Source organism: Mytilus californianus, unplaced genomic scaffold (genome assembly GCF_021869535.1).
Source record: "Mytilus californianus isolate M0D057914Y unplaced genomic scaffold, xbMytCali1.0.p SCAF_14, whole genome shotgun sequence".
Classification (NCBI taxonomy): domain Eukaryota; kingdom Metazoa; phylum Mollusca; class Bivalvia; order Mytilida; family Mytilidae; genus Mytilus; species Mytilus californianus.
In genome coordinates this window covers 4,626,065-4,745,053 of record NW_026262626.1, presented here as the reverse complement: position 1 = coordinate 4,745,053, position 118,989 = coordinate 4,626,065, and the positions used below count along the sequence as shown (strand labels likewise).

Here is a 118,989-nt window from a genome sequence, read left to right as displayed (position 1 = left end):
TAAGTAAGTAAATGTTATTTAAAGTCGGAATAAATGTGCACGATAACAATAAAAAAAAGAGCATTGATGAGCGCTTAAACATAAAAAAAAAAGCATGCAACTTCATGGAAATACAAAAATAAATAAAAGCGCATGATATTTGATTTCTGAACATCCAAGCAGGAACTGGCATATATATATATTGACCGTTAGATATAAAGGTCAATGCCATCAAGGCAAGCACTCCATGTCATTTTTGTGTACCAACAAGGAGACAAGCAATCAGTAATATATCATAAAATAACGTTAACAGGGCCGTAAATTATGTAGAGGCATGTAGGCAGTTGCCTCCTATTGCAGGTCCACCAATAAAAATAATAAAAGTGAGAAAAAGAAACAAAAAACATGTTCTCAATCTAATTAAAATTAAATCTCCGCACTTGCTCCTCGTTGTTTATATGTCGCGCGACATATAAACAACGAGGAGCAAGTGCGGAGATTTAATTTTAATTAGATTGACATGTTCTCGTCTTGATACTGGACACTTGACACTGTCAGGACGAGAATTAGTCAAGTTCTTCCAAATGCGAAGTATTATTTTTCTGAACTGTCGGGCACACTTCCTAAATTTTGCCATTGTCAGCAGTTGTTTATTATTATGGCAATTATAGGTAAAATCACAATGCAATGGAAGATGAAGGCCAAGTCACTGTTGAATTTAATTTGATGCATGATCAAGAGAAATGCCTATTTTACCGGAGAAAACGGTTCCTGCAAACCAGAAGAAACTTGATGAACATCACAAACTAATACTTAAGCTTGGTTGTTTGGTTGTTGAAACACTACAAAAGGTCATTGATATACTTGATGCAATTCCAAACTGAACTACTGTCGACAAATCTTATGCATATGCATCAGCTTATAAACTGACTTTGACTAAGACAGAGTAAACATAATTATGTGTATGCCTTTATATTTTACAGTTATGGGTTTTTTGCTTGTGGTAGAGCGTCTACTAATAGTTTGTATTATTATATTTCTTCTGATTTCTTTAAATTTAAATTAAGACATCCACTTCATTTGAACTTTGGTGGATAGTTGTCTCATTGGCAATCATACCACATCTCCTTATTTGTGTAAACACTAGACCATACCCGCGACAAATGTCCTATGCTTATTTCTTATTTTCGCTCAAATGTCCTAAAATTTTGGCGCTCAAATGTGCTATATTTTGGCGCTGAAACGTCCTTTTTTTATCGCTCCGATGTTTATTGCCGAAAATAACTCATGATTAAAGTAATTGAGCAATGACATTTAAAAACAGCTGTGTATATATAACAATGCAAAAAAAGCAGAACAAAAGGTCACTAAAGGGAATGACTGAAATTTCACCACAGACATAGATCACATTAATAAATAAATATTAATACTACATCTCTGATAAACACTATAGTCAGTTTAATCAAGTTTATACAATGCAGCTAGAAAAATTTATCAGTTGTTATTTTGTTAAACAGTAATATATATATCATCAATTCCGGGTTTGGAAGCTGTTTGTTTGTTTTAAAGATAGACATCCAGGGACAAAATTAGTTCAAAACGAATGTCAGTCAGCGCAGATTGAAAGCAAATGTGCATGTTCCAAAACGTCTTTGGCCATAAATGTCTATGATCTATATCTATACATTTCAAACATAAAATGGTGTCCCTTTTACTACCAGTCTAGAGGTTTCGAAAGTTCCTGTGATTAGAAAAGTGGATCTTTTCCTCGGATTTTGAATTGAATGCGTTAACACTCAGTGAAACAAAGCCGGATGCTCATCAAAAGTTTAAACTGTAGACTTTGAACATAGTCAAATCCCTGTCCCTTTTTCAACCTTGTCCAATTTTAACTAGACTACTTGTACTATGTGTTTAAACAGTCTCAGACTTTTATAAAAAAAAAAAAAATGTTATAAACATAATATCTGTTTGTACCAGGATTTATTTTGTTATTCATTACCTATGTAAATATAGAAAAGGATAAAAAAAAAAAGGAAAATCTCTTGTACCAGGTTGTTTCGAGTCTCAAGACTTGGCTGGTCCAAGGTATTCGTCTAATAATACTAAAACGGAAAAAAATCCAAAGCGGAAAATCAAATACATAAATATCAGAAATGGTTAAATATAGATATACAAAGATGTGGTATGATTGCCGAATGAGACAGCCTTGATTTCCAACATAGACCAAATGATGTAGAAGATAGCATCTATCATGTCACCCGTCTTCAACAATATGAATATGGCAAAACCCATACCACATAGCAACATATAAAAGGCCTCGACGTGACAAATGTAAAACAATTCAAAGGAGAAAAATAACGGCCTAATTTTTGTACAAAACAATAAAAAAAAATGGTATACATAGACAATAACTGTTTAATTAGTGTCTTTAAATATAAGCTGTATCTGTACGAGGCTCAGAAACAGGTGTAATGCGAGCTTGAGCGAGCTATTACTCCTGTTTCGAGCCGAGTATAGATACAGCTGATATTTAAAGACACTCAACAGTTATTGTCTTTATCCTGCAATTAAATTTGTACGTTTTTTTACCATCCCAATCGTTGAATTTGTTTTTGAAAGAAATCGACATGACTTAAACGCGGACCGCAATGAGGACCCCAAATTGAACTGTGACGTAAGCAGTAATTTGACATAACCGTTCGCTCGCAACAAAAGCAGGATACCAGGAGACAATATACGTCTAGTATACGTATATCGCTTCGTGTTATCTGTACACCCACTAGCGGATTTAGGGGGGTTTGGGGGGGGGGGGTCGGGAAAACCCCCCCGCTTGAAAATCTTAAAATAATTTTGTATTATAAATCATTTCCTTATTTTAATGTTATCTTTACTATAATAAATTAAATATCCAGTGAGCACTTAATTAATAGGGTGATACAATGTCGCTACACTCCGTTAAATATAATGTCATAATTACATGGCCTGGGGGGAAATAATTAGAGGATCAAAGGATTTTATTAAGACAACCCAAGACTACTATCCCTATATTTTAATATCTTATTTAATACTCACCCCAGTCTTACAACACATTTACATAAAATTACAACTTCACATATAAATTGCACGTTTCTCATCATCTTCAATTGTATTATTGTTACAATTAAAACATATTCTATAATTAATCGGTAAATTCAGATACCTGCTGAATCTAAGCATATTGCAAACCCTATTTCCACATCTGTACCTAGTGCTCAAATCTTTAGCATCCTAAATGAAAACTGAAACCCACCAAGTTCTTTTCCTTTTCCAAAACGAGAATTGTACGGGTTAAAAAGATGTTTCAAATATGCGTGACTGCACTATTTCCCATGGATTGTCTATTCAACTTCACAGGACGGAATTTACTGCAAATTTTGCATTTTGTTCGCTACTGGCCGCAACCTCGGATAGTTTGTTAAGAAATCAGTTCAGAATTGGGTAAAAGCAAATGGTGAATGTAAATCTCACGAAAAAAACACTACCACCAATCAGCCTTATAAAGAGCACAAGACCTTAATCACACACATGATAAGCCGGCTAGTGGAATAGACGCAAGGGCTGATACAGCAATTGCAAAACGGGTGGATCAGATCTGTAATTAAATAATTAAACCAATCTAAAAAGTAAGTTTATTTTGAGTAACCATATGCCAGATGAAAAAAAAGTGCGCCTATTTTGAAAAACATAAAGTTTGGTATAACAAGAAAACCTCTATAATGTTCAAAAACACTTCTCAACCCCCGCCCCACCCACCCCCGCTTTAAGCTCTGGGTCCGCGCCTGACACCTGTAATAGTATAGTAGAAAGGTCGATTGCAGGATAAACAGCAACATTATATTTTTGTAATTATTGTCTATAGATAATGGGATACTATTTTTAAACTTGACACCCAGTGTCAATTACGCTACCATGCTGATGACAGCAGATGACTAGATATTACAGTACTACAGTACTAACTTTCCTTGATTAATTATTGATTTTCTTTGAAGAGAGCGCCAAAAGGGTATCTATATATTTGTTTTGCATGCACACGACTAAAAATTGCGGTTTTTATCCAACGCAATCATAGGTTTGAACATTGTTTTCAATTTAGACTTGTATATATATATATATATATATATATATATATATATATATATATAAAACGTCTGAATAATAGTCAACGATTTTTCCCACGAGGGCGCTGGATCGTTACGAGTAACGATACACGTACACAATAAATAAATTATATAAACGCCTAAAAAGTGTACACAACAACACCAATAACAAAAAAAGGAACTATAAATGTAATTATTTATAAATATTTCGGATAACAGATATCCTTCATCAGTAAATATGATTGTGATGTTGAATGAATCATATATCAGTCTACTTAGATTAAACTATACAAATCTTGAAATTTATACAATAAAAATGTCAAACCGAACATCAGGTAAGACGCTTGCACAATTCTAAATATGTGTTAAACACGACATAGGTTATATGACTAATTACAACAAACGATGTCTGACTTGCAAACAAATACTGGTTACCCAGACTTTTAACAGTCACTCCACTGGTACAGAATACACCATATTTTGCAATGTAAATTGCAAGACTACAAATGTTGTGTATCTCCTACAGTGTAAATGTGGTAAACAGTATGTTGGCGAGTCAGAACAGCCGTTTCACAAACGAATGAATGGTCATCGTAGCGACTACCAATGCAAGCCAGACCTCCCTCTCAGTCGACATTTGAGATCCCCTGGCCACACTAAGGCAGATCTCAATCGACTGACCATTACAATCATTGACCACAACTCTGCTTGGTCTAGGGAGGATAGACTCACTCGGGAAAGATTTTGGATAAGAAAATTAACAACTTTGGCACCAAATGGGATAAATGAAAAGATGTAGTTCGACTCCATGCAGTGCTTCACATTTGGGTTGTATTACTTTTTATTACAGTCTCTGTTTCTATTTCTTTACCTTACTCATCTCTAAAATAAATCTGTTGAATATACCAATTTAAATTGCTTAATTTTTTGAGGGATGTAAAAGTACCAAGCCACGTTCAACTAGTTAACCTTAGTCAAAATTTATTATTATATTTTAACGGCCGTTTGTTTGCGATGTTTAAATACGCAGACTCTGTTGCAACTACTCTATCGTTGTCAAATTTGAAATATTTACAAATTTAGATCGTTCAGTGCTGTTTATTTGGAATTCTTATTGACGCAATCGTTCTTGTAACATCATAACTGTCGTCACCGTTAAAGCTTTAGAATTGTGCTAGTTCATATCGCACATTATTATTTTTATTTAAAGCATATATTTGAACTCTCTGTTGTAATTAGTCATATAACCTATGTCGTGTTTAACACATATTTAGAATTGTGCAAGCGTCTTACCTGATGTTCGGTTTGACATTTTTATTGTATAAATTTCAAGATTTGTATAGTTTAATCTAAGTAGACTGATATATGATTCATTCAACATCACAATCATATTTACTGATGAAGGATATCTGTTATCCGAAATATTTATAAATAATTACATTTATAGTTCCTTTTTTTGTTATTGGTGTTGTTGTGTACACTTTTTAGGCGTTTATATATATATATATATATATATATATATAACTCGTCTAAACATCAGCCCAACAATGTTAGATCTGTAAATTTGCTTTCGCAAATTTTTTGTTCTTCCCTCGCCGGGATTCGAACTCATGCTACTGAGATATCGTGACACCAAATCGCCTGCACTGTATTCGACGCGCTAGACCACACGACCACCTAGGCTTCAACATAAAGCTTTCGGTGGCTGGGTGTTACCTTTCTTCGTCAGTTTTAATCTAGCGTCGTAATACAGTACATGATATATAAGGCATGAAGATGGAATTGTTACAGATCAGCTGAAATATCTATTGTAAAGGATATATATATATATGTGTGTGTGTGTGTTAGCGACAATAAGTGAAAGGAGGTGGTAAGCTTAAATCCTAGGCAATAAGCTAACGCATATGCAGTAATAATATTGCCTAAATACTGTTGGGCATTAGTCTTAAATCCTAGGGTAAAAGCTTAACCCCTGACAAATATGTCTCATATTTACATTTGTCTACTTAGCTCAAACCATTTCAACCAGTGCAGTGTGAATTTTCTTCAAATAATTTTCAGATCATATATAGAATCTTCAATCCCGCCATAAGATACAATCACCTGTTTGAAACTTATTATTTGTGTTATACCACAAAGAAATATGAATTAATTCTGTTTGGACATGGAGAACTACTAAAATTTGAAGATCTGTTAAATTAATGTATGTTAAAATTTGGATTATATGTTGGTTTTTTTTTTCAAATGTACACCAAGAATACGTCACCGAATGTACATTTATATGGAAGATAAAACAAAAATCACAAAGTTCACTTAAAGTTTATCATTTTTATTAAGTTTATCTTAATATTAATACACTAAATGAAAACTACAGATGTAAATATACAGACAATCGATTTAGAACTAGATTTAGTACTTTTTAATAATTGAGACAAAAGAAAAACAAATCACCATTATTAATTCATCGTGTTTTCATACTGATTGGTCACGGTCTGTATGAGCAAAGTGTACATGAATAAGCTTTATTAAATTCAGTTTTCAAGGCTCCGAATGTCTTCTTTCTTGGTCATATTTTCCGGGTGCAAATCCCGCACCAGTTTTGAAAAACCCGGACGTTCTAACTGTAGTACTCGAAAAAACCATGACTATATAAAAAGCTGAATTCTATGTGAAATAGAAGGAGACTAGTCGTCGTATGCGACCAAAACTGGTATAGAATCAAAAATAAGATATGTATGAATTAGATTTACACGTGCAGACACGATTTATCATTAGAAAAATATCACAATAATAATGACTATTATGAAAATGACAAGTTTAAACCTCAACTAAGACTACACATTCTCCATTTTTAAGGTGGATAGATGCTTTGTGATATGAAAATAACAGATTATAAATTTCGTGCGCCAAAATCGTTTTTCTGGAATAATATGCACGGAGTGCATATGATCGTCATTCCTGAATAACTCGATTTGGGCATTTGAATAGGTAGTTGTATTCGTTATTTATATCTGTTTTTCAAAGTGTAGAACCTATTGTATAAAATTTATGTATTATAAAGACTGAAAGCCCATTAAAAAATCCACATACAACAACTGATACATGCAGTATGTCCTATCTTTTATAAATGTGCCATTGTCTAATTTGTTTCTGCATAAAAGAAGAAAAGTTATGAGCCAAAATGAGATTTGTGTTTTTATCATAAAAACATGTGCGTGCTGCTGTGCGTGCTGCTGTGCGTGATCCAAATATACGAAAATTTTAAGATTTTGGGGAATTTTCAAGGACAATTGATAGTAGCTTTAGGTTTCTATTGATTCGTGATATTTTGTAGCTGTAAAATTGAGGAAAAGGGGGAGAGGTTTGCGACTGCCATGGGATAACAAGGGCAATCCCACTGTCCCCCTTTTTTGTCACCTAATAATAAAACTATTTTATTTCCAATATAGCCATTCCAGTTATGAAACAACAGAGAAGGGGCATTTAAATGAAAATCTTATGGGTGAGTGGGTATATTTGAGGTATTTTGTTTCAATCATTAGAAGATTATGGATTCTGGAACAATCATTTAACCTTTTGACTTATGTTGCATGAGGTCTGGGATTTTTGTATTTCGACCAACCCTTCCTGACATTTATAGAAAAAAGACGAAAGATACCAAAGGGGTACTCAAACTCATACGTCGGAAACAAACTGACAATGCCATTGCGAAAAACGAAAAGACAGACATTAGTACACAAAACACAATAGATAAAACGAAAATCTGAGCAACACAAACCCCACCAAAAACCAGGGGTGATCTCTGGTGAAGCAGAACCTGCTCCATTGCAGTTGTGGACATGTAAGTACAAACACGGTAATAAGTCTAATTCGGTCACATTCGAGCAAAAGTAGACGGGATTGTGGATACAACTATTGGAACATATCCGTCGTCAACTGTCGAACAGATATTCCATTACGGTCAACCAACTCGCGATAGCGTCCGTAAAATTTTCGAAGGGATGATTCAACTTCACCACTTGGAACTATTTGTCCAATAGCTGCCTTGTAAGCAGCAATCCTCCGTCAAGGAAATCATGATAGTAAATGCATGCTCTGGGATATCGAATCAACATGGAGATATATACTCCATCTGCAGGTGCTGCTGGAATGATGCTACATAGAAATGTAAAGTTCACAGTTGGGAAGCTGAAATAATCTCTTTTGTCGTATAGTCTTGTTCTCAACCGACCCTCATCATTGTCAACTTCTAGATGTAGGTCAAGATATGAGACAGACTTAACTGTATCTGTTGTATCCTTTATTTCAAGATGCGTTCAGCAGTCACCAACTTTGAATTATTTAGTGAGAGGGCATCATCTATATAGCGGAACGTGAAGTTAAAGGATATTTTTATAACTATTGAATACATACATATATAAAACCTGGGACATAATAAATTGAGTTAGTATAATAGTCCCAGATAAAACTAATTTGCAAAAATATTTTACTTGTGCTTATATTAACTCTTAATTTTATTAAGTTTCAAATTTATTTTCTGTATTCTATATATATATTTATTTATTTATTTATTCATTTAAAAGAATAGATATTTTACTTGCTGTTTAAATAGAAAATCTGTCCTTCTTACCTGATGGGTTGAATCATTAATACTAACTTGTATATGATGGCACACATAGATACGCGTGTTTGCATTAAAAATCAATAAGATCACGTTGTATGCGATGTGACTTTACTTGTCGTCAAGGAATACTTCATCATCTTTTGTTGCAGCGAGTGGAATTACTGTTTTGTTTCATTTTCAGGTAAAATGACGGTGACATCGACCGATACCTATCAGGAAACATATTGCTGATTTCAAAGACCTTTTCATTCCAATAAGTCAAAGGCTAATTTGTTGTTATTTATTTCAGAACATTTGTTTTCCTTCGATCGACTGAATATTTAATTCAACACTTGATTTATCGTTTTGGTTTTACGAATAGTCATATATTTCATACCCAAGAATGAAGGACACTAAGGGAGCCGCCATTTGATTTTTATGGGGGGCTAGGATGAAAAATTTTGTCCTGCATTTTTTTTTAGTTGTAATCTCTGTCCTGCCTTTTTATTTTTCACTCTATTCGGTCCTGCCTTTTTTTTTTTTTTTTTTTTAGATTATCCTGACTTTTTTTTACACAAATTGTCATCCGGCCTTTTTTTTGCAAAGTGTCTCATCCTGCCTTTTTTTTAACTCAAAACTCTTGTCCTGCCTATTTTTTTCAAATTTCATCCTAGCCCCCCATAAAAATCAAATGGTAGCTCCCTAATGGCCGATTACCCTTATCAGCGACACCCGGGGTGCAATGTGTTTAATGATGTTCGATTAATATAGAAAGTAATGGGAAAATAAATGGGTACCCTTCATTAATTCTTCATATTATTTTTATTAATCATCTGAATTCTTATTAACACATACGACCAAACTCTACATAGATTTACCTTTCTGGTGGTATAACAAAATCAGTTTATCTTATCTCATTGTTAGGTCTCTGATTTTTTGAAATTTCATTATCTAAATTCCCTTACTCACATCAGTAAATAACGATGAATTACCTCAAAAGAAACGAGACAGCAGTAACTTAAAAAATGAAGCACACTTAATATGCGAAGGAAATACTATTAACACATACTGTTGAATACTCCTGTCAAAAAGCTATATTTTGATGTCAGAAAAGTCAGTTTAAATTAAGAAATTCTTAGGTCTCCGGCGTTTTGAAAACTTGTCTTTGAAAAAAAAATAACCAACACAAATGTAATATACGAAAACAACGTACATTAGCGAGATCATGTTATACATGTAAAATAAATTCCAGTTGTTCTTAAATACATGAAATAATACATAATAAGTTCAAATTCAATGCTACGCCAGCCGCGCATTAAGTGTACCCCTACTTTTTGGTTTTAGCCTCCTACTTCAAAAATTATTGAAAGCCCTGCATTTATGGATGAAAATAAGAATTTTGTTTAAAAGAAGAAACCATAGGTTTTAAAAATACACGATCTTTCTCTATAACACATCCCAAACATCTACTTTTATTCTAAACTGTGGGATGAATTATAAATTGACCAACACTATCATGAGGTGCATCAAGTTTATATAAGATTTTTTTCTGCAAGCAACCAATAACAACTTTTTTTCTATATTTGAAATAACTATTCAAAGAACTGATTATGGTCCCACACAACAGTCACAGATTTGGTGGATATTATAATGGATCATAATGTCTCTACTGTAGATGAAAAGCTTACACCACGTATCTAATATAGTAATATGTGTCTGTCCGTCTGTGTCAGGTTACTTTTATACTATTCAACTTACGTTAACCAAACTTGGTATGCAGTTGCATCATGGGCTTCAAGGATGTGTCATATCCAAAAGTCAGGTCACTCATAATTTTTGTACCATAGAACTTAGGTAGACCAATTTTGTTATGCTGATACAACATGGAGATTGGGGTGTATCATTTACCAAAGTAAGGTCACTCTGACTTTGAAATTGTCCTATGACCCCTGTGATAGTAAAACGTTTTCTGATTTGTGTTTGGTGTATAACTATTCTTCTTTATCACATTATTCTGATCTTGATATTAACACCAAAACACCAAAAATCAATCAATCAAACTTTTTAAAATATGCTGAATCTACTCTTGTATTCAGATTTTTGGCCCCGTTATAAATTGGTCCACATTGGGGTCTAAAGTGTCATCAAAAATTGCATTGTTGAGGTTCTTTGATATGCTGAATTTAACTGTGTATTTGGATTTTTTTTATTTTAGCCACATTTTACTATGGGTCAACATAAGGGCCCATGGGTCCAAAATTAACTTTGTTCATATTGTAACAAGAGTGCACACGCTGAAATGTCTCGCCTTCTTTACTAACCATTGATTTTATGTTGATAGTCCAAAATACAAAGCTTTACTACAAGTAACACATAAACTTAACATGATCCAAGAAAATGAGGTCAAGGTTAGATAAACCAAACGAGTATACATTTACACCTTACAATCATTCAATAAACCAAACATAATTGACCTATTGCTTATTATTTCTAAGAAACAGTCTTAAACAAGAAAACTTAACATTGACCAATGAACCATGCCAGACAGACATGTACACCTTACAATCAATTTAGGCATTTAATATAGTTGACCTATTGCTTATAGTATCTAAGAAACAAACTTAACCATGAAAACTTAACATTGACCAATGAACCATGAAAATGAGGTCAAGGTCAGATGATACATGCCAGACAGACATATACACCTTACAATCCTTCTATACATCAAATATAGTTGATCTATTGCTTATAGTAGAAGAATAACAGACCAAAACACAAAAAGTTAACACTGAGAAATGAACCGTGAAAATGAGGTCAAGGTCAAATAAAACCTGTGAGACTGACATGTACATCATAAAATATTTCCATACAACATTTATAGTTGACCTATTGCATATAGTATTAGAAAAAAAGATCAAAACTCGAAAACTTAACTTTGACCACTGAACCATGAAAATGAGGTCAAGGTAAGATGACACCTACCAGTTGGACATGTACACCTTACAATCATTCCATATACCAAATATAGTAGACCTACTGCTTATAGTATCTGATATATGGACTTGACCACGAAAACTTAACCTTGTTCACTGATCCATGAAATGAGGTCGAGGTCAAATGAAAATTGTCTGACGGGCATGAGGACCTTGCAAGGTACGCACTTACTAAATATAATTATCCTATTACTCATAATAAGAAAGAAATTAACATTACAAAAAATGTTGACTTTTTTTTCAAGTAGTCACTGAGCCATGAAAATGAGGTCAAGGAAAATAGACATATAACAGACGGAAACTTCGTAACATAAGGCATCTATATACAAAGTATGAAGCATCCAGGTCTTCTAGCTTCTAAAATATAAAGCTTTTAAGAAGTTAGCTAACGCCGCCGCCGCCGCCGGATCACTATCCCTATGTCGAGCTTTCTGCGACAAAAGTCGCAGGCTCGACAAAAACGTTTTTTTTAACTGAGTTAACCCAAATATCAGTGTTTAGATATGTACTCATTCAAATGCTTTAGACAATATCATGCAAAATTTTCAAAAATTATGCAGGTTATTGGAGCCTCATGTTTTAGGTTTTACTGTTCATTTTCTCTTTTAGGGGAATGCTTTATTATCTGAACAAAATTCTGTTACATATTTTGTGAACCACCTTATGTTCTTATTCAATACTTCAAACGAACATAAAGCATTTACAAAGTAAAAACTCAACACAGTTTTTGGTTATCAGCTCGCCCCGACAGCACAGAAAGCTTATTTTTATTATAAACAATAAACAAATGTCCAATTTGCTGTCATCGACCGCTGCCATCACATATAAACACAATCTACAATAGAAAAATGTTCTATAAGTTGAAGAAAAAATCATTTCGATTTACATACATGTATTTTATCAACTATTTTCTACATAACATACTGATTCACATTCCTATGAAGTCTTAATAAAAGGGGTGGGTGGGTGGGAAAACGAACCTTTCTGTCGGATAGGCGAACCTCGAATGACAATTCTAGATATCTTATTATAATTTTAGCGCTAAAATTCTAGCATGAAGTTATCATGATTGATATAACTTAAACCGGTAATAACTTACTGATGGTCCAATCAAATTAAACATAAACATGTTTTGATTTAAACACACGTGTTAAAAGTAAACAAATACACGTGTTCCCGAGTAACCTTTATAAATACATTTATGTTCTTATTCAATACTTCAAACGAACATAAAGCATTTACAAAGTAAAAACTCAACACAGTTTTTGGTTATCAGCTCGCCCCGACAGCACAGAAAGCTTCGATTGATAAAGAAAGGGACATAAAGAAAAAGGGGGGACAAACAATATAAATTACAATCCTAAATTCTTAGATACTGACAATCTGTTGAGTATACTCTCTTTAACATAACCATCTTTGGCTTTATCACTTTTCCATCTCCCGTGTTTCTTAAACAACCGGTCATCTATTCCAGCTTCTGCCGCGGCAGTAGCTCCTCCTGACCTCAAACTATGTAAGCCAAACTGTTTTTTATCAAGACCTAAACTGTCAAGTGCAGATAACAATAACTCTCTGGCTCTGGTGTAAGAAATATGACTACTCTTTCTAAGTTTGTATATATTCAAAGATTTACAATAACAAATAGATCTAAAAATAAAATCATTCGATTCTTCAGGAATGTTAGCTAACTTTAGATAACGCTGAAGTACATCTACCGGGCATGTAATATTCCCTGTTTTTGAAATGACAACATCTTTCCCTTCCCTATATACATCAGTTTTACTCTTGACTAAATGAAGTGTAAGGTAAGTAGGGGAAAACTGTATATCAGACCTTCTCAAGTTAGCTAACTCGGAGAATCTTAAAAAGCCAGCATAGGCTAATAAACACATACATGCTATTCTTACATCTTTTAAATTACAAGTATTATTAGCATATTTACATACAATATTTTTCAAAATATGCGGTGTGATAGGTTCTTTTTTGACAACTGAATGACCTATTTTTCTATGAGCCCCTTCAAGAACAGATGCAACTAGATTATTTTCACTGGGATCAGCAACGCCAGCTAATTTATGTGCCCATTTTATGGCGTAAAAAGCATCATTTAATTTTGAAACCGATTTTGCAGTTTCAGACAAATGAATTAAATATAAAGAAATATGTAAATGAGATGCTGGCAATGGTGAAAAAGAATATTGACTAGTCCACTTACACCATGAATTGAAGGCATATCTATATTTCTTCTGAGTACTCGCAGCCTTGGACGAAAGAAGGAATTCTGGTAACTGTTTGAACAAACTGCTGAGATCATTATTAGAGGCAACTTGTGAATTAAAGTCTGACCAATGTCCTACTGAAAAAATATCTGAAAAACGTAAAATTGCAATAACATTTTATATACATATACAGAGGACGAATTATTAGCATATTTCAGATTTCTATACACAGTAAAATATAATATATATTCAAATATTTCAACGCCAGCTACAATATCTTTATAGATACTAGGGCCATAAACTGTAAAACAAATTACCATGCCTGCTAAAATATCATTATAGATACTAGGGCCATGTCAAATAAAAAACCAAGCCTGCTACAATATCATTACCGATACTAGGGCCATGTCAACATAAACACCCATGCCTGCTACAATATACATATACTAGGGCCATGTCACAAACAGACCATGACTGCTACAATATATCTATATATATATTAGGGCCATGTCACAAACAGACCATGCCTGCTAAAATATATCTATATATATTAGGGCCATGTCTAAGATGCATCTAGCAAAACAGCCAAAACTGGCGAACCAAACGGTTCAATTCCGAATATCGTATTCTTATTCGAACCTTGCTTATAAATACCATCAGTATTTTTAAACACAATAACATCTTTTACGTAATCTTGATAAATCAGATGTTTATCGAATATCAAAGGCCAGAATGCAGCAGAAATCCACTTAGGCACAACTAACGTGCCTCGAGCTTTACAAGCTATAATGTGTTTAATCGATCGTATCACAAGATTAATTGGTGGAACTAGCCAATTATTTTCATTGGTCCAAACTTGAGAAAATGCATCAACTGCTTCAGAATCAGGTTGCCAAAATAAGGAGTTAAATCTCATAACTTTTCTATTTTCGACACTTGCAAACCTGTCAATCGAATAAGGACCCCACATATCATTTAAAAAATTGAAAAATATATGTGTGACTCCCCAGTCCTCGAAATCAACCATTTTGCTGATATAATCAGCCTTTTCATTTTCTTTTCTGGGAATCCATTGAATGTCAATTGATATTCCTTTTTGAATGCAAAATGAAAAAATAGATTTTGCTATAACATGAAGATTTTCTTTCATACTTCCCGAATTAACAATTTTGACACAATTTTGATTGTCAGTAAACCACTTTATAGTTTTTCCTGTGAAACTATTCTTAAAAGAAAAAAGGGCCAACTCTATAGCTTTCAGCTCTCTCCATGTGGAGCTTTGTACCGTTTCACTATATGTCCACATCTTATGGAAAATCTTATTTTCTAATTCAACGGTGTATGCACCAGCGGCAATATTACTAGCATCTGAGTATATGACAACAGAAGATTTACTGTAATGACATAAATTACGATAGTTAATCATGGTGACATTTTCTAACCAGAACTTTAACTCTGATAAAACCTCGACGGGTTTGTACCCTGTAATGGGAATATCCCACCCAATTCTACTTTCAATTTCCATGTAACAGAACTTTGACATAATTCTAGCCACATTTCCGATTACGGGAGTCATAGAAATAATTCTACCTACAACCTGAGCTAAAGATCTAGCTGTAACATAGGGAAATTTAGCCAAAATTACATTCAATGAGAAAATCAAATCGTCAACTCGACGTTGAGTAATAGATAATTTGTATTCTTTCGAGTTCCAAACTATTCCCAACCATTCTAACTCGGTAACAGGTTTAAAAACAGACTTCTCCTCGTTAATAAGGAAACCAGCATCAATCAAAGACCTTTTTACGAAGGACGATTGCTCATTACATGTATTTTCATCTGGACTCATGCCAAATCCATCATCTAAATACAAAACAACTTTTATACCGTTTCCACGCCAAAATTTTACTAGTGGCCTCAAACATTTAGTAAAAATGTACGGACCGGTAGTAATTCCGAAAGCTAAAACAGTATAGCAATAAAATTGACCTTCCCACTGAAAACCTAAGAAAGTCTGTTGCTGTGAGCATATGTCTAAGTGAAAATAACCAGATTTTAAATCAAACTTAAACAGATACATATCTTTGTCAAAATATTGTATAGCTAACTTCCAATCCTCAAATTTTATTTTTTCGCGCTTTATGTGTTTATTCAATTGACTCATATCTAAAATAAGTCGTTTCTTACCGGACTTTTGAGTAGCAACACTCAATGGATTTACCACATATGGTTGAAAAGGCACTTTAATTACGCAACCTATTTGAACTAAATCTTCAATTGACTTTGTGACAAATTCAGTATTCTGCCGTGCTGATCTATTATTTCTGTGGTACATTTTAAAAGGTGTATCTATAAATGGAATAACATAACCATTTTTTATTGTATCAAGCACAAAAGGACAAGCACCTATATTTTCCCAATACTTTACATGACAAGCTAATCTACCTTTCACCCCTTTAAATTTATCATATGACTGACAATTTTCAAAATATTGAACTTGATCTAAAAAAGATTCTATATAATCGTTATCAACAAAACATGTAGAAAATTGGTCATTAATAGTGTCTAAATACTTATCATTCACAACGACTGGAGAGTGACGTTCAGGCCCTACTTTACTACTTCTGGTAGGTTGTGGAGTTGCTGTTGGATGACCTGAGACTGGCGAGAAGAGGACAGTTTTTTCTCCAGTGGCCTTGTTGCTTGCAGTAGTGGCACGTGTCGATTGAGCAAGGCTCACGCCTTGCGAAGCTCCCACGAAAGGGCTGTTGCTGATTACGTTGATAATGCTGAGCGTAAGCAGGGTTACCATAAGATTCCGCAGGTTGTTGACGAGGCGGATTTTTTGGGTAAGGTTGCTGGCGAGATTTTGACTTCTCCTTGGAGGTACGGATAGCTCTGGTCTCAGCTTGTCGTATCTTTCTCTCATCTTCAGAATCTGAAGCCACGGCATTGGATTCGTATTCCCTAACGGTTCCCCAACCAGCAGGGGAAGCATCAGCTATGCGTATTTTCTTATTACGGCTTTTGATCTTATCAGTTATGTCAAGAACTAATCTATAGGCTTGAGTATTGGAGTTAGGGATGAATTTTGAAAGTTTATTAACAGTGTCTAATAATTCCTCGTTAAAGGTGTACTGAATTCTGTTTCCTTCCCCCTTAAATTTTAGAGTGACGTCCTCCTTAATTTTTCTCTTAAGGCAATCTTGTTCTTGTATGAGTTCAGATTTCAACTCACCTAACTTGCTGTCTAAAATTGTCTTAAAAAGCTCTACAGTATCTACCAAATCAGACGACTTATCAGCTGCTTTATGAATATTAGGTGGCGGTAAACTATTATCTCCTTCGAGTAGTATGTCTTCATTCAATTCCAGACGTGGAGAAGATTCGGACATTTTACCAAGTGGCGATTTAAGAAAAAACGAACCTTTCTGTCGGATAGGCGAACCTCGAATGACAATTCTAGATATCTTATTATAATTTTAGCGCTAAAATTCTAGCATGAAGTTATCATGATTGATATAACTTAAACCGGTAATAACTTACTGATGGTCCAATCAAATTAAACATAAACATGTTTTGATTTAAACACACGTGTTAAAAGTAAACAAATACACGTGTTCCCGAGTAACCTTTATAAATACATTTGTGTCAGGTTTCATTTATTATATTTTTCTACCCTGCCAGTTACTCAAGTATGAAGTGAGCAGATTTCAAATGAAAAGATTTTTTACCTGTACGTATGATCATGTGACTTACAGGTTAGGATTTGAATTCAAACTAGTTTGATCTTTACTTGGACAAAGACTTGCATTATTTCCTGAAAATTTTTGAAGACATGAACAAGTTTAAAGTTTCCTGACCAGTTTAAGGTATTTAATGTAGTAATAGTTATTTACTTTAAGGATTATGTACCCTTCTGTTGATTCAACATGTTCAATGCTAAACATATGGAAATTTTATAGAAAATCCACAGCCTTTCCCCTTGTAATCTAATATTTGACAATTCGGTGCTTGATTGATAGACGATAATTGCATGCAGTGCTAGCAATGATTTCCTTAAAACAAAATTATAAATTAAGATATTGGTTAAAACAAATGTAAATACGGGCCTATTCAAGTACACCTTCTAGGGTGCGCTAGACTTTAATGACTCACCACGATTTTTTTGGAATTAAAAGGTTATTTAGGACTTTTTGTAAACAATAAACGCTAGCACACCATGGAAAAACAAGTAAGTAATCTATGTTTGAATTTTATAACGAAAATCTCAGTATTAAAGTCTGTGGATTTTCTACAAAAATCTGGTTTTATTAGTCTCAAAATTCCCATTTTCTATCGAATGCAATGAAACTATAAATAATAATGCTTTGTTCGAAGTTTACCCTTGGTATATGTACAAAATGGCCAATCTCTACTGTACATTATCTTTGCTGTTTAGATATTATTGCAGTTTGAAAATTTCGAATTCAGATGGCTACAGAAGGGGTCATAAACCTTAATGTATTCTGTTCTGGATTTCAAACTTTTAGTTCCAGAAAATTACTTTTAAAGAATTAAAGATTTCACAAATTTTTTTAATACATAATAAGGTTGGATGGGAAATACAATGATGACTCTTAACCATTTCTTCATGTTGGTTTATTTATTTGAGAAGTATAACATTTTTTCATTGACTTGTTTTAATATTAAATGTTTCTTTTCAGTTCTTGGATTCTAGGAACTTAAAGTCACCTAAATTGGTATTAGATAGGAAAACCAGACACTATACACCATTATATAGATTTTCAACAATGCTAGACTCAGAGTATATAAAGTCAGGACAAAAGTGAGTTCCCACTGAAAAAACGTCCTGTCATTTCAACTAAAATCAATATTTTTCAAAGAAATTGTACTTTGTGGCTATTTAAAATGCCACAAAGGTCAGTAAAAGACATTTAATTAAACAAGGAGGTTATAAACACCATCTCCTTGAGTTTACTAATATAATAAATTGGGACCATGGTATCTATTTGGAAAGCTTATTATATGTAATTTCCTTTGGTTTTAGTTCATCATAATCATTTGGCAAAGTTGGCTGTGTTTATGCAACAAATGTAATTTTCCTTTTCAAAATCTAAGGACTATGGGTAATCTCATTGGTTGTACATAAAAAAAAACAACGTTATATCATTGATTAATTTCCATTTTTAAGATTTTTTTAAACCAGTCATAATGTTTTTGCGTATGCTTTTGAAAATATTACAGCAAATTGATCACAGAAAAACCAGTGCAGCTGAAAAAGGCATATATATATGGAAAAGTAAATTGAATTTTGTATTTCAGAGAATTTAAAAGACTATCCACAACATTCTCATTTTGATGAATTGTTAAACCACAGAAACTTAAAGAAGACCTACAGAAAACCTAGGCTGTATAGTATATACAACAATATAAAAGAATCAGCCAGTTGCGTTCATCTATAAGGTTTGTATTGGTTGAATATTACATTTCCCTTCGTCAATTTTCAACATTAAAATGATTTTTTTTTAAGTACAATATTAATTACCTTGCATATTAAAAAGGCTTTGAAAGGCATAAACATGTTGAAAATATGCTGCACAGCCCTGTGTTTTGAACTTTGTAAAGAATAATAGTGCATATGAACTTAAGATTCCAGGATATGATTTTTGTCTCGCTTGACAGAGTTAAAAAGCGAGACATAGGTATGCTGTTTTAGGCGGCGGAGACTTCAACAATGTATTAGTTTGTGATAAAGTCTAGTTTATGGGGAACCACCAGTGGTATGTTAATGATAATATGTCTGCAGTTGTATAAGCATTGGCATATATATCTCATTTCCATGGAGACTATTTGGCCCTGCCCACTTAGTTATGGTCTATTGACTTTGTAATTTTTGCTTAGTTTTCATGTATTAGTTTGTGATTAGGTTAGTTTATGGGGAACCACTAGTGGTAGGTTAATGATGATAGGTCTGCAGTTGTATAAGCAATGGCATATCTCATTTCCATGGAGATTATTTGGCCCTGCCCCCTCAGTCATGGTCTATTGACTGAAACTTTTGCTTAGTTTTCATATGTTAGTTTGTGATTAGGTCTGTTTATGGGGTACCACTAGTGGTAGGTCAATGATATTTGGTATGCAGTTGTATTAGCATTGGCACATCTCATTACCATGGAGATTATTTGACCCCACCCCCTCAGTTATGGTTTATTGACTTTGAAATTTTGCTTAGTTTACATGTTTTAGTTTTTGTTAAGTTTGTTTAAAGGAAACTCCTTATGATAAGTCAATGGTATTTGGTATGCAGTTGTATTAGCTTTGGTACATCTCATTTCCATGGAAATTGCTTTGCCATGTACCTTCAGTCAGGGTTCATTTACTTTGAATAATTGCAAAACTTACATGTTAAAGTGTTACTATTTTAATTTCAACATTTGCATTATTGAAATTACAAAAAAGCGAGACATTTCTCTGTGATAACAGTTTATTTACGAAACTTTATAGTAATTTTGTTTATGTTTTTATCCTTAAAAGGAGTTCCTTTTGGAAATTGCATTGTCTATATTTACAGAGGTTCAACCTATAAGCTAACAAATCTGAACAGAAAGAAAAAACAAATGACTGGGTTTGACAGTATAAATAATACTGGTATTAATAAGATGATGTGGTATGATTGCTATTGAGACAATTTCTGTTTATAAACAGCCATAGGTCATGGAACAATAACCATAATCAAAGTTAATGATACTTGCATGCAAAAAAATTTTGGTCGGTTATTTTTACAGGACAATATTAATATCTTTTTGAGATAAATATACATGTACTGTAAATTCAGAAATTGTTGCGTGCATTTATTATTGCCAATTTGTCATTTTAGACTAAAATGCAATTTTATTTTTTGTGATATTGAGAAAATCCTGTATAATAAAAACATTGCATTAATTTCTAAATTTACAGTATTAGAATTTAAGTGAAAGATAGCAATGATTAAAGGAGATGCATCAAAGAAAACATATGACCATGATGACTGTCTTAGATTGAAATTTTTTAAAGAACCAGAAATAATATAAGTTTCCACCCTTTCAAATATTATATACAAAACCAATATTTTTCAGGAACCCAAAAATTGAGCAATGACCTTGAAGAGTAAGCAATGTGTACAGTAAGATATCCATCTTTGTAGTTACCAAAGAGTGTGGTAAGAACCTCGTCTATAATTATACATGGTAAGTATTTTTTTGTTGGTTAAAAATTATACATCAGGACACTATAATTTTTTTCTTAGATCCTCATTAGGAAAAAAGGGGATGCAGGTAAACATAAATGAAGCAGCAACCCAACGAAAGTATTTTTTTCATATCTCAAAGCCCACCCTTAGAAATGAATTGAAGAATGCTCAAATTTTTAGACCTGTTGATATGAAAACTTGTGCAATGCCTAAATCAAACTACATAATTTCAAGCAGAATTATTTTTTTGAACGGCTTCAAAGTTTAGATTTGCTAATTTATGCTCTTTTAAACAAAACTACCAGATGCAACTAAACTTTTTTGAAAATCTATGAGATGACACCAAGAGAAAAAATTCAATCCTGTTATTTTTTTTAAATACTTAATTTATCATTGGCCTTTAACAATGTTAATTTATCAATTGCTCTGGTACTTTAATTTATTCAAATTTTTACCAGTGAATGGAAGTTGTTTTGATGAAAATCACCTTTTATCAATGGGAGGTAACTTTGATAGCTTTTTCTTATGTGTTTTTAAATGAAGAAAAATTTCATTTTTAAAAGAAGCTGAATTTCTTCTCTCAATTGTTCCTATTTGTAATTTCTTTTATATTCATAATTGATAACTGAAGATAAAGAGTTACAGAAATTGGTTATATAACATAACCCTTTGCCATGCTTACATCAACACATTTTTTTTTCATTTTCCACAAAAATAAGGCAGTGGTGTAGGATGTCATTCTAACAAAACATCACAGCATGGAGACCCACATCATCACACTAACATGTCAAAAGTGTATCCTACTTCATAATGCAAATATTTTTTAATAATGTTAAAATACAAGTTTGTGAAAAAGAATTTTTTATTTAAAAGATTTTACTCATTTCTACTCTGTAGAGACTATTTCACCAGCACTTTGACTGATGCACAGAGACTTCTGACAAATAAGTACCGGTACTCAATAGAGTTGAATGCACTATTGGCAACCGGGTTTGAGGACGTGGAAAGCACTCTATCATTGTTGGTAGTTTTAAGTGCTTTGATCTCTTAGATGAGGTCTCACATAGAAACATATGTTCCTTAGTTTCAAATAAATGTTCAGTGCATTATAACTGCCAGACATCTGATTGACTTTGACTGTAGACTTATTTTTAGTGTCTGCAGAGTTTAAATGAGTTTGATTAAAACCCAGCTTATCTATTCCAAGTGTTGAGAAGATTTGATTTCAATATTCCATTAATTTATATTTTTTACTTTTGATAGCAAGGCTGAGGGTTTATGCACTAGAGTAAACTTTTTTGGACAAAGAGGTTGTCACTGATCCTCAACAAGAAATTAACGAACAAATTTGTAAAGCTAAGCTAGAGACACGCTTAGGAAAGACTATCTTTTTTCTTTGAGGTTGAAATGGTTATAAAAAACGTTTAATTATATTGTGTATTTTAGCCAGCTTCCACTCTTTTTTTAAAGTTTGAAAAAAAAAAACATTTGAAATATTTATCCCTTAAAGGGCAACAGGATTTTTTTAAAACATTAATTAAAATGAAATAATGAAGTAATAATTTGGTTTAAGCAGCCACTTGGGTAAATTTTGTAAAATTGAGCTTAAAAACATAGCTGATATATTATTGTTTTCCAAGACGAAAATTGAACCTCATTTTGGTCTGCATTGCATGCAACATTTAATTTGACCAATAGTAGTGGATGGTTGCACATATGTACAGCATGGTCAGATCTTTAAAGTAAAGAAATGTCAAAATTTAATAAAAAGGAAGCAACCACAAAAAACAGCATCCCTGACTAATTTGGTCCCCATAAAATATTCTTTCATAGGTAAAACTAAATTTTTTATGCTTCCATTTTTGACTAGCTTGAGAGAAATTTTCTTCGAAAGTAAAAATCTTATATTGTTTTTTGACAGCAGTCTTATTCCCTGCAAATTTTATGGTAAAGTGAAGTAAAAAAAACTTTGAAAAAAAATAATTCAAGTTTCTATAAAGGTTTAAAGTTACTTAAAAGAACTAAAAAAAAGGTTGTTTTATATATAATAATCTTCATTTTTTTTTATATGTTTATGTGCAATGCATATTGTATACTTATTGACTGTGTATGAATGTAGTAGTAGGTTTATTGTCCCTCATGGTGCAACTATTGTCCCTCATGGTGCAACTATTGCTACGCCTCAGGACATAGTTGTATCCGAGGGGACAATAAACTTACTTTTCCACAAATATCCAGTCCGTTAGTGTTTTATCATATCAAAAAAAGACAACAGACAATAAATGGCTGTGATAAATCAACTATCGTAATATATAAAGCAGAAACCCAACCATAACGTTTACCTCATAAATATTCTGAAATGCTAAGGCTACATCTTGCACTGACGTCAACCCTAGATACAATAGGTAAAAATTACTCCCCCCCCCCGGTATTTTCAAAATCCTCCATTATAGCTGCATTGGAAATCCAGCGAAATATGAAGCTTGCAGTCAAATAGTTTCAACGAGGTCCAATATTTGGAAACTATTGACCGGTCCAATAGTTCAAAGCTTGTGTAAGTCAAAATATTGTGTACTTATTTTATATAGAAAATGATAATTGAGGTATAATAAATATTTATATTTCATTTCAGGGGGCAAAGTTACTTCAAAGAATTGAAATAAGGTTGGTTGATCCATTTTATTTTATGTTTTTATGTGTAATGTTTTATATGTATTTCTATTTCATTTTAAGGTTTACCACAGACATTTAATTTATGAATTTTATTTTTGTTACAGATGCAGCTGGGAGGATGTTTCAGTCATAGACCTTGGATAGACTCCGTTGTAGCAGACTAGGGAGAGTAGCATATAGTTCTCGTAACGCTATACAATAGTAACAAGATCATTCTACTCTGAGATTGTTAAAGGGCCTGTTTGATAGAAGTGACACCAATGTTCTCCAACACTACTAATTTATGAATTTTATTTTTGTTATAGATGCAGCTGGGAGGATGTTTCAGTCATAGACCTTGGATAGACTCCGTTGTAGCAGACTAGGGAGAGTAGCATATAGTTCTCGTAACGCTATACAATAGTAACAAGATCATTCTACTCTGAGATTGTTAAAGGGCCTGTTTGATAGAAGTGACGCCAACGTTCTCCAACACTACTAATTTATGAATTTTATTTTTGTTACAGATGCAGCTGGGAGGATGTTTCAGTCATAGACCTTGGATAGACTCCGTTGTAGCAGACTAGGGAGAGTAGCATATAGTTCTCGTAACGCTATACAATAGTAACAAGATCATTCTACTCTGAGATTGTTAAAGGGCCTGTTTGATAGAAGTGACGCCAACATTCCCCAACACTACTAATTTGTAAATTTAATGTTTGTTACAGATGGGGGCCAGAGGCAGATTCAGTTATAAACCTTGAATATGGCTTATTAGAGATCTGCTTCGATGGAATTGACAACAATTTTCTCAAACACATCACTAATCTTTATTATCTGTTTCCATTACAGAGTTTATACAGAGAATATAGGTATACCGTATTTTTTATTTTTTTTTGGTCCGATGTAAGTTTGTCATAAAGAAATAGTATGTGGTATTAATGTCAATGGGATAAAAAAAACACAGACGAAAATAAGTTAAATACCTTCATAAGTATGGATGAAGAAAGACAGACTATCCCATAACCAAAAGAAAGGACAGACAAAAATATACAAAACAATACACAAACTAAAAAATGTACAACACCAACCCAATAAAGACCAAGGATGAACTCAGGTGATCCAGGAAGTTGGAACCAAAAGAAATGACAGACAAAAGTCTACAAAACACTAAACTAAAAACTAAAAATGTACAACATCAAGCCAACCAGAGACCAGGGGATGAACTCAGGTGACCCAGGACAGAAGTACTACTAGGATGGGTTTTTTTACTACCAGGACAGGACAGAAGTGGGTAAGTAATTGATATGTTAACAAATTTACAAATTGACAAAGTCAAGGGTTTTTTTTTTCATTCATTCTTTCTTCAATTCTAAATTTTAAATGTGACAAGATAAAGATGGCACATAATTTTCAAATATAGTTTTTTAGAATTATTTTTTGTTTGTTATTTTGAAGTATCATCATGTTTGACAAAATTTTAACTTCAATTTAACTTTAAAAAAATATGCTCAAAAATTTATTCAATTGATACACCTTTTTTTCACAGAAAATATTGGTTATCTATTTTAACATTCATGTGAGTCAAGTTAAGATAATGATGACTCAGTCTTACTCCATGAAAACACTGGTATCTTGCATTATGAGGGGCTTTAGCAAGGGGTGCTACCAAAATTTGTGTAAAAGAATAAAACTTTCACTCGCTGAGTCAGAAAAACTACTCATTAATTACAGAGTTCTGATAAGGGTGAATCAAATTCCCACGAAAAATAGTCCTTATACTGAATTCCCTTTGGCTTCAAAAATAAATAACCTTGAAGTCTGTAAAAAATCCTTATGCCCCTCCATGATGATATAAAATTTAAATATTTCACTGAGTGAAGGGGAGGTAACTCATATGAAATGAATTTACAAATTTGAAAGAATTTAAACTACATGATCCAATTGAGCTATACATTTGTAAAGTAAGACCCAGGGACCATGCTCAGAGAAGTCATTTGTGTATATTATTTTACATTAGGGAAGTTGAGTCAGTACAATGTGTGGATACAGCCATTTTGAAAAGGGGGGTTCCAAACCTAGGAACACCATGAAACGTTCACATATTAAAAAAAAAGAGGAATCAGAATAAAAGGAGGGATTCCAACCCCCAGACTCAAAATTTAGATATTTATGTGAAGTATTTATCAATTGAAAAAATATGACTGGGTTCAGATTATTTAAATTTCATACTCTTAATATGTACCGGTATTTAGAACAAAATTTGAATGCAGTAATTTTTTAAATATCTCAACTTTTGATGATTTGATAATGCACACATTTACTTCAACTACTACTCCTATGTGGTTAATCTGCAGGCGAAATTTCTATAACACAGATGTACTGTGTGTGTCATCCAGTACACCCCAAGTTAAAAATACTTTAATTCTGAATTAGTTATTTTTATATGAAAAAGTCTTCTTTTATATTTGTTATAAATATTCACCATTAAAATTTCTAATATTTCTGAAGGATTATGATGAGCAATTTTTAATTGTGAAAGTTTTCATGTTATTTATTACAACAGTAGCCAAATGATCATTTGATCCATGATAGCCAAGTACCTGTACTCAAAACATGTCTATCTTTTCTTCTTGAATGCAGTAAAAGATTTGTCCATAATTTTCAATAGTTAAATTATGCATCTATTAATGTGCAACAGTATAAGAAGCAAAATATAGAAGTTGGAGATTAACCCAGGGTATAACGCCTTCTTTATATTTGGGGTGTTAATTTAATATTAAAAGTTATCAATACAGAGATGATGATAGTTGCAATAACTTCAGATGAGGTTTATCCTGGTTATGATTAATTTCTCTGTATTTTCACCACTACAGACTGTCATTTGATTCAACGATTGAAAGTTTTTTTAACATTGTCTTAAAGGTCTGTCAGTGCTTTTTTTGTGGTGAAAAAAAAAGTAAAATCACAAAAATACTGAACGCTGAGGAAAAGTCAAAACAGAAAGTCCCTAATCAAATGGCAAAATCAAAAGATAATGAGTAAATGCATATTTTTTGGTTCTTCGTTAAAAAAAAAAAGATGTCATTTTAACAGATTTATAATGAAATAATTTTCCTAAGACATTTAAATTAAAATTTAAGATTTATAGTGAAATGATAATTTTCCGAAAATTTTTACATTTTCAAAGCATTAATATTATAGTTGTCAGATCATAGAATAACATAGTACTTGAAATTGATTTAAACTCGTAGTCTAGTGCATGCAAAGTTTCGAAGCAAAACATTCTTTATCTTCAGAGTTTTGGTGTAGACTTAACAAATATCAAATGATCATTTCAGAAATACATTTATGCTTGGAGCGCTGCGTGTCTTTACTAACATATAACAAAGTTGCTTATTGGTGTTTAAGTAGTAGGGTTGGTTATATCTTCTGTTTGTTGCAGTTGTTCTTTGGATGGTTCTTTGGTTTTGAGGTTTTTAGGGTGTGGTGTTTACCATTCGAAGGAATCTATATATGTAATTCTGAAATGAAAAATATTTGATATTTCTAGTCATAAAAAAAATAATCAAATATTTGAGCATAAAGCTGCTTTGAACTTTGAATCTGTACGATTTTAATACTTTCTTTAATTTCTTATTTTCAAAATTGAAAATGAATATCTTCAATCAAAATCTAAATCTAAATTGTATTTGACATATTAAGATGTATTGGAAATGGGAAACTAGATAACATATTCTCGTAAATTAATTTGAATTCAGGGGAAGTGGAAAATGATCCCAAAAGTTTTTTAGATATACTTTATCTTCTTCAAAATTGTTTCTGGGTATCTACATCTTTAAAGCACTGATCGCTATTAAGATAATAAAGAAGTAAAAATACATTTTTATAACAGTCAAGCCATAACGAAAATTCTGCCATAAAAAAAAGAATTTGGATGTTTAATCTACATTTATTATAGAGTTATAAACATAATCGCAAAGGTTATAAATTCTTACATGACTGAAAGCTTGTACAAGTCTTAATATTTGGTGAACAATAATAAATTTCTATGATATATATATTATTATCACTATTTTACTGAATTTTCCTTTGATCTTGCTGATAATTTCCTTTCTCAGCATAGAAGAAAGATATGGAAAGTATCTCTAGAAACTAAGGCTGCACGTGCCATTGTCAATGTAAATTTCAACGTCGTCATAAGCAAAATAGCGAAAAAAAGATTATCATTGGTCATCTCAACTTGATTGTTTTTCTCACTTTCGCGGTACCGGCTCAGGGGAGAAAATCAATCTCGTTGAGATGACCAACGAAATTTATAATGATTTCCAATACCCTAAAAACTTCATTTTGAGTTATCTGAAACTATCATCATCTCCAAGTGAAGAGTTATCTAACATCAATCCCGATATCTTACAGTAGTTATCTCCCTTTGCTTCAAGCTTCTCAACCTTGGATTAATTTTCAACTCTCACCTTCAACACTAGGTTTTCATCCACAGATTCCAGACATTTAATGATAACTTCATTATTATGAGACCATAATTGACAACTGTTATTAATGTTTTAATTTTACTTGTTAGTCCCATTTACAATTGCTCATCGTAATTTGTAAAATTAAATTGTCTTGAGTTTAAGCATTTCTTTGTAAAAATTTCCTGTTTAATAGAAAATTAATCTTTTTAACTTCCCAAGCCATTCTGTGATCAATATATTAAAGGATAATTTTGTCCAGCTTCTTGAAACAATTTTTCTTTTTTGCAATCAAAAGTATTGACAGTGAGCAGGATCATTTCAAGATCACAAAAAAGGAGCTGAAAACTGGTCTATTTTATTCTATTTATCATGTGTACATGAAAAGGAGTAGATTGTACAACACAAAAATTTCAAATTTCAAATCATAAGTTTGTTGAAATATAGCTCATTTTATACAATTTAGATCTTTTATTATACTCCATGCAACGAGTTGCGGAGGGTATAATGTTTTTGACCCGTCCGTCCGTCTGTCTGTCTGTCTGTCTGTCTGTCCGTCCGTCAGTCCGTCAGTCCTGTTTCTTGTCATCACAACTCCTCTCAAACCACACAACAGAATTTAACGAAACCTTTTTAGATAATAAGGACATACTATGTAGTTGTGCATATAGACAGGAAATTACGATTCAATTATTTTTCTAGGAGTTGCGTCCCTTTGAACTTATTTACTTTAATGTACTACTGCAACAGTTTGTCATCTCAACTCCTCTGAAACCACACAACAAAATTTCATAAAACTTTGTAGATAATAAGGCCATACTACGTAGATGTGCATATCGACAGGAAATTACGATTCAATTTTTTTTCCAGGAGTTACGCCCCTTTGAACTTATTTGCCCAATATACTACTGCAACCTTTTGTCATCGCAACTCCTCTCAAACCACACAATAGAATTTCATGATACCTTTTCAGATAATAAGGACATACTACGTAGATGTGCATATCGACAGGAAATTACGATTCAATTTTTTTCTAGGAGTTACGCCCCTTTGAACTTATTTGCTTCAATATACCTCTGCAACAGTTTGTCATCGCAACTCCTCTGAACCCACACAACAGAATTTCATGAAACTTTGTAGATAATAAGGACATACTATGTAGATGTGCATATCGACAGGAAATTATGATTCAATTTTTTTTTCTTATACAATTTTTTTTTCTTACAGTTATTTTATTTCTCCAGTGACAATGTGGGGACGTGGGGTATGTGAGAGCGCTCACTAAGGTTCTTTAATTGAAAAAGTTATTAGACTGATCTTAACCCTATCATACCGTTTGAATTACAACATAAATTAATTTGCTCCTTGGTATCAAACCATTCTATCTTTTTCAAATTTGGTAATTACAATATAGGTAAAGCACTTGCCATCATAAAATACTTAAAAAAGATAAAATAAGTAAAACCCAATTATCAATAACTGACTGTAGCTATTCCTCATTGGATCCTTTTTGAAACTCATGGCCAGACAAAGAGTAATCTAAGAGCTTGACTCTTTAACAGGGATCCAACTTTAGCCTCATTATTTCAAAGGAGTTTTCCATTAGTCCATAATAATTAAGAAATAATTGTTGCAAGCTATACCTTATTGTAGTTTTAACATGGGTAGGCATTATATACGTAATTATTTTTGCCCGAGCAATAGCATACAATCAGTTCTGTTAACCAAGCAGTTTTAGATTTATATTAGACCCTGTTTCAGACTTTGGGGATTTAATCACTAAAAAAGTTAAAGATAACCAGACTATTTTAGATTTAACTTGTAATCTGTTTTCTTTTCCCGGTAGCAAAAAAGAGCTGATTCCTGTAAGTCTATATATTGGCTGCTTCTGATTCTTATCCATTTAAGGAACCAATGATTCCGGAGAGTGCAGTAACCTTGCCTCAGTCCATTATTGTCAAGATATCAGTGATTTTCCTTTTTTTCTGACAAAAGTCATTGGAAGTAATCTTACATAAAACAAATTTTGATATAACCAATCAAAAATGCTATCATAAATAATCTGGGAACAAAAAATTTTACTTTTTCAATTGTAAATTTTGCTACTATTTTTCTTTCAAGTATAAAACTTAAGTAAAAAGTAAAAATCTATTTTATTGAAGTATTACGTGCCATTTGAGTTTTGAAATTAATTTAAATTATAAAGTATTGAAATTAATTTTTATTATAAAGAATCAGTATTTATATCATTTCTTTGAGTTCTTAATTTTTTCTTTCTAAATTTTTTTATTAAATCTAAAAATTTCATACTTGATACATGTAATATCATTTTGCATCATATTTGTATTTTTTCATTTCAGCTTCTTTTTCTTGTACCACTGAAACTTCACAGAATAATTGTGTACATTTTGAAGTTGTGTACCTGCTTATATGGAATTGTTTGAGGAATTTCCCCCATTTTTCCCTTAATTCTGATCTTGATGATTGTTTTCCAAAATTTTCAAAGATGGTACTGATTTTGTGTAATCAACTCCTGCAGTTTTCAATCTCAATCTTTTTAACTTCACACAATGATTGTACAAATATTTAAGTTGTCCACTTGGTACTATGGAATTGTTTGATAATTTTTTTCCTGACTAGGGAACTAAGTAATTTTTCATCAAAGGTAAAATAAATAGTTTTTAACCCATATCTTTTGGAATTCAAAGAGAGTTTGCAAATCTATAGAGGCTTTTACAAATTTTGGGACTATACATGACTACTATGTACATGAGAAGTAAACCTTAAAAATGAGATATTTTTGATTTAACTATGCTTCAAAATATTTAAAAAATGTTGATTTATGTGTGTTTATTATACTATTACTACACTGTACTTTTTTCCTTACATTTGTATAAGTATTTTCATATCAGATGTCTGGTAACTTATATAAAAGCTATTATCTAGAGCTCTGTAAATAAAAAAAATGTAAACATAGTTCTAAAATATACTTTTAATGAGTGGAAGAAATTGTGGGGTACAGAATACATTTCGTAAATTATCAAAATACAAGTTACCTGTTTAAAAGCATGTCTGGTATTTTTACAGTACTTTTTAATTGAATTTGATAAATTATTTGTATTTTAAATTGAGAATTTCTTCAGTTTCGATTGGAAAAATAATGTGAGATGCCTTAGAACATTCTGGTGACTATTGTACATTTTATAATGTACAACGGAAAGGACATTTCATTACTTAGATAAAATGGATTCAGTGGACTGATTAGCATAAAAAACTATTATGGAAAACCTTTGAAAGCAGCCAGGATAGCAGCTCCAAGGATGATGGTCAAATAAATCTTCAACCAAGTTTAAGGCTTTACCAAGAAATTAAGAAGGCAAGTTTATTTAAGCCAAATATTTGTATACATTTTCTAGAAATATTCGACAAGAAGTACATATTAAGACAACACGCTAGCACCCTTCTGATCTTCTGCATGCAAAACACCATTGATGTATTAATTTTAATAAGTTTTATAATTTAAGTTACCATTTTCTTGAACAAGATTTTCGATCAAAATATTTAAAACTTCAAGGGGAGACAATTAACAGCAAGATTTGTTCATTCAATTGGATATAACTGTTAAATTTGCACATCACTTTTGTGCAGTTAAATTCCAAACAAAAACCTTTGCCTTGTTTTATTTTTATTATGTCAAGTTTTCTGTTTAGTCAGGTTAATAGTTACTCCTTGCTATAGATCAATGACATTTTGTATTTATTTGCATTACTAATAAATTATCGAATTAATTAGCAATGTTGCTAATCATCAGATGTTTTTCATTTTCTGCTGCTAGGCGAGACATCTCTGTCAACAGTTTATCTTACAAACGTGTTGATACTATAGTGTACATTTTGTAAGATATCAGAACAGTATACAGTGACTTTATATTTATAGACAAATGGATTTGTAAAATATATAATGTGTCTTTTTTAATTCTTTTTAGGTTCTTCTGTGATATGTTTTCATGGTGTCGGAATAAGACTTGGTGGTCTAACACAGCTAATACGAAGGTATGTACCAGTATGTTAGTCCTGTTTTGAAAAAAGAAAAAGTATATATATAAAATGTATTTGGAAATAGCATGTGCTCTAAGCGTGAAGGTTTGTAGGAGTTTGGTAAGAAGTCTCTTACTTTCTTTAATTGCCTTTAAAGGAGTAAATTTAATTATCTGATTTGATTATGTAAAAGTTTGTTGGGATGCTGGTTTGCTGTTCTCAACTTCTATTACTGTAAATTCAGAAATTATTGCGAGGTTTTTATTAATGCGAATAATGCGACTCGGTGAGCATCGCAATAATAAGAACTCGCATTTGAAAACTAATCTATAGATCTGTATGTAGATTTTTCTAAAATCGCAATAATTAAACTCGCATTCTTATCCATTTTTGAAAAATCGCAATAATAAATGCACGCAATAATTTCTGAATTTACAGTACATATTTATAGACTTTTATTTAATTTGCCACTGGACATTTAGCAACCAACAATCAAATGAATCAATCATTCAAAATATAGAATATACATACAGTATACCAAAAATGATCCTTTTAAACAATCTTGAATGACTAATCATTTTATTTTTCAGGTTAGCATCACAGCTTGTCTGTCAAGATTGAAGCTGGGAGTGGGCATTGGAGCTGATTTTTATGGTAAGAACCAATACAAAAAAAAACTATGTAAAAAAAAGAAATATGTTAGACATCTACCATTGACTTCGTTTTCATCCTTTTCTGCTAATAAAGACTGGTAGTTCAAAAAATATATCAGCAAATCACTTTTAAACAAAGTAAGAGAAAGGTTTTATGAATCATGATTATAATGACCAGTTATTTTTTATTTTGCATTTAATATTGTTTCAATTTTCAGATTTTGAAAATTACGTTTAATTCTGTATATTTCTTTTTCAGGTAACTGTGGCTGCATAAATGGGCTATGTGATTTTACTGTAACAGTAAAGAATGTAATTCAGACTATTTTTGTGTATGTTTGAGAAAATGTTTATAATTTTTACAAAAAGAAAAAAAAATTATGTACAGGTTCTCCATTTTCAACAAGATTGGAAGTTGCAGGTTAATAGGTCTTTGAAATTTCAAAAATTACTTTCTATTTTCTGTTCATACTCATGTCTAGGCAAAACACTTCCAGTAGTTTAAGAATGGAGAATCTAAAAAAAAAGAAAAAGAAAAAAATGTTCAATTATTGAAATGTTTTTTATTTTTGCAAATTGTAATATATTTTTTCACCTTTGTGTCATTTTTAGCTGAGTTTATAACAAAGGTATATTATTTTAAGAATATTTTACAAGAAGTATAGTTGAAGAATATCTTGATGAAAGTAGATTGATTGATTTTTGGTATTTAACACCACTTTCAGCATGATTTGCTATATCTTGACTGCCAGTTTTTATTTGTGGAGACAGCCTGGTGAAAAGATCCCCTTCAACAGAGAAACTGGCAACTCTAAGTCAATTAAGATTGACATTAAACACACCTACAATGTGAGGGTTCAGAGTGTTGACATGCTAGTTGAACTACTTTGACCATTCAGCCACCATTACTCCATCCGCACTAAATATGTTATTGAAATGTGTTGAATTTTTGTAATTTAATTATTTTTTTAGTTTGATTACCGGTATACTATTTATGTTTTTTTGTTATATATAACAAAGATGTGGAGTTCTAACAGGGTGAAATTTAGGTCAAGGGGGGGTAATTTATTATACTGTGTTAACTTCAAATACTTTAAATTCCCTCAATGTTAGATTTTTATTTTCTTGGATACTCACATTTATGCACTTTTTTACATATCAGATGTTTTCTAGTTAATAGAAATTTAGGGTGGGAAAAATTATGTGTCACTTAAAATAATTACGAGAAATTTTTCATAAAGTTTATTAATTGAAAGTGCATCTGATATTTTTTATGTATGTTACTTTATTTTCTAAAAACAAATGGACACAACATAGATTGACAATAAGATATTGAGAAGAACCACCTTGTCAGCCAGGATAGCAGCTCTTAGGAAGATGATCAATTAAATCTTCAACCAAGTCTGACTCTTTACCATGAAAATAGAAAAGGCAAGTTTATTTTAGCCAGATCTTTTAAGATAACAGACCCTTCTGGAATATTGCATTTAAAACACCATTGATGAATTAATTTACCAGTTTAGTATTTAAAGATACAAGATTTTCTATTAAAATATCAATAGTAAATCCTAAAAATAGTCATTAAACTTCAAGAAAAGACCAGTACAATTTAAAACACGATTTTGCATTCAATGGGAGATAACTTTGTAAAATATTTTTTGTGCAGTTAAAATTAAATCTGACGTCTTTTTACTTTTCTACTATTGATTAAAAAAAAAATGATTTTATACAATTGTCTACCTGCAATAAGAAATCAGAACAATATTTAGTAAATTTTAGGTTATCGGTAACAGATAAACTGATTTACAAAATGTATAATGTGTTTATTATAATTTCATTTCAGGTTCTTTCTGAGACATGTTTTCATGGTTTGGGAATAAGACTTGGTGGTATAATACAGCTAATACAAAGGTATGTACCAGTATGTTAGTCCTGTTTTGGAAAACTCAAATGTATTATAAATATTTTATGGAAAAACAAGATTTGAACACTTAAAAGATTTTTTACAGGAATCTACTCTTATTATTATATCAGTAACCAAATAAGAGTAAAGTTTAGGATCTGAATTGTTTACATAAAAATGTGTTGGCTTGTTGGATTGCTGTCTCATCCATATGTTCTTGACACATATGTAGGACTCAAATCTATGGTGGGTTCCAGATCTATGGCAGATTCCTAATCTATGGTAAATATGACATGACGTCATATTTACCAATCTATGGCAGATTTTTTAGAATCCTAATCTATGGCAACTTTTTAGTTTCCTAATCTATGGCGGATTTCTAGTTTTCAAATCTATGACAGGTTTTCTGCAAAGGTCGGACCAGTCAGTACATATCTGACCAAAGATTTCAAGGTCGAAATGTCCAAAGGTAGCGAAAGAGCTGCTTTTAAGTAAAAACCAGTATAAGAAAAACGAATTAGGATTATTACTAGGAAGCATATCTATAACCGTTGGTAAAATGAACACAGACTTTAGGGTTGAAATCATGTGCCCCAAAAGAATAAGCATTTCCTACTCTGTGCATGGTTCCTGTTTGACCCTTCATTTAACCAAGTCCCTTAACAACACAAAAAGCAGTTTGAATTTTTAACTAATATCTATTTGAGCGTTAAATAATGTAAATCTTTTTTGACTGATGACGATTTAAGTCCCGTAATGAACACTGACTCGCCTCACCTCAAACCCGTGGCTTTCTAAAAAAAAAAAACTTTATTTCTCCAACAGTACAGTTATTCAACATATTTATAGCGGAAATTAATATTAATACCTATTAGAAATCTATGACATATTTATTTTTTTCCAAATCTCAAGAAAGATTATTTGCTACAATAGTACAGGTAGTCACTGTTATATAGCTGACAAAATACTTAACGTTGTGTTACTTCTAACAGATCATTAAAGAGATCATAGGGATACAAAAAATAACATAAAAACAGCAAAAAGCAAACCAAAATGCACAGTAAAAGCTCGTACAATTAAGGGTAAGGGCAACACCAGCAACACAAGAAGAAAACAAGGGGAGAAACAAACATAATTCTGAATTATAATTTATTTATTGATTAGAATCCTTGCAAACTTGATTTTCTATCTCTTTCTTTTCCTTCTATATAACAAAACCGACGTCGTCAGCGGCAGCTTCGACGTTTCACAACATTATTTAATTGTGACGGAAAATTACGTAATATCCAAATCTGCCAAAGATTTGGAGAAAACAAAAAACTGCCATAGATTTGTGATTTGTTTGGTGTTTGTGACATCATATCTACCATAGATTAGGAATTAGCAGGAATTTGCCATTGATCTGGAACCCACCATAGATTTGAGTCCTACATATATAACACATTTTAAGACTATATCTATTTAATGATTTGCCACTGGACCTTAAGCAACCAACAACAAATCATTCAATCTATTCAATATACATACATAATACCAACAAAGAACCTTTTGAACAGTTTTTAATGAATTATCATTTTATATTTCAGGTTAGCATCACAGCTTGTCTGTAAGGATTGAAGCTGGGAGTGGGCATTGGAGCTGACTTTTATGGTAAGAATCAATACACAGATTTATGAACTTTTCATCCAAGAGCATTTTAAAGCCCAAGATTTTTGTTAGGCACAGATGTAAATCTTACATATTAATGTCTTCTTTACTTATAGTTGAATAAACAATTTAGAAGGAGATATGAATTATAAGAGAAGTCAAAAAGTATAATGTATTATGCGAAATCTTGGGATTTCAGTTTTTTTGTTATCTATAGTTGTCCCCATATATGAAAATATGTAAGTATGGTATGTATGCCAATGAGACAGCTATCAACCAGAGACCAAATGATGTGGATGCAACTAAATGTCACCCTATGCCTTCAACAATGAGCTAAACCTATTTTGTATAGTTAGCTATAAAGGTTCAACATGACTAAATGTTCAAAAATTCAATCAAGTATGTTAATAGCCTGATATACTATAAAATAGTGTTGTCAAATCGTACAGTTTTGACTAACCGGTTACTCAGGTAATTGTTCGACCGATTAACCGGTTAACCGCTAAGTTGATGCTTGAAGGTCTTATCTATATATATATTTACCCTACAAATGTACGTTTTTATAATACGATAAAATTGAAGTTGGCATTATAAGGCTTGTCTGTGAGGATTGTTGGCGAAGTTTGACTTTAGATAATCCAATACACCGTATCAACTTTGGCGTTTGTACTAACTTCATATTGAAAAATAAAAAAACCTATTTGATCTCGTCGAATTGAAAATGTATGAAACCGATAATTCTTTCATTTTTTCTTGATTAAGAAAATAATGTGGGGTTTTTAAATTTGAAATAATTAAGCCTGTTACTCGTAGCATCAAGTATACATTAATTACATTCACGTTGATTTGCATTTCACAATTTTTGAGTTGGCATTTCGTTTAAAGTATGACACATTCAGATGTAGGTCTACGCAATATTAAATCAAAAATAAAATAATGGAGTAAATCGTAAAACTTAATCGGATTACTGATTAAAAGTTAATTTTTAAAAAACACTTATGCTAATTATGTTTCATTAAGATCTTGCCCCAAGCTGATAGACAACTTGTCTAAATCTAATTAATATGATGTTTTTAGGATTATAATATCAATCAGTATACTGGACAATTGATCTGTCAATTAATTACGACGACGATAATTTGTTAAATAGAACAAAATTATTTAATGATTTCAATACTGATTTATATCAAATCTATTAAAATTGAAATAAGCCCGGTTAACCGGTTAGCGTTTTTGGTATTCGGTATTCGGTCCTTCCGATGGTTAACCGGTTAACCGTTGACAACACTACTATAAAACAATGTTAAAAAGATATTTGTCAAAAACCCAGCCAATGACTTGTTTTCCATCCTTTTATTGCTAAGAAATACTGGTACTTTAAAATTTATGTCAACAAATCACTTTATAACAAAGAAAAAGAAATGTTCTATACAGTATAATTGTAATGCTCAGTTAATTATAATTGTTTTGCATTAAATATTATTTCAATGTTCATGACTAATGTATATTTCTTTTTCAGATAACTGTGGCTGCATAAAATGGTTGTGTGATATAACTGCAACAGTAAAGAATGTAATTCAGACTATTTTTGTGTATGCTTGAGAAAATGTTTATAATTTTTTTATGTAAAGATTCTCCATTTTCAACAAGATTGGAAGTTGTAGGTTAACTTGTATTTGACATTACAAAAATTCTTTCTATTTTCCGTTTATACTCATGTCTAGCCAAAACACTTCCAGCAGTTTAAGAATGGAGAATCTAAAAACAACAAAAAAAGAAAGAAAAAAAGAAAAAAAAATGTTCAATTATTGAAATGTATTTTTTTTTGCAAATTGTAATGTATACATTTTTGCCATCTTTTTATTATTTTAGGATTTGAGATACTTTCAAATTTTACAAGTTACTTTATACATGTAGTTAATGCAATTAAATCTGCCGATGTGAATATTCCCACTAAATTTCTTAGCAAAAATTTTACTTATTTTTGGTTTTTTTAGCAACGTTTCAAAATACCTTACCATAGCAAATGCCTCTCTAGTGTAAACTAAAAAGATGAATAATGGTCTGCAGTAAATATATCCCCTTACAACCTTTTCTTTCATGTTAATTTTAATATCTTTAAGATATATGACAAGGGTGCTCTAATGCAGAGGAATTTACGAAGTTAGAAATATATTTTTTGCACTTTTTTTGTCATTTTTAGCTGATTTTGGTTTGTAACCAAGGTGATATTTTTTAAAGAATAATTTTACAAAAGGCATGGTTGAAGAACATCTTGTTGAAATTGGATTGGTTGATTTTTGGTGTTAAACACCACTTTAACATGATTTACTATAATTTTGGCTGTAAATTTTTATTTGTGGAGACAGCCAGAGTGCCTGGTGAAAACATCATCTTCATCAGGGAAACGGGCAAACCCTAGTCAAATTAAGAATGAAGTTTCACATTTCATGTGAGGGTTCTCAGTGTTGACAGGCTAGTGATACAGTAGTTGAACTACTTATAGGACCACTCTGCCACCATAAGTTGATCAGTACGAAATATTTTATTGAAATGTGTTAGATTTTTGTTATCAATCTATTTTTTAATTTTAATTGTACTTTTTTATTTATTTTGTTTAATATAACAAGGATGTGGAGTCCGAACAGGGTGAAATTTGGGTCAAAGGGAGGCAATTTATTATACCCCTGTTTAACTCCACATACTTGAAATTCCCTCAATGTTAGGATTTTCATCTACTTGGATATTCATGTTTGTACATTTTTTTTTAATATCAGATGTATACTAGCTAATATTGACTATTATTTAGAGCTCTGTAATAAAAAAAAATAGATGTAAGCAGAGCTCTAGATAATAAGTATGCAGGGTGGGAGAAATCTTGGGTCATTAACAATTGATTTGCTGAAATTTTCAAGAAAGGGGATTTATTGGAAATGCATCTGATATATTTAATGTATATAACTATATTTAAAAAAAAAGATGTTAAGATGATGAGGAGAGCCACCTTGTCAGCCGGGAGAGCAGCTCTAAGGGAGATGGTCAATTTAATCTTCACCAAGTCTGAGGCTTTACCATGAAAAATATGTGGTAAGTTTATATATTCCACAAATTTTATGGTAATAATATTTATATAGGAATTTAACATTATTTTTTCAGGGTTCTTTTCTATCAGTGTTTGATTTTTAGAGTATCTAGTCTTACATTTGTTTTCTGTCTGGTATCGAGTGAGCTGTGTTGGATAGAAACCAATTGTATGCAAATTATTATCAATGAATATGTAAACTTATTTGGGCGAACAAATTTTTATGCAAAGTCTGTAACTGTTTGAATATTGAATTGATATAGAATCATTTTCATAAAAGCGTGGACAAGACGATTTCTTGGCGCTCTTATGTTGTCTATTGACTGGGTCAGATAAGGTGAAAGTTTGTAATGCCCACTTGTCACAATGTACTGTTATAGACATTTAAACTGGGGTCGCCAAAGGTTCTAAATGCCTACATCAAATAGTACGAATTACTAGCAGAGGACTAAACCTTGTGTGTTGATTTAAATGTTGAATAATTATTTTCTTATTTTCTTCTCTTGTGCCTACATGTACTTTGCTCTTTTATTCTATTTAAATCCCTATTGGAAGGCCTCTGACAGACTGAGTGAGCGTAAAATCACTGTTATCAATAGCCGATGGCAAACAAGTTAAAGGTACTGTAAATTCAGAAATTATTGCGTGCAATTATTATTGCGATTTTGTAATTGTCTCGCTTGACGGAGTCAAAAAGCAAGACATAGGTATGCTGTTTCCGTCAACAATGTATTAGTTTGTGATTAGGTCTAGTTTATGGTGAACCACTAGTGGTAGGTCAAAGATATTTGGTATGCAGTTGTATAAGTATTGGCACATCTCATTACCATGGAGATTATTTGGCCCCACCCCCTCAGTTATGGTCTATTGACTTTGAAACTTTGCTTAGTTTTTCATGTATAAGTTTGTGATTAGGTTAGTATATGAGGAACCACTAGTGGTAAGTTAATGATATTTGGTATGCAGTTGTATTAGCATTGGCACATCTCATTTCCATGGAGATTATTTTACCCTGACCCTCAGTTAGGGTTTATTGACTTTGAAATTTTGCTTAGTTGACATGTATTAGTTTGTGGTTATGTTTGTTTAAAGGGAACTACTTATGATAAATCAATGGTATTTGGTATGCAGTTGTATTAGCATTGGCACATCTCATTCCCATGGAGATTGTTTAGTCATGTACCTTCAATCATGGTTCATTGACTTTGAATATTTGCAAAACTTACATGTTATAGTGTTGCTATTTTAATTTCAACATTTGCATTATCGAAATTACAAAAAAGCAAGACATATCTCTGTGATAACAGTTTATTTTAGACTAAAATGCGATTTTAATTTTTGTGATATTGAGAAAAATCCTCTTTAATTCATATAAAAAATTTCAAAATGCTAGTTTAAATTATTGCCAATACAACCATGTTACATTTTTCGCAATAATAAAAACATTGCAATAGTTTCTGAATTTACAGTAATTGAGTTAGTATTATTACCAACATAAGTATTGGGGTTGTCTACGCTGTTAGGAAAATGATTTTAAGAACCATCAAAAGAGAACAAAACCATCCGATTTTGTAATTGAATGTTCCAAAATCATTGTCTTATACATGCACAAGGTCAATTTCTATCTCTAGCAGCTTAAGTTTATATAGTGAAGATGATAATGTATAACAGGTTTTAATAAATGAAACATAGCATTATTTTGTTAGTCTTCTTAGAGACAGATTGATCTGTAAAACAAGTAATTATTTTTTTTATTTTTTTTACATTTTTAGGTTGTTATAATGATGATGTTTTCATGGTGTTGGGAGTAAGACTTGGATGTCTGATATTGTTAACATGTTGGTAGGTAATCAAGCATCTTTTTAGTAATATAATATTTGAAATCAATTTCATAAGCTTCTTTAGTACCAAAAAAATAATTTTACACTGATGAGATACTGGTTGGAATTTTTTTGGTAAATATAAAACTATGAGTTTATAATTCAGAATACCAAATATTTTTTCCATGACTTTTTGTTATCCAAGTGCAATTTTAAATTTAGTATATGTGTAATAATTTGTTTTAGGAAAGTTTAGTATGACTACTTTTATATTCCAGGTAATCATCAGGTTTCCATTGGGTTACTTGCTGGGATAAAGCTGTTATAAGGTGAGAACTTATTCATCAACATACAACTTTAATGTGTTTATGTTATAGTGTGATGAATGTCACTAAATAGATTTCAAAATATATATATTTTTTTAATTTACAATTAAATAGATCAGTATTCAATCTTTTCATTTAAAAATAATGTACCCTTTAAAGCAGATACTAGATCTGAAGAAGATATATGAAGGGGAGATAACAATAAAATCTGATTAAGAGATAAGAAGGGGAGATAACCTAATAATTTATAATTAAAACTAGTGAGGTCATAAAAAAAATGTATGATTATCTTTTCATTTAGTCTTTGTTTTTTTATTACTAATTTTAAAAGAATTTATTCCTAAATTTTATCTGGGAGAAACTAATTTTTGGAGTAAGTGTCGATAAAATAGCAGAAAAAAACAAAATAGACATTAATTTTATGTTTGTCTCATGTGAATTTAGAATTTATCAAGTAAGCATTAGCTGCTAAATTTGTTCAAAATGATTGTTCAGACATTTTGGTTCAGTTGTAAAGTCCTGACAAATGTACTTTAATGCATCAAGGTTTATCATTTTTACAATCGCTGCATATTTTTGATACTATATATTTTTGAGTAATCAATATAAGTAATAAACAAATTGTTTAAAATATACTGATGTCTGTTTCTTTATTCCCGTTAGATTATTTTAAAATTAAGAATCAACAATTGAAATTTAACTTTCGTTTCTTTTTCAGTCGAAAGAGTTGCTGTTGCTGCCTTCCTTGTAAGATAAAATCCTCAGACTACAATCCTGCAAACTATTGGATGAACTGTGCTATCTTTTGTAAAAAAAAATGAGTAGATATTTGTCTTATAAGCAGAATGAATTATAAATGCATTTAGTTTTTAATGCTTTATTATTCAAATTATAAATATTTATTTCATTATTTTTTCTTGCATTCAATTATTGTTTTGTGATTGAAGAAATATAAAAAAAAAAACTCTGAAATTATTGTTATTTGAGAGGTCCCAAAGGTATGATGTATGGTTTCACAAGATACCCATAAGACTTGCTTCAGTTTACATATATTTTTTAAGTTATGTACACTGGTTAAGAATTATCTGTCCTTTGTGAAATGATTTTTTCTGGTAAGAAACCTATTAAGTAGGACTTTGATGGCCAAACACTAAAAGTGAATAAAACATTCCCTATTAAACAATTTAAGTACATTGTACTGAGTTTTTGGTGCAATATGAACTAGAAAAAAAAATGTTTAGTTAGATGGTGTTTTGACTCTGCATTCTTTACATTCATACAAATTAATGGCTGTCAGTTTTACTTATTGGTTTTGTTTATATATTATACACGCATTATTCAGCATCTGAGATCACTCAAGTGAAAATAATTACATAGTTTTTGCAGTTTGTCATATTTTCTCATTTTTGTGTGATTGATTTCTATATTTTTTCTCATTTATGATTATTTATATTTTAATGTTTGATTTTTGAGGCTTGTACTCAGCTTCTAAACAATTACCTCCCCCCTCCACATGTATAACCAGGATCCTGTAAAAGAAGTTTTGATTTTGAAGGATGGATGGATAATTAAAAATGCAAGAATTTTTTAATGTGCTAGTTCATAATGTAAAAGTCTGCACAAGACATCTAACCCAACCTGAACACATTATTCTGACTTCCAGCTGACCAGTCTTTGCTCCTACCCCTAATTGCTGAATGCTTAGCAGGGGAGCATCAAATACCAATTTTCAATTCTTTGAATTGACCCAGGGCAGGACCAAATCCCATGCCCATCTGCACTCATGTTGAGCATAAAAAGGTTATTAAAGAAGATTTGTCTGTCTGTTTGTCCATCATCATCTCTCATCCACAGCTTATAAACTATTGGAAGGTTTTCATTTAAACTGTGTGTGTTTTATTTTATTATAATGAAATTTTGGGGTTCTCAATTGTAATGAATGGACCTAAGTATTTGAAAAAAAAGGGACAGAAGCTTCTCATACCACCATTTTATCATGTGAAGGATAGGTTGGTTCAAATATATTTGTTTTTAATCATGTTTTTAGTAGTTGGATCTCATTATGACAAAATTTTAATGACTTAAATTCAAAATAAATTTGGGGTTCACACTGATATATATTACCACTGTAGCTTTAATGTAAATTTTATAAGGCTTTGCTATAACAAGATTTGTGTTTTATCTGATTTTAGTGGTTTTTATGTGATTTTATTTATTTTTACTGTCAAATCTTGTTATACCAAGCCTTAGTATGATTGAGTTTATATATTTTGATTATACATGCAATTCAAAATATAAATTTACATAATGAGATCAGACATTTATTATGCTTTTAACTCTTCTTAGTGGATAAAATAGAAAAATGAATGAACATAAATATTGAAGTGGTCATTGAAGATTGACCAAATTACAAGATTTATAAATGCAGAATCTTGCTCTAACTAAATCTATGTTCTTATCAGCTGAACCAACCTATCCTTCAATATGAGTAATAAAATTTTATAAATGGAAAAGTCCATTCTTCGATTGGGGAACCTTTGGATGTGAAAAAAATATACACAATGCCAACAGATACTGAAGATTATTTGAAAGTTTAGGCAAAAACAATTCAATCCTTTAATTGTGATTGGAAGTTGTAGACGGATGAGCAAACAGATGATATACTTGCTTACTATGGCACATTTCCTAAAGGATATGGACTATGGGTATGGGTTTTGCTCATGGTTGAAGGCTGTAGGTGACTGATAGTTGTTAAATTCTAAGTCATTTGGTCTCTGGTGGAGAGTTGTCTCATTGGCAATCATATCTCCTCTTTTTATTTTATATGAAATAATTACTACTTCCTGGGCAAAAAGTTCTGGTTCCAAGAAAATAATAAAAAAAATACTTATATCATACATGTATTGTTAAATAACTATCCTACTTTGATATAAAGAATTGACTTTGGTTAGAAATTGGGAGGAATTATAAAGAAACTTTTTATACAATATAAGAGCTTGGGGTTATAAATGTTTAATGAAATGCAGTTAACTATTTCCTTGGTGATCTAATAATTTTTGCGCAGATCACGATATTAGTTTATTTAAATAACCCAGTAAATAAATTGAGTACACCTCATAAATGAATTTGATTCATGTATTTTTATGCATTTTTTATCTTAGTATTTACCATTGTATTCCTTGTTATATTTGTAAATGCCTCTTCGTATGTGACAAACTGAGGATTCATATATTTTATGGAATTATATAAATTTATTTTAAGTTTGGTATTTAAAAGTATTGGAAAGTACCAAGTTTAATATTGAGCAAAAAAAATATTCCTTTTAAGACCTAAGGATATAAAAATTTAAGTCATGTATCTCAGAACAGAATTGATTTTCTAAATTCTATTTAAACAGCTAGTCTGGGAACTGGTATCAAGAAACTAAAAGGAATCCTCAGGTCTGTCAGTTATTTTGTATAATTGTAATATTTAACCAATGATACCCTACCCATGATGCAGATCCTTTTCCTCCTTTTACTTATAAAGGGACTAAAAACATTATTATTATTACAATTTCTTTGGTATTTGTACACACTTGATGGAGCAGAATGGGTCTGGTTTCATTTGGGTATTTTATATTATGCTGCATGATAATGATATAAATAAATAGGTTTTCTCAATTAAATTTGTATTTACCTATCTTGTATTTTATTTGAGTCTGAATGACAAATAAAGGGGGAAGAGATTTCTGTGGTCAAGGGTAACACACAGCTGATTTATTGTATGGTATGGACGAAGTTGAAAAAGCGAGACTTGGGCATGCTTTTTCCATAAGCAGCAGCTTCAACAATGTATTTGATTGTGATAAGTTCAAGTTAAAGAAAACAACTAGTGGTAGGTCAATGATATTTGGTATGCAGTTATATAAGCATTGAAACATCTTATTTCTAAGGAGATTATTTTGCTTCTCTCCCTCAGTCTTAGTCGACTTAAAACTTTTAATTAGTTTACATGTATAAGTTTGTGATTAGGTCAATTGAAAGGAAACTATAAGTGTATGTCAATGATATTTGGTATACAGATGTATAAGCATTGACAAATCTCAGTTCCATAGAGATTGTTCAGCTCCAGCCTCAGTCATGGTTTATTGACTAAATGTTATGCATTATTTACATGTGATTTGTGATTAGATCAGTTTAAGATGAGTGACTTAATATCTGATATTTGGTATGCAGTTGTATTGGCATTTGCAAGTCTCATTTTCATAGAGATTATTTGGTCCCACTTCCTTATCATGGTTCATGGACTTTGAAACTTTCACAGTTTAACAAGGAACCAATTGATAAGTCAATGGTGTTGGGTATGCAGTTTTATAAGCATTAGCATTTCCATGGTGTTTTTATTTTGCCCTGAACCGTCAGTCATGGTTCATTGCATAGATAACAAGTTTAAATATTGCAATTTAATTTCAACATTTGCATTATACCACCAAAAAACACAAGACATATCTCTGTGTCAACAGTTTATATTTCCATCTCTTGGTATCTTTCAACATCATGTTTTGAGTTTTAAATGTCACAGAAACTTCTTTGCTAGTTTAAACAAGACTTGACACAAATGATACTTATGAATTACATGACAGAAATGTTCATTGGACTTGCTGATTACCTGATTGGCTGCCAAGTCTTTAAATAGATCTAGAATTCTAAAATGATCTAGTTTATATAAAGGCTCATCAGATACAAAACACAGGGATACAGATCTAGCAGTGGATGCTCCTGATAAAAAACTTCATAATCCAGACTGAAGAAGAATGAGTTAATCCATATCTTGTATGCAGTTGCCTTATGGTCTGGTTTAATCTGGCATACATGAACATTATCTCGATTCAATTTTTAAGGGTATGTGTACATTATTTGTTTTCAAATTAATTTGACAGTTTTTATGTGTAATAAGGACAATTAATTCTCTTATGGTTATTGCCTGTGATCTATTTCTCACATGAACAGATATATTTTGTATCACATTGCATGGATTGGGATAAGAAAAAGGTTTACGAAAAATTTGTTAATTTGAGTGGCTTATCCTGCACCATTTGGTCATCATTTAGGTTCCATGATTTGGTCTGTTCTCGGTCAGATTCTCTAGGTCAACAATGTATGGTGTACAGAATGATTGTAATGTGAATATGATTGTCTGACGAGATACATTTGGCCTTGGCCTTTTTTTGAAGTGTGAACATTAAGTTTTTATAGACTGCAAAACTTTTGCCATTTTATAATGGTGTGGATATGTCGTCATTGTGGTCTGTAGACATATGTTTTCCAGACAATAACGAGTATAAGTGTATAGATCTCAAAGAAATAAAACCACAAGGTCCCATACCACAAAAGGAAGGTATGAATAGAATTTGGGGTTATTGCCCTAACAGTTTAGGAATAAAGGTTAAAAAAAAAGATTTTCCGGGGTTTCCAGACCATAACTTGAGAATAAATCCATGAATTTCTATGAAATTATTATACAAGATTTCAAACCAAAAAGGGAAAGTTGGAATTGATTTTGGTGATTATGGCCCAAACTGTTTATGAATTAGGAACCAAACAAACACCAATACTTTGTATACATTATTTGTTTCTTGACCAATTTCAATTTCGATGAGAATCATGTATTCTTTGGGTTCTTTAATATGCTGAATCTGTTACCATGTTTGTGTATTTCTGTTTTCGAATTGGTTCACATTCAGGTCCAAAGGGTCTAAAAATTAATCTAAGTTTGATTTAAACCCAAAATTGAATTCTTTGGGTTTTTTTTTATATTATCAAACTGTATTTATTTATTGGGCCCATTATCAAATTGGTTCACATTGAGGTCCAAATGGTCCAAAATTAAACTTTGTTTGATTTAAACCAAATTTTTAATTCTTGTGGTTCTTTGATATGCTGAATCTACTGGTAACTGTGATCTGTATTTAGATTTTGGGCTTTTAGCCCTGTTAACAAACTAGTTCAAATTGAGGTCCAAAGGGTCCAAAATCAAAAAATTAAAAATTGAATTTTTTGAGTTCTTTGAAATGCTGATTCTAACTTATTTTAGATTTTGGATATTAGGGTATAGGTAAATGTATTTTTGAATTCTTAGACCACATGCATTTGGAGTCCGAAACCTATGCTGTGTCAAATATTTTATCACAATCCAAATTAAGAGCTGTACCAAGCTTGAATATTGTGTTCGTACTTGCCCCAATTGTTCATGGTTCAACCTCTGTGGTTGTATCAAACTGTGCCCTGCAGTGCATTTTATTATGATTAGGTCAGAACTATAGTGAGTGTATAAAATGATTGTAAGGTGTAGTATGGTTTATATTTGCATCTGACAGGGTTTATCTGAAATTGACCTTATATTCATGGGTCAATGATAATGTAAATGTTCTGTTATACCTAGATTAAAACCTGCATTTTTTGTCTTTCAACATAGAATTTAATTTTCATCAGTTTTCAGCCTGTCTGTTTAGTACAAAGCAGGGTTAATATTCATATAAGATTCCACAGGCTCAATAAAAAATTTCCTATATACCTTAATATAACATGTTATATTAAGGTATATAGAAAAAAAAAATTTTGAGACAAGTGCCTGTGTAAGATTCACATGTTCTCATTCCTAATATGCATATTAATTTGCAGTTGAACTTAAGCAGCCAATGCCCATCCATCATCAGTTTCACAGGCAAGACATTTCCCTGTGAGCATTCCTGATCATTCCTAACCAAGTCATAAAGCCATTTGGGACAAATTTTTGATAACATTGTTCTTCTTTGAACACCTATTAATATTACATATGGTGTAGCATTCTAATGTTTTCATTGGTTATGACGATCACGTGTTTCAAATGTTATTTTACGTATCTGACGCCTCGATTCTATTTTTACGTATATTGACGCTGTGTTTCTATTTAGGCAGTAACCATTTTTCGGAAAGGGGGGCTATGGATTTTTTTTTTAAAAAAAAGTTTGTTACCAGTTTTTGGAGAAAAAAATAAATTTGTTTATGACCCTGAGAAAAAAAACTGTTTGTTTCACCCTCAGCTGCCACTGTTATGCTTAAATTGAAAGAAAAAATTGTTTTCGACTTGTCGCCAAAAAAATAGATTGTTTTTCGCCAAAGTTTGTTCGGAAAAAAAATCCATAGCCAAAATATCAACAAATATAATGCCTACCCATGTTAAAATGAGCATAGAGCATGACATGAAGAAATTATTTCTTAAAATCAAATCAAACTTTTATTGCCATATAAACCAGCTTATACGATTTTTGACAAAAACAACATTAACATAATGACAAGAAAAAAGCATGTATAATCATATTAAACAAACTAATAAAAATAGTTCAAAATTCAATTATGAGTCCCCTATCCTTAGTGCCAAAGACTTTTTAATAAAGGAACCTATGCTTTCTACCTGTTTTTGTGTTGATGGGCAAAGAATATTTATCATTTTTTCATTTTCATTGAGGCTATCAAAATTTTCTATACTTTTAGCCTTTGTTAATTTTTCAATAAAAACTGGTCTAATGGAAGCGTTTTTCCTGCAATACAAAAGAAAATGTTTTTCATCATCAATTGTATTGCAGGACTGACACAACCGGTTTTCCCAAAGGATTTTTAGGTGTCTCCCTTTTTCTATTAATAAATTATGATCACTTAATCTTAATTTAGTGATATTACGTCTATATTCAAATATATTAGAATTCAGATATGTTTCTATTTTATTACTTTGTTTTAATGTTTTATATAATAGAAGTTTACTGCTTTTATCTATTTTCTCAAATTTATGTATATATTATTTTTCATAATGATAATAATTTTCATAATGATAATAACTTTGTCAAAGTTCTCAAATTGTAAAGGGTCTAAATTAAAGTCAATAGAATTTTTTGATAATTTGCAAAAATAAAGTTAATATCTTGCTTTATTCTTTTTTTTTATAATCTACAAGTTGTGTAAAAATTGTCAGAATTTGTATAGTTGATAAATGGAAAAAAACAAACTTTGTGTGATAGAAAGAACAATAAAATGTATAATTTTAAAACAAAATATGAGAAGATAATTCTAAAAATTTGCTTAAAAATGAGAAAATCAAAGTCATGGGATTTGATTACTTGCTACGCAAGATGTATATTTAACAAAAGTGGTAAGTAAGTTTAATTGATTTATCTCCCCTTATTAGGCTTAAGGTGTGTTTACACGGTACGATTTTCCATCCGATTTTATACCAACGCTCAGGTAAATCGTACAGTGTCCTGTTTAGGGACTTATCATTTTTTATCTGGGAGGGGGGGGGGGGGGGGGGGGGGGGCTGTTAAAAATGCAGGGGGGATCAAGTTTTTTTTCTGTATGTGGACAAGGGGAGTTCAAATTTTTTTATAAATTCAAAGTGGGGGGATCAATATTTTGGAACTTGGAAATAAGTAGTTCACATACTTCAAGAGACAAAATGTCAAGAAGAACATTACAACAGTCAAATCGAAATATATTTTTAACACCATTCATATACAATTAAGTAAGACATCACAAGACTTTGGTGATGTAGGAAGCTGCCATTTTGTGTCATTTTGTCCTATATAAAATGCATAGGTGCTTCATAATCCGAATAATTCAGTTGTTATATTTCGCTCACGTCGATCAGCCAATGTATCTTTTTGTTTTCATTACAAGAGCCCTTTGGGTCCATTTATACCTCTCACTCCCTCAAAAGTTGTACTTTTTAGGCTAATAAATCAAAAATTTGAGGTTACTATCACACATTTATGAATGAAATGTGCCAATAAATGAGTAATTGAATTGTTCAAGCTGAAAGCATGAACTATCCATATAAAAGTTTAGCGACTCAATGGAGGTTTCAAGAAGGCCATACGTAAAACCAGGAACATATATATATTGATATGTTAGATATACTGTTCCCAGGTAAAACTTAACGGTTTAAGCAGCGTTCAAGAGCGGGACATATAAATAATGTGTTGTTACTGTTTCAAAAAGTTTACTTTTTAATGTATATTTTTACAGAGTTAATCAGAATCAAGTTTTCTTTAATGGCCCAATATAGGAAATTAGAAAAAAAGTCGGAAAAAGCTACCCAAAGCACTGGCTTGCTCTACCTACTAATATTCATGGAAGAGGCCTAAAGGAAGAGCCCTATTTCAAGGTAATTTTCCCTCAAATGTGTTTTTGGACTCAATCCACTGAGAATATTTCATTTTCAATATTTCCTTGAAATAACATGATAAGTGATTTGCATGTTAAAATTTTGGCATGTTTATTAGAGGGGGGGTCACATTTTTTAAATGTTTTTCAAGTTTTAAATATTTTTTCTATTCATTTTTTATTTATAATGAGGACTGTCTGTACAACCGTATAAAATCGAGGCCAAAGATACCGGAAGGACATTCAAACTTATTAGGGAGCTACCATTTGATTTTTATGGGGGCTAGGATGAAATTTGAAAGGACAGGAGTTTTGCGTAAAAAAAAAAAGGCAGGATGAGCAAATTTGCAAAAAAAATGGCAGGATGACAATTTATGTAAAGTCAGGATAAACTAATAAAAAAGGAAGGACCGAACAGAGTGAAAAATAAAAAGGCAGGACAGAGATTACAACTAAAGAAATGCACGACAAAATTTTTCATCCTAGCCCCCCATAAAAATCAAATTGTAGCTCCCTTAGTCGAAAACAAACTGAAAATGCCACGGCATTAAACGAAAAACAACGAAAAGACAAACAACAGTACACAAAACACAACATAGAAAACTAAAAACTGGAACCCCACCGAGACCCGGGGGTGATTTCAGGTACTTTTAAAAAGTATACATGCATATACGTATAGCAACATTAATTTTCTATAGAGAATAAGACGCTCAGCAGAACCCCTTTTCAGAAGATTTTAATTCGACACACATCTGAACTGTTACATTGAATGACATGATGAGCTTGTAGTCAATTCATTTTTTTATGGGTTTAAGATTATTAGTGCGAAAAGGAATAACTATTTTAGCTATGTTATTTCTAACCAGCTGGGCCAAAATCATACTTACGGTTTTAACTTTAAAAATTGTATTGATTATGACCACCGCTCACGAAACACACGACCGTCATGCATGGCTAAAAACAGAATATATAAAAATTTGATTTTTGCATTTTTACATTTTTTGGTGTGGTTTGGCTATTATCTTAAAAACCACAAGAACTATATAGAAACTTGCTATGGTCAAAAATGATCAACAATAAATGATCTACAAATTAGTCAGTCTACCTGTATAGTATAGTACTGCACCAGATGCGCATTTTCACAATTAATGTCTCTTTATAAATTAATGATGCTCGAGATCAAACTTTTGAAATCCATACCAAACAACTATAAATCAAATCGAAAGAAACTAAGTCGACTCCTAGTAGAAAGTATTGCTGCACATTTTTTTGTTTAGTTTCTTTCTTTTTTTGGGGGGTGGGGTGGCTAATATCTTAAAACTCTTTAAAAAAACACAGAGAATCTTCATACAGAAGAAATGATTAGTAAGACAAGATCCACATATAAGTGAGCCTATCCGAACTTGTCAGTTAATAAATTTTTTTTTTACCATTTTTGGCATTTATATGTCGTTTCCTGTTTATCCGTAATTGATAGGCTAAAACTTTGAACAGTAAAAATTATCCGCAATACGATTGAAATCGTAAATCGACTTGAAGTTTTTGTCCCTTATTGCAGTTTTTATTTACTTTAACCATGGAAGTAAAAGTCAATATAATACTTCCATGCTTTAACTCAAATGGATATATATAGACAGAAACTCGTTCAGCAAGACAAGATGATGGCCCACACAGCTTCCATTTCATGAATTTTATTGAAAAATGCCTTGTGAGCGATACAGGCCCGTCGGAGCCTAGCTCTAGTTTAATACAACAAATTATTCATGCTTTAAGACTCTATTCAGGTAAATTTTCTTTATTTTTCTTTATTGAAATTACATAAAAATATTCAAATTTTTTAGGGAAACTGGTGTTGATAGAAGATCTTTGATAGTGTGTTAGATTTATTACAACTTTTACCAAGAGCTTGATATATTGTATGACAACTACCATCATGACTATTCTAGCTGTGTATAGTTTGAGACCGTAGTTGACCTCTATATATGTGTCTATTCGATTTTAGGTCGTTTTGTTTTTGTTTCATTGTAACATACCACGCAGCTTATGTTATTCGTAACTCAATTAATGATGTTTAACACCCATTATAAATACAATATAAGTTTCTCATAATTATGGCCCGGGGACACAGTTATTGTCATTGATAGTCTCTATAGTGTGGACAGTGTATAACTTGCAAATTTTTTCATACACCTTCCAAGTTTTTATTTCTTTATATTTTATGCTTATAAAAGTAAGTAGAGGTATGAAATTGCATGTTAAAAAATTGTTGAGTTCGGTATTTTTGTTGTTTTACTTTTTGAAATAGTTTGTTCCAAAAGTAGTACACTTTACTTTAAAAATCTTTTTATAATTGAGCAAGTGCGATTTCTAAAATATTTGTTTTATTGTCTAGAAGAAAAGCACTACGAAGTAACTGTGTTCTCGGTAGATACATTAAACAAAGTGCTGACGTACTGTTTACTCATATTTTCCTAAGTGGACGAAGCAAGATTCATGCATATTCAGGACAATAACAAATTAACATTATCCCTTTTTTTCAGCTTCTTCGTAAAGTTTCACTGAAGTGGATCGAATTTTAGATGATAGATTAAAAAAAATTCTGGAGGTGTATAATGTATATGTATGTGTTCAAATGTTATTATCTCGCTAAAAGGTCGAATGATTTCAACTACTGAAGATTTAAAACGTAGTTTCTATAAATCTCAATAAAATTTACCATAAGAAAAGTAAATAAATAATTTTGCAAGGATTTTACCCCCCCCCCCCCCCCAAAAAAACAACAAAAAAACAAAATACACCTCAATGTCTTAATGAATCAGTAATCAGAAAGCTTCACTTATGGCATAATTCTGAATCTACCTTCCATGCTCGCATCTATTAGAAGTTCAATATATTTAGTTTCTATAAAAAAAATAAGATATCAAGGTCTGCGGTGTATTTGACTCAGTGTATTGCACGTATCACAGGTTTATAATTTTATTCCGACATAATAGTAATACGTTTATAATCATGGCGGTATAAAACTCCGTGTATTAATCTAAATGCTAATAAATATAAGAAGTACTGACGATGGTCGTTGGAGTCCGATGATAAAATTTTACAGACATTTTTTAAAGCTGAATTTTAATGTTAAAAAATAATATGATTTAAAAAAAAATACAGAAAATACAAAAAAATCTACAATAAAAATGTGTACTAAATTAATATATACATGCATTTTAGCTATGCTGGCTTTGTTTTTTAATCAATTAATGTGACGATATTAATATGAGAGTCTTCTCACCATGCTCACATCAAAAGCTCCCGATAATTAGCGATGCTTTATCGATCGATAATATAACAGTTAGTAAGTAAATAATTTATTACAGTGTCACACTCTATTATTATACATAATATGTTATACATCAGATAAAAGCAGCATAAACATATATTAGATTCCTGCCTTAAAAGACATATGAGACACTTTTACCTCATGCCCATTAAATGCATACATAATTTAAAAATCATTTTTCAAAATTAAAAATTATTTAAAAGTACAAAACAATTACTTTTAAGATCAACATGTTTCCACTAAAAAGAACAAAAAAAAGGTAGAAGTGATTTAAAAATCTCAAATAATATGCTAATAAATAAATAATTAAATATTTAAACTCTTTAGAAGTTATAAATTTATCTTTCTCCTCTTAAACATCAAATGCAATGTTTTTGCTAATAAAAATTGAATTTCATCACAGCTCATAATATAATTAAATTTCTCTTCTACACTCAAGGTAATAAAAACATTATTTAATAGAATGGATGAATTAAAAAGTTCTTCTCTCAAGTTCGAATAAAAATTACAGTTCATTAAAAAATTTTGTTCAGTTTCAATTGTATTCACATCACAAAATTGACAAATTCTTTCACTTAAAGGTGTAACTGGCCTTGTGTAACGTCCTGTTTCATGCAACATGCAAGGGACGTGTGTTCGCCTTAATTCGCATAGGTCCGTTTTTCTTTAAAAAGAATATCCTTTTCTTAATCGTTCATTTTATATATGCAATCTAGTATACATAAAATATTGTTTTAGTAATCCTGGCATGTATAACAAATAAGATCGTGAAATCATACGCGACAACTTTTCACAAGCATGCATTGACATCTCTTATCGATTGAAAACCTGTTTTTGGATACCAAATTAGATATATTAGAATTTATTCGGAGCATATATACTCAACCTCCCCTGCTGATAACAGAGTGAGAAAAAGTACGAAATTTTTTGAAGGGGCTTTAATTCTGTGGAAAGCATAACATCGGATTGCCGAACACGAGCATCTAACAGTAGTTTCAGTGCAGAACTACAAAAAAAAACCAGCAATATCAACCCATATTCTTTCAAAGCAAATTGAATAAATGTTCCGATTGATAATTCATTCACAAAATAAGATACAGAAGGTATAAATGTTTATTTATTCCTAAGTAATACTAAAACACATTTTTTGTATTTGTTACTATGTGCCATAAAATACCTTTACTGTAGTTTCTGCAAGTGTAGTCAGAGAACCATATTTTCTGTTTAACATGCTACGTATTGCATGTCTAGCTTTCGGTGCGAGGTCATGTAAAGGTCATACGATATCCCATATCTAAAACTTTCCGAACTAACAGATCGTAAAATGCAAATGAATATAAAGTAATAATAATGATAAAAAAAGTATAACAAAAATACCGAACTCCAAGGTAAATTAAAAAAAGGGGAAATCCATAAAAACTGACAAAATCAAACGTTATCAACCAACGGAACGAGTGAAAACAACCGCCATATTCCTGACTTGGAACAGGCTTTTTCCAAAGAAAATGGTGGGTTAAACCTGGTTTTAAAGCTAGCTAAACCTCCCACTTGTATGACAGTAGTTTTTAATTGTTTGTTATTAATAATACTAATAATAAGTTCAAATTCCTCAATCCAAAGGACTTGAAAACAATCTTTAGACAAACTCTAAAGTTCATCATGCACTGGAACATTATTATCTGTTATTATTACATTGTAATTTATTTCATAGTTAACATTTTTATTTCATTTATTTCTGATTTTCAAGTATAAGGCTTCAATGCTTATTTCTTAAGGGAGCTACCATTTGATTTTTAAGGGGGGGGGGGGGGGGGGGGGGGGGGGGGGGGCGGCTAGGATGAAATTTGAAAAAGGCAGGACAGGAGTTTTGAGTAAAAAAAAGGCAGGATGAGCAACTTTGCCAAACAAAAAGGCAGGATGACAATTTATGTAAAAAAAGTCAGGATAAACTAATAAAAAAAAGGCAGGACCGAATAGAGTGAAAAATAAAAAGGCAGGACAGAGATTACAACTAAAAAAGGACAAAATTTTTATCCTAGCCCCCCCCCCCCCCCCCCCCCCCCCCCCCCCCCCCCCACCCCCCATAAAAAATCAAATGGTAGCTCCCTTTAGTCCGGTGGTCAACATCAAAGTCAACTTGGTCAAAGTTTTCTCTAACCAGGTAAACCTGTTCCAAGTCATCTGTTGTCACTATACAAGTTTTTCATGTCAAACTTCGACCAGGTAAACTTGGTCCATGTCATCAGTTGTCACTATCAAAGTTTTCATCAAAAACTTAATCAAAGAAAAAAAATGCACCCTGATTGGACAATTACCTTCCAAGTTTATCTAAATTTCAAGAAAAAAAGGATGAGATTCTATTCTATCCAAGTCCAACTTTGACGGTTGTCACTATAAAAAAAATCCACCAAAAACTTGAATCAGTGACCAAGAAAACATTGATAGTGACAACATGCCTTTATGCATATCATTAACATTAAAAACAAATATTATTCATAAATGCAATGTCATTGTGGTGATTTAAAAAAAAAATTAACAGTAAACTAAATATATTTAATTATATATCTGTAATATTGTCTTTAAATCATTCATTAACATTCATTAAACTAAAGTTATACTAAGCCACGGTTTAATGTTTGACTGAACACAATTTTTCCTTGTACAGCATTATATTAATGAAGATGTAAACTTGCAACCAATATGTGCTCGAGTATTATTTAGGAATATGAAAAACATGCGTACATGATATTGTGCATGGATTATATTATTTCTCCCAAAAATTCAATGTTTACATTTAGGAAGTTAGTAATTTGTTTAAGTTGTCAATATCTTGTAATAAGTTGTTAATTTCCACCCGTAGGCTTCTTAGTGAATCAAAGAACATGTTCCGTTCGATTGATTCCACCAAGAGGTGCTGGTTCGCCGCTTGAGAATTATATCCGGCCGAATAGCATAATTTTTGGATTTACAATTCCAAAACAATCCACAAAGGATTTAAAAACTATTTTCCAACGGTGAGTTAATTTTCATTTTATCACATTTGGTTCTGTATAGATATCAACATTACTATTTGGAAAGATGTACTTATCTTGAAGAAACATACCGCTTGATGGTTGTCTTATTACAGTCATTTTGTAATAACATGTATCTCTTGTTGAAAAAAGCACTTTCCCAATACGGAAAAATAAAATCAGACGACGTAATACATTCATATCTAAAACACCAGATGATGATATCTGTTCATATAACCAAGTTATGTCAAAAGGCATATTATTGGGTATATCATAATGATTAAACAATTTTAATAAGAGGCAATTGTAGTTTACCTAAAAACGCAGGGAATCGCATAAACTCCGTATCAGAGCGAGGTCGGGTACGCCGAAAGGGTAGGCGCCTCCTTCAAGCATACACCCGTGACCCGCCATTGAGAATCCAGACTCCATCAGATTGTCACGATTGAGAATAGAACACAATTGACTATTCTGGAATCTAAAGACCTAAGACCACAAAAACATGTCACTAATGACTTAAAACACAAGACACATTATATTGTGATGGTGACTGTAATTCCTGAGTAGTGTCGAATTCGGTCGTTCTTTCTCATAGCCCTGATGGAGCAGTGTATTCAGTAGAAGAACACCCTTGTTGAAGAAGTCTACATAATGTGAACATGCACGATGGGACAGAGTGTTACTGTATGTTACTACTGAAAATGATAAATTGACAATAGGGAAACTGATATCATTTTGACTTTTGACATAGATCTTAGTTTCAAGTCGTTCATCTGTGACGATTTCAAGAAAAAGATGTAGGTATGAAGCAGACCTTCAGAACTCAGCTATAGTTATTTTCTTTTTGTCTTTAAGAAAGACTTGTATGAATTCTACAACATATGAATTCTACAACATATGAATACAAACACAACTCGGAAAATAGGGATGAACTCTTAATCAGATGTTAATGAGACCCTCTACAACAATGAATATATTTTAACAATAAAAACAATCCTAATTTAGCTCTTTGATCGAGTTGTTGTCTCTTTGACATATTTCCCGTTTCCATTCTCTATTCTACATTTAATACTGTTTAATATATTGCTCCTTGGCAAAATTAGTCAAATTTACAATAAAAAGTCGCATTTATTGATTTTCTTTATTGAAAAATAGATCTGAACAGAGTACAATATTAAGTTGATTGATTGTTGGTTGCTTAACGTCCAGTGGCAAATATTTCATGCATGTTCAAGACGAGAACAAATTAACAATAGATACAATATGTAGGTTCTGTAATAAAGGTCGTTCGGGATGAAGGTCGTGGAAATATTGACTGCCACGAGAAAATGAGGGTATATTGGATAGGAACAGAAATTTAGCCTTACAACAGGCCACTTACGGACCCCCTCAAAGAGTTGTTAAAATATTTTTTATTAAGTATGACAGCACCTTTGGTTAATAATGCCAACTCTTCCACTGATTAATTCACGACTTTGCTTAGAGACAATGTATTTCAAACAAACTGACTAAAAGGCAAAGATAAGAAGAAAACCATGAAGAATTACATATAACTATCCCCAGACCTTTTAGATAAGGAAAAACCTTCCAATTTTTATAAAACTTTTTTTCTTAAAACCAACCACAGAGTATACTGAGTCAGCTAAGTTCCAAGTTCTGATATGTATTGAAGGAATCGTGGACATTTTTATATTAAATTTTGCACGAAACTTAAACAAGACAATTTCAGCTATATATAAATAAGGAGTTATGATATGATTTGCACAATGAGACAACAATCCACCAGAGAACAGAGGACGAGGATGTACACAACCATAGGGCACTATACGTGCTTCAACAATAAGCAAAAAGATAACATACAGTAAGTTATAAAAGACACCTGCATAACAAAATGTGAAACAATTCAAAAGAGAAAACCAGCGGTCTGATTTGTCACTTTTTGAGCTGAAACAAATGTAAATGAAAATACAAGAAGAAGTCTTTTATCTGTCTTTATATATACGAGAGTATATATTTTAGCATACTAGTATTTGGTTTTTAAAATTTATTTCAGCTATTTCAAAGATGTAGTTAAATGGATAACATGCTTTAACTTGACTGTCACCATAATTTATAAAAAGTTAAACACAAACACAGGTCATAATACACAGACCACTTTCGATATACACTTTACTCTTTACTTATTTAGTTTAACGTGAATAGCTGTGTCATAGCTGACCACGGATATGACCAAGTTGTCGTAGTTACAATCTTTTCCTCGAATGTGAAATCACCGAACAAGACGTGTCACTGAATTTTGTCTTGAATGATCAACACGAACGGTGTCATTCCTTGATCAGGAACTACTTGCCCGTTAGGAGCACCTGAGTTCACCTATGGTTTTTGTGGGTTTCTTTTTGCTCTCAGGCCTCTGTGTAATGTTGTATGTACTGTTGTTTATCTTTTTTGTCGTTTTTGCCATTATGTTACCTGTTTTACTTCGACTTATGGTTTCCTTAGTAATTTGTCCATCGTTTTATCTGTTCAAACACAATAGGCACTTAAACTGTTGACCTATATATAGTCTTGGTTCATTGATTTATGTGACAGATTTATTACAGTGAATTCACAAGAAGAATGTAAAATGCACTAACATTATACCCTTGAACATCACGTTACGTTATGTACATGTAATTCAAAGTTTAAGTTTAAAGTGTAAGTTTGCAACCTTAGTTCCAGACACCAAACTACCTGTGAATGATAAAGTCAGTTCTTCCTATCAGTGCCTGTTGTGTGGTATCTCGTAATGTTCATTATCCAGTCCGGCTTCATTAACACTACCCGACCCATCACCCCCCCCCCCCCCCCCCCCCCCCCCCCCCCCCCCCCAACTGAAAGTTTTGTCGCGCTTTACATTATTCATAAGAATGACAGCCTAAGAGTTTAAATTAATCTGACCATTTACACTCTTGTCGTTTCGATATTGAACTAAAAAAAACTTAACAGTTTTAAATTGACTCAGTGATATTTTTTTATGGAAACCCATAACACTAATATTGCATGCAAACAACCAAATATAGTTGAAACAAGAACAAACGCCATTCTCAATAAAGCAATTTGGTTCCAAAAGATCGAAATTTCAATATGTAAATTCCATATATAGAAGCTCATTTCTGATATAAAAGAATACAATCTATAACATCGGAATTTTTATTTAGAATAAAACGATTTTTCACTATAAACTTTTGAGACAGTGATAGTGTTTTCAGGAGGGTTTGCAGATGAACAAGGCAGTGGTTCTTACTATTCACGTGATCGCGTTGAAGTATCTCTTTAATTTATTTGCAGTATTTGCACATTTGGCTGCCATGTAGCGTCGTGTTGAATAATTTACGTTCAAAGAACTACAGTTTCTACTAAAAAAACCAAGTAATCTGCGTTTTGGTACTGGCTTGAATTATAACGCATATATACACATTTTTTTTTAACCCGGAGGGTAAATCTGTGCATTTTTTTTTAAAAGAAAGTAATGTACCTAGGCCTACTACATTAATAAAGCCATCCTGAGATGCCGGAGTTTGGTGTGTCATTAGGACCCTTGTAGTTTTGTCTCTATCCATGGTTTGTACACTTTTCTTTTTTAACGCTCCTAAATGTTTTATTAATTTGGGCTATCCAAACTTTACATGTTAACAGTTATGTCACTATTTGAACTGGAAAAAAGTCGGGTGCCACATGTGGAACAAGATCTGCTTACCCTTCCGTAGCACCTAAGATCACCCCGATTTTTGTGGTATTCGTGTTGCTCAGTCGTTAGTTTTCTATGTTGTGTTTTGTATAGACTGTTGTTTTTTTTTTGCCGTTTTTCGTTTTTTGCCATGGCGTTGTCAGTTTGTCTTCGACTTACGAGTTTGAATATCCCCTTGGTATATTACGCCTCTCTTACATTCCAGAAATAAGTGGCATGTGCACTTAAATCTGTATACAAAATTAAATTTCAGTACAAGCTTTAGCTTTACAAACTTTTGTCTCTTAGCTTTCCTGCCTGATTAAGATTAATCCTCGACATTTAAATGACTTGATGAAAAATTGTTCAAATGACAAAAAAATCAACAGATAGATCATATTGGATACGTTTTAACCTGTCAATTGATGAATGTGGATATAACTTTAAATTTCGAAATTACAAAATAGAAGATATAACAATATCAGTTTCCAATGTCAAATCACACTTGGAAACACTACAGTGTCGATATAATATCAACAGTGATCCTACAATATATTTCATAAATAATCTTCTACAAAATCGATATAATATCAACAGTGATCCTACAATATATTTCATAAATAATCTTCCTTTTCATAGAATATAAATGCCAGATGTCGTGTAATAAATAGACTACGTCGATGCGAAGACGTAAAAACTTTGCCTTAGGTTTGTTTCCTGACAGATAACTGATTGGATCTCTAAAACACGTGACGTACTTCACCACATGCACAAATAATTCTGTCTAGACGTCAATTCGTTAGAATTGAAAAAGAAAAACATCTTCAAGGTGACCCTGACTGAACAAGGCGTACAATGGTCTATTATTTCTTTAGAAAATATAAATATTTGGTTAAGGGATAGGGATCGGAACAGCTTTTGAATTATTTTACAATTTACGATATAAGAGAGAGAGAGAGAGATGGACATAGTGCACGACATAGGGGAATAAATCTATGATGTACTGGAAATGCCATGTCATGTCAAAAGAATATTATGGTTTTGAGTTGAGGTTTAGATATGATGACACGAAGACATCACCCCATCAGGTACCCATTTGAAAAACCTAGGTTAAAGGATAAAAAGTCTCATGACCGGTGGGACATAAAAATTCGACCCCTCCCCCCAAAAAGTATTTATGATCTTTAAATTAGAAGTCAATGTCATTTCCAATGGCACGCGACACTTCATCTTGAGATTTCTGGTGATGCACATCTGGACAGTGAGATGCCCAAAAGTCGATCAGATTCAATAGAAGGTGAACGATATTAAAGACTCGTATAATAAAATCGATATCTGTTTGTTAGGTTGAAATGTAAAATTTTGTCGGAAATTAGTTCCACTGTGTATCATCACCAACGGATATAGGTACCCTTGACCTGGTTCTCTGTTCATTGTCCAAGAAAAACTACATTACTCACGGTACATTTACCAACATATAGGTACTGCTGGTCTTTGTACAGTAATGTTGTTTTTCTTAGACAATGAACAGAGAACCAGGCCAAGGGTACCTATATCCGGTGATGATGATACACAGTGAGTTCACCCTCCTAAAAAAGCCACTGGAAAAGTGTCGAAGGGAGCTGCCATTTGATTTTTATGGGGCTAGAATGAAAAATTTTGTCCTGCATTTTTTTTTTTTTAGTTGTAATCTCTGTCCTGCCTTTTTATTTTTCACTCTATTCGGTCCTGCCTTTTTTTGTTAGTTTATCCAGACTTTTTTTTACATAAATTGTCATCCTGCCTTTTTTTTTGCAAAGTGTCTAATCCTGCCTTTTTTTTTTACTCAAAACTCCTGTCCTGCCTATTTTTTTAAATTTCACCCCCCCCCCCCCTCCATAAAAATCAAATGGTAGCTCCCTAACGGCGAAATATACGTATAATTGATAAGTGATGGGTATTTTCGGAATTTTACGACTTTTTGTATGCATTAAGAACACATTCGTTGAATCTGAATACATGTATCTAAAAAATGACAAATGTAGCATTTCAACCTTCAGAGATACAATCAAGTAAAAAATAAGAAATATATTTCCGTTATTATGATTTAAAAATACCTGGATGTCACCAGATTTCTTTACTGGAATTTAATCATAGTGAAAAGTGACAAAATACAAAATAGTCGTAACTTATGTGTCGTAACGACTTCACGCACCAATATCGAATTTTTTCAAACTTAAAAATGATGAATAAAAAAACCAATCCCCCACTCACCCCCTTTGTATTTTTATACAATTAAAACAGAAATTTGTACAGCTATAACATATGATTTCTAAATAAAAATTCATTGTTTCGACATTCAGATGAAGTTCAACCAGTTCTAAATCTAACAAAATTTATTTAAAATATGAAATACCGTCTAACTACTAGTATATATATATAGACGTATACTTTACCTTTAAAATTCTTTCGTTTTATATCTCAATATCGATTTTCACGTGCCTGTCCGAAGTAAGAACCACAAATTTGTATTTTTTTTAATTGTTTTGTCCATTTAGGAATTTCGTGTCAGTTGCAGATTGTCGATAGTTTCTGTCACAAATCTACGTCAATGGACACTTAATGAGCATTGTTGACATTGATAGTACCAAAAAGGGGGAGGTTGAAAGGGACAAAAAAAATCAGAAGTCAAAGATCAACAGTACCATGACGGAAATATGATTTTGCGGTCTTCTATAGCATCTTATTATGCATAACCGTAATGCTATTGTCAATTTCTAGCATACTAGTACTTCAGAACTAATGTTAGTTAATGAACACCCTGTGATATTCATTAAAGTCAACGTCCAGTCAGAATGGGGACGTTAATTCCGATGCCTCGTGTAAAGAAAGTGTCTCGCTCTATGCACGTTAAGAACACTTTCATTAACTTTTTGAGGGGTCCGAAGGTGGCCTATTGCAAGGCAAAATGTCTCTCCCTATCCAATATACCCTCATTTTCTAATGGCAGTCAACATTTCCCCGACATTCATCCCGGACGGCCTCTGTTATAGAACCTACATATTGTAACTATTGTTAATTTGTTCTCGTCCTGAACTTGCATGAAATATTTGACACTGGACGTTTAGCAACCAACAATTCATCAATTATTAAAGCCATACACGGTTTTCCTTTTTGAACTTCTATTGTGTTTTTTTTATCTAATGATAGTCCAGGCTTTTTTATACCCCTGTACGAGAGCGTCAATATTATTATAGTGATTCCAATGTTCTTTCGACAGTAACCCAAATGATTAATTGAGAACTAATCAACCATAAGAGCTAAAATTCCATGTAATTCTATGATACATAAAAATCGAAGAATTTTTAATTTGGTCTTTAAACTTGAACTGTTTTAAATCAATGGTCCTTAATTTTCAATACAGAACAAAAGATTGGACAAAAAGTTGTAAAAAGTAAAATTACAAAAATACCGAACTCCAAGGAAAATTCAAAACGGAAAGTCTTTTATCAATTGGCAAAATCAAAAGCGCAAACACATGAAACGAATGGAAAACAACTATCATATTCCTGACTTGGTACAGGCATTTCCTTATGTAGAAAATGGTGGATTAAATCTGGTTTTATAGCTAACTAAACCTCTCACTTGTATGACAGTCGCATTGAATTCCATTATAGACAATAGATTTTGAATTGTCTGTTACCTTTCTCAATGAAAAAATATAAAGCGGAAGTGGCGAGGAGTATGGCTTCATTGAATTTTGTTTGTGTAAAGATAAAGTTACTACAAACAAAAAATTTAAATTAAAATACGTCAGACTTTATTTGTGTTTTTCTAGTTATACAAGTAAAACTACACACATTTCTATTGAAACAAATAAATAAAACACACTTTCTCGACTAAACTATAACTAATCATAGTGATAGTTATCGATTATCAACAGTGTAATCGTTGAAGTGGACTTCCTTTTCCTAGTACAGGTAACTAACGTATGGTATGGAAGAAACTTTTTGTATTGGGCAACAAATTCATTACACATTTGGAAAAATTAAAGACCATTATAAAATAAGGAAGAGTGGTATGATTGCTAATGAGACAACTATTCGACATATGTTCTAAATAAAAAGCAAGTTTAAGCATTATGTTGACCATTTGATTTTTTTACCTTTAGAAGTTATATGTTTTCTACCTTTAGAAGTCATTTTTTTTTTACCTTTAGAAGTCATTTGCTTTTTTTTCTTTGGGAAAATTGCTGTCTCATTTACACATACCTCATATCTCCTATTTAATTCATATTTTACTCAAACTGCAATGTGTTTCCTCAAGGATTTAATCATTGGTTTCATTTATTAACATATTCGCACCTTTTTATAGTATTTTACATATTGGCGTCCATCTCATTTTGACCAGAAGGTAAGAAGGTCAAATTTATAACTTTTCCTAATATTACACCATTATGTGTATTAGGAGATATTTGTAGGAAATGACAGGAATTTGCCCTTATTTGATATTATGTCTTATATTCAGAACGAGGCTTATCTTCTTTCAAGGTGGTTTTATGACGTTGCAAATTTTTCGTTAGATTTTTATAATTAATTATTTTGATTTTTTTTTCTTAAAGGATTATGTTTTATATAGTGGAATTCGGCAAAGAAGAACACTAAAGTACACTAAAAGGTAAGAGAAACAACAGTTTTCTGATTTTGTGTCCAGCAATAGTTGTCTCATTGGCTATCATACCACATCTCCTTATTTTTATAATGTAAGAAAATGAAATACGACTATTTTTGTCGAGCTTTTGCTATATAGCATATTTACACCCAAAATAAGCTAAAATCCTTATTTTGATGAAAGTTTACAAAATCGTCCAGATTTCAACCATATTAAGATCTAGGAAACCGTGATAGAGCGGGGTTCGACAAACTAAATATTCAAGTCAGATATATGTAACTTGTTACAGCACACATTATGTCAAAAAGATTTGTTTGAGTCGACGAATGCACTGTATGCTACCGGTCCTAATGTACAATGAAAATTGACCTGTTTTCGTTGAATTTTGATGAAAATAAACAAAAGGGCCATTTGTGACTAAATGAAAAAACGCTACGGCTCTTTTCACAACAAATCTTACGAGTAAAATTACTCGTAAGTCATGAACATTTCAGTATAATTAAGATCAATTTTAATAGGAAGTTCTTTTTATGAAAAGAGTCGATGATTCGTAAATATTCAACAGAGATATCTAATACCTATCTAGTCACTCTTTTGACTGTGGTTCATTAAGATACTGATAAAAAAATCCTTATTTGAAATTTTATTCACAAATAGGGGCCAAACTGTGCCCTTATCGAACCTACTGCTTTCACAACAACGTAAAATTTGCAATAGTTACTTCAAAGATCTTCAAATGCAACATGCCCGCCACTCTTTAATGTTAGTGGCGAACAACAAAAATATAACTAAAGCATACCATATAGACTCTTTACTATTCGAATGAATAAAATTAAATCATTCTTAAAAATGCTTGGGGATTTGACTTAAAATTATATACATTCGTATTCATTGGAATTTGCAGTGCATTTCAAAGATGAATACTTGGTTTGTGGTACAAAAGACGTCAAAAAATGCACCCGACAATAGGCTACACATTATTAATTTTGATATTTTACCAGCTATGTGTCGTGCATTATAATTCTTCACATACTGTCTGGTCATGGAAGAAAATTGGTATATCATATTTATGGAATGCACTGCCGATTATGGAGTTATTTCCCTTTTCAGACATTTCATGTGCATTTCTCATAATTTATGTCTCTCAAGACCTTCGACAGAAGTATAAGTCATGGAAAGTTTTTAATTCAACATTGCATTATGAACAGAATATAAAACTAAAAATGTGTAGACTTCCCAACAATGAATCACTTTTTGCATGATTCTTCGGTGGAGTAGTACCATAAAAACAGAAAAACCAGCCACCCTCTTTTTGTCACAGAAACTTGTAATACAGTTTAAATAAGATATAGGAAATACTTTTACATAAACATCTGACGATCGGAAGTCGTAAATCAAAGAAGTTCAAACGCGACCATGGGCAAGTGACAAACAGGAATCGACAAAACGTTATATTGAAAGCGAACCATTTAATAACTCGAACTAAAATATTCAATAATAAAAAATATTAGCAAGGCTTAAATATTTAATTTATTAAAGTGAATACAAATTAATGAACAAACAAATACATTTTTCTCTTGGTTTTCGTTGGGACATAAGTATACTATTCGCAGATTTTAGATCAATATTAAATGAAGTAATCGCCGTCATTTTTTTATATCTGACGCTGTTGTCATTTCCAAAAAGATCAATTAATGATGAACGAATGATGAAATATATTTTTTCATGAGAGGAAAAAAACTAACCGTAATATCGAAGATGAAATTTTACTCGTTTGCTGTCAATATCTATTGTCCATGGATAATTTGGAGAAGCGGAATATATCAAAGGACTATTCAACCTCATAATCCCAAGACAAACTGACCACGTGACGTTGGAAAAACGAAAAACGACGAAAAGACAAACAACATTCTACAAAACATAAAAAAACTAAAGACTGAACATAACGAAAATCCGGGATTATCTCAGGTGCTACGGAACTATCAGATACGATAATCGAACTATCAGACACGATAATCGAACTATCAGACAGGTAATCGATCTATCAGACACGATAATTGATCTATCAGACACGATAATCTATAAACAAAGACTTAAAAAGCACAACAACGAGTAGATGCTACCGATCTATCAGACATGATAATCTATAAACAAAGACTGAAAAGCACAGCAACGAGTTTAACAACACAATCAACAACACAATCAGATACTAGTAATCCTTGACAATTTAGATACTACAAATACAATAAGATATGGGTTATATGTGAATGAAACAGCAACCCAACGACACAAAATACAACTAAAGGTCAACCACAATTGTAACACATACATAAATATCCAACACTTTATAAACTTGATGTAAACGAATACATCAATGTCAAAAACTAAATTCGGTTAGGCTAATTAAGAACCCTGTCAAGATGTCAAATTTGTTGTTCATCTGATGAGAACTAATGATAAGTCTATACACATTGCAAAATTCATCATAAGTTCTATTACAATCGTATGTGAACAGTAGTCATATTCAAACCACAAACCCATACTTCAAAGACTTGTAGCAGAAACAAGATTTTTCCAGTTATAAAAATAATTTGAAGATATCAAGGGCTATCATAAACCGTGAATCAAGGGCTGCCATAAACCGTGAATCAAGGGCTGTCATAAACCGTGTATCAAGGTCTACCATAAACCGTGATTCAAGGGCTGCCATAAACCGTGAATCAAGGGCTACCATAAACCGTGAATCAAGGGCTACCATAAACCGTGAGTCAAGGGCTACCATAAACAGTGAATCAAGGGCTACCATAAACAGTGAATCAAGGGCTACCATAAACAGTGAATCAAGGGCTATTATAAACATTGAATCAAGGGCTACCATAAACCGTGAATCAAGGGCTGCCATAAACCGTGAATCGAAGACGAAAAGACAATACCATAACAAGAGAATATAGAAAAACAAACAACGAGCTATAAACTTCCATACGAACAATAATAACCGAACATAACATAGAGTAGGAGAGATGGATGTGAAACTTAGGGGGTTCCCGAACGGTATATTAATCCTGCTTCACATGCGATACACGTTGTGTTTCTCATGTCAAACCCGGAGATTATTCGTGTACAAGTTATACCACACATAATGCGGCTCTGCTGTTACACAAATATTAGCAATAGTCTGATGTATCATAAAGACAACATTTGTTTGATTGAATGGCCCCAAAAATCATTTACTCGCTCCGTAGAGCTCATCTTCGATAGCCGAAGTGAAAAGGTGGGTGACGGATCGCAACCCTTGGCTAGCGAAGATGCGCAGAGCGTTACAAGTTAGCTAAGTTTGCAACAATGAAATTCGCCGACTGATTCCTGCAAATCTTTAACTGAAAGTCTGGTATTTCTAAATTACACAGTATAATAAAACAACCTATAATACCAAATTTTTGTATGAAAATCCACTTTAATCAACGGGAAAGAAGGGATATGCATGTCGTTTTTAATCAAGAATTTAAAAAATCCTCACATCAAAATAAGCAAGCTATTGACTTATTCACAAGATGAGTTTCTTCTATATTGATTTCGGCTCACATGTTAGAACGCAGTGACATAGCATTTTAAGTAATAGAGCAGTCTAAATATAAATAAAAGCCTGAAAAATCATACAATTCATTTTATTCTTCCGATTATAAGCTTCTAACATATTATTACATTTTTTGCATACCAAAACTTTTGACCCTCAGCGCCCCTGATAAATAATAATAAAAAAACGCATCTTTTGCAGCAAATGACTTGCTTTCTGTTCAGCATTGCTTTATCATTGAAATGATTGGCTTTTTACTTAAATTATGTCTCCTGTTTGAATATCGGATGCTGAATTTTTAATTTCAAAATCTGAATTACAATTTCGAACCTCAAGTTTTAGAGATTGATTTCTATTCTCGAATTACCAACTTCAGATAGTGAATCTCGAACTTCAAATTCGGAATATCAAAAATTATTTTGGAGCTTTCGTAGACGGACGATTAAACGTCAATATAACCTACCTTTCTTTGGAGGAAACGATTATTTATATTGCTTTTTTAAGTCATTTATAAGAACAAACTTTGACAAAGCAAATATGGATCCATCATAAATATATATGTTCATGTACATGATTAAACGACAACGATCGCTGATTTTTAACCTTTACAAGTTCAAAAAATTTTAATTTACTATTTTAAACATTTCCTATACACGCCCTAACAATAAAAAAATAAATAGTGTATAATGATATATTTTTGTTGACGCTTTAGAAATGAGTAATGATTATAAAGACATATTTATTTTTTCAAAAATATTTTAATTGTTTTTGTTTTGTTTTACTTGTGTTTCAAAGATACAAATATTCGCCCAAACAAAATAAATCTAATGAAAAAAAGAGCTTTTTCATGTACTTCGTGTATTTTCAACTGAATAAAGGGACTTCAAATACAAACAATGCAGTCTTCAACAATAGAAAGATGAATGTAGATCTAAATCGCCACGTGTAAAAATTGTTGTGATAAAATTATTAAAATAAAGATAAGAAGATGTGGTATGATTGCCAATGAGACTCTCCATCAGAGACCAAATGAGTACGGCATTCAATCAAGATCAAAACCCATACCGCATAAACGAGAAAATAAGCAGTCTGATTTATGTAAATATAATAAACGAAAACAGATATGATATACAGCAACAAACAGCAACCACTGAATTACCGGCATAACATAATGTGGCGGAGTTAAACGTGTTTGCGAGCGCCCAACACTCCCTTAACCCGGGACAGTCATGTTATAGCACAACATACGAACAAACTAAATAAATCTGTTAAAAAAGGCTTAACTCATCAGATTTAAACAAAGCACACAAAAAAATTACCAAACAGACTTAAAACACAAAGTACCGATCTGAGAGTACTCGCTTTTACTAAAAGCTCGTTCTAGGCAAAAACAACTACACGTATGATGTTATAAAACAAAATCATGTATCCGCCAGCTTTAGCTGGAAATTAAATAGAAACACAAATGAAAAAATAATTGGACAAAGAATAATTATGCCAAAAGAGATGAAAAATTTAAAGAATCTAAAACGGTATTGTTTATTATTGTTGAACATGTTCTTGCTGTTTTGGTTACCTATTATGCCGTTACACTTGCGCGCATTACCATTACATTTGCCTGCGTTCATTTTATTTGGATTTGTCTTTTTTTTTAGTTGCATGCACACACCTACTTACATAATTAAATAATTCAGGCTGGAAGAATACTTATTATTTTTTTTATCCAAACGGTAGTAATATCTTGAATTAAGATAATAATTCTATCCGGACATATTGTTTACCATTCATAACTCGAAATTTCTTTACATACATTAGGTAAATTTATTTTGTGTTTGAGTGCGTTTTGAGAATCAAATAAATGTAAACAATATAAAAAGTAGGAAAAAGTATAAATATAACGGAAGCCTATCAATCAGTCAAAATATTATCAATTTTAATATTTAGCACAGTTGTAAGTTGTAATATAATCACAGTTAACCACTTAAATTTTAATAATTCCAAAACAATATTTATGCAAATGAATTTGTATGAAAATTATAAAACTACAAGAAGTTAAGGATTTTTATTTTCATTCTCAAGACAGAGAATTTTAAGGTAAGTAATGAGCATTTCAATAATGTGTAATGCAACGAAGAATTACATGCAAATGGGATTTTGCATTTCAAAAGCATAACAAACCCTACTTGAAGGTAGCATTATAAGGAATAAAGATGAGATCGGAACTGAGGAGACAGTATTACAAAGAAAATCAAACTTTTTGACTTGTATTGAACACTACCAGACTTTGAATTGTTTTACATTTGTCCCTTCGGGGCCTTTTATAGCTAACTATGCTGTATGGGTTTTAATCATTGTTGATGGCCGTACGGTGACCTATAGTTGTTAATGTCTGTGTCATTTGGTCTCTTGGTGAGGGTTGTCGCATTGGCAATCATACCACATCTTATTTTTATATTAAAAGTCACAGACATGCACAGATGTTGACACCGAAAAATTACGCGTATCCAATAAAACTGAAGTGATATCAAGGAATATGAAAAGGAATGCACATCCTGCTCCGAAATAGAATTACAATTGTACTTTGACCCCTCTGATGACTAGTGACATTCTGATTGGATTCCATTGGGTTAACGTGCTGTTTATGTTACATCTTGTGTATACATCAACTATTATTATTATGATGCCTCATCCCAGTTAGTGGTAAATCTTTGCATTTTACCATGAGTAACACGACGGAGGCCACTAGCGGATCATTTTGTTTTTCTTCGATTTATGCATCTTTTTTCTTATTTTTAAGCTGATAAGATCCAATATGTCATCCGTTATCACTGTTATTATTAAAAACAACAATAAGAAGATGTGGTATGATTGACAATGAGACAACTCTCCACCAGAGACCAAATGATGTTGAAGTTAACAACTATAGGTCCCAGTACGGACTTCAACAATGAGCAAAATTATGCACTTGATGAATTACAAGATTAATTTCTCGATATTAAGTGATTTTCACCATTTGTTACAAACATATGCAACACAATTGTTTCGAACTTTAGCTATTGAGAAAATTTCAAATTGGTTTTAATCTATTTTCAAATTTACACAACTCAAATAAAATTCAAATCTATAAAATAAATATTGCTTGTCATGTTATGAAAATTCACAGAAGGAAACGCATCTATTTTTGGTCAAAAATGTAGGTTATGTATGTCCTCTTATTCAAAGTGTGGAATTTATTAATTTGCACCTACTGCAACAGTCGATCGAGACATACAGTCGCCTGAGAAAAAAATGACATATCTGATATCAAGGAAGTCCATTATTAAATGACAACTCTTTCATGATAATTTCTGCATTGAGTATGCAACTTAATACGTATTTAGGAAGAAATAAACATATTATATGTACCTTTGAGCTTGTTCTTATTTAGAAATATTTCAAGAAAAAGAAACAAAAGCAAAACAAAATAAAAAATAAAGCAAAACAAACTAAAAAAGAATCATTATGATAAAATTGAAAAAAACACCATGGGTGCAAAAGCCCGGTTGCAGTCTTTGTGGATTTCTAGAAGAAAAAAACAGATTTTGTGTCGAATATTGATAATGTATATCAAGTGTTGGATGCCCAAAATTCAGTCTATGAAATGTTGTTATAATCTCCATCTTTGACGTATATGACCTATGAATAAATACGGGTGTATTTCATCCCAAGGCTTATTACCTACTAAAGATATTGTCCTAAAAAAAAGCATTTCTGCAAATTTCAGGTATTTCGACCTTGACCTTTGACTTACTGACTGAAAAAGTAAATAGTAGTCTTCATTCCTAGCTTTTTTAGCCTAGTTTGGTGAGGGTTGGACGTATGCTTTATAATATTTCACCCGGAATCAAAGCTTTTACTTCACTTTCAGTCTTTCGATGGCTTCTGTAATTTTGACCTTTTGTATAGTGACCTCAAAATAACCAGAAATCTCATGGGGCATCATCAAATCAGGTTAGTAAGAACTCTTGAAACATGGTTCAAAAGATAACGTCTTGAAACCAAAATGTTGACAAAATTCCAGTTTATCAATAGATGATGGACCTTTACCTATGATCTATTGACCTTAAAACCAATAGGAATATTTTGCATCCTATGGTGCTCTCCCAAATACAATATTGGTGAATGTTGGACATATGGTTCAAAGATAACATTCGGAAACCACAAATGTCAGTTTATCAATCGCTTCTATGACCTTGACATTTCCAAGTATATTTCTTATGGTTCAGAAGATTTTGTCTGGAAATTGAAACGTTGATGTCCGGACGACGTTCATCATATCAAATAAATATAAGCTAACTTCAACTTCGTCGCAATTTGGATAAAAAAAAATTAAGAAAACCCTCTTTTTATACATAATAAATAAAAAATCTTACTTTTTTGGATTGGAAACATAATGTATGGTATATAAAGTAAAACATTGAATCTGTTGAATTTTAGGTAACTGAAAAGAAGACTTAACTGTTGCATGTTCTTTCGTGCGTGTATGAAAATAAGAAGGACAACTTCCTACCAGAGACCGAGTGACGTAGACATTGGGAACTTTGTTTGTTTTTTGTTGTTCAATTAAATACCCCATCCGTAACCTTTTAAATACATGTACGTGGTTATCAAGACTGTAAAATGGTCTCTATATGACCATCGTCATTTGACCTGATTCGATTAAAATAATGTATAAGTTCAAAAGATCTGCTTATATTTCTACTGCGATTTATAACTGTTACATTAATTTTTGCTTCGCATCACGGTGCGGAGCTATTAGTTTCAGTCGATATACACGCCATCTTGAAATAATTACTTATCACATATAGATTCTGATTGGTTGCTTCATGATGCAGCTGAGATACAGCAACAGCTATTGGCTTAAATGAGATAAAGAATTACAGACTTTTCCCGTGTCAGGATAAGACATCAAATGCCGGAAATTAACTATGTGTATTTTTAAGTTCCGATCAACTGCCATTAATTCATGTTCGTTTTATTATGCATATATTGCACACTGAAATTTGATATTGAAATATATCAATTATTAGTACGTGTTTATTTGCTTTGTTAATCTGCAATATGCACGATTTGTTTTGCTAAACAATGTTCCTATACAATGTTTGCAAAAATGCATTATCTGTATAACTTCTGTCAATCGAGGCACACCTCCAGAGTCGTGTCTATTTGTAAATGTTTTAATTTTCAACAAGTAAAGTGAACAAAATTTTAAAAGCATGGGTGTATAACGCATCTAAACACTGAACAGCCAGTTTAAAATTTTGGAAAAGTTCATCTTAATATATATACAAAAATTGACATTCCAAGTCTAAGACATCCATTTAATATCAATCAATATCTAAAAATACCACATTTCCAATACTAAATCAAGAACCACATGCACACATATTACCTTAAATTAGGATAGAGCGAAGCAGTCCACAGCTTTTTAGAAAGCTCAAACTTGTATAGTCTAGAATCATGTTAAATACATTTACGTGATTTAAATCATCCGTTCGTAGGAACGTTCTTTATTTCCAAGTTTACCTGACTAACTTCCTAAAGGTTTTACCAAGATGACAAACCTCAATGAAATAACAAAACTGTTCAATCTCACGACGGAATTTTTTATAATTTTTGGAAGAAAGTAGTTCACTTTACAATATATTTAAACGTATGTATAGGAACCTATCTTATGCAGGAGTTATTCCTTCAAGCCGGGCCGGTAACTTTGTTTTTAGCTGTATCTTCATGGATAAAATGTGTCTGGCTTTATGGATACAATTTTGCTTTTATTAGTTTTCTAAGTATAGTAAAAAAAAGTATTGATTTCTATTTATAAATCAGTCGGTGTATAGGTTTCAGTCTGAAAGACTTGAAATATCACTTTATACACATTTGTAACCAGATAGCCTATGGAAAGTTGTAAACGTTTTAAATGCGCAGTTGTAACATTAATTTGGAAATGATATTAAGTTATTTAATATGTCTACACCAAAACGGGAAGTATCACATATAAGGTGTCAGATTAGTTGCCATCGGTATCATATTTCTTATCAAACGTATTAGACGATGTAAGATCTTGTCACGTGAAAAGCTGAGTTGCAACAAAAATTACCGTATTACGGAATTATATGTTTGGTATATATATTTGCATTTGATTATTATTTCATTAAAACGGAAGGTATTTACTTATATTAATATCACAACATGTCATATTTCAGATTTGAATTCACTACACGTGTGTTTCCATGTCAATTCGAAATACATGAAATTCATTGAATAAAAAAGATGTGATATATTTTTTATTATTATTATTTCACAGCTGATCTGGCTTAAATCTTAGTGAGAGTTATTGACCACACTTGACGTTCAATGTCTGTTGGCTTTTTAAAAAAAGTTCTCACCTAGAAACAAATAACAGAAAACCAAACTTGCCCACAATCATTCTAGTATGTACAGTTTTGAAGGAAAAAAAAAACAATTAAAAATACGGAAATATCCTATTAGGTGCGAATATCTGATAAAACTTTTTGAAAATAATACAGTAATAACATTCACGTAAAGATAATGGCTGACACCGTTACTAACAATAACTAGAGGCTCTAAAGAGCCAGTGTCGCCCACCTAGATCTATGTGCATCTTCAACAATGGACACTCTCCAACATTATAGATAAGTATGTTATTCATGACTAAAATGTCTTTTTTGTTGAACTTGTACTGTTGATAATTTTCATCTGTTTACAGTTTCTATCTATCTTCTATATTTTTTTTCCAAAACACAAATAGGATAAAAATCGTCATTTAAGGGTAATAGCTCCTATATAAGAAGACAAATGACAAATTCATCTACATATATGCTGACCTTTTTGCAGATCTTGTCTTGCTGATCAGTTTTGCTTTTAAAATTTCTATCTACCTTTTATAGTTTTCAAGATAATCGACAAAGACGCAAAAAAAAAATGCAAAAATTATCATTTACGGGCATCAACTCATAGAGAGAGTTGACTAGACCAACGATTTCAAAAATATCAACTTATTTGTACAGTTTTAAAAAAATCATCTTATTTATGAAAATTTCTATAAATTTAACTGAAAAATAAATAAATAAATACATAATTGTTTTTGCGATTTTGTTAGTCTGAAATAATAATTCTTCGTTGTCGAGAATAATGGTTTTCACAAAATGAAGTGTAATTCAAAGCTTACTGAACAAATGTATTCTTAAAAATAGTGCAAAAACGTTGCGCACGCTGTTCCTACAACCCCTAGAATTTAAAAGAGGATCTTCGAAATTTCCTCTGCAAAACAAAAAAAAAATGTTTGCAAACACTTACCACTAGAAAATAAATTCAGTATATGTTTTTAATTATGTTCTTATAGCTCTTGGTCATATGCTTAGTAATATCTAGAATATTTGAGGATTAAAACAACAAAGCTACGTGAAATAAACGGATGTCCAACGTTACATTTTTGAACAACTGTTTTAACTCTTATGTAAAGTGCCCCTATTTCTTATTCTCTGATCTTCCTGAAACTTGACGGGAACAACGACATGTGTCGGTTTTTGTGACATTGAAGCTGTTATTTTCTCAAATTTCATTTGACTCGGCGACTGCATATTAAGCTGGAAAAAGAAAAATGTCCAACGACGTGTTTCGTTGACTCAACGTCTGAGAGTGATTTTTATAAGTAGATATAGCAGAAAGTGCCTTAAAAAAAGTAAGATAATATTAATATCTACCGAAAGTACAAATATTTGCCTCATTGTTCGTGAGTTCAAAAAAAGTAGATTCTATAAAATCTTCTCTTTACAGACGTTTTTCAAGCGGTAGTCATTTTGTCCAAGTTAATATTTCATTTGTCAAAGCAATTAATGCGGTTTTTTTACCTGATATTTCAATAAGTAATTTATAATTTATCAAAACAAAATTAGATACACGAAAAGTACAAAATGTCTAGATTCTTTTTTTATTAACTACATGTTTGGGTCTCAAAGGAATAAAATGCTACGAAACATTACAAAACGGTAGTCATTTTGTCCCAACGTCTGAAAACGTCGAAAAATCCTAAAAACGCTTATTTCTGACGTTGTAGTACATGTGCTAAATTTGTTTCAATTCAATGTTCCTGATAATTAAAACAAATCGTGTGGTGAAATTTGGAAAAAGATATTGAAGGCTGTCGAAAAAAATAATGGTGCATGTTGACAGACTCGGAACATAGATTCGACACAGAATAAATTTTGCTATTTTTATAAATCATTTTTAGCTTTTAGCGATTTATTCTTGAAAGAGGCAAATGTTTGATTCAGAATGTCAATGAAAATTTAGAGACACCAAGACAGTCGTCTATATGTAAAAGGCGATTTTTTCGTTATGTTGTTGAAATGCCGCGAAATAGATATAGATCATTTAAAGTCGTCCCTTCAGTAAGGTGCATTCACCAAATTAAAAGTAAAAGTCCTCGAAATGTTTTAGTTAGCGACTTGTCCTGCTACCCATGTTATAACTGTCGTACTGAAACTAATCCCTGTACTATCGAAGCCGGACCTTTTCGTCAATAAACTTGAACATGAAACGGAGGTACTAAGTAACCGAAAGACTAATCGCAAACAGCGACGAAAACTATTTCATTTAAATAATACAACCCGGGATTATATTAGCCGTTTTTACGGACGATCCAGGAGAAGATTACTAAATTTTAAAATGTACATCTCCACAAATTGAGGTAATTCATGGAAAAAAGACATCCCAAAAATAAACATAAAAAACCGAATGAAACTTAATTTAATTAATCGACGTCAAAATTTCAGAAAACATTCTTTGACGTCGCATTTTTTGGTGTAACGTCGTGTTGTAGGGACATCGTTAAAAGTATTTATACCAAAATTCAATCTATTTTGTATTATATTTCAGATGATTAAAGGATTTCTGGTCATTGGATACATTTTATCATTAATCAGTCTAAGTTGTGCTCTGGTAGAGGAAATCAAGCCACCCGATGAATTTTCAGCATGTTTAAAAGAAAGATTGTCAAAAAATAATCCAACACACACATCTTATGAATCACTAAATAATTTCTGTATAAGTAGCAATCGAAATAAGCAAACAGCTAAACTTGAAGGCCAGCATTTAAATATATCAGTAGAGACTGTTAACTGGATTAATGAACTTCTTCGCATGTCGGAAGTAGATATACACGAAAGAGCAAAACGACAAGCTACACAGACAAATGATACTATTCCTATCCCGCCATATTTACGGTTTGTTTTTCCAAGTCAATTTGGTACTCCATTGTATCCAATAAGTTTTAATACAGAAAATCAAGCTCAGCAACAAAATAATGCGCAGCAATCCGAGAGTGACTCACAAGGTCAGCAGACGATAGTACAACCAGCCTCTGTTCAGCAGAATCCACAATTACCAGTACAAAACAATCAAAATATTCAAAACCCTCAAATACAAGCACAGGTGCCACAAAACACACAGACAGCACAAGGACCACAGAACCAATTTCAGAACGTACAGATTCCAGCTCAAGGACCACAGATTCCCTTCCAACAACAACAGATTCCAGCAGTTCAAAATCTACAATCGGCTCAGAGTCCCGCAGTTCAAAATCTACAATCGGTCCAGGGTCCCGCAGTTCAAAATCTACAGACAGTCCAAAGTCCTGCAATTCAAAATCTACAAGCGGTTCAAAATTCTGCAATTCAAAATCTACAATCTGTTCAAAATCCTGCAATTCAAAATTTTCAATCAGCCCAAGCACCTGCTCAATTTGCTGCAAACCAAGTCCGACAACCACAGATAGTAAGACCACAGGTCCAACAACAGCCAATTATGCCACCTAGAAGACAGCTACGAGTACGAAAAGAGTATAGACGTCTCACAGACCAGGAGCGTGCAAGATACCACAGGGCGATTCTAATGATGAAAGCCGATACGGTACGACATTCATTTAATTAGTAAATAATTGATTTTGTATTGCATGTAATTTTTTCTGGTAAGCCAGAATGATTTTTTTTCATTCCAAACCCGCATACATATTAAAATGTCGTATGAATGTGACACATATCTTTATCATTGTTTGAAGATCCTTTCACATACAATAAATGGTTTTGTACGTTTTTTGGCATTTTTAGGAATTTCCAATATCAAGAACTACTGATGAGAAATATATCTTTAAAATGCTCATCTGTGTAACAAATTAACACCAGTATCTAGTAATGTTGTTTACTATCACTAGGAAGATGTCACTGCTAACTGACTGTAAGTTCCCAAGGTCATATCATTATCCTGCAGTCAGTACTCTTGTACATGCATAACGACATCTTGATATTGAGAAATTTGGCAGTTACATCATTAAAAGATATGACATTTGTCAGATTTTAAAGAGATAAAATTTTACTGAGATTTACTTTGTTTGATTCAAAACATTTATGGATTACGTAATTGCAAAAAATTCATTTTTACATAAAGATATTGATTCTGTAATAATGGTCACGAGAACAATCGGGGATTTCTTAGTTTACAATATGCGTTCCTTTCTACGGAGCTTAACATGTAATGTATCGTTATCTTTACAGAGTGTTCCACCTAATAGATACGATGCATTAGGTCTGATTCATTTCCGAATGGTTGACAACATACATCATGGCGGTGCCTTTTTAGCATGGCATAGAATTTTCATCACAATGTAAGTACCAAAGTTCAGCTCAAATAAAAAAAAGTATAATGAGCACAAAGTAAAGAAATTATTTACCATTTCCTCTCCGTCACAACCCCTTCACCTTACGATAATGATATGGGGAATTTGGACAATACTTTGAGAGCTTCGCCTTTTCCTTCTATTATTAGTCGAAAACAATATACAAATGGTATAAATACCTAGACTTAGTTTCAAATCCAAATTTATATTTTGATTTATAAATCATATTTTTTTTTTTCAAATTATCTTTAATGTGTTACTTGTATTTTTTAAATATACATGCAATTGCAAATGTCTATATCGTGAATTGAACAAAAATATTTAAAAAAATAAAGCTAGTTTAACTGATATATTAAAGATGTTTAACAGTTAATCTTGGCTGCATATTCATAAAAAAAATTGGGGAATATATAAACATATTATCGCATCTAAAGCTCATTCTTTGTACTAATATAAAAACGAGGAGATGTGGTACGATTGCCAATGAGACAACAATTCACCAAAGTTAAAATGAAGTGGTAATCAGAGTGTTCCAAATAGTCCTAGCCGTTTTCATGAAAAATACCAATTGGCAACAACTAAGTTCTTGAGCATACCAGTCCACTCATTGCCGAGGGAACTATGAATTTTCACATACTGTCTTTAAAAGAAAATAGTGTGTCAATCTATAAAGGTCCTGTGTCAACACTTCGCTTATTCAAGAGTTTTCGAAATCTTTTTTCCATGGTGGTCCTTAAAGAAAATCTGCTGGTCCTCATTATTATTTCTATTGCAAAATACCAAAATTATGTAGGTCCTTTGCGAATTCGAACTTTTGGTGATCAAAACCTTCGGACCATTTTTTCCCGAGAAATCTGGCTTACAAGGTAAGTAAAGCGTGGACACAGATTTGTATTTTAATCAGATTGAATTTATGCTGTCCAGGTTATTGTAGCTACAAGTGGAAGATATCAATTGCTATCTGTATAACATGTCTTCTAAATAACGGGATGAACAGTTCGAATATTCTTGTCACAAGTTATGTTTATTTTGCAGATTTGAAAATGCCCTTCGACAGAAAGTGCCAGGTGTAACGCTCCCTTATTTCGATTCAACGATGGATGAAGCTATGGTAGACGAGACTCGAACGATCATGTTTTCACCATCTTTTCTTGGGAATGGCAATGGTTTGGTAACTAGTGGTCCTTTTGCCTACTGGCAAACACCATCAGGTCCATTGATAAGAAATGTTGGCAACCCTGGTGGAAGTCTGTTCTCAAAAGACGAAATTCGAAGTATTTTGACAAGAACTAGAATTTCAGAAATTTTGGAACCCGGTGCTTCGAACCAATTCAATCTTGAGAATATACATGGGGATGTACATACATGGATAGGAGGTCAAATGGAACCAATGGAAACATCAGCTTTTGATCCTATTTTCTACATGCATCATGCATTTGTTGATTATGTGTGGGAAATATTCAGAGGTAATCAGAGACGGAGGGGTATCAACCCTACTCAAGATTATCCAACTAATTATGGCGCCGAATCGCATGGGCCAATGACTAGTACTGGATTCGGCAACTTAGTCAATTCTTTTGGTTTAAGCGATATGTTTACGTCAGAGGTTTACACTTATGAGCCTAATCCCTCGTGTTCTTTTAATAATGCAAATTGTGGATCCAACTATTTGACGTGTGATATATCCAGTGGCACTCCAACGTGTATTCCAATAACATTTGGTGGAGGACAACAGAATGCACCACCTGCAGGACCAATGGCACCTGGCGGATTTGGTGGGGTTGGTGGACCCATGCTTCCAGGTTTCATGCCAAATGCTTTTGTAGGTAGAAAGAAACGAGCTGTGGAAAAAATTGAAAAAATGAAAGCCAAGCGTCAATTGAAAGTAAATCATACCTCACAACTAAAAAGTCCATTTAGTAGTGATAATGAATGTCATGCTCCTTCAGATTCAAGCCAGAATACATTTGCAATTGATGGAAAATCCGATACTAGGAAATGGGTCTTTATTCCAATCAAGATAGTAAGTAAACGATCACCTGAAAGTAAAAATTTCCGTGCTTTTCCGATATATGATGGTGTTCCTGCAAGGGAGTTTGATATATATAGTCCAGAGTCGTATCCAGAGATCAGTTCTTACTTTGAAGATGAGGTAATGCCACAATCAAAACGATGTATACAGTCGAAAGGAATTGGCAAATCTGTAGGTCGTATTCATATCCGTTCGGATGGTCTTAACTACCGTGGTACATACGACGAATACGTTATCGTTGACCTTCGACAAGCCTTTATGGAATCCATGACTTATATTGCATTGCGAAATCCGGAGAAAGAATATTCAGAGGTTCTTATTTCAGCATACGATTCTTGTGGAAGAAAGTGTAAAGCTTTCTGTCGAAATGAGGAAGGTGATACATCAGCTTTCCATGAATGTGCGGGATCCATCCGGGTCACAAATCAAGCACCGTACGGCTTTGGGAAGAATTATGGATCAGCTGTGGACATGTCATGGAATATAAAAAGCAAAGCATCCATTCCAGAATTTAAGAATGATTCAGTTCATGTTCAGTTTTTCTGTGATCATCGTGAATACTAATATATTTATTTGTTGGGGTACAACTTAAAAATTAGAGGAAACAATAAAATTAGGTACATATTTACCAGATTCAGCCGCTTCTTGTCCTTTAAGTTACTAACTTGTAAAACTAGAAGAATACACTTACTGCTTACCAGTCTTTGTTCTTAGTTAAATGGCGCTTTTAAAGCAATATCCTTTAAATTATATCTTATTTTTATTTCATTGTCGATGTCCATGCTTGTACCCAACAAATCTTAGGCTGCATTTGGTTTTTTTTCTCTTTTTTATGAATAAAAGAAAAAGAAGGATATCCGTCAATGAGATATGAACTGAACGAAACAAAAAATAAAAAAAATAAAGAATCCCAAAGCTTGCCGGTACTCAAAGCAAGCTGAAAGTACTTAAACTATTTATATGAAATCTGTCCAATACTCCAACGTTGGATATGTAGTTCAGAAAATAGTATACACAAAGGACAACACGATTGGACAGTATAAAAACAGAACATATCAACCCCCAACATCCAAATCCTTCCCAAAGACAAACACCAACGAACAGAAAATGGTCAAAATAGCATAAAAAGAAATATCTGTATAGTTCAGCCACCAACATGATGACGACAAGCTTAAACAAGGAAATAAGGCGGTTCATAATTTGGAAAGCTGGGTAAAAATATTTTCGCTACTATGGAAATTCGAAGCTAGTTAAGGACTTGATTTCTGACGGAGAAAAAAAATTATACATACAATATACAACATTCCTAACAGGTTTCATAAAGTGGCATAACAACATTAAATTGAACTCGGCAGCATTTGTGAAAAACGAATAAGTATTGAAAATCGTCAGGAGAAAAAAACGTTTTAAATGAACTGATGAGTACTTTTTTTTTATTACTATTTACATTACAATAGAAGGAACGATATGCAATACCGTCGACTATATGTTTTTCCGAGAAACATACTCGTTAGTTTTCTCGTTTGAATTGTTTTACATTTGTCATTTCGGGACCTTTTATAGCTGACAATGCGGTATGGGTTTTACTCATTGTTGAAGGTCGTACGGTGACCTATAGTTGTTAATTTTGTATGTCATTTTGTCTCTTGTGGAGAGTTGTCTCATTGGCTATCATACCACATCTTCTTATTTTTATATTTACAGAAAAGATGCGGATATAGACTGAATTTATTTGAAAGTATTCAAGAGTTTTGGGTATCTGAACTCTGTGAAGAGGGGCACCAAAAACCAAAACGGTCCATTAAAAACAGACAACACAGTGGTCAAAAGAAAAACGAACAAAAGACAAAAAGCAATAACAAAACACACACAAACCTAAACCTTGTGCAAGGCTACAGTCATTTAATATAAAAATAAGAAGATGTGGTATGATTGCCAATGAGACAACTGTATACAAGAGACCAAATGACACAGAATGTAACAACTATAGGTAACCGTACGGCTTTCAACAACGAGTAAAACCCATACCGCATGGTCATTTAACAACACCACCAATAGTATAGAAAGACACGATCTTATGCAGAACAAATCAGTATAAAACACCACATTCTGTATTTGCTGTATTGTCCCAAGTCAGGAGCTTGTTATTCAGTGGTTTTCGTTGATTCAGGTCTGTCATATCTGTTTTTCGAAAATTGTATCACTATAAATTAGGCCGTTAGTGTTCTCGATTGAATTGTTTACATCTTCCGTGTCGAGGACTTTTATAGCTGACTATACGGTATTCTCTTTGTTGAAGGCCGTACGGTGACCTATAATTACTTATATCCACATCATTTAAACTCTGTTGGAGAGTTGTCTCATTGGCAATCATACTTTAATACTGCAAAGAAAAACCTTTGAAAAAAGTTATTTATTAATGAAACAAGGCTGCATTCAACCAAAATGCAATAGATCCAACTTGTCTACTCTGCAATGAAAAGTAAAAAAACTGTTGAACATTTTCTTGCTAGCTTGTAAAACATTGTTCGATACTCGTATACCATACCCGCATGAATTAGGCAGCTTTCTCCACATCTATAAACTCTAGGATAAATGCTTTCTTAGTTTAACCCAGTGGGGGGGGGGGGGGGGGGGATGGTTGTTGGAACCCCATTTTTTTTACGATCAATACTTTTGAATGGGGACATATGGTTGGAACCCCTCCTTTGTCCTGGGTTGGCTGGATCCGCCCTGTAATAATAAATAAACAGCTTATTTTAGATCAAAGTAGATTACTATGTGCTTGTAACAGTAGATGCAAATGTACAGACAATTGTTTTTAAGTAGAGTATATAACCTGGAAACTCTGCTATACGCTGTACTAGAAACTCTGCTATTCGCTGTACTGGAAACTCTGCTATACGCTGTACTGGAAACTCGGCTATACGCTGTACATGTCTAAAGAAATGAACTACTAAAGAACTCACCGTCCGGCAAACGAAACGGTCAATCACTGTAGACAACATGCACACCATGGAGGGTATTCTTTTTATTTTACACCATAGTTCGTGTAAATATAGTCTTGTAAATAAAGACTTGAACTTTTAATTAATTCTCAAAGAAGTGCTCACCTGAAAGAGGGAATTCCTTATACAGATAGAGATAGGCAACCCCAAAGCAGTTAAAAAAATAGACAAATATGTTTACACGGAGAAATGTCCCCCCAAAAGCAGTAATTTACAGGAAAGTGTTTTGTCAGAGGTTTCATTGGTAAATAATTTTAGTTTCAAGTCTAATGAGATTGCTATCACTTTGTGTTTGTAATTGTCGTCTTCGTCAGTCCGTTAACTTATTAAAAAAAAAACAGTCCCTGCTTCTGTGGACTAATTGCTTTTAATGCTTACAACTTGTATAGTAGGATACGGCCTTTTACAAAATATATATCACAGAATGAAAAGAATATATGATTGTATGTCAGAATTTATGATGTGAGGGTCTGAATAGGGAGGTTCTTTATTTCTTTAATTTTTTAGACCATTTTTCTCTACTTCTTTATTTATTTTACCATTTTTCTCTATTCTTTATATTTTAGCACCCCACTATTCTCTATTCTTTATATTTAGGATCCCATTCTCTATTTTTTTATATTTTAGCACCCCATTATTTTCCATTCTTTATTATTTTTGCCTTTTTTTCTCTATTCTTTTTTTTTTTGCCCTTTATTTTGAGTTTTTGCCCATTGTTCTCTATCTTTAAACCCTATCCAGACCGGCGGATCACATAAAGGTTTTGTATACACTGTTGTATTGCAAGCATACACACATGCAGTGACTATTTTTTGACTTTAGCTAAGCAAACATCATTCTGTAATGATCTATTCTTTAGTTATATTGAAATCTTTCATTAATTAAAAAATAAAACCGAAACCCTCTGTCTATCAAGAAAATCATTCATTGGCTCTGATTTCGGACACGTTGTCAATTAATTTGTCTTGTCTATCTGGTGTTTTTAAGATAACAGTCAATACACTCACAAGGTAAACATCGCCATTGAAGGGCAATAACTACTATAAGAATTCGACATATGATTTCGGTAATTTGACTTATTCATACTTATATACAGACATCCATGCATACCCTACGCTGACATATCATAATGTCGGAATAGTATACTCCATGTTTTGATAATTATGATATTCTCAAAATTATATCAAACCGAAGAATAATAAATAACCTTAGGTTGATACCAGGTCATCTTATCTGAAGGCGTTCGTTTACATTAGGGAGAGATGGTTTTAATACACGGTCTTAAATGATGGAATTGAATAAGCATACAGACACTTTAAAGTAAGCTGAACATGTTATAGCATCTAACGTCTTAAGTCCACAATTACAAATTTAAAAGAAGGCGTAATCAGAACAACTGGGATATTCTGGATTAGTATACTTTTAGGTCATGCACGTGCCAGACAGGACTGAGAACTAGAAAAGCCGGATAGGAAAGTCTACAATGGCGCAATCAGTATACATTTTTGCTCAGCCATTTAAAATATTTATGTCTATGGCAATCAAGATAAAAAGTCCCATTTGTTGTTCTTTCTGCGCGTTAGCATTTTTGAAAGGGGTTGTTGCTTGCATTTGATATAGTTTGCTAAGATACCTGTCTATTCTGACAGGGAGTTGATACCCCACCCCCTATTTCTTACGTTTACAGATGTTTTACATTATTAAAATTGATTTTTCTGTAAAAAGAAAAACATTGCCAACATATTGTTTACAATAGGCTGGAGCTACCTGTCATGTAAATTTAGCCATCTATTAGAGCTATTTTCCTAATGCTTGTAGTTTAAAGGTTTTGTTGGCTTGCTTGCTTGGCTTGTAGAAATGATTGCTCAATTTTTGTAATTAAGATTGACATCTGCAACCAATAAATAGGCAGGGGCTTCAGCTTGCATGCATTATAGTCTACATTATACTTATCATCCAATAACATTATAAAAGCTGAAGCCCCGCCTATCTATTGATTGCAGATGTCAATCTTAATTACAATGCTTGAGCAAACATTTATACAAACAAAGCAAGCAAGCCAACCAAACCTTTAAATTACAAGTGCTAGGAAAATAGCTCTAATGAACAAATTCATTTCAGTGCTTAAGCATAAACGATATAACTAAAGAAACAACGTGAAAAAGGTTCTATAGCAAAATCTCGAGATCCAAATAATATTTTCCCCAAATAAAAAATCTCAACAAGATACATTTTTTATTAAGAGAGGCTGAAGATACCAAAAGGATGTTCATACTCGTAAGTCTAAGACAAACTGATGTTCATACTCATAAGTCTAAGACAAACTGATGTTCATACTCGTAAGTCTAAGACAAACTGATGTTCATACTCATAAGTCTAAGACAAACTGATGTTCATACTCATAAGTCTAAGACAAACTGATGTTCATACTCATAAGTCTAAGACAAACTGATGTTCATACTCATAAGTTGAAGAAAAACTGACAACGCCATGGCACAAAATGTAAAATAACGAAAAGACATACCAGTCTACAAAACACAAAACGACTGAGCAAAAAAAAATCATTTTGACATGAAATACAGTTAGCTAGAAATGTAAGAGTGTGTGTATGTATGTTTATTTTTGTGAATACTTCACGAACTACACGCGGATAGACTGGAAAACACGTGCTATTTTTATGTGTACTACAATTATAAGACAACTGAAGATACCATCCTTTAATATGTTCATTTCTAAAATTTCGAAGTAGAAAAAAATAAAACATTGTAATTCAATTAAACTAATAAATTCAATAAGGTGATTAAATATTAAATGAAAATGAAAGTAAAATATTAACGAGTTCCTTCATAAAAGTTAAACTGCAAGAATTAAAAATTAAAAATACCACAACGTGCATTATTTTTAATGAGATAAAGAGCTTTATTTCAATGGTTTTCCTTTTGCGTCCTTACTTAATGAAGGAAACTAAAGGTGAAGGTAAAGGTGTCGACCTTTCCAAGGTACTGGTAGGCAGTGGTGTTGTCCCCAATGGACTGTCATAGTTGACAGCCCCGAGGGAGTAGAACCCAATGCTGCCATAACCATACACCACTACACGGAACATATTCTTGTGGGTTTAAGATAGCACAGAAGAATATATTTTGGAAAGGATTCTCACTAATACTCACTTTCTCTCTCTCTTTTTTCTTCTGTCTATCCTTTTCTCTCCTTTTCTCTCGTTCTATCCTTAATGTTATCTTCTCTTGCAGGTTGCGTGAATGAACGAGAGAGCTTGAGGGAGAGAGAGAAAATTTCAGTGAACGAGAGAGACAGAGAGAGAGAGAGAGAGAGAGAGAGAGAGAGAGAGAGAGAGAGAGAGAGAGAGAAATTGAGACGAGAAAGGGAAAGAGAAACTGTGAGTTTATGAGAGAGAGGGAGAGAAAATGTGAGTGAACGAGAGAGAGAGAGATAGAGAGAGTGTGACTGAATGAGAGAGAGAGTGAGTGAACGAGAAAGATAGGAAGGGAGTGAGTGAACGAGAGAGAGAATGTGAGTAAACGAGAGGGAGACTGTGAGTGAACGAGAGAGAGAGAATGTGGGTGAAAGAGAGAAAATGTGAGTGAATGAGAGAGAGAGAGAGAGAGAGTTTGTGAGTGAACGAGAGAAAGTGAGTAAAGTGAGGGAGACTGTTAGTGAACGACAAAGAGAAAATGTGAGTGAGAGAGAGAGAGAGAGAGAGAATGTGAGTGAATGAGAGAGATAGGAGGAAGCACGTGAGAGAATGAGAGGGAGTGGGAGATAGAATGTAAGTGAGAGAGAGAGAGAGAGAGAGAGAGAGAGAGAGAGAGAGAGAGAGAGAGAGAGAGAGAGAGAGAGAGAGAGAGTGAACGAGATAAAGAGTGAGTGATTGAGTGAGCGAAGGAGAAAATGCGAGTGAACGAGAGAGAGAGAGAGAGAGAGAGAGAGATTGAGTGAGCGAAAGAGAAAATGCGATCGAACGGGAGAGAGAGAGAAAATTTGAGTGAACGAGATATAGAGTGAGTGGTTGAGTGAGCGAAAGAGAAAATGCGAGTGTACGAGAGAGGGAGTAAGTAAGTGAACGAGAGGATGAGAGAAAGAGAGAATGTGAGTGAACGAGAGAGGGAGTGAGTGGTTATTTTGAGAGCGTGAGTGAACGAGAAAATAAGTGAATGAGAGAGGGAGTGAGTCAGTGTACGAGAGAAAGAGTGAGAACCAGAGAGAGAAAGAAAGAGGGTGAGTGAATGAGAGAGATGCTGAGGTGATATGAATGAAAGGTTGTTAAAGAGATATTGAGTGGGTGAGCCAGAGGGGGTTGGTGAATAAGATTTAGTGGGTAATATTGTGAATGACAAAGCGTGAATGAGAATATGAGTAAGGGATAGAGAAAGCGAGGATATGGAGTGTGCGTATGTTCAGTGCGACCTCAGACCTGTCCAATATTTTACAGAATGAACTGTTATATCTAAGGCTTATATCTTACTTAAAACATTGTTTAACTTGCCAAATAAGGTGAAAAAAGCAAACGATAACAGTTAAGATTTATTTTCATCAAGTGTGTAAATTGTTTTGGATCAACTTTATTAGTATTATCCTACATGTTGGCCCCTTTAAAAAATAGCTCAACTTAAACAATAGAAAATAATAGAGAATAGTTCAAGGTAAACTACATGTACATGCAGACACAGTGCATATATGTATCATGCTTTTTTTCCGTGCGCTAGGTCTACATTATATATTTTCCGTCAATATCTTCACATGCATTTGGTGTCTTAAAATGGATAAAGACGATGAAAGTATATTCTTTATGCAAAATTCTTTCCGACAAAAAGATAGCGATGTCGAATATAGTGAATGTGTTGTTTCAAAACAACGATGAGGATTAGTTATAGCAGCTAATAATGGCAAGTTATATATATTTTAAAATTTAGTCCTCTCCTATTGCTTCCTTATTCATTCAGGGTTTTTATTTCTTATAGGCGAGTGAGAAAAAATAAATGAAAACGACATGAAGCTTGTAGACCGGTTCACGTTGCAGAAAAAGGTTTAACCACATCCAGCACACCGCAGTCGATTTTATTTCGAATACAACACTATAAATATAATGATTGAACAAAAACGAAGATATAACAAGCGTGCAAGCTAATCAAATTCTTTTGAACTGTGAGCCAAATATGATATTTTTTATTTGTAAAAATGAATTAATAAAGTTATAATATCTAAATTCATCGCCACGAAATATCCGGAGATAAAAAATGTATTCATATGACGAAGGCCCCCTCTTTCCTTCCTTGTTAACCGAAATTGACCTGGATTCGGTGGTTGTCTTGCAAGAGACAGTTATTCTGTACCCAAAACGGACCACCTGAATTACCCCCCCCCCCCCCCCCCCCCCCACCCCCCTCCCTTTCCCTTTTTTCCGGTTTTTCGGCAAGGTTCGTGTCGCTCTATTTTTTTTAACTTTTTTTGCGGATTCATGACTGTCATTTGTGGGATCCCCAAGGATGACTGGGGAAATAGTAATATGGTCACTACAGGTCTTCTTCCGACCGGCAGTAAAACAATTAAACCCTTGCCAAAGTGGGCAAAAGTGGGGCGTCCATTTGACTGCATGCGTGGGATAAACAAGTACGCAGCCACGTCCGGTCAGAATGGGGACGTTAAATTCGATGCCTCGTGTAGCACGTTTGTAACAATTCTTTGAGGGGTCCGTAGGTAGCCTGTTGCAAGGCAAAATGTCTGTCCTTATCCAATTTACCCTCATTTTTCTGAGGTAGTCTAATGCCCCCGAGACCTTCATCCTGGACGGCCTCTATTACCGGACCTACCTATTGTATTTATTGTTAACTTGTTTTCGTCCTGAACATGCATGAAATAATTGTCACTGGACGTTAAGCAACCAACAACCAACAATCAATCAATCCTTTGTGGGGTTTTATTCATGTTATTGAAATAAATTTCTGTTCCTCCATTTCCTTTTACAAATAAAGCGATATTTTTCTTTCAAAGCAAAGCATTGTAAGTATACCTAATCTTGTTTCTTTGCTTAATGTCTAATTATTGTATTCAATTAATTTTATTTTTGAGATCCAAACTAAATTGAAGTGTTTGAAACTGTTCATAAATACATTGGAAAGAAACAAATGTAATTTGTATTTTGACGTTATATATAGTAAAAATACCTTTATCAATAACTCCCCCTTTATAATCAATTCAATGCAGGAAAGGGTTTTATGTTTAATTTATATAACACAATTGCAAACTGTCTTAAAACTTATTTAACAAACATAATTATTATTATTATGATTAAATCTTAATTTCAAGAGACTACTTCAGTTTCTGAAAAAAACTATCACTACGAAAAAAGTGCGAATCGGACACACAACAGATTTCTTTTAACTGCGGTAAAGTGTGCAAATCAACGCCGATACCTGAAAATACTAAAAACTGTTATAGCCCCCTAGTTCATGAAGCAAGTTCTCGATTTGCACACAGGGTGAGGTTTAGGTTGTTAATCAAATTCTTGATAAGCTTTTTTGTCCAATGAACAATCTGTGGCTTGCACATCAATACTCGGAAAAAACATCTATTTCAGATCAAAAATTTTCTCCTAGTTATGATAATAAACTTATTTTACTTGTGGTCCTTGTATTGCGGCTTGGTCTTATATTTTTTTCATTTTCATTGTAGATGAAAATGATGTTAGTGAATGAGATCAACACCAAAGACCAAACTTATAACGAGCATGGCAAACCAAATTGGTGCTAAAGGAGACAACCCAAGACATGTGAAAAATGGCTGTGAAATAAGTTTTGACGCTGGCAGTGTTTAAAACAATTTGAAAGTCTTTCTTCTCGAATAAACCGTCTTGATGAGTGACGAAATTTTGTATTGGAAGGTGACCCCAATAAAAATGTTTTTTTGTAATTGTCATTTGTTCTTTCGTTGTATTATTTTTTTTTCAAAATGAAGAAACAAATTGTGTGAATTGATGGATGTTTTTTCAGTCCTTGAACTACCATTAACCTGTAAGAATCAATTAAAGTACCTTCAGCTGTCCAATATTTTTAAGAAAGAGCAGGGTTATTCTTTAAAATATTGGACAGTTAAAGGTTGTCACGGAATAGAAGTTCCTTCATAATATAAGTTCCAAATGGAAACAATATTCTGGAATATTATTTCCACTGGAATAAATATTACAGTAAATGTTCCTAACGGAATAAATGGTATAGAATATTTGTTCCAACAGGAACAGATATTATGACATTGTTTATAACAAAGTTTCCAGTGGAACTTCTGTTAGGCGTAACAAATATACGTTGACAAGGTAACATAATGGTTTCTTCTAGGTAAATGATAGTCCAATGACTGAAATAAAGAACGGGTACAACAATAGAATGACGTCACAACAATGTTTTAATACTAAAGATCAACACCATTCTTTCAACAGTAAAATGGGGTCTTCAAAAATATCGTAATACTGAACTAGCGGTGTTAATCAGATGTGGATTCTTAAAATTCTAAAGATCTACTGCAAAATCTTCAATTACAATCGTTATACTTTGCAACAATTCGAAAACTTTTGATTTTTCTACCCTTTACACCATTATTCCCCATGCTCAGTTGAAAGATCGAATACATCGTATCATTAAACATTTCTACAAAAAATTGGAATTTCTTGTTTTAGGTCATGAAAAGTCCTGTTTTGTGAAAAACCGCACTGACTCCCAGTTAAAAGAAAAAAACGAATATAATATCAAAATGCTGGACTTTTTTTTTTATCAACAACATATAAGTTGAGTTTGGTGGACTGCTATTTCAGTCGGTATTCCAATGGGTACTAACACAAGTATTAACTACTAATTATGCATCCCTACTGTTAGACTTGTTTTCATGCTCATATGAAGCAGAATTCATAAACCTGCTTAAAGACAAATATGTGTCTAGAAACAACATGTCAATTTAAAAAAAAACTCTATAATATTATAATATGGTTTTGGAGAAATAATGATTTAAAGACAAGTGTAAAAACTAATCAAAGATACCAGGCTTATAATTTGGTACGCTAGACGCGCGTTTAGTCTACATAAGACTCATCAGTGGCGCTCGATTCAAAACAGTTGAAAAGCCTAATCAAATACAAAGTTGATACGCATTAATCACCAAAAAATCCAAAACGTTGTGCCAATTACGGTTAAGGCAATCCATACCTTGGGTAGTAGACAAACATATTTTAAACATTTAAACTTTTTTGTAAGCCGTCTCTCGTATCCTTTTAGTGCATTATGTACAAATGTGCATCTACAATCTGTCGATACCTGTATCTTGGCATTGTACTAGGTCATGTTCTTCTCTGACTGTTAATGACGTCTTTACACTAAATCCATTGGATGTTGGATGTGTACTGATTGATATTTTAGTCTTAGATGCATGATTTTTTTATTAGTTATTATTGGCTTTGAACTAGCTGTCGGTAACTGCGAGTACTCTTTAGATCTGTATTTAGTGTTTTTTTTTTTTTGTGGGGATGTATAAGTACCCTACCACGTCCACTCTGTGTTTTTGTTAGATGTATTTCTATTTTTGTTTCCATCTGTTTCAACTGATTTTTATAGTTTGTTCTTATGTTGTACTGTTACACCACTGTCCCAGGTTAGAGGGAGGGTTGGCGCCTTCAAACTACTGTAACCCCGCCACATTCTGTATGTGCCTGTCCCAAGTCAGGAGCCTGTAATTCAGTGGTTTTCGTTTGTTGCTGTGAATCATATTTTTTTTCATTCATTATTTTACATAAATTAGGCCGTTAGTTTTGTTGAAGGCCGTACGGTGACCTATAGTTGTTAATTTTTGCGTCATTTGGTCTCTTGTGGAAAGTTGTCTCATTGGCAATCATACCCCATCTTCTTATTTTTATATCTATTTCGAGAAATTATATTCAACCGAATTTCTTCATGAAATAGATAAATATAAATCTATTTTTCCCCTTTTAGTTTCTGCAGTGATGCGCATATTTGAACTTAGGGTCTATATAGATCACAGAAGTGTTATAATTCTATCGTCCATCATTTACCATAAGACATTAGTCTGTCAGACAGCAAAAATAATACTTTTTATTTGTGAATATGTTTTGTCGCTAGACCATAGTATATGGAGAACACTTCACAAAGTTACATCAGCTTGAAATTCTTATCTATATTATAGTATGAACAAGAAGAGAAACACCGTAGGAGCTATATATATATATATATATATATATATATAAACAAGTCTAAATTGAAAACAACGTTCAAACCTATGATTGCGTTGGATAAAAACCGCAATTTTTATACGTGTGCATGCAAAACAAATTTCTTGGTAGTGTGGTCTAAATACAGCACAAACAACATTTTCCAAAAGACCAAAAAGATATATATATATTTCAAAGGCTGTTAATGCAAGGAAGTATTTCAAAAGTTTCTTATCCAGAAGTTTATTTAATGGCTTCTTGGGTCTGTATAAGAACTAAGTCAAACTTTTCTGAAAACAAAATGTTAATTTAAACTACATCACACAATTTTGCATATTAATATTGTTCAAAAATTATCAAACAAGGCCTTTACATTTCAAAAAGGTTGAAATACAGTTTGCATTCGTATTAAAATAACTTTAAAGGAGGGAATTTGAAATAGTTAAAAAAAAAACAGTACAGATTAAGAAGATGTTCACGGCGGCCATATTATCCCAACCTCTCCATATTTGTATTCATATACGGTATGTTGACATATTGATGCATTATGTATAGGTATTCTCTTGTCATATAATATTTGTTACATAGTTATCTTATTGCCCATCATATCATATTACCTTGTATATTTTCAATTTTCGGAAACGCGGAAACGTCCAAATACACTGGCCAAAACAGAGAAAGCACTACAAATGTCAACTTATTGAAAAACAGCAACAACGACATGACATGAGACATTTCTAAGCGCCGAATTTAACAAAAAGTCCAAATACACTGGGCAAAATTGAGAAAGCACTACAAATGTCAACTTATTGAAAAACAGCGACAACAACGATCGACTTGACACATGACTTTTTCTAAGCGTAGAATTTAACGAAAAGTCCAATTAGAATGAATGACCAATTAGAGAAAGCACTATACAATTCAGCTTATGAAACACAGCAACAACAGACACTTTCTAAGCGTGGAATTAAACCATATTTTACGACTCTTCTTCGTATGGTTCTTTTGAAAATAAATCATCTCCTCCAACAGAAAGAACAAACAAACACAATGCAGACACAGCTGTTTATTATAAGATTACATGTCTGGTTGTATTGTGTAGTTGCTATGTTACTAGTAGTACCGTATATCATATATCTTTCTTATTCCTTTATGGAGTCAATAAATGATTTAAGTCATTTGACTTCCTTGAAGACAATGTCTCGCCTCATTTTTGCTGTTTATAGTTTCTCTCTTTCTACTCCAGTTTTCATCAACATCATAAAAACATCGGTAAAAATCTCCATGTAAGGGTAATAACTCCTAAAAGAAATCGACTGAAGATTTCGGCCCTTGTTGACATATTGGAAGATCTCATTAAGCTAATGATGTTTGCTGTTTTAAGTTTCTCTCCATGTATTCTAGTTTACAAGATTAAAGCCAAAATCACAAATTTGTGTAAAAACTGTCATTTAAGGGCAATAATCGGAATCTTGAACGGAGTCGACTGATGATTGCAGCCATCTTGATTTAAATATACATTGCTGATAAATTTTTTTTGTGTTAAAGTATCGACAATAACGCCAAAAAAAAAGTTAAAATCGTCTTTGAAGGGCACTTCACCTTTAAGAAGTCCATTAACGTTTTCAGTCGTTTTGACTTATTAGAGATCTTATTTTGCAGATCTTTTTTGCTGCTAATCGTTTCTCTCTGCTTTAGTTTCCCTGATAATGTAAAACGGGTAAATTGTCAATGTAGGGAGCCAACTGACGACTTCGGTCATGTTTGACTAATTTGTAGATCTTTGTCTAGTTAGTAATTCATGATGTTCAAAGTTTCTCTATAACTATAACAATTTTCAAGATATTAGGCAAAACAAGGAAAAAAATTGTTAAAAAAAAATCGTCCTTAAAGGACAATAACTACTTTAAAGAACAAATTGATGACGTCGGTTACAACACTTATTTGTAGATCTTGTCTTGCTTATCCATGCTTTTTAACGTTTCTCTCTCGCTTTAATAATATGTAAAAGCGCAAAAATAGCAAAAAATCGTAATTCAAGGGTAATAACTCCAGAAAGGAGTCGTCAAGATAATATACAAAAACGCCAAAAAAAAAAATGTAAACTGTCATGAAAGGACTATATTGGTCTTAATGAAAATAATGTAGTTCTTGAAATTCTTAACCTTTTTGCCTTGTCAGGTTGTCTCTATCTATTACTGTCTTTGAATTATACGCGAGTAGTTACATTTTATTTATCTTATTTATATGTTCTATTTTTAGCGGTGGTAGCCATGTTGGTTGGCAGGAGGAATCATTAGATACATTTTAAAACTATATAACCCTAGGATGATTTTGTCCAAGCTTTGTTCCAATTTGCCGGGACCAGTAGTTTAAGAGAAGACTTTTTTAAAAGTTATTGGACGACAGACGACGGTCGCCAAGCAATGGCGATATCTCACATCGGTCCTTTGGTCAGGTGAGCTAAAAAGCGGAAACTGAGGTTGAAAATATTTGTGGCTATGTCTGCTTTATAGTTATGGATCAGTTGATAGGTTTAAAGGAAATGGATTTAAATGTAATCTGGTTATAATCAGATCATTCGCTTTATTCCTTATGATTTGTTTGTCGCTCGTGTAAGATCTGAAGACAACCCATTACGGGCCGTGATCTCGGACCTTTTAGCATCGATTAAAATCTTTCGCTGCAATATTCTCGATATTTTGTGTTACCATAGACTATCAAAAATACTTACGGGTAATCTGCGATCTATATCCAAATAAGAAACGGGACCGGAAATTCGATTATAACTTTACATGACCCCATGACGTGGTTCCGATTTTAAGCGACCTGATTGTAACTGTCCATCCCTGAACTTAGCAAAACAATAAATAGAAATAACCTTTTACGAATTTTGTTCCTCCAGACTCCCAAGCGTTTTTTTTCTGGATTTACCTTCATCGGGAATCTAAACCCCATTTTAAAGTCACGGATCTATAATAACATAGAAACGTTAGGAGCTAAATGACCAAAAGGTCAATAAAAAGAATAGCAAGATTCATCCTACTAAAGGTAAGTTTTGCCTGAGCGACCCGAAACCTTTCTTTATTAGTAATTTCTTAAATAATCAACGGTAATTATAGAAACGTATGTTATAAAAAGTATAAGTACTAAAAGCATCGACTACTGCGCTGATGACACTCTCGGGGACCAACAGTCACCAGTAGTGTATCTACCGATTACTGCGCTGAAGAAACTCTCGGGGACTAACAGTCCCCAGCAGCGTATCCACCGACTACTGCGCTGATGAAACTCTCGGTCGCTAACAGTCACCAACAGTGGTATCAAGCACCGACTACTGCGCTGATGACACTCTCGGGGACTAACAGTCGCCAGCAGTGGTATCGACCCAGAGTTAGTAAATGAAAATAAGAATATATAAATTCCGCACGTGTGAAGAATTTTTCTGAGAAAACACTCAAACCCAAACATTTGAAAGCCAGTGCTGTATAAAAACGGAGCAACGTAAGAAGCTAAATTACCAAAAAGAATAGTCAAATTCTTCAAAGGTCAACTTTGCCTGAGGTATAGTTGTATCCTTAGGTTCTTAGTAATTCTTTTTTGTTTGTTTTATTCATGTTTTATATTATAAATCGTATCATAATAAAACATTTAGTCATAAGAAAGTCGAAATTTTGGTCCAATTGCGTCAATCAATGTTTGCGGGGAAAAACTGCAATCAAGGTGACAACGTGTCGCTCAAATGAACGGTTGGTTAAAAATTTGCATATAATGACATTCGAATATGCTTCCTCATTTTGGGTATTTCAGCTCTCAAAGGAAAGACAAATAAATTTCGTGAGCGACAAACAAATCTAACGTGGGAAAATCAAAGATCCGATTTTAATCTAATTGTTCAAAATGTCACCTGAAAAAAGGGGGAGCATATGTCAAGGGGGCAATCAAAAACTTGTTGTTGAAGGAAAACTGTAAACAACACCGATCGGAATCAAATAAGGAGCATTTGTAGCGGAACTTCCGAGCATTATTCCATCCAATTTGCTTAAAATTGGCCCGGTAGCTTCAGGTGATTTTTACAGAGGATGACCTTGGGGTCATTCCGCTGTATTGCTATCGCCTAAATTTCCATTATGCAAATTAGTTTTGGGATTTCAACCGATCTATAAAAATTATAGATCCGCGGTCATTACAAGGGAAAAAAGTGCATTTTTATACCTGCGATTCCGTTCTCCGTTAATACGATGTTTCATCAAAAAATGGAATCATTTCAGTTGTTGATTTAGTACTGAAAATTTGACTGAATTATCTCCTTATTAAATACAGTTTTATATGTTTAATAGGTGTTTAAGAAAGAGTTCAGGTGCTCATGTTCATTCATAAAATTATCGTTCATTCATGAATTTATCGTAAAATCAAAATCACTACACAGGTCACACAGGTTGTATTCGTAGTGTCAAAAGATTACCTGTATAGTATCTAAAAATAGACAAACTTAACTGACTCCCCTTACTGTAGTGTGTGATAACATTTTGTGAGGGAATTCGATGTTTGCTATACCACTGTTCATTTCAACGCACTTTATGACGATACCACTTTATCAATATGAATGAAATTTTTTGCAGTGTTTTAAGAAATAATTTTACTTTAAAATCGCGTATCATATGTGAACTATTAAATGTTTTACAAGGACGAATTTTCTGTATAAAGTCAATAATTGTGTGAACTTTTGAAGCCCAAACTTTTTATAGCCTTAAATACGCTAATGAAAGATCCGAAAACTATACCCATACAGAACGACATGTTTTTGAAATTGTAGTAAAACCTTTGGTTGACAAATTTTAATTCGTTATTGCATAAATATTAACTTGAAATATCTGTCATTTTCTCCCTACCCAGTTTACCTCTATTACTCATTATGATGTGGACTTGACATTGTTATTGAATCTTATGCAATTTGATTGGATTAAGTTATTATTAGATTACCTTCAAACTGTTCATGCTTTTTCGTACGAGTATATTGATTAAATTAGAGCGTGCATGAATGTGTACAGAAAATTAAATGACCTGCAAACTGGACACTGGACCAGCCCATATTACGTTTAATCAATGAATAGATTTTTTTTTTATTTCCCAAATTACAGGGCCCATAAAGGGCATAAAATCAGATACAATTGATTTACATAATTGGTAACAACAACAATAATAGCGGCATATAAATAGATATTTAGTATATAAGCATTGGTCAGAATCAGATGAACGAAACTTAAGGTATGAAAGGTAACAATTGCCACTTTTTATCTTTTCACATAATTTTCCACATACACATTAGATAAATTATTTTTGATAGCCTATTGCGGAGAAAAAAGAGAAAGTTTACTGTATTAACGTTCTATTCCATTAAATACGCCATTTTTCGAAGATAAATGCAGAAAAACATTTATGAACGGCTACGCCAGGTAAAATTGTTGTTTATCCTAAAAAAAAAATACAATTTTCAGTTTCATTAGAATATTATAATAATAATAAATCCCAAATTTATGTAGTCATTAGATAAAGTCCTTATATGTCCGATCTGCCTATTTTTGGACATCAAAAGACAATACGATCGTTTTAAGGTCAATTTCGTCTACCTCACACAATCTTGATAGGCACTATAATGAAATGGACCTGAAATTTATTTCACATGTTTCCTGAAAATTGATAAATATCAAAGCAACATAGAGCTGTTTGTTCTAGTTCGTATAATGACAATTTAATGTCATGTTTGTTTGTGATGACCCCCCTTTTCGGGATTGCATCAGAATTATAGTTATCTCGTATCGCATGAGAATGACACATGTCAACTGAGCAATTATGTTTGGGACTTAGTTTTAAGAAATGATGTCAAAGTAACATTATGAAAATATTTTTAGTAAGCTGAAATATATATTTATTTTTTACATGTTTATGTCTTGTAAGATATTTTATTTCTGTCCCGTTTTTCAACATTTGCGTCTGGAAAGTTGAAATGTTTTAACTGAATGGTTAATTTAAATTAATTATGAAAATGGTTAAAATTAAATCAATAAAGGAAATTATTGCCCAGTTACAAACACTACCAGGGGATAATCCATAATGATTTTTTTTTCAGTTATATGTTTCAGCACATGTATAATTAACCCCAACTTTAGCCTGGTAAACTTGTTGTCTCCTTGTAAAATATAAAACATATTTAAAATGATTTCCTGCTAAAGTCTTATATTGATATAAAGTTAAAACCGTCTTGCTTCTCACTAGTCAACACTCCTGTCCTGTCAGGTTTAATTCTTATATATATGGATGAAAAATAAAAGTCCACAAAACATTAACATGGCAGCAATTGCTTTTACAGCCTTTAAAACTTTGATTTTTTTTTACAGAAGAGTGTCCACCATGCACTTGCATTACACTATAATAATAGTAGAATAGTATGATATACAAATAGATGAAAATTATATATACATGCAACCGTAATATTAATATAATATATAACAACAAACCAGTGTATTCTCTGGAACTATTATTATATTAGTATAATAGTCTAAGGTATACTGATTTGTATCACTACAATATAATAGTTATTACGGTGAGGTTGAATTTCCTGTCATTTATTCATCATCCAAGCACGAACTTGTATAAGAAAAAAAATCTCTGTAAAATAACCTCAGTTTCAGGTATAGAGATGTGATCTGTTTCTGTGACATGTGCTTTTTACAATCCACAAGAACCTGCGGTCATCCGATGTTCAGTACTTCAGTACTTTGATTGTTTTCATCAATCCAATAAGGTTATATTGCCTCTGCTTATCATGTTTTCCTCCGATCGGAATCAAATGCGGAGCTTTTGTAGAGGACTTTCCGTGCACTAGTCCACCCAATTTGCCAAGTAGTTTCAGGAAAAAAAATAAAAATGCGATTTTCCATAGGGTTTGGCAATTGAACCTATGTGCATGCAATGCCACAATGTTTACCATCCGATCAACATCAACTGAGTATCATTACTATAGGGGCTTCAAATCATCAATCTATTGTAGTCTCAAAGCAGTTCGCATTGTAGTTTCTGAGGAGGATATTAAAAAGAATGGTCATGTTTTTTTTTATCCGATCGGAACAAAATAAGGATTTGTATTTGTTTTAACGAACTTCCATACATTATCCTGCCGTGCTAGTTTCAAATAGGCCTGGTGATTTCAGAGGTGATGATGGAATAGTAAATTTTCTAACGACGGACGGTAAGTGATAACAATAGCTCGGATGGCCCTTTATTCTAAGCAAAGCGAGCTAAAAGTTTCGATTTTAAATCGAGAAGAGATCACCAGCAATCAGTAATTCACCACACCAGTAAAAATTCCATAGCAATGTGGAAGTTTGTTTATTTTGTATGACATAACATAAAGGTTGACTGGAGTATAGAATACATGGTCACCTGGAATTCACCTATCGAGTGACACACTTTTGTGACTTTTTTCAAAAGACATTTCGTATGACTTATCTAACGGCCAGGCAGTACAAGTATGTTTCCATGACTTCATTGATGTAAAACAGTGATTGCTGGCCAACTTACAAGTGCATATATTATTAGTCAATGTACAGATACACCAGAATACGAAAAGAAAGACGCAAATAGTAAGATGCATTATGACCATGTATTCCACTGGTTTTTTTGGCGGGGTTTGTTTTGCTTAATCTTTGGTTTCCATTCTATATATTGAAAACTTATGTTGTTTGTCCTTTCTTTACTATACTTGTGTTTTATGAAAGCTCCTAGCGGTGGAAAAAGAGGGGTGCTCCTCGCCAATGGAGCTGTATATGAGGGTCTGGATGGGGAGTTTTTCATTTCTGTATTCTTTTAATTTTTTAGGCCATTTTTCTCTATTCTTTATACTTTTGCCCATTATTCTCTATTTTTTATATTTAAGCACCTAATTATTCTCTATTCTTTATTTTGTTGGTCCATTTTTCTTTATTCTTTATATTTTTGCCCATTATTCGCCACACTGTAAACCCCCATCCACACCCTCGTATATGTTTACTGCACAAGACTTTTAAGAAGTCCCATTCATAACTTTGTCTTGTTGGTGCCCATCACCCGTTTTAATAATCCTAGATCCGAATCTGATTTGTACACGGACCTTGAATATACATATGAATACAAGCTATGCGAATATAAGACTGGTCTGGATCAATTTTCTTCTTATGGTAATGTTCGCGGAAATTATTACAAAATATAACTTGAGCACCTTGAACAAATTTACCCTGTATCAATTTTGCTAACAAAATTTCAAACTATGTGAACCACCTCGGTACGTTGTCTCGCTTCTACTGTGGGAGGTCATGATCTTTATCTATTATAGTTTTTGTATATAGGGAAAACATAATCATTAAGGGACAATGATGCCAATATAGAGTCGACACACAATTTCAGCAATGTTGCTATATTTGCACATCTTGTCTTGCTCTCTATTTTTGATGTTTACAAGTTTTCTTTATCTGCCTTAGCTTAGTCCGAGATTACTCTGACGTCCAACGGCTGTTTTGCCAGACAAGCTGGGGTCCTACGGCCCCAGCTTGTCTGGAAAAACAGCCGTTGGACGTCAGAGTAATCTCGGACTAGCCTTAGCTTAGGTCAAATATTGGAAATGGGTAAAATTTATCATTAAAAGGCAATAACTCCTACAAGGAGTCAACCAACAATGTCTACCATTTTTTATGAAAAATGCAAAAATTGTTAAAAATCGTGATTTAGGCCAATAACTCATATAAGGAGTCGATTGACAAGTTCCACCATGTTGACAAATATGTAGATCTTGTCCTGCTGATCATTTATATTACCATAAATGTCTCTTGATCTATTTTGGTTTTCATTGGCACTCATACCACAATCATTCAAGATAAGCAAAAAAGCCCCAAAATATGATTAAAATCAGTTTTTGTGTAAATGGACAATAGATAGATCCAGAGACATATGTGTATTCATGTCTCTGGTAGATTATAACACTCTGAGCATTTCAGCCTTGCCAGATTTCCTCTGTTCATCGCATTTTAAAGAACTTAAACAAAACTTGCACCCCCCCCAATGTCGGCCATGTTTGTCGATAAGCAGGATCACGGACATTTCTTTTTAGACTAACCACAATGATGATTGTGGTCAAGTTTGATTCCAATTGACCCAGTAGTTTCTGAGAGCTTTTTGTAACAGTGAAGGACGACGACGACGGATGGTCAAGTAAGCTTAAAGGGAATTTTCCTCCAGAAATTTCAGTCCACTATCTTTTAACATATGTGCTTAACAGTCATGGGTGCGAGACCAGAGTTCTAAACAGTTAGTTCCCAATACGTCAGGTTAATTATTGCAATAATATGACAACTGTGTGTACTTAATATGTAGTTGTGGCTGTATGTTTTATAACAAAAGTAATACCCTCACCCACATAAAAATCCAACAAATCCAAAGAAGAGAAGATGGTAGATGCCTAACATTCCTTTCTAGTCATTTTATATCATTCCATTTTTAAACAAGATTGCATATATATGCTGAAAGGTTTCCCCTGCTTAATTTGGTTTCACTGAATTTTATGATTAAAGTTTTGAAATCAATGTTTTAACTACAGACACTTGTCACTATCAAAACAAAATATTATTAATGATCCACGATTCATTAGGTGTGTGCCAAACGTCCAGTAGCAAATATTTCAGGCATATTCAGGCTGATATCAAATTAAAAATAAATCGAATTATAGGTAGATTATGGAGAGGATCGACTGAGATGAAGTCAGGGAATTTGGCGGTCACTGGGAAAATATGCGGACAAAGGAAAGGGACAGACATTTTGGCCTGTGAACCCCTCAAAGAGTTGTTGCAATGGTCCTTAACGTGCAGTGTAGAATTCTCCGTACACAAGCATCATATCTATTAATACGTCAATTTCGACCAGACGTGGCTACATATGTCTACATCCTGCACAGCAAGACAGACTGACCTCTAAAGCATATTGATTTTACTTCTAGGAGAAGTCCAGGGATGGTCATATTTTCATGTAATTTTCTATACTCCAGTATATCCTTGGGTTTCAATTATCCATGAAAATGAGGCAAAGTCCAGCTGACTAATAAATTATAGTCAACGAGAATCGGATGTAATGAGGAGAACTTCACATTGATCACTTAACTATGAAATTAGGTCAATGTAAGGTGACATCTATCAGACAAACATGAGCTCTTTACCATAATGATATAAAGTTGACCACAATAGCTTGGTACAGTAACAGTTTTTGATCATGTTGATGCTTTAATTGAACCCAGTGGCGGATCCAGGGGGGGGGGGGGGGGGGGGGGTTGGACGATCAATGCATTTGAATGGGGACATATAGTTGGAACCCCCCCCCCCCCTTTATCCTGGGTTGGGAACCCCCCATTTAAAAATGACTGGATCCACCCCTGGAACCATGAAAATAAGGTCAAGGACATTTATACATTTACATCTGTATAGATATGACATATGTAAGGATTACCCAGAGGTTTTGTTTTCACAATATAAAGCTTTATACAAAAAATTTATAGCAACCTTCAATGAGTCTTCAATGTCCCTAGGTCTCCTATTGTGCAACATTTCTTCATTGATGGATTATTGGTTGTAAACGTCCAGTGATAAATATTTCATGCATGTTCAGGACGAGAACGAATTAACAATAAATACAATAGGTAGCTATGTCCTGTAATAGAGGCTGTCTGGTATGAAGGTCAGGGAAATTTTTACTGCCACTAGAAAATGAGGATATATTGGATAAGGACAGAAAATTTGACTTGTAGTTGTAACAGGCCACCTATGGACCTATGATGGAGTTGTTGCGCGGGTTCTTCACATGCATAGAGAGTGTAGCACTCTCTTTACACGAGGAATCATACCTAATGTCCCCGTTCTGACCAGACATGGCTGCAATTGTGTACATCCCACACAGCCAAGTGAGTCATCATATTTAATGTCCCCATTCTGACCAGACATGGCTGCAATTGTGTACATCCCACACAGCCAAACGGATGTCCCATTTTGACAGGGTTTTACTGCTCGTCAGATGAAGACCTAATTGAAGACTATTCTATTCCCCAGTCTTCTTAGGGGGCCAACACTCCTTGAAGTCTTTTAAAGGTTTTACTACATGTATCACATAAACTTAACATTGATAAAGATCCATGACAATGAGGTCAAGGTCAGATAAACTCTGTTAGACAGTCATGTACAGCTTACAATTATTCCATACACCAAACTTAGATGACCTAGTACTTAAAGTATTTAATAGGACCAAATCATGATACCCTAACATTGACTAAGGGACAATCAAAATGATGTCAAGGTCAAATGATACCTGTTAGACAAACATATACACCTTACAATTGTTATATTAAAATTTTGTCTTTGGCAATTCATAATTAATGAACACCTAACATTGACTAATGAACAATCAAAATGAGGTCAAGGTCAGATGATACCTGCCAGACAGACATAGATATAGGAAGATGTGGTATGAGTGCCAATGAGACAACTCTCCATCCAAGTTACAATTTATAAAAGTAAACCATTATAGGTCAAGGTACGGCCTTCAACACAGAGCATTGGCTCACACCGAACAGCAAGCTATAAAGGGCCCCAAACAATTACTAGTGTAAAACCATTCAAACGGAAAAACCAACGGTCTAGTCTATATAAAAACGAGAAACACGTATGAACTCCATAAACAGACGACAACTACTGTAATCAGATTCCTGACTTAGGACAGGTGCAAACATTTGCAGCGGGATTAAATATATATATCAAATTGTTTAATCTTATTTTTAATACAGGTATATTGCCGGAAGCCTGGCTTATTGGTAATGTGATACCAATATTTATGAACAAGAGGTGCAAATTAGATCCAAAAAAATATAGACCGATAACTTTATTGTCGTGCTTAGGGAAAATACTAACATCTGTTCTTAATGACAGGTTTGGTTTTTTCGTTGATGAATTGAATATATTAAATAAAAATCAAGCCGGCTTCCGACATGGTTACTCTACTACTGATTATATTTTTTTTCTTTATATGCACTTTTTTAACTTCCCTGTGTTAAAAAGAAAAAGCTTGTTTGCGCTTTTGTAGATTTTGAAAAGGCTTTTGATTTTGTACACTGACGACAACTACTGTAATCAGATTCCTGACTTAGGACAGGTGCAAACATTTGCAGCGGGATTAAACGTTTTAATGGTACCAAACCTTCTCCCTTTTCTGAAACAATAGTATAACATCACAACATAGAAAAAAACACTATAAAATATCAATTGGAAGGCTGAACTCAATCAAAAAACGTAAATTAACACACAATGAACGAATAAATTTGACCTGTGACACCTGAATGCAAATACACAGTTAATAAAAAATTACAAGGGATAAATAATTAAAGTCAAAAGTAAATAAACAGGTTTAAACAAAGTTAAAGTATGATATCACTGTGAAATGTCAAACAATTTATAGAAAATCATCACTTTTGAAGAAACCTGCGTCATATTATACACAGGTAAATGAAAATAATTTTGTTGTTAAGTATACTTCTTCTTCTGTGTGTATAAAATCTTCCGTTTATGCATGTATACCTTACAATCATTCTATACATCAAATATAGTTGACCTATTGCATATAGTTTATGAAAAGAGGACTTAACCATGAAAACCTAACATTGACCAATGAACCATGAAAATGAGGTCAAGGTTAGATGATACCTGCCAGACAGACATGTACACCTTACAATCATTCTATACACCAACTATAGTTAACCTATTGCATATAGTATTTGAAAAAAAAAACAGACCAAAACACAATAAACTTTAACATTGAACTAAACTCAACATCTTTTAAGCAGTCACTGAACCATAAAAATGAAGTCAAGGACAATGGACATATGACAGACGGAAACAAAGTAACATAGGCAATCTGATTACAAGGTATGAAGCATCCAGGTCTTCTACCCTCTGAAATATAAAGCTTTATACAAATGATTTATGCCGCTGCTGGATAGTAATTCCTATGTCTCTATGACTTTCGTCACATTGAAGACAAAAATGGAGAATGGACACAAAGAGATTGCAAAGCCCTGATGGTACATATTGCATAGTACATGTATCTTCTAGGCTATATCTGTAAAGTATCTCTGTCATTACTTGAAAATGAAAATGTCTTAATTTTAAGATACACAATATTTAGATTTGTTCCTGCATTGGGCCAGCTGTGTACACCAAATAACCATCACATATTTACACATAGTATTTAAAAGACCAATTCAGTCAGGAACAGAATATTTAATATATTTCTATTAAATAATTTTTGAGCAATGTAGGCAAAGGCAGTTGAGGGACTTTTTCCACTAGATTTCTGTCAATAGATTTGTAAATAGCAACTCTAGCATTTTGCTTTAAACTTCTTGGATTTTCTGCCAGACTGTTTAGAATTTGTAGGAAAGATTTTCCTGTTGCACCAAGTGGATGAAAATGGGACATAACTCTGGCAGTATTTAGACAGTTATACAGAATATCATGTGACATAGTGTTGTAGAATAACAACAGAAGTTCCTGAGCATTTCCATTCTGGAATATATTATCCATGTCTTTAACTTCATGGATATAATGACTCACAGCTTGTGTGTCTTGCTTTTTCAGAAATATTGAACTTTGTGAATGACAAATGATAGGTTCTGATGGATAAGGTTCAAGATCCGGGTCAGCACCCCATGCAAACAATGTTTTCAGCCATGTGTGGATTTCAATGAAGTCTTCTGGTATTGCAGCCATTTCAGTTAAACGGACAAATTCAATTAATGAATTTCCACTGCCTCCTTGCAAATGCTGACTTTTTCTATCTGTTACAAAATTTGGGTTTAGACCATTCTTCAGAAACGTCTCTAGTAAACAGTTTACAAGTGATGAAAATTTACGCCTTGTATCACCAAAAATGGATGAATTGTTTTCAGAAATGGTAAAGAAACGAGCTGCAATTTTTGCTAACATGGTAGATCCACCATGACAAAATTTCTGCGTTTTAGCTCCATTTTCCAGTAACAAGTGTACAATGTTTATTATTTCCATACTTTGTACACACAAATTTTCAATGTTGTCTTTCAATAAACATTGCATCATGAGAAATAAAGGTGTATGACCTTCAAGACATGATTTATTCAAGTCTGACCCTCGGTGAAGCAAAACTTTCAAGGCACTACATAAATGGCCATAATCATTCTTATAACTGTATGTTGAACTAATAGACAATCTAATACATTGGCATTGCTCATACTCCGGTATGCAAGACTTTAGAGCTATATGCATTAATTTTCCCAAGGGGTGAAGTCCATGATTATTCTGACTCCCAGGATCTGCATTAAATTTCAGCAATAAATCAAGGGTATTGACAACTTGGTTTTGGTAATCTGGTTGTAACTGAGGCCGTGAACATTTCAGTAAGACCTCGTCTGGGTGTGTTAGGCTCCCTCCTATGTAAGATACATGTGATACTAACACATGAAGAGGAGTTTCTCCATTATTGTTCTTGCAGTTTATCAATTGTTCAAGGCCAGTTGTCAATAAATATTTTGTAGTGTCAAAAATTGTGAATAATCCATCAACATCATTGCGATATAGTCTATGAAGAGCCGTCTCTCCAATACTGGATACAATTTTTACATCAGCGCCAAATTCAATCAAAGTCTTTGAGCACACTCTTCCCCAAACTACTGCAAGTAAAAGGGGTGTGTCTTTGTTTACATCCATTGAATTGACAATTGATGGATTTTTACAAAGAATTTTCCCTATACATTTGCTTGCTCCTTTACGACATGCAAAATGAAGAAGATCAACCATTTCAGGAGTTATCTCCCCTTTAGTGATCATGTGATTTAGAAGTAATGTGAAGCATGATACCCTGTCGCTTGCTATTGCCCAATTAATCGGTAATAACTGATTCATATTGCACTTGTAGACTGGTTGATCGAGTAGCCAAAGCCACTTTTTATGAGCAACTGGTTGATGAGGATTAGGATAACAGATCCCTGCTGAAAAATTACTGTCCATACCATTATTTAGAAGGTGTTGTAGAATTGTCAATTCTCCTTGAAATGCTGCCAGATGAACAGGATGACTGCAACATTTGTAATCATGATGACCGTGCCATCTCAACAAACTTAAAGCCAAATCTTTATTTCCATTTATAATTGCAAACTGTAGAAGATTGCACCCAGTTGCCTGGTCATTAACACTGAGCACATCTTCATTCAGCGGAAATGAAGATACAAGTTCCTTAATGTCAAACTCAGACTGACGAACATCATTTTTACGCTTCAGAAGATAAAATATTCTCAGTACTTTCAGTTCTGTTTCTGTGGATATTGGTTGCAGGGTTTGTTTTCCTATGATTACTTTAATGGGCCAAACTGTTCCTAGATACTGATTGAGTAGTTGTAAACAATTGTATGTCAAATGTACAATTGTTGCCATGATGGTAAATTTTCATCGAAGAATTCTTCATTACTTACACTTAATCTGATACCCTGAAACAAAATAAAATGAAAGAATAAGAATGATATTTTCACACAATACATGATTGACTATATAAATAGGAAGATGTGGTATGACTTCAAATGAGAAAACTCTCCACCAGAGACCAACTGACGTAAAAGTTATAAATAAGTTAACATACCCATAATTCATTATAACTTTTGTACCAGTAAAAACTAGATATCATTGAGATTGGAGCCACCTCTGTGTGCCCCGCTGTGAACAATGTGTGGTAAAAAATTTGTATCTTTATCATTGGACATGGGGTTTTCAACTGAAACCGAAGTTTAATCCCTTGACCTTTGACCTAGGAAGTTGTTCATAAATTATGACACACCCTCTGGTGTTGGTTTATATACATGTCAAGTACAAACTTTGAAATCATAACGTTCTCAAGATATAGAGCAGACACTATCTTTACCATAGGACATGGTGTTGTCAACTAAAACCAAAGTTTTTGACCTTGACATTTGACCTAGAAATTTGTACATACCCGGTACATTATGACACACCCTCTGGTGTTGGTTAATATACATGTCAAGTATAAACTTTGAAATCATAAGGGTACTCAAGATATAGAGCGGATACAATCTTTACCATAGGACATGGGGTTGTCAACTAAAACCAAAGTTTTTGACCTTGACCTTTGACCTAGGAAGTTGTACATACATTATGACACACCCTCTGGTGTTGGTTAATATACATGTCAAGTATAAACTTTGAAATCATAACGGTTCTCAATATATAGAGCGATCATGATCTTTACCATAGGACATGGGGTGGTCAACTAAAACCAAAGTTTTAGACCTTGACCTTTGACCTAGGAATTTGTACATACATTATGACATACCCTCTGGTGTTGGTTAATATACATGTCAAGTATAAACTTTGAAATCATAACGGTTCTCAAGATATAGAGTGGACACGATCTTTACCATAGGACATGGGGTTGTCAACTGAAACCAAAGTTTTTGACCTTGACCTTTGACCTAGGAAGCTGTACATACATTATGACACACCCTCTGGTGTTGGTTAATATACATGTCAAGTATAAACTTTGAAATCATAACGGTTCTCTAGATATAGAGCGGACACAATTTGTTACATACATAGGACAGACGGACGAACGGACGGACAGACTGATCACTATAAGGTGTCCGCCATTCGGCGGGGACCTAATAATAAATGTTCATATCAGCAACTTTTTAGTTCATCTTCAAAGGTAGGAAACTTAACAACTTAAAAGATTGCAGCACAACTGAAATGCATATGTCCCCTGCTGCTTTGTAACTGTGCAATAAAATTATCTCAAGAGTAGACAGAGGAACAACAGTGTACAAGACTAGCATGATCATGATGTTATATTATTTATATAATTTACCTAATCACTGAATTGTATAAACTACAAGAAAAAAAATCACCATTATGGTCCATATATATAAAACAAGCCATAGTATCAAAAGTTACAACCATTCATGAAATGCTTGCATGCATAAAACAAGAGTGCACACGGCAAAATGTCTCGCCTGCTTTTCTACTGACCATTGATTTATATTGTTTAAAGATAAAGGTTTTAGTAAAAGTATCACATAAACTTAACATTTTTAAAGATCTATGAGAATGAGATCAAGGTCAGATAAATTCTGTCAGATAGACATATACACCTTACATTTTTTTAAATACCAAATATAGTTGACCTATTGCTTATGGTAATTGAAAAACAGACAAAAACACAAAAACTTAACATTGACCAATGAACCATGAAAATGGGGTCAAGGTCAGATTATACCTGCCAGACAGACATGTACACCTTAAGGTCATTCCATACACAAAATATGGCTGACCTATTACTATTAGCATTTGAAAAACAGACCAAAACACAAAAACTTAACATTGACCAATGAACCATGAAAATGAGGTCAAAGTCCGATGATACCTGTCAGACAGACATGTACACCTTACAATTATTCCATACACTTAACATTGACAAATGAACCATGAAAATGAGGTCAAGGTCAGATGATACCTGTCAGATAGACATGTACACCTTACAATCATTCCATACACCACATATAGTTGACCTAGGCTACTGCTTATAGCATTTGAGAAACGGACTTATAAATCATGTAACTTTAACCTTGATCACTGATCCATGAAATAAGGTTGAGGTCAGGTGAACCCTGTCTAGTGGACATGTAGACGTTGCAAGGAACCCATATATACCAAATATATAGTTATCCTATTACTCATAATAAGTGAGAAATTCACATGACAAAAAAACTATAATTTTTTTCAAGCAGTTGCTGAACCATCATGCATGAAAATGAGGTCAAGGACAATGGACATATGACATACAGAAACTTCGTACATAAGGTATCTGCATACAAGATATAAAGCATCAATTGCAAGGTCTTCTACCTTCTGAAATATGAAGCTTTATACAAATAGTTTACGCTGCCGCCGCCGGATAGTAATACCTACGTCTCGCATATTGCAACAAAAGACTCGACAAAAACCAATTGTATTGATCGAACATAAAGTTTTAATATAGATAAATGGAAAAATCATCAAAACAAAGTGGATATACAAGACACAGATACCATATAACGATAATAATACATTTAGTTTTTATAGTTTGACCCTCTGTTCTCTGTTATTGTAATAGTGTATGGATAAAAGCTAGTACACATTGATTAAGTGAAAATAAGTTAAACAAATTTAAAGAATATTTACTAAAAAAACAAACTCCAAAATAAAAAGGGGTCTCCATGCACTAAGCAACTGTGGTATTTATAGGAGTGTAAACTACATAAAATGACAAACTGTTGTTTCTCTGTCACTCTTGAGACAATTTTTTGAACAGTTACAAAGCAGCAGGGGTCATTTCAGTAATGCAGCAATTTGTTAATATCATACTCTGCAACATAGTGTCAGATCAAATCGCAAGAAGTATGATCCCCTACATTCAATAAAAATCCATACCCATTCTGCACTTATGTTTTTTCCATATAAAAAAGAATGAAATATTTGTGCTATTTCATTCTACAGAATATTTGTCAGTCAATAGTTTCAAAGACTATTACCCCGGTCAATAGTTTTATAAACATATTTCCTGTACTTTTTCATACTAATTTTTCATTGGACAACAATGACGTCATTGACTATTCTGCTTGGATTTGTGCGCTTGGCAACGTTAAACTCTGAAATATCATAAACAGTATAATCTGTATGTGTCTGTCGTCATAATTTCAAATTAATATATTACTTACCAGAAGCAATTAAAAAAGAAAAAGAAAATCTATGTGACATATTTTAAGAAACTAAAACATAACAAATGTATGGTACGGGGGTGTCGTCATCTTCATAATCAGGAATTGCTTACGGTAATACAATGTATATGATAGCTAGCGTTTATTATATGCACTTATTATATGCACGAGAATTTTTACAAAAGGATTCCTGGTCTTGATTACAGTAAATAAAATATTGACAAATACCACACGAGCAAACAAAATAAAATGCTCCACAGGGCGCAGCTTGATACGACCGCAGAGGTCGAACCCTGAACAGTTGGGGCAAGTATGGACACAACATTCAAGCTTGATACAGCTCTGAATTTGGATTGTGATTAAATATTTGACACAGCATAGGTTTCTGACACAGAATGAATGTGGCCTAAGAACTTAAAAATTTTAAATTGGACATTCAACTATTATGGTCCAATATCCAAAATCTAAATACATGGTTAGATTCAGCATATCAAAGAACCCCAAGAATTCAATTTTTGATGAAATCAAACAAAGTTTAATTTTGGACCCTTTTGACCTCAATGTGGACAAAGTTGATAATGGGGCCCAAAAATCAAAAATCTAAATACATGGTTAGATTCAGCATATCAAAGAACCCCATATATTCAATTTTTCTTGAAATCAAACAAAGTTTAATTTTGGACCCCGATTTGGACCAACTTGAAAACTGGGCCCATAATCAAAAATCTAAATACATGTTTAGATTCAGCATATCAAAGAACCCTAAGAATTCAGTTTTTGTTAAAATCAAACTAAGTTTAATTTTGGACCCTTTGGACCTTAATGTAGACCAATTTGAAAACAGAACCAAAAATTAAGAATCTAAATACACGGTTAGATTCGGCATATCAAAGAACCCCAATAATTCAATTTTTGATGAAATCAAACAACGTTTAATTTTGGACCCTTTGGACCTCATTGTGGACCAATTTAAAAACAGGGCCCAAAATCCAAAAACTTAATACACGGTTAGAATCAGCATATTAAAGAACCCCAAGAATTCAAGAATAAAACCCCATTGAAATTGGTCAAGAAATAAGCAATTTATACGAAGTATCTTCTTTTGCACAATACTGTGCAATTGAATATTTCTTGCTATTGCGCAATACTGTACAATTGACAATTTCTTGCTATTGCGCAATATTGTGCTATTGGATATTTCTTGCTATTGCACAATACTGTGCAATGGAAGATTTCTTGCTATTGCGCAATACTGTGCAACTGAAGATTTCTTGCTATTGTGCAATACTGTGCAATTGAAAATTTCTTGCTATTGCACAATACTTAAATAATTTACACATCCTGTTTGGTGTGTATCTCCTACCATATCATTATTATTTGCTTTTAAATATAAAACAGAAATAACCAACTTAAAATGGAAATTTTAAAAGAAAAAAAAAAGGAAACCCCCCCCCCCCCCCCCAAATTTTTTGAACCCCCTTATGATTCATCACTCCCAAACTCAATCCCAGCCTTCCCTTTGTGGTATGGTACCTTGCAGTACAATTTCAGAGAGATCCATACACTTGAACACAAGTTATTGTCTGGAAACTAGAAAAATGCTTATTTTTGGCCCCTTTTTGGCCCCTTATTCCTAAACGTTTTGGGCAATTACCCCCAAACTCAATTCCAGCTTTCCCTTTGTGATATGGAACCTTGTAGTACAATTTCAGAAAGATCCATACACTTACACACAAGTTATTATCTTGAAACTAGAAAAATGCTTGTTTTTTGCCCCTTTTTGGGCCCCTAATTCCTAATATTTTGAGGCAATTACCCCCAAAATCAATCCCAGCATTCCCTGTGTGATATGGAACCTTGTGGTACAATTTCAGAGCAATCCATACACTTGAACACAAGTTATTGTCTGGAAACTAGAAAATGCTTATTTTTGGCCCCTTTTTGGCCCCTAATTCCTAAACGTTTTGGGCAATTACCCCCAAACTCAATTCCAGCTTTCCCTTTGTGATATGGAACCTTGTAGTACAATTTCAGAAAGATCCATACACTTACACACAAGTTATTGTCATGAAACTAGAAAAATGCTTGTTTTTTGCCCCTTTTTTTGCCCCTAATTCCTAATATTTTGAGGCAATTACCCCCAAAATTAATCCCAGCATTCCCTGTGTGATATGGAACCTTGTGGTACAATGTCAGAGAGATCCATACACTAAGACACAAGTTATGTCTGGAAGTTACAAAAATGCTTATTTTTGGCCCCTAATTCCTTAACTGTTGGTACCATAACCCCCAAAATCAATCCCAATCTTCCTTTTGTGGTATTGAACCTTATGGTAAAATTTCATAGAGAACCATTCACTTAAACTAAAGTTAGAGTGCGAAAACCAATGTGTCTTCGGACGACGCCAGACGACGACGACGACGACGACGCCAACGTCATACCAATATACGACCGCAAAAATTTTTTGCGGTCGTATAAAAACCTGATAGTTCACCTTGTGCATGTTTATGTGACTATTTGGATTCTTTTTCAAAGTGGTATATGTAGTCTTTTTAGAATGTTGTTTTGTTCGGTATAATAAAACACTTACTGACTGGTTATGAGTGTAATTTAGCAAGTTTGTTGTCCGTTTGAAACTAACTATTGCCCTAGGCTTCGCCTCGAGCAATAGTTAGTATCTCAGGGACAACAAACTTGCTATTACCCTCATAACCAGTCAATAGGTGTATAATATAACATTGAGGTATAAAAGCACAAAAATTTGGGAGACAAGTGCCTGTCACCCGACAGATCTGAAAAGGGCTCACATGTTACAACTCATCACTGTCAAGCTGCTGACCAAATATGCATTCTATTTTAATGTTAAGTAGTTTCTAATAAAAGTGTGATGAAAATATGTGTTGGATGAATGCAGGGACAATGTGATTGCAATAGAGGAGTTTCCAATTTTCGCATTATGAATGAACTGCCCCAGTTGCCTGAGGTTTTTTTGCGGAAAATGCATTCGACACAGGACATTGCGAGGTGTAGATATTTGCTTTGTGATGTCAAATTTTTCTGGGTAAAATGCAATAACTGAAATATTGTGTGTAGGTTTAATCATGATAGTCCTCTCTCCTACATGTAGCATGATAAAGGTATACAAAAATCAAAAACAGGTTTTTATAGTTGTACTAGTGATGTTCTGAAAATCGACTATATATTCTAATCAATTGATTATTGAAATTTGTTTTCATGTTTAAGTAATCAATAATGAATTATAATTTTTTTTTATTAATCAATCATTATTTTCAGTTATTCATAATCTAGATAATAGATATTAATGTTAGTTAATAAAATTCTATATAATGTAATTTTTTTTACGGAAGCCTTTAGTCACCTTTTGTAAATTTAAGGAATGCCATTATCGGTTAAACACTTATAAAGTATCCATTTAAAGTATTCATTTTGTACATATATAGCTTTTAGCAGTGCAGTACATGTACATGTACTCTGTATTTATAAATAGATCTGTAGGTTTGTGTAATTCTACAACAAAACTATACATGTCGTGCACAGGTTTTGCATATGGAAAAGTGTGTTACTGATTCGTACATTATTTGCATAAAAAATTAAAACTGATTATTATCCAAAATCAAATCAAGCAAATTGGGGCAGGTCTGTCTAATTTAAATGGATCATAACTTTCCAGCTGATTCCAAACACTAAGTTCTACCACAACTTAAGAGTCTACACATACACCTAAGGGTCGCAGGCACTTGTCTCTGATTTTTTTTACCTATAAACCTCAACAAAAGTGCACACGCTGGAAATGTCTCACCTGCATTACTTTTCAATTATTTCTATGTTGAACGTTCTAAATAATAACCATGATAACATTTTCTTTCTAAAGAGGTCAAGGTCAGATGAACCCTTCCAGACAGACATGTTCACCTTACAATCATTCCATATACCAAATTTAGTTGATCTATTACTTAAAGTACTTTTGAAAAGGACCTTACAACAGAAACTTAACACTGACCAATGAACCATGAAATTGAGGTCAAGGACAGATGACACCTGCAAGACAGACATGTACACCTTATAATCATTCCAAGCACCAAATATAGTCGACTTGCTGCTTACAGTATCTGAGAAACAGACATAATCCTGTAACTTTAACCTTGATCACTGATCCATGAAATAAAGTCGAGGTCAAGTGAACCCTGTCTGACGGACATGTAGACCTTGCAAGGAACCCATATACCAAATATAGTTATCCTAATTCTCATAATAAGTGAGAAATTCACATAACAAAACTAAAGGCTCTTAAGAGCATGTGTCGCTCACCTAGGTCAATGTGCATCTTCTTTCGTAGTTGTCAAGATAGTAGGCAAAAACGCAAAAAAAAATGGTAAATATCATCATTAAAGAGCAATAACTCCAACAAGGAGTTGTCGGACAATTTCGTCCATTTTGACTTTCAAGTAGATCTTGTCTTGCTGATCATTTTTGCTTCTTTGAGTTTCTATAATCTATTAAAAATTTTAAGATATAAGGCAAAACGCAAACAAATTGGTAAAAATTGTCATCAAAGACCAATAATTCCAACCAGGAGTTGTCGGACAATTTCGTCCATTTTGACTTTCAAGTAGATCTTGTCTTGCTGATCAGTTTTGCTTATTTAAGTTTATATCTATCTATTATAACTTTTAAGATATAAGGCAGAAACACAAAAAATTGTAAAAATCGTCATCAAAGGGCAAAACTTTAATAAGGAGTCGTCCGACAAATTCCTCCATATAAGTTGTATTACTCAATTTTAGATCATGTCTTGCTGTTAAGTTTTGCTTATTTAAGTGTCTGACTATCTATTATAATTTAAAGATATAAGGCAAAACCCTAAAAAATTGGTAAAAATCACCATTTATGGGCAATAACTCCTATAAGAAGTCGTCTTGACAGTTTTGATGTAAATAGGCGATAGGTAGATCTCAACACATCTCTGCCCATGTCAGATTTTCTTAACTAGAGCGGCTTTCAAGATTATAGACAAAACATGCATTTTACCCCCTGTGTTCTATTTTTAGCCATGGTGGCAATGTTGGTTGGCAAGCGGGGTCATCGGACACATCTTTTAAACAAGATTCCCCAATGATGATTGTGGCTATGTTTGGTTAAATTTGGCCCAATAGCTTTTGAGGAGAAGATTTTTTTTAAGTTAACGGACGACGACGGACGCCAAGTGATGAGAAAAGCTCACTTGGCCCTTTGGTTTTTTCTTGGTAAAGTGCAAATAATAGAATATGGTACGTACAAATCCGAAATACAGGACCAAAAAACTACGGAGTCCCCAAATAAACAACATTAATTAAATAAACTAAAATATCGCCCACTTTTTATTTACAAATGTATAAATAGATGTTTTTCTCATACTGAACCTGGCATTTACCTGTCATGGACTTGATCTGTAAACGTGGTAATTCTGGTCGCTGTGCAATGCCACTTACCTTAAATTAAAAAAAAATTACGTTTCACTCACCTGATAAATTTTATTTGTACTTCTCAACACGACAAGCTCTAATGACCTTCCCCTTGTTTACCCTGGCACGACTTCCTGTTTTTGGTAATAGAGAGCTCATGATCAGTCATCCCTGACCCAGATATTTTTTTTAACGATTCCACACAAATATCACGCGTGGTGTATTGTTTCCTCGTCGGAAGGCTATATGTGTTATCTTTGAACGAGGACGAAGTAGCTATCTATGATATCTCATTCTCTAGTACAGATAACAATAAAAAGAGAGCTAAAAGGGTTACATGACGTTCTAAATTTTTTTTTTTTTTTGGGGGGGGGGGTCTTCATTTCTGAACTCTATAACCTTTCAGGTCTCTATTCTCTACATTTTTAGTCAGTAACTCTCTATTTTGTTGATTTTAACACTCCATTATCT

At 32.9% G+C, this 118,989-nt stretch overlaps 3 protein-coding genes and 1 long non-coding RNA gene across 6 annotated transcripts; 2 read left to right on the top strand and 2 right to left on the bottom strand.

Annotated features, from left to right (window-relative positions):
* Nucleotides 1-12,379: 12,379 nt before the first annotated feature.
* LOC127724055 (integrase/recombinase xerD homolog) lies at nt 12,380-17,010 on the bottom strand. 2 transcript variants are annotated; one of them, XM_052230835.1, is made up of 3 exons: nt 16,121-17,010; nt 13,930-14,082; nt 12,380-12,549 (listed from the first exon to the last, which is right to left on the bottom strand). In XM_052230835.1, the coding sequence occupies exons 1-3, from the start codon at nt 16,929-16,931 to the stop codon at nt 12,533-12,535; spliced, it is 981 nt and encodes a 326-aa protein (XP_052086795.1). In that variant the 5' UTR covers nt 16,932-17,010; the 3' UTR covers nt 12,380-12,532. The 2 variants fall into 2 exon arrangements, with proteins under 2 accessions (XP_052086795.1, XP_052086794.1); XM_052230834.1 differs by lacking the exon at nt 12,380-12,549 and having other exon boundaries at nt 12,559-14,082.
* Nucleotides 17,011-34,825: 17,815 nt separating this feature from the next.
* On the top strand, nt 34,826-38,147 carry LOC127724064 (uncharacterized). The gene is made up of 3 exons (XR_007992314.1): nt 34,826-34,889; nt 36,468-36,531; nt 38,048-38,147. It is a non-coding gene; the product is annotated as an uncharacterized LOC127724064 (long non-coding RNA).
* A 19,033-nt stretch (nt 38,148-57,180) lies between these two features.
* On the top strand, nt 57,181-82,601 carry LOC127724052 (uncharacterized). The gene is made up of 5 exons (XM_052230830.1): nt 57,181-57,277; nt 65,581-65,636; nt 78,142-79,173; nt 79,815-79,924; nt 80,972-82,601. Exons 3-5 carry the CDS (start codon nt 78,142-78,144, stop codon nt 82,530-82,532), a joined length of 2,703 nt encoding a protein of 900 aa, XP_052086790.1. The 5' UTR covers nt 57,181-57,277; nt 65,581-65,636; the 3' UTR covers nt 82,533-82,601.
* A 24,921-nt stretch (nt 82,602-107,522) lies between these two features.
* LOC127724054 (serine/threonine-protein phosphatase 6 regulatory ankyrin repeat subunit B-like) lies at nt 107,523-118,709 on the bottom strand. 2 transcript variants are annotated; one of them, XM_052230832.1, is made up of 2 exons: nt 118,578-118,709; nt 107,523-109,779 (listed from the first exon to the last, which is right to left on the bottom strand). In XM_052230832.1, exon 2 carries the CDS (start codon nt 109,724-109,726, stop codon nt 107,543-107,545), a length of 2,184 nt encoding a protein of 727 aa, XP_052086792.1. In that variant the 5' UTR covers nt 109,727-109,779; nt 118,578-118,709; the 3' UTR covers nt 107,523-107,542. The 2 variants fall into 2 exon arrangements, with proteins under 2 accessions (XP_052086792.1, XP_052086793.1); XM_052230833.1 differs by lacking the exon at nt 118,578-118,709 and adding an exon at nt 118,488-118,540.
* Nucleotides 118,710-118,989: the final 280 nt, after the last annotated feature.

What these genes read in the sequence shown, in the direction of transcription:
- LOC127724055 (XM_052230834.1), bottom strand. Translation starts at nt 16,931, where the DNA reads ATGCTTCCCCTGCTGGTTGGGGAACCGTTAGGGAATACGAATCCAATG. An exon ending in TGTTGCTACTCAAAAGTCCG is followed by an intron (nt 14,083 to 16,120) that starts GTAAGAAACGAC and finishes TACGTTTTTCAG; the next exon opens with ATATTTTTTCAGTAGGACAT.
- LOC127724052 (XM_052230830.1), top strand. Translation starts at nt 78,142, where the DNA reads ATGATTAAAGGATTTCTGGTCATTGGATACATTTTATCATTAATCAGT. An exon ending in TAATGATGAAAGCCGATACG is followed by an intron (nt 79,174 to 79,814) that starts GTACGACATTCA and finishes TTATCTTTACAG; the next exon opens with AGTGTTCCACCTAATAGATA. An exon ending in CATAGAATTTTCATCACAAT is followed by an intron (nt 79,925 to 80,971) that starts GTAAGTACCAAA and finishes TTTATTTTGCAG; the next exon opens with ATTTGAAAATGCCCTTCGAC.
- LOC127724054 (XM_052230832.1), bottom strand. Translation starts at nt 109,726, where the DNA reads ATGGCAACAATTGTACATTTGACATACAATTGTTTACAACTACTCAAT.